This window comes from Taudactylus pleione, unplaced genomic scaffold, assembly GCF_031769625.1.
Source record: "Taudactylus pleione unplaced genomic scaffold, aTauple2 ptg000043l, whole genome shotgun sequence".
In the NCBI taxonomy this organism is placed as follows: Eukaryota; Metazoa; Chordata; class Amphibia; order Anura; family Myobatrachidae; genus Taudactylus; species Taudactylus pleione.
The window spans coordinates 4,034,051-4,178,229 of NW_028284445.1; positions in this window are offsets into that span (position 1 = coordinate 4,034,051).

The following is a 144,179-nucleotide window of genomic DNA, read 5'->3' on the forward strand; positions in this document are numbered from 1 at the left end:
CATGTGATGCCTAGTGATCTACAGTGTGAATCTTAGGATATACTACATTTATGTCAAATAATTGTAATAATGCAGTATTTCACACATGTTTATAAACTGGCACTGATTCAGCGTTGCATGCATTTCTGAATGTGGATGTCTCTCATGCATCGCAGTTTGCATATGCAACTTAGAGCTTTTACCAGCAAAGCTGAGTCAGCTGCATCTCAGTTGCTTCTTAGTTATGGGCATTACTGGGAGGCAACAAGGCATTCACAAGTTGAATAAGAATCTTGTGGGCATGTCGTGCATATAGACAGTTGTGGGCTAATCAGAGGTGAGCATATGCAGAGATCTTTCCGATTTCATCTAAATCTTCTGCACCAAGGATGGGTTTGTGCAATTGCAGGCTGATAGTAATGATGACTGCTCTCACAACCGGAGGGCTGGGTGCTGTACAGTCGGAAAGATGCAACCAACTACCAAACATACTGTAGGTGGATGATCACATGGGTTTGCGATCACTGGAAGCAACTAGAATTGCGACTACTTTATGTGCGACTCAGAATCAGGTCCACTCAGTTTAAAGTAGAGATGTGCGCTGATCCCCGTGTTTCGATTTTTGGTTCCTAAATCATTGTCATGTTTTGGTAATGGTTTGGCAAACCACCATCTTATGTTTTGGTTTTGGATTTCTTGAAAAACAGCTATAATTATGAAATTTGGTCCTGCTTATAGTTCAATTGTACAGACCCTATGGAATATTTTCATTAATCAAGAACTAATAGCCTAAAAGTAAAAGCCTAGCAGAAAATATAAATTGGAAATATGGAACAAACTATTAAAAATCATGTTTCCAAATGTGAGCTTTCAAATGCAAACTGAGTCCAAACAGCAAATCACTGCCTCAGACGAGTAGTGGTGTGCTGTCAGAGTAAAGTCTAATAGATACCTAAATTACAATCAAACTTACTTCAAACAGCAAATCACAGACAAAAGGTCAGTGCAGATAAATGGAGATGGAGTAACAAGCTAATAGTCTTTACAGTACAGCAAGGAGGGAAAAGCACATAATGAAAAGTCATGCACAATGGAATTGCCCTTGGGCTCCCACCCACCCTTATGTTGTATATTAAAAAGAACATACACAGTTTAACACACCAAGCACTTTAGCAACAGGAACTACCACTTTTGTGGCTGAAGTGCTTGGTTTGTTTGGTGGTTTGGTTCTGCTATCCACTAGTACAGTCTGTTTGTAATTGACGGCAAAGGTTTTACTCATAGAATTTGTAGTTCATTTTAGGAACATCAGTTTTTCAATATTGTTTGGAAGTAACCTTCTACACTGATTGCTCTCAGGGTTGCCAACTGTGCTACAAACTCTTTCAGAGTACACACCTGAGGGTTGGCAGCTTAAGCATAGCAAAGCTAGTTTTTAGAAGGGGTTCCACATTTCCTTTTTTCTCCCAGTATTCAAAGGGACTGTGTGACATTTTCATTTGTACATTGACATTAAAGTAATCCTACATAATTATATTGATGCTTATTGTATTAGATTGAGTCACAGTAGAGGTGTCAATATATGTGGGCAATTTTTTAAGATGACCAGATGTCATAATCTTTCACTCTGGTGCACTTAGTTGAATCAACCTTACTCACTAGTGGGTCTATTGGAAATGGTCAGTTTTTTCCTGGCAGCAGCATTTGCAGGACACATGTCATGTGCCACTTGAGCTGACAACTTGCTCACAAGGAGTTCTTTGCATCTCTGAAGATCTGTGTCAGTTGCAATGAATGACTATACATAAAACTTAAACCTATGATAAAGCATGGTTGCCAAAATTTAGTGATCCAATTGACATAAGTTAATATGACAAGATGGGTTGCTGCTGTTCATCTAGTCACTGGAACATACAGTATAAAGAGTGAAATTTTACCTGGTTACTACCTCTTGCATCAGTTGGTGGCATGGCAAACTGAACTTTTCTTGCAGATGCTGCAAAGTTCTGTATGTGTTTGCTGAATGCCAAAAATGGGCAAACTTTTATTTCAGGCCACCGTGAACCACCGAGTTTATTGTGTGCACAAAACATGGCATGTGTTGAAATTGTCCCAGTTGTAATGCTCATATAATGTTACTTGCAGGATAGACTATTTTGCTATAACATACCTGAGCCCTTCCAACAGATTGACACTGGTATGCTTCTTAGTGAAGCCAGTGATACAGAGAGTACCCTGCTTGTGAATGAGGTGGTGTTCTGTGTTATATACCTAGTGGGCTGTCACAGTCATGAAATATTTAGTTTGACCAGTACCGCTTGTCCACATATCTGTAGTTAAATTGTATAGTGGGTACAAATAATAACTTTTAATAATGGGACATTAAACATAGAATAACTTTTAAACAAAAAATAACTTTTTGTTTAATGTCTTGGTACAGATGGGGAATTCCTCTTCTGGTAAAATAAAATCTAGATGGAATTTGGTAACATGGACACATGACCTCAACTAATCGGCTAAACCAGATGAATTGGCGGATATTGGACACAAATCTAATGCTAACATAGCCGTCATGGCTTCATTGATCCACTGTGCAATAGGATGGCGGAGGTCATACTTTGTTCATCTTGCAAATGCTTGTTTCAGACAGTTGTTTGAAATTACTACATTCTGTGATGAAGATTCGCCACCACCACCAGCATCCCTAGATTCTTGTGAATCATGAATCACATTAAAGTGTCAGTTTGCCTTGGTGAATTGAATGTAGGAGAGCTACCTCTGATTGTTAATGAGGATGTTGATGAAGGTGTTGGTGGTGGAGATTACATGTGTTGGTATCTATCCAGGCTTCTGGTAGCTGATGCTAGACTGCTTGTATATGATTTTCCAGCTTTTGTTAAACCATTTGAATGAACTTGCTGCAAATGACGTAACAGGGAGGAGGTGCCTAGATTGTTAACGTCCCTGCCTCTACTTACTTTACCACTACAAATGCTACAGATGCCTTGAAAAAATTTTGTCAGAATTTGGGCAAAAATATTTCCACACAGAAGAGGTGGCTATTTTGGTCTTTTGCCCAGGCATGACAATGCGCTTCTTAAGACTGCCATTAAGTGCTGCCACTGGTGGCTGACTTACTTTGACACAAACAACATCATCCTCCTGAATTTTCTTAACCTGTTCTTGTCCAACACATTCATCTTCATCATCAATAGTGTTAGATACACAATGATCCCCCTCGTCCTGTTGCATAGTTGCAAATTCCAAAATAGCATCCTCAATTTCTATGTCTAAACCATTATCATTACTTTTACTACTTATCCTCACATTTGCAGAGGATTCACAAATGGCAGATGGCGGCTTCTCTAGGATTAGTGTCAGAATCGCAAATGTCAATCCAATTATATACATATTATACATAGAACTTTTGGACATCCTTAGACTCTCCTAATGAATATATGAAGATTCTGAACACACAACATTATCTTCAGCCTTCATTTTTGTGTACTGATTTGCCTATTTTATAGCTGACACATCTAGACTCAGAGCAAGAAGGAGGTGCATGCTAAGTTACAGAAGATGCCTGACTGTGTTTGGCCCTAGCTTTCGCAATAGGCATTTTAGTTCATGAAAGAGCAGTAGCAGGACCACCGTTTGTAAATAAAGGCCATGGTCTGAGCCTTTCCTTGCTACTGTGTGTGGTGTATGGCATTTTTGCAAGTTTACGTTTTCAGCAGTAACTTTTCCCTTCATACTGTAGTTAGTACATGTGCTTTTTTTCTTAAAGATTGTCAAAAATTATTTAGATTTGGAGTGCCCTTTCTGACACCTTCGTCTTACACCTTGAGCTTCTTTATAAGTAAATGTTGAAGAAGTACAGTACTATGACTGGCAGCAGTAGTACTGGGTTGCTCCTATTCCTCTATAGATCTTATTCATGGTTGATTTAATCCAAACCAGGAATAACTTTACTGTACTTGTACTTGTAACTGTCATCACCCCAAATGAACGTACAACGAGATAAGGGAATGAGGGACTGTTACCATAGCCATGCAATTTTATTCAAAGACTTGTGAATTTTTCTTAAACCAAGAAAAAAAAATATTTATTATTTTGGGATGCAGCTGACAGGGCCACAATTCCCAACAATTACAGTGATATATGCTGCCTCTCTAACACACAATCTTTCCTTGAAATATTAAAACTAAAGTAAAAGACGATTTATTTAAAACCGCGTTAAAAAGAAAATATATATATTTTTCAACTTTTATTATTTTGTGGTGCAGCTGATGGGGTCACAACACCCAGTGTGTGATATATGATGCCTCTAAAATACACACAATCTTCCCATGAAATATATATATTGAATTATAAAAGACTTGATATTTTTCTTTTAAACCAGAAAAAGATGCCTTCTTTGGGGTGCAGCTTACTCATACACATCACAATATTTTTTGATCAGCTAAGTTTGCAATCACAGTACTCACTCTTTCACGATATACAGTCAGGTGCATAAATATTGGGACATTGACAGAATTTTCATATTTTGGCCTCTATTCACCACCACAATGGTTTTGAAATGAAACAAACAAGATGTGCTTTAACTGCAGACTTTCAGATTTAATTTGAGGGTAATTACATCCAAATCAGGTGAACGGTGTAGGAATTACAACGGTTTCTATATGTGCCTCACACTTTTTAAGGGGCCAAAAGTAATGGGACTATCAACTCAAAAGCTATTTCATGGACAGGTGTGGGCTATTCCCTCGTTATTTCATTATCAATTAAGCAGGTAAAGGTCTGGAGTTGATTCTAGGTGTGACATTTGCATTTGGAATCAGTTGCTGTCGACTCTCAATATGAGATCCAAAGAGCTGTCACTATCAGTGAAGCAAGCCATCATTAGGCTGAAAAATCTAAACAAACCCATCAGAGAGATAGCAAAAACATTAGGTGTGGCCAAATCAACTGTTTGGAACATTCTTAAAATGAAAGAACGCACCAGAGAGCTCAGCAACACCAAAAGACCCGGAAGACCACGGAAAACAACTGTGGTGGACGACAGAAGAATTATTTCCCTGGTGAAGAAAAACCCCTTCACAACAGCTGGCCAAATCAAGAACACTCTCCAGGAGGTAGGTGTATATGTGTCAAAGTCAACAATCAAGAGAAGACTTCACAAGAGTGAATATAGAGGGTTCACCACAAGATGTAAACCATTGGTGAGCCACAAAAACAGGAAGACCAGATTAGAGTTTGCCAAACAACATCTAAAAAAGCCATTACAGCTCTGGAACAACATCCTATGGACAGATGAGACAAAGATCAACTTGTACCAGAGTGATGGGAAGAGAAGAGTATGGAGAAGGAAAGGAACTGCTCATGATACAAAACCTACCACCTCATCAGTGAAGCATGGTGGTGGTAGTATCATGGCGTGGGCATGTATGGCTGCCAATGGAACTGGTTCCCTTGTATTTATTGATGATGTGACTGCTGACAAAAGCAGCAGAATTAATTCTGAAGTGTTTCGGGCAATATTATATGCTCATATTCAGTCAAATGCTTCAGAACTCATTGGATGGTGCGTCACAGTGCAGATGGACTATGACCCGAAGCATACTGCAAAAGCAACCAAAGAGTTTTTTAAGACTAAAAAGTGGAATGTTATACAATGGCCAAGTCAATCCCCTGACCTGAATCCGATTGAGCATGCATTTCACTTGATGAAGACAAAACTGAAGGGAAAATGCCCCAAGAACAAGCAGGAACTGAAGACATTTGCAGTAGAGGCCTGGCAGAGCATCACCAGGGATGAAACCCAGTGTCTGGTGATGTCTATGCGTTCCTGACTTCAGGCTGTAATTGCCTGCAAAGGATTTGCAACAAAGTATTAAAAAGTGAAAGCTAGATTTAGGATTGTTTAGTTTGTCCCATTACTTTTGGCCCCTTAAAAAGTGGGAGGCACATATAGAAACCGTTGTAATTCCTGCACCGTTCACCTTATTTGGATGTAATTACCCTCAAATGAAATCTGAAAGTCTGCAGTTAAAGCACATCTTGTTTGTTTCATTTCAAAGCCATTGTGGTGGTGAATAGAGGCCAAAATATGAAAATTCTGTCAATGTCCCAATATTTATGCACCTGACTGTATATATATATATATATATATATATATATAATGTAAATTCGAGAGTGCAGGCACTCCTATAACTGATAAGTACTTGCCGTGGTGCACACACAGTGGAGATAAACAGCAGGTCAAATCGGTGTCACTCTTCGGGCTTGGAATAAACAGGAAATATACACAACTGCCAGACGTGAAAGTCAACGTTTCGAGTTTAATCACTCGTCATCAGGACATACAAATATGAAGTGAAATTTTACCTTATATACCCATCGTCTCACCAGGTGTGCCTGGAAGTCACCTGGGTCAGCATCCGGCTGCCGTTCCGTCTCTGGTGCACACCGATGACGTCATTGGCAGCCGACGCGTCACCAAGGCAACCAGACTCACTCAACACATGTGTGATAATCATAATACAAAAGACATATACAAACACTTAATAAAAGCGCAGTTAAATAAACATGGATTAAACAATGTGCTGTGTGACAGCAACTAATACCAAAAGATCACCAATTAGTTAAAGATGCCAAATATACTAAGCCAATAAATCCTATTCAATTAATGTATGCATACAAACACTGCACCTGAATAGTTGATCCCATTGGTACATATAAACCGTCTCCCAATAATATAATGATAAAGATACCATTGTTATTGGCTACAATATTTATAGTATAGCAGTATAATATAGAATTAATCAGAAAAAAGATGTAAATGTTAGATGATCGTTCAGCCCCTTAGGTTTAACAGTATCTAAATAGTAAATCCATTTCGTTTCCAATTGAAATAATGATCTATGACGATCTCCTCCCCGTGGATTCTCAGGTACATGATCGATAATCATGTGTCTAAGATTAGCCATGTTATGTTTTTTCTCAAAGTAGTGTCTTGCCACCGGTTGTTCAGAAGGTTTACCACTGAGAGCCAAGCAGATGGCAGACCTGTGGAGTGCCATTCGCTCCTTTAAGGGGCGAATGGTTTTGCCCACATAACAGAGTCCACATGGACATTTAATCAAATAAATTACATAAGAGCAAGAACATGTCAAAGGATATCTTATAGTGTATTTACGTCCCGTATAAGGATGTGAGAAAAATTTACCAGTTATCATATGTCCGCACGTAACACACCCAATACATTTATAACACCCCCCGCATTTCTTTTGAGTGCCCGCAGGGATAGTAATAAGATTAGTAATATCAGATTTTACCAATAAATCCCTCAAATATTTGTTTCTCTTTAGGCATGGGCGTATAGTAAGATGTTTAAGACTCCTGAGATCTTTATCTTGTTGTACAATAGGCCACAGAGATTGTGTAGTTTTATTGATAATCTGTTAGCCACATTGTATCTACGTGGCCAATTGATCTTGTTGTCATAACTGTTGTTCAAATTGTTGCTTTTTAGCAAAAGATCTTTTCTAGATAGATTATCAACTCTAGCTCTAGCCTGTTTTAAAGAAGCGGTAGAATATCCTCTTGCTCTAAATTTATTGTGCATATCTTGGAGATCTTTCTCAACCCTATCTGCATCACTAGTGATTCTTTTAACCCTGACTAACTGCGAGTAGGGCAAACTATTTATTGTGGTCACCGGGTGATGGCTAGAAGCCAAAAGGATCGTATTTAGATCCGTTGTTTTAGTGTATATAAAAGTATTGAGCTTGTTCTGTTCCTTGTATATAGTAACGTCCAAAAAAATTAACCTGTTCAAGACTGAGATTGAATGTAAATTTAATAGGACAGTTACTACTATTGATCTCTTCCATTAGTGTGATAAAATCACTGTGGTTACCTTTCCAAAATAGGAGCACATCGTCTATATAGCCACAGTAAAGGATGATGTTGTCCCTAACATCCCTATTGAAAAATAATTTTTTCTCTATAGTGAACATGTAACTGTTCGCATAAGCCGGGGCCACATGTGAGCCCATGGCACAGCCAGTGCGTTGGAGAAAAAACTGACCATTGAAATAGAAATAATTCCTGTATAACACCTGTTCTAATAGAGACATAAAAAAGGTTAAATCTGGGCCTTTGTATAAGCTGTTATTGTACAGTAGCTCGTAGGTGGCTTTCATACCATCTTGGTGTGGTATGTTCGTGTACAAGCTAGTAATATCTAACGTGCACATCCAAGTATTAGGTGGTAAGTCCCCCAGTTCCTCTAATTTGTTCAATAACGTGGTGGTATCTTTTAAATATGTGGGTTCTGCCTGTACACATGGCTGTAAGTAATGATCTAAATATTTAGAAATTGAACTGTATAGACTGTCCCTAGCCGAGATAATCGGATGGCCCGGAGGTTTTTCCAGGTTTTTATGAATTTTTGGGACACTATATAGTAATGGCACTTTGGGAAAATCCGTTTTTAAAAACTCCTTAGTATCTAAATCAATGATTTTATTGGTCAAAGCTTCATTCAGAGTAGAGTCCAAGTAATCTTTAAATCGGCCGGTAGGGTCAGCATCTAATTTCATATAAACTGACGAATCAGCTAGTTGTCCATCAATGTCCTCAATGTAGTATGAGAGGTCTAATATAACAATTCCACTGCCCTTGTCAGCCGGACGGTAAACTACATCCCGATAAGAGCTCATGTCCTTGATGGCTTGTTGTTCTTCATGTGTGAGGTTGTACCTTAAAGGAGGCTCCCTGCTGATCTGTTCTAGAACTTGCATATCAAGGATTTTCTTAAAATTTGTAGAGAGATATTATTAGATAGGGGGTCAAAGTTTGATTTCTTCTTAAAGTCTTTAATGGGCATTGTAGTCGATAACCTGTCTTCTTTTCCAAAGTATTCTTTCAACTTGAGTTGTCTGTATAACAGACTTTGTTCTATTCTCCACTCAAGGTGATTAAACTTAGTGGTGGGAATAAAGCTCAATCCTTTATTTAGAACTTGTAGTTGTATATCTGAGAAAGTTCTGGATGACAGATTAAAGACTGTACTTATTTTTTCCGTCCCCTGCCCTTGCCTCTTGTAATGGCCTCAGCGGCATTGGCCCCCTCTCCTTGTGGATCTATGTTTCTTCCTCGCCCAGCACGAGTGTTCACCCCTAAAGGGGGGCGCCGATGTGTGTGTGCACCTTTTGTTGGTTGTTGGCTGTCCTTTCCCGATGAGGTATATGCCTCACTGGACGTTTGTACATCTCTCCTGGAGTGATATTTACGGGGACCAAAATGTCGTGGTCTCCCTGGGTGCATGTTAGAGCCATTCAACCAACGATAGATCTGCTGTTCCACATAATCCTGATTCACTTTTTCAAATTTCTGTTTTTTGAAGTTAACAAGATCCTTTTTATACATTGCAAGTTGTTGAGCAAGCTTGTCCAACCACATGTTTGATTTATCATTCGTAAGGGCACTTAGGTGTGTTAGTTCAAAATCCTGGATCTTGGATTTGTAGAGAGTTAATTCTCGTGCTGCTTCTTCTATAACTAGTGTCATGAGATCGAATGAACACTTGTTTAAAACAGCAACCCAGCGACGGCAGAAGTCATTATTAAATCTGCCTATTGTGGGTATATTTTTCACCCTAAAGCCCCTAGGGATTTTTTTCTCTCTGTGATACTCAGATAGAGTGATATCATGTAACAAAAAATCAATCTTCTTTTTCTTCATTTTAAGGAGTGTATGGAAAATATCCTCAGGTAAAGCCTCCCCAATGGCATCCTCTAATCTCTCTTTAAACCACACCGCCTCAGTTTCACTCTCCGAGAAGGAAAGGGTTTCCCCAAAAGGTAAGTTTATTCTGTTGAAGCCCCCTATATCTTCATTCACAACTGGTATAGACATGAGGATTCAAATGCTGATCACCTTGATATATTCAAACAGTCAAAGACACCATGTAATAAATGCAGTGTATAAAAGCCACAATATACTGTGTAAATAATTACACAGACTAGATAACACTCAGTGGTAATGTGTTGTCACTGATGAGAAAAAATGGACGGTATTTAAACCAATGTAGGGTGCACATGCATAGAGGCACAAGTGGTCAGCCTGTGTCTCAAATACAATGTAAATTCGAGAGTGCAGGCACTCCTATAACTGATAAGTACTTGCCGTGGTGCACACACAGTGGAGATAAACAGCGGGTCAAATCGGTGTCACTCTTCGGGCTTGGAATAAACAGGAAATATACACAACTGCCAGACGTGAAAGTCAACATTTCGAGTTTAATCACTCGTCATCAGGACATACAAATATGAAGTGAAATTTTACCTTATATATCCATCGTCTCACCAGGTGTGCCTGGAAGTCACCTGGGTCAGCATCTGGCTGCCGTTCCATCTCCGGCGCACACCGATGACGTCATTGGCAGCCGACGCGTCACCAAGGCAACCAGACTCACTCAACACATGTGTGATAATCATAATACAAAAGACATATACAAACACTTAATAAAAGCGCAGTTAAATAAAATGGATTAAACAATGTGCTGTGCGACAGCAACTAATACCAAAAGATCACCAATTAGTTAAAGATGCCAAATATACTAAGCCAATAAATCCTATTCGATTAATGTATGCATACAAACACTGCACCTGAATAGTTGATCCCATTGGTACATATAAACCGTCTCCCAATAATATAATGATAAAGATACCATTGTTATTGGCTACAATATTTATAGTATAGCAGTATAATATAGAATTAATCAGAAAAAAGATGTAAATGTTAGATGATCGTTCAGCCCCTTAAGTTTAACAGTATCTAAATAGTAAATCCATTTCGTTTCCAATTGCAATAATGATCTATGACGATCTCCTCCCCGTGGATTCTCAGGTACATGATCGATAATCATGTGTCTAAGATTAGCCATGTTATGTTTTTTCTCAAAGTAGTGTCTTGCCACCGGTTGTTCAGAAGGTTTACCACTGAGAGCCAAGCGGATGGCAGACCTGTGGAGTGCCATTCGCTGCTTAAAGGGGCGAATGGTTTTGCCCACATAACAGAGTCCACATGGACATTTAATCAAATAAATGACATAAGAGCTAGAACATGTCAAAGGATATCTTATAGTATATTTATGTCCCGTATAAGGATGTGAGAAAAATTTACCAGTTATCATATGTCCGCACGTAACACACCCAATACATTTATAACACCTCCCGCATTTCTTTTGAGTGCCCGCAGGGATAGTAATAAGTTTAGTAATATCAGATTTTCCCAATAAATCCCTCAAATTTTTGTTTCTCTTTAGGCATGGGCGTATAGTAAGATGTTTAAGACTCCTGAGATCTTTATCTTGTTGTACAATACAATAAGGTAAAATTTCACTTCATATTTGTATGTCCTGATGACGAGTGATTAAACTCGAAACGTTGACTTTCACGTCTGGCAGTTGTGTATATTTCCTGTTTATTCCAAGCCCGAAGAGTGACACCGATTTGACCCGCTATATATATATATATATATATATATATATTAGGGATGAGCGGGTACGGATTTCTGAAATCCGAACCCCCCCAATCCCCCCCGATCTGAGTCGTATCCGAGTCAGGCTTGACTTTTCCCGCCTGACTCGGAACTGAAATCGAGGCAAAACTTCATCATCCCGCCTTCTTGCGGGTTTTGGATTCAATAAAAGGTCCCCGCGTCAGCGCCATTTCTCACTCCAGCTGTGGACAGTGAAGAGCGAGGGTGGGAGCTAGGGCTGGCTGGGCTGTGTTTGGCTTTTGTTGTCCATAGGGGCTGTGACCACTCAGTCAATAGGGGCTAACTGGGCTGTGTTGTGCTGCTGTTGTACATGGGGGCTGGCTGGGCTGTGTTGTGCTGCTGTCATAGGGGCTGGCTGGGCTGTCAGTTGTCCACTCCAAAGTCTGTAGGGACTGGCTGGACTGTGTTGTGCAGTGTCCCATAAAGGCTGTAGTCCTAGAGGGGTGCTGTAGTGTTGTCCAGGGGGTGATCTATGCATCAGGGGTGCTCCCCCAAAGTGCACTCCAAAAAAAAAAATTTTTTTTCTGTGTTTGTGAATTGTGTGCGCAGTAGCCGCACATGCATCAACAGAGTAACGCCAAGCGTGCGCCTGTGTTTTAAGTAAAGGGCCAGCTGCCTTGACCATTAAAGGGTGCTGTAACCCTCAAAGTGCACTCAAAACAAAATAAAATAATATTTCCTGTGTTTGTGAATTGTGTGCACTGTGGCTGCACGTGCATCAACAAAGGAGCAGCGCCAAGCATGCGCCTGTGTCATAAGTAAATGGCTGCCTGGCTTGTCCGTTAAAGGGTTCTGTAACCCCCAAAGTACACTCCAAACAAAATAAAAAATAATTTTCTGTGTTTGTGAATTGTGTGCACTGTGGGCACACGTGCATCAACAAAGTAGCGCCAAGCGTGCACCTGTGTCATAAGTAAAGGGCCGGCTGGCTCATCTGTTAAAGGGTGCTGTAACCCCCAAAGTACACTCCAAACAAAATAAAAAAATATTTTCTGTGTTAGTGAAATGTGTGCACTGTGGCTGCACGTGCATCAACAAAGGAGCAGCGCCAAGTGTGCGCCTGTGTCCCATAAGTAAAAGGCTGGCTGGCTTGTCTGTTAAAGGGTGCTGTAACCTCCAAAGTGCACTCCAAACAAAATAAAAAAATATTTTCTGTGTTTGTGAATTGTGTGCACTGTGGCTGCACGTGCATCAACAAAGGAGCAGACGCCAAGTGTGCGCCTGTGTTCCATAAGTAAATGGCCAGCTGGCTTGTCCGTTAAAGGGTGCTGTAACCCCCAAAGTGCACTCCAAACAAAATAAAAAATATTTTCTGTGTTTGTGAATTGTGTGCACTGTATCCACACGTGCATCAACAAAGTAGCGCCAAGCGTGCGCCTGTGTCATAACTAAAGGGCCAGCTGGCTCGTCTGTTAAAGGGTGGTGTAACCCCCAAAGTGCACTCCAAACAAAATAAAAAAATATTTTCTGTGTTTGTGAATTGTGTGCACTGTGGCTGTACGTGCATCAACAAAGGAGCAGTGCCAAGCGTGCGCCTGTGTCATAAGTAAAGGGCCAGCTGGCTCGTCTGTTAAAGGGTGGTGTAACCCCCAAAGTGCACTCCAAACAAAATAAAAAAATATTTTCTGTGTTTGTGAATTGTGTGCACTGTGGCTGCACGTGCATCAACAAAGGAGCAGCGCCAAGCATGCGCCTGTGTCCCATAAGTAAAAGACCAGCTGGCTTGTCCATTAAAGGGTGCTGTAACCCCCAATGTACACTCCAAACAAAATAAAAAATATTTTCTGTGTTTGTGAATTGTGTGCACTCTGGCTGCACGTGCATCAACAAAGGAGCAGCGCCAAGCGTGCGCCTGTGTCCCATAAGTAAAGGGCCGGCTGGCTCATTTCTTAAAGGGTGGTGTAACCCACAAAGTGCACTATTCTCCAACAGAAATAAATAAATATTTTCTGTGTTTGTGTGCGCCTTAGCCGCACGTATATATCAATATAACATAAATGGAGGACCAAACTTTCTCAGATAAAAATAAAATAGGGAAAGATCAAGAACCACTTCCTCCTAGTGCTGAAGCTGCTGCCACTAGTCAAGACTTAGACGATAACATGCCATCAACGTCATCTGCCAAGGCCGATGCCCAATGCATAGTAGAGGGCACATACAATCCCAAATGACAAAGTTCAGGAAAATAACCTTGAAAAAAACATTTAAATCATCTGAAGAGAAACGTAAACTTGCCAATATGCCATTTACGACACGGAGTGGCAAGGAACGGCTAAGGTCTTTCCCTATGTTCATGACTAGTGGTTCTGCTTCACATGATGGAAGCCCTCCTCCCGCTAAAAAAATCAAATGAGTTAAGCTGGCAAAAGCACAGCGAAGAACTGTGCGTTCTAAGAAGATATCACAAATCCCCAAGGAGAGTCCAAGTGTGGTGGCGGTTGCGATGCCTGACCTTCCCAGCACTGGACGGGAAGAGGTGGCTCTTTCCACCATTTGCACGCCCCCTGCAAGTGCTGAAAGGAGCACCCACAGTCCACTTGCTGATATGCAAATTGAAGATGTCACTGTTGAAGTACAACAGGATGAGGATACTGGTGTAGCTGGCACTGAGGAGGAAGTTGGCGAGGAGGATTCTGATTGTGATGTAGTTTGTTTAAATCAGGCTCCAGGGGAGACAGTTGTTGTCTGTGGGATGAAAAAGCCCATCACGGTCATGCCTGGGCAGAAGACCAACCATTCCACCTCTTTGGTCTGGCAATATTTCTATCCAAATCCGGACAACAACTGTCTTGCCATATGTACCATATGTAAAGGTGAAATAAGTAGGGGTAGGGATGTTAACCACCTAGGAACATCCTCCCTTATACGGCACCTGCAGCGCGTTCATAAAAAGTTACTGTCAAGTTTAGAAACTTTGGCTAAGACCGTAAGCAGTCCAGGGACACCTAAATCCCGTTGTCCTGTTGTATCCAAGCGCCTGCAAACCACACCGTCAACTCCCTCCTCATCAATTTCCTCCTTAGTCAGGATCGGAAGTAGTCCTGCAGGCCATGTCACTGGCATGACTGACTCTCCTATCCGGGATTCCTCCGGAGGATCCTGCATTGCTATGCCTCCTGCTGCCGCTGCTGCTGTTGCTCCTGCTGGGAGTCGTTCATCATCCCAGAGAGGAAGTAGGAACACCACTACTTTCACTAAACAATTGACCCTCCAACAGTCCTTAGCGAGGAGGATGAAGTACGACACCAGTCATCCTGAAGCAAAACGTATAACTGAGGCCTTGACTGCTATGTTGGTGTTAGACGTGCATCCGGTATCTGCCATTAGTGCAGTGGGATTTAGACAATTGATGGAGGTAGTGTGTCCCCGGTTCCAAATCCCATCTAGATTCCACTTCACTAGGCAGGCGATACCGAGACTGTACAGAAACGTCAGAAAAAGTGTCCTCTGTCCTGAAAAATGCGGTTGTACCCAATGTCCACTTAACCACGGACATGTGGACAAGTGGAACAGGGCAGATTAAGGACTATATGACTGTGACAGCCCACTGGGTAGATGTATCACCATACGCAGCAACAGCAGCAGCATCACCAGAAGGCAGGCTACGCTGTGTATCACCGGTTTCAGTAAGAGGCACACCGCCGACAACCTTAGAGAAACTGAGGGAAATCATCGCCCAGTGGCACTTAGACTCTCCTGGGGATTTGTGATATCTGACAACGCCACCAATATTGTGCAAGCATTACATCTGGGCAAATTCCAGCACGTCCCATGTTTTGCTCACACAATAAACTTGGTGTTGCAGAATTTTTTGAAAAGCGACAGGGGCGTGCAGGAGACGCTTTGGGTGGCCCGAAAAATTTCTGGCCACTTTCGCCATTCAGCAACTGCATGCCAAAGACTGGAGCGCCAGCAAACACTCTTGAACCTGCCCCGCCATCACCTGAAGCAAGAGGTTGTGACACAGTGGAACTCAACCCTCTATATGCTTCAGAGGATGGAGGAGCAGCAAAAGGCCATTCAAGCCTATACATCCACCTATGACATAGGCAAAGGAGGGGGTATGCACCTGACTCAAGCGCAGTGGAGAATGATTTCCATGTTGTGCAAGGTTCTCCAGCCCTTCGAACTTGCGACACAAGAAGTCAGTTCGGACACTGCCAGCTTGAGTCAGGTCATTCCCCTCATCAGGCTTTTGCAGAAGCAGCTGGAGAAAGTGAAGGAGGAGCTAAGACGGAGCGATTCCGCTCGGCATGTGGGACTTGTGGATGAAGCCCTTCATTCGCTTTGCCAGGATTCCAGGGTGGTCAATCTGTTGAAATCAGTCCACTACATTTTGGCCACCGTGCTCGATTCTAGGTTTAAAGCCTATGTGGTGTCTCTCTTTCCGGCCGACACAAGCCTGCAGAGGTGCAAAGACCTGCTGGTGAAAACACTGTCAGCTGAAGCAGAATGTGACACATCAACAGCTCCTTCTTCATTTTCTCCTGCAACTGGGGCTGACAGGAAAAAACTTAGGTATCCTAAGCAACCCGCTGGCAGTGATGCAGGGCAGGCAGGACCACGTTTGGACATTCGGTCTGGACTGAAGACCTGGCAACAATTTCTGACATGTCTACTGTCACTGCATATGATACTGTCACCATTGACAGAATGGTGGAGGATCACATCGGTGACAGCATCCAAGTAGGCATGTCAGACAGTCCGTACCTGTACTGGCAGGAAAAAGAGGCAATTTGGAGGCCCCTGTACAAACTGGCTCTATTTTACCTGAGTTGCCTCCCCTCCAGTGTGTACTCCGAAAGAGTGTTTAGTGCAGCCGGGAACCTTGTCAGCGAAAGGCGTAGGAGGTTGCTTCCACAAAATGTGGAGAAGGTGATGTTCATATAAATTAATTATCAACTCTTCCAGGGAGACCAGCCTCCAGAACGTACAGAGGGACCTGTGGTGGTGGATTCCAGCGGGGACGAGTTAATACTCTGTGAGGATGAGGATGTACACAGCACTGAAGAGGGTGAGGAATCGGTAGATGAGGAGGATGAGGACGACATCTTGCCTCCGTATAGCCAGTTTGTGCAGGGTCAGATTAATTGCCAGCTTGTTTTGTGGGGGCCCAAACGAACCAATCATATCAGCCACAGTTGTGTGGCAGACCCTGGCGCTGAAATGATTGGTTTGTTAAAGTGTGCATGTCCTGTTTATACAACATAAGGGTGAGTGGGAGGGCCCAAGGACAATTCCATCTTGCACCTCTTTTTTTTTTCTTTGAATTATGTACTGTTTGGGGCCTAGTTTTTCAAACTGCCATACTGTCTGCCACTGCAGTTATCTATCCTAGATGGGCCACGTGTTTGTGCCGCCCACTCGTGTCGCTTAGCATAGTCATCCATCTACCTCGGTGCAACCTTTTGGACATAAAAACACTATTGTGAGGTGTGACGTGTTCAGAATAGACTGGAAATGAGTGCAAATTAAGGTTTTTGAGGTTAATAATAGCATAGGAGCAGAAAAATCAACACATTCTGTGATTTTAGCTGTTTTTATGCTTTTTTTAAAAAAAATACAGATCCAAAACACAAAACCCAAAACCCTAAACCAAAAACACCGAAGGGTGGTTTTGGCAAAACCAATCCAGATCCAAAACACGAAGAAAGATCCAGATCCAAAACCAAAACACAAAACATATACTCTCAAATACAAGCATGAGCATGTGCAGATTGCTAGCTTTAGTGTATGCCCCTTTATCTCACCTTAATATGTACAGCTTAAAAGATTGTGCCTTTATGTCCACCAAAACACAACAGTGAGCAAACTAGATCTTTGGTCAGCTAAGCTTGAAATCTTATCACAGTGCTGCCTCTGTCCTCATACACAATATATACTGCAGTGTACTATAGATAGAGATACCTTTTTGAAAAACAATTGTAAGTTCAGCTTACTTCAACAAACATACACAGTGACATGAGCTTGTATTGCAGATTGCTTGCTAGTGTCTGACTCTCACAGACACACAGATTAATGATGCCTTCTTTTCCACCCTTTTTTCACCTACTCCTCGTTTTGAATACCAAATTTAGCATTAGGAACCGAGACATGACTTGGTTGGACTAGGTACCCGAAAATTTGGTTTTGTCAGATTTCACCGAATCCGAATTGCTCATCTCTAATTTAAATAGTAGCTGCAGTTTTTCTATATTCCTTTTTATTCATTATTCTAATTGCCACAGTCACAGATTATACCAATCATATACCCAAGGGTGGTTCTATGGTATATTTGTTGTGGCTCTGATCTTCCCCTATCTAGTAGCCTATCACAGTATGGATACTGTCATAAATGTAGCTGAATGGCAGTTTATTTTCTCTCATTTAAAACAGATGAAAATGTGTGTTTAAACAAATTGGCAAATATATAAACATTATATATATATATATATATATATATATAGATATATATATATATATATATATATATATTAGGGGTGTGCACCGGCCACTTTTCGTGTTTTGTGTCTTGGTTTTGGTTCTGGATCTTTCTTCGTGTTTTGGATCTGGATTGGTTTTGCCAAAACCACCCTTCCGTGTTTTGGGTTCTGGGTTTTGTGTTTTGGATCTGTATTTTTTTTTAAAAAAGCATAAAAACAGCTAAAATCACAGAATTTGTGGGTTTTTCTGCTCCTATGCTATTATTAACCTCAATAACCTTAATTTCCACTCATTTCCAGTCTATTCTGAACACCTCACACCTCACAATAGTATTTTTATATCCAAAAGGTTGCACCAAGGTAGCTGGATGACTATGCTAAGAGATACGAGTGGGCGGCACAAACACGTGGTCCATCTAGGAGTGACACTGCAGTGGCAGACAGGATGGCAGTTTGAAAAACTAGGCCCCAAACAGTGCATAATTCAAAGAAAAAAAAGAGGTGCAAGATGGAATTGTCCTTGGGCCATCCCACCCACCCTTATGTTGTATAAACAGGACATGCACACTTTAACAACCCAAACATTTCAGCGCCGGGGTCTGCCACACAACTGTGGCTGAAATGATTGGTTCGTTTGGGCCCCCACAAAACAAGCTGGCAATTAATCTGTCCCTGCACAAACTGGCTCTACGGAGGCAAGATGTCATCCTCATCCTCCTCATCCACCGATTCCTCACCCTCTTCAGTGTTGTGTACATCCTCATCCTCACAGAAGTATTAATTCGTCCCCGCTGGAATCCACAACCACAGGTCCCTCTGTACGTTCTGGAGGCTGGTCTCCCTGGAAGAGTTGATAATTCATTTTATGAACATCATCTTCTCCACATTTTGTGGAAGCAACCTCCTACGCCTTTCGCTGACAAGGTTCCCGGCTGCACTAAACACTCTATCGGAGTACACACTGGAGGGGGGGCAACTCATGTAAAATAGAGCCAGTTTGTACAGGGACCTCCAAATTGCTTCTTTTTCCTGCCAGTACAGGTACGGACTGTCTGACATGCCTACTTGGATGCTGTCACCGATGTAATCCTTTAACAGACAGACGCACGCTTGTCGCTGCTGCTTTAAGGATGCAGGTGCGGCTACAGCCCACACATTTCACAAAGACAGAAAAAAAAAGAAGAATATTTTTATTGTTTGTGGAGCACACTTTGAGGGTGTCACCACCCTTTAACAGACAGACGCACGCTTGTCGCTGCTGCTTTAAGGATGCAGGTGCGGCTACAGCCCACACATTTCACAAAGACAGAAAAAAAAGAAGAATATTTTTATTGTTTGTGGAGCGCACTTTGAGGGTTACACCACCCTTTAACAGACAGATGCACGCTTGTCGCTGCTGCTTTGAGGACAGTATCATATGCAGTGACAGGAGACTTGTCAGAAATTGTTGGCACGTCCTTCAGTCCGGACCAGATGTTCAAAACCGGCCCTTAACTTATGACACAGGCGCACGCTTGGCGCTGCTACTGTGTTGATGTACGTGTGGCTACATCGCACACAAGTCCCAAACACATAAAAAAATGTTTTTTTATTTTTTGGAGCACACTTTGAGGGTTACACCACCCTTTAACAGACAGACGCACACTTGTCGCTGCTGCTTTGAGGATGCAAGTGCGGCTACAGCCCACACAATTCACAAAGACAGAACAAAAAGAAGAATATTTTTATTGTTTGTGGAGCACACTTTGAGGGTGTCACCACCCTTTAACAGAACGACGCACGCTTGTCGCTGCTGCTTTAAGGATGCAGGTGCGGCTACAGCCCACACATTTCACAAAGACTGAAAAAAAAGAAGAATATTTTTATTGTTTGTGGAGCGCACTTTGAGGGTTACACCACCCTTTAACAGACAGACGCACGCTTGTCACTGCTGCTTTGAGGATGCAAGTGCGGATACAGCCCACACAATTCACAAAGACAGAAAAAACAAAGAAGAATATTTTTATTGTTTGTGGAGCACACTTTGAGGGTGTCACCACCCTTTAACAGGCAGACGCACGCTTGTCGCTGCTTCTTTGAGGATGCAGGTGGAATCTAGATGGGCTTTGGAACCGGGGACACACTACCTCCATCAATTGTCTAAATCCCACTGCACTAATGGCGAATACCGGACGCACGTCTAACACCAACATAGCAGTCAAGGCCTCAGTTATACGTTTTGCTTCAGGATGACTGCTGTCGTACTTCATCCTCATCGCTAGGGACTGTTGGAAGGTCAATTGTTTAGTAAAAGTAGTGGTGTTCCTACTTCCTCTCTGGGATGATGAACAACTCCCAGCAGCAGCAACAGCACTCGGAGGAAGTGGTTCTTGATCTTTCCCTATTTTATTTTTATCGCTGCTCCTTTGTTGATGCACGTGCAGCCACAGAGCACACAATTCACAAACACAGAAAATATTTTTTTATTTGGTTTGGAGTGTACTTTGGGGGTTACAGCACCCTTTAACGGTCAAGCCAGCCGGCCCTTTACTTATGACACAGGCGCACACTTGGCACTACTTTGTTGATGCACGTGCGGCTACTGCGCACACAATTCACAAACACAGAAAATATTTTTTTATTTGGTTTGGAGTGTACTTTGGGGGTTACAGCACCCTTTAACGGTCAAGCCAGCCGGCCCTTTACTTATGACACAGGCGCACGCTTGGCACTACTTTGTTGATGCACGTGTGGCTACTGCGCACACAATTCACAAACACAGAAAAAATATTTTTTTTTAGCACTTGGGGGGAGCACCCCTGACGGACAGAGCACCCCCTGGACAACACTACAGCACCCCTTTAGGACTGGGACACTGCACAGGACTTTGGAGTGGACACAGCCCCTATGGACAACTGACTGCACCACACAGTCCAGCCAGCCCCTATGGACTTTGAAGTAGTGGACACAGCCCCTATTAACAACAGCAGCACAGCACAATACAGCCAGCCCCTATGGACTTTGAAGTAGTGGACACAGCCCCTATGGACAACAGCAGCACAGCGCAGCACAGCACAGCACAACACTACTCTGCACTACACTACACTACACTACACAGCCCAGCCAGCCCTAACTCCCACCCTCCCTCTTCACTGTCCACAGCCGAGTGAGAAAATGGCGCTGACGCGGGTACCTTATATAGGATCCAAAACCCACGAGATCCGGAAGGCGGGATGATGACGTTTTGCCTTGATTTCAGATCCGAGTCAGGCGGGAAAAGTCGGGCCTGACTCGGATCGGCCTCGGATTGGGGGGGAGTCGGGGGGGTTCGGATTTCAGAAATCCGAACCCGCTCACCCCTAATATATATATGCTATAACATAATTTTAAAAAATTGATTAAAATGATAAAACTAACATGTTCAATGAAATACAACTAGTCATGCATTATAACCAGTTACATACTGTACCCCAATTCTTTGGAAGATATAGTTCTGGGGTTCTAGTCCATGTACAAAAACACTCAGAAATTGGCCTTGGTCTTTCATATGGTAAAAGAACTCCCCAGTGACTTGTTATTTTACAGTGGCTGGGTTTCATTGTTATACATGTTCTTGCTGAACGTACAGTAAACCTACAGAGAAATAAATATGGGAAAGTAATTGCTTTACTTCATTATCATTTACTTTACAATTACAGATGACCAACATTTTCAAAACTCTAACACATTTGGCTGAGAATTTCACACATTTTGGACTTGGAACTTGGCCTTAGGTGCTTCATGCAGAATTTCCAGTCCTACAAAATAACTTGACAGTCATTTTTCATAGTGTCCAGGTGAATTGTTATTTATGGGGGTTTTATGGATTCAGATTGAGAGTGGGGGTTCTTGTGTGATCCATGAAAGATTAAGAATGAAAAACACGTTTTAATTTTAAATTGGACTACGATGTGTGACTATAATGTGTGGTGAGCAATGGCTTTCCAGAGTCCTTTATTCAATTAAGTTTTATTTACTTGAATCACACTGATCACATTAAGTTATTTATTATGCAATATATTTTTATATCATGGTAAACTAATGGAGCATAAGCAGAACTCAAAGATTATAATGCTGGAACTTTGCATATCTGTGAAGATGTTTGTTCCTTCATAAAACTTTATTTATGCTAAATTAAGAAACATGTAATAAACAGGTCCAAGCTTCTTTATTATAGAATACAGTATAATCCTAGATTTTACAAATAATTAACATTTTCTGCCTCTCTTATACATTATTAGTAGTAGTAGTAGTAGTAGTAGTAGTAGTAGTATTCCTTTATTTATATGGCAACACAATGGATGCACAGCACCTTACAAAGTACATAAGCAGCAACTGCAACTAAAACAAGAAAAAAAGGCAAAAGACTTACAGTATAAAACATTGCAGAACATGGGATACAAGTTATCTAAACATTGCAGAATATGCCCCACAAAAGCAGCGCCAGCAGAACACAAAGGTTTGGTGCCATTAATGGCAGTGAGAACAAAATTATAAATGAGGGAGGAAAAAACAAAAGAGGTACATTGGGTAAATTTTTTGTGGCTCCTTTTTGGTTCAGGTAAAATAAAATTACTAAATATGTACCCACATACTCCAACAGAAACCAAAGTATTGTCTCTTTTAGTGTATCAATATCTCAATCATTCCAAAAAGTAAGACAAAAAAGGGCACCATTTAATAAAAAACAGACTTTCTGGAGATGATGTATGAAATAGATTTAAGCCTAACAAATTGTCACCAGTAAAGGAACGAAAAACATTGGTCAAAAAATAAGTTTCAACTTCCAAATCTACTTCTTAGATTAAACTATTGACGCAAAATTGGAAAAACATTGTGTAGGAATCTAAAACTATTGATTCAGAGTGGCAGATAAGTACTTGAGGCTCCATATAGTCTGTACATATCACTTACTAAGGGTTAGTTTACACATGGATCTCGCAGCTTTTCCCCACTAATGCTCGAGTTTGACCCCTTGTTCTGGAAATGTATTCTGGAAAATATCCTATAAAGTGATGGAATCCTTCATGTATTTCAATGTTTCAATCAGTATTGAATTGCATCCAAACTTTCAAACCATTTTTTAGACTCTGGGGAAAAAAAGATTTTAAAAGATAATTTCCATAAGAAATCTATATAAACACGGACAGGCAAATATGTATATCATTAACGTTTGTCATGCTTTTTATTTTGAGTAGGAGTATGATAAACAAAATCTTGACCGTATAGATAAAGCTCATACATTTCAGACAAAATCAGTTTTTATTCTGTCCAGTGTAATTTTACTAGACTGATTTCCTGCATTTATATTGATTAATTCAGTCATTTAAAGCCAATGTCATTTTTTATTCAGTTCAAATAATGCCAATGGTGTAATGGTGTATCATATAACATATGTGTTTAATTTCTTTTTTTGGGGTTAAAGAAGGGATTGACTCATTGTTCTAGGCGTCCAAGTGTTATTGTCCCATTGTTCTAGGTGTCCAAGTGCCATAGTTTACAGGACACAAAAGCTTCTGAAACCCACTTTTTTGGTTTGCTAAACTGCCAATAACAAGGATATCTGAGAACTTGAGAGGGTTCAGAAATTAAACCTGAATAATAAAATTAATAAGATGTTAAATTAAATAAAAATTAGAAAAGCCCCAGGTGACATATGGTTATCCTTTGTCACCGGAGGACAGTTACCTTCAGCAAAGCCTTACTTTCAAGAAAAGCAACAATTGTATGTCATGATATATATAGTCACAGGCTGTGTTTAGGAACCCAATGGTTGGGATGCCATTGGTCAGAATACTGACAGTGGTATCCCGACAGTCAGAACCCCGATCCAACTAGCTAACTACCCTAACTCTACCCCTTCCCCTAACCCTCCCTGCAGCCTGACCCTAAACCTCCTCCCCACAACCTAACCTTCCCACTAGTGCCCAAACCTAACCCTGAACCCTCCCCCTAACCCTAATACATACCGTCGGGATGCTGGTGACGGATGCTGACTGCTGTTGGGATTCCGGCACCGGTATATTGATTGTCGGCATTCTTGATCAATGGGAAGCCAACTACTTCCCATAGTCACACCCATTTTGCATGAATTTGCTTAAAATGGAATCCACAGATAAATCCATACTTGTGCTTTTAAAAACAATAAATTACGAGGAGTCTAGTTGACTTTGCGCTGAAAATTGAAGGGAACTTTTGTAATTACCATTTTTATTAATTTCTTTTTATATATTAGGGTCTCACTAATCCCTTCTCTCATTTCCATTTGAAAACCCCAGGCACTATATGGTACATTTCAGCAGAATAATTGGCAATAAATGGCTAATGAAAAATACTTTCATAATATATAATTATATAAAAAAACAAGAATTATATATATGTATACACTATTGAATTAGAACATTTAAGTCAGTGCAAATCATGAGCTGAGCAAACTGAATTAAGATGATCTTGAAACCAGATTGTTAATTTTGAATGTATTTAGATGGAAATTCCTATAAAAGTAAAATAATGAAATATTTTTATTCATTTCCTTTTATATATTAGGGTTTCACTAATCCTTTCTTTCATTTCCATTTTAAAACCCCAGGCACTATATGTTACATTTCAGCAGAATATTTGGAAATAAATCTCTAATAAAAAATACTTTCATAATATATAATTATATAAAAAAACAAGAGTTATATATATTTATACACTATTGAATTAGAACATTTTAAATCAGTGCAAATCATGAACTGAGCAAACTGAATTAAGATGATCTCGAAGCCAGATTGTTAATTTTGAATGTAGTTAGATGGAAATAACTAAAAAATTTAAATAATTAAAATCAGAAGTCTTCAAATGAAACATTAATCTGATCATAGCAAGAAACTATTTTTGCTCCATCACACATTTGCGTTTAATTGTCAAAAGTAGGAGACACAGGCCGAAAGGGATGTAGGAATCACATTTTATTGTAGCCACAATGATGGTAAAATAGGATAAAATATATTTTGGGATTTAGGCCCTCATTCAGAGCCGTACGCTCTGAGCAGAGCACACGCTCTGAATGAGGGCCGCCCTCCATAAAAATGGAGCATCCACCTGGACGCTCGTATAGCTGTGGGTCACCACCCACAGCCTATACGAGCGTGCAGTTTGATGGCCGTGATGGTCGTGACCATCACGACCATCGAAACTGCGAGCCGGAGCCTGCGGTTGAGGTTTTCAATCGCAAGCCCCGGAGTGATTTTGGCTCTATCAGAGCCAAAATCACTCCCACTGACATCACTAGTGATGTCAGTGGGCCGGCTTCTGATGGGAGGCGTTCCCGTGGGAACGCCCCCGTCAGGGAGGCACGCCCCCGGCACGCCCACCAAAGGGGGCGTGCTGTCAATCAACATTGACAGCACGCCCCCTTTGATCAGACACAACGAGCGAAGGACTTTCCTTCGCTCGTCGCGTCTGCCGCATGCGCACGACGGAGCTCACTCCGTCATGCGCATGCTCAGTGCAGACCATCGACCCACTTGCGAGCGGACAGCCGCTTGCGAGTGGGTCTGAATCAGGGCCTTAGTTTGGTAACTAATACAGTTTGGTAAAATATAATTTTCTCTATTTGAAAGTCATCAGTGTAATATTACTTAAAGTTAATATTACACAATATTTTCTGACATGAATTATAAAAGTATATCAAAGAGTTTTGAGTTAGTTTAAGCCTCTGACTATATTATTAGACCACAATAAGGGGGGTATCCAATTAGCCATGGTAAATTACCGCAGTTAATTACCTCACCCGGGGCTATCCAATTAGCCCTGAATGTGGCCCACGCCGGCACTTATTAGGTTTTTTTTTCGTGACCTGATGTTTCCCAAAAAATAATCCACAATAAGTGCAGTTTTGTCACACAAAAAAAGCAAAAACACATAGGTCCACGAGCTTATCACGGCTCCTATGTGTTTTCGGGAGAACTATCCTAATATTTCGACCAAAATAATAGGACATGATGAAAAAAAATATTGTTGAAAATTGGGGATAATTGGCAAAAAAATCCCCATTTTTCGCCAACCACAGGAATCTATTAGCGCCCGAACAATGTTCGAGGCAAATTGGATGCTGCTCTAAGTAGTGCACTAAAGTGTGCTATTTGGCTAGCTTCCTGCTGTTGGTGTCTTTATTATATGATATAAACCATTTCATATGTAATAAGAAACATAATGATTGCCTTCAAAATAGTTACTGTATATATGCACAGTAAAATAAAAATTGTAGACAAATGTAAATATTGATTATAGATTATTTTTGTGGTACACAATAAGATATTTTAAAATACAGGAAAGGTCAGTCTAGCAAGTGGTAACCCACTCTATCTGTTTTCTATTCTAAAACAACGAGCTTAATACAGGATATATTGGTACTATTTAGCTGAAATAGCCCAAAAATCTGAGAGATCTTTATAAAAAGAGCCACATTTATTTTAAATTAAAAATGTTTTGCAGAACAATGTAACTGGTCATTAGAAACAGCTTTAAATTATCAAATATTTGTTATCTGCATTAAGAGTCAGAATACAGATACAAAATATAGAATCCAAAATTGTACAATGCAAGGGATGCTAATGTATTATTATTTATAATAATAATAATTATTATTATTATTATTATTATTTTATTTTCTATTTTGAAATACAAAAATAGGCAATGGTAATACTGTATATAGCCTTAGAAAGCAAGAATTACTATGTTTATAAGAGCTATTAAAATTACAGTATTGTACAAAAAAATATATTCTTAAACTGTTTTACATCTTTGACTCAATTTGTATAATGAGGGTGTCATGATCATTCACAGTATCTGATCCCAAAACATGGGATTGTGCAAACTGTATTTTGTATCCATATATATTCTGTATGGAAAATATGTTATTTTCAAACTGTATGTCCATTGTTATTATGTATGAACTCTTGTATATACAGTGCATCTGGAAAGTATTCACAACACTTCACTTTTTCCAAATTTTGTTATGTTACAGCTTTATTCCAAAATGGAATAAATTCATTTTTGTCCTCAAAATTCTACACACAATACCCCATAGTGAGAATGTGTAGAACGTTTATTTGCGATTTTTGCAAATTTAATTAAAAAGAAAACTAAGAAATCACACGTACATAAGTATTCACAACCTTTGCTCAATACTTTGTTGATGCACCTTTGGCAGCAATTACAGCCTCAAGTCTTTTTGAATATGTTGCCACAGGCTTGGCACACCTATCTTTGGGCAGTTTCACCCATTCCTCTTTGCAGCACCTCTCAAGCTCCATCAGGTTGGATGGGAAGTGTCCGTGCACAGCCATTTTCATATCTCTCCAGAGATGTTCAATTGGATTCAAGTCTGGGCTCTAGCTGGGCCACTCAAGGACATTCACAGAGTTCTCCTGAAGCCACTCCTTTGATATCTTGGCTGTGTGCTTAGGGTCGTTGTCCTGCTGAAAGATGAACCGTCGCCCCAGTCTGAGGTCAAGAGCGCTCTGGAGCAGGTTTTCATCCAGGATGTCTCTGTACATTGCTGCATTCATCTTTCCCTCTATCCTGACTAGTCTCCCAGTTCCTACTACTGAAAAACATTCCCACAGCATGATGCTACCACCACCATGCTTCACTGTAGGGATGGTATTGGCCTGGTGATGAGCGGTGCCTGGTTTGCTCCAAACATAACGCCTGGCATTCACACAAAAGAGTTCAATCTTTGTCTCATCAGACCAGAGAGCCCTTCAGGTGCATGTTGGCAAACTCTAGGTGGGCTGCCAAGTGCTTTTTACTAAGGAGTGGCTTTTGTCTGGTCACTCTAATATACAGGCCAGATTGGTTGATTGCTGCAGAGATGGTTGTCCTTCTGGAAGGTTCTCCTCTCTCCACAGAGGAATGCTGTAGCTCTGACAGAGTACCCATCGGGTTCTTGGTCACCTCCCTGAGTAGGGCCCTTCTACCCCGATCACTCAGTTTAGACAGCCAGCCAACTCTAGGATGAGTCCTGGTGGTTCCAAACTTCTTCCATTTATGGATGATGGAGGCTACTGTGCTCATTGGGACCTTCAAAGCAGCAGATATTTTTTCTGTACCCTTCCCAGATTGTGCCTTGAGACAATCCTGTCTCGGAGGTCTACAGACAATTCCTTGGACTTCATGCTTGGTTTGTGCTCTGACATGCACTGTCAAGTGTGGGACCTTATATAGACAGATGTATACCTTTCAAAATCATGTCCAATCAACTGAATTTACCACAGGTGGACTCTAATTAAGCTGTAGGAACATCTCAAGGATGATCAGTGGAAACAGGATGCAGCTTAGCTCAATTTTTAGCTTTATGGCAAAGGCCATGAATACTTATGTACATGTGATATTTTAGTATTTTTTTAATTAAATTAGCAAAAATCTCGAAAAAACATTTTACAATTTGTCATTATGGGGTATTGTGCGTAGAAATTTGAGGACATAAATTAATTTATTCATTTTGGAATAAGGCTGTAACAAAACAAAGTGTGAAAAAAGTGAAGCATTGTGAATACTTTCCGGATGCACTGTAAGTCAGTGTTGACATCAAAGGGCAGGACAGCAGTGTTTGCTTTACCCAGCATGACCCCAGAAAGGGAGATCTGACCTCCTTATCTATCCCTTTGAGAGCACAAAGGAATTGTGTCACGGCTTCTATAATGGTGACAAAACCTTTTGATGCTAGATGAAAATGAAATGAACCAGGCAGTGGCATCTCAAGGGGGGTGCGGGGTGCGCGGGCCGCACCTGGGTGTCGCCTGCCAATTGGTGACACCAAGGTGCAGACTCAATGACAGGAGCTGGGTGCTGCACTGTAGAATTACGTGCAGCACTCGGCTCCTGTCACAGTGAGGGAGCTGGCACTACAAGTTCACTGGTCCCCGAGGGCAGCCTGCACCTCCGGGACCCCCCCGGAGAGACTAAAACCGAGATTTGGGTGCATGGCCCCACCCCCATACGCAAGGCCATGACCCATTGTCACGAGACCACGCCCCCTTTTTCCAGCACGCAGCAATTCCGCATGCACTGCTATGCTGCCCTCCCCTACCCGCATTGGGTGCATCAACAGGTAGGGACACCACTGTAACCAGGTAATATGACGTTGTATATCACTGAATTACAGATAGATAATACAAGTCACATATTATTATGACCAGGTATATTGTAAATTCTATGGGCCTTTCTACATACCTGTGTGTAATTGAAGGTGAAGGTTAGGAGGATGTGAAATTGAAGAAAGAGAAAATGTGATATGTGTAAACTATAAGAAAGGAGTTAGATAGGGAAGCTATAAGCGTTATATGGGCGATTCTGCAATCTGATAAGCTTGTCTGAAGAAGTGAGTTTGCAGAGAACGCTTGAAAGTTTGGTGACTAGCAAAAAGTTAATTAGATGGTCCAAGTCAAACCTCTAGAAAAAAATAAAAAAATGTCTAACCATGGTACAAGTACAAAACAGTGATAGAATGGTGACATTAAGGACATTTAGAGCTATTGTAAACTCTTAGTAAAATTATCCTGGGTTGTGACAGATAGGCCAGATGAAAAATGTTTAGAAATACAGTACAGTATGTCCGTGTACATAGCAGAAGGGAAGCTATACACAGACGTATTAAGAAAATCATCTATTGTTTGTTCTGGGAAATATTCCAACTATACCCAAGTTAAGTTTCAAGTTATTTAAAGGTATCTGTAAAAACCCATAATATAATTAAATGACCTTGTGTGGTAGAGGGAATTGTAACAACATTCTGAGGATTGTGCCACTTTGCAACCAGAATTTGATGTAATTCTGAGCTAACCTAGCTCAAAAAAGGTAAATTCATCCTTCACATCAGAATAATGCAGAAGTCATTTTGCGCAAGGCCCAGTAAGTTGACCTATTGAATTCAACCCTTATTTACTGAAAAGGATGAAAAGATCTCCCCCTGAAACTCAGGGTTCCCCAAGAAAGATAAATGAGTGGAGTCAAGTATGAGTCAAGTTTAGGTTTGTATCTTAAAATTAACCAAATTTTGCCTATAGTCCTCCTAAGTAGTGAGTTATCAGCTATACAAGGTGATTGGCTGGAGCACCATTATCATATACAACAAGTTTTGTCACTCATTGTGAATCATACAACTCGTTGTAAATGAAGCCCAAAGCATTTAGATGAGGTGTCTCTCCCTGCTGTGCCTTGGTTCAGCCCAGTGATGGTTATAGGAAAATAGGGTGAACCCCACATTGATTTTTCCTCTTATTTTCCTGTCCCACACTGGGCTCAGAGGTTCAGGGTTGATTATGCTTTTGGAATGGGGGGACCCCACACCATTTTTTATTTTTTTTTCATTTTAACACTTTAATAACCCTATAGCACACAGAAGTATTGCACAGATCACACTGATCAGTGCAGTGCTTATGCAAGCATGCAGTTCACGGGCAGGTTGATACATATCAGTCCAAATACGACTGAACTCACACACTTGCAAACTCGATTCCATTCACCATCGGAAAACACGATTCAGTCAAACACAATTCTCAGTAAATTTGTGTGTTTGAATGACCCTGCGATGGCCAGCATGTTTGCAACTTGGATATAGACAATTCTTAGTAAATTTACCCCTAGAAGTCAGAGAAGTGTATACTGAGACCTGATTGGAGGAGGCCAATACATGCTCCTCTAATGCCTGTTGCTTAGCCTGATGTGATTGATTAAGGTTGAGAGCAGGACCCAGCAGACAGGACTCTGAGCCATTTTTTTGAGGACTGGACTGAGGATCGAAAAAATCCTAGAGGGACCACCATACAGATGCTACTGCATCAAGACTTATGTAGGTGGAGTTCCATATTTTATTTTATATTGTGATTTTGTATGTATATGTATACATGATTGTCTTCACTTGTATTCACTTTTATTTCACAGTTTATTTAAATTGAAATATTTTTTTTAATATATATATTTATATATGTGTCACAGTGTTAAATAAAAGGAGTAAAGAGAAGAAATAATTTAGAAGGTATGTATAGGGTAACTAAATTGTAATGTGGATGTAATGGAGGAAGAGGGCCACAGACCAGTATCTTGCCTAGGTCCCCATGGGGTCTTAGTCTGGCTCTGGGTGGCACAGCCTTTTGCATGAAGAGGGATAGATAATTGGCATATATAGGCAATTACTTGCATTAACATAAGGTAGTAAATAGGATGCCACGGCTGGAGTAGAGGGCGGCCACAGATTCGTCAGGAGCCAAGTAAGCAGGACATTTAAATGTTTACTAATAGTATCATCAGTGATATAGTGTTATGTTCATATACTATCATTTTTATTTTATTTTTCATTAAAACACTGCAGCTGTATTTTATAGTAAATATCTCAAATGAAATGTATCTGCTTGCTCATCACATTTATTCCACTCCCACAGCACAAAAAGATCTTGACTCAAATTCTAGCAAAGTCAAAGTGTAAATAATCCAAAACTAACATCTTGTACAGTACACTGAGTAAATGGAAATAAAATATGTTCAGGTAGAGGGGAGATCTTTCGATTTTACTCATGGACCGGAAAGTTGGCAGCGGTAATGTTATGTCTTTTTAACTCACGACCCTGGAGTTTCCTGGCAAACAATAAAAGAGGAAAAATGTAAGACAATATTTTCCAACAGAGCAGGGAAGTCCCAAAAGCCTGCAGCAAGATCTGCAAATAAACTTATCTGTCTCCAGAAGTACTGCACACTTACACTTAGACGGTCAAACTAATCTCTCTATGCGATAATACCTCTATGACTCACTATTGATTTCTGTTTCGAATCGATATAGTGTATACTGTAGTTTTGATTGTTTATCCCTGTGATGTACAATGCAGTGATCTCAAGACACTTAGCTCTGGTCAATGCATTTAGAGTATTAAGCACATTTACAGTAATATAATTTACAGAAGCTGACTGCCAAGTTCTTTAGACATACAAGTCTACAGAGTGCCGTTTAGAATGACACTGCGTTGTAAATTTCAGCTTAAATAAATGGAACATACAGTATCTCATATTCCATTAACACATTCTAGCACAATGGAGACAGTCATCATTTTCAGGTTTTTGTGGCTGAACCAAGGAACATGTTTAAGGAAATATTCATCAATTTAATTTCTAACATATGGGGGCTGATGAAGGTGGTAAGACCTGCAACTGCCGCTGCAAAGTCCTTCCCTTGCGTGCAAGGACTGAGATGCCCACTTTTAGAATCCATATACACTGTAAAACCGCCTGGTGCGTTTTTAGATGCCATCATCAATCGCATAATCGAAACTTGCACTAGCCCTATGGCGTGCAAAGATTCCATCTCATTATGGCCTCCAAAGTGAACGATTGAGCGTTGAAGTATACAAACTAGAGATGTGCGTTGACCCCCGTGTTTTGGTTTTGGACCTGGATTATCTATGTGTTTTGGTTTTGCAAAACCACCCTCAAGTGTTATGGTTTTGGTTTTAGATCTGGATTTTTTTTTAAAAAGTTAAAAGTTTTTAAAAAAAAAGTTTTAAAAGACGTGTGATTTTTGCAATCCAAAAACCGAAATAGCTGTTGCCATCGGAACAGACCATATCAGAAGTGTGGCGGCAAAGTGATAGCCATTCCTGGGCGTGGACATGTAGATGACTGGAGGTGAACACAAAAAAAGTCTCTCTCATGGGTGTGTTATGGGAGTGTCTATAAAAGCAGCTGTGTTCCCAAATGCATAGCCGCAGCCACAGAGGCCATAGTCAGCTGAATAAACTGCACTTAACCTAGGGCTGGTGCAAGAGTCGATAGTGTGACCGATGGTGGCCATATAACAGCGTGTACAGACGCTTAAAGTGCTCGTCTCAGTGCTTGCACATTCAGCTGCAGGCTACTACTCCAGGAGAAGGCTGATACTAGCATTTGCATATTACCGCAGCTGCCACACTGGCAACAGACGAAACAGAGGACACAGAAGCGACCACCTCCAAATCAGGCCCTCAGCATCAAAACACAATAATTGTATCACCTGACTGGTACTAAGGGGGAGATTTAATAAAGCTTGGAGAGAGATACAATTGGAGATAAATAGCACCAACCAATCAGCTCCTAACTGTCACTTTACAGGCTGTGTTTGAAAAATGACAGTTAGGAGCTGATTGGTAGGTGCTATTTATCTCCAAATTTTATCTCTCTCCAAGCTTTATTAAATCTCTCCCTAAATATGTAAAGACTGTAGTTACACAGATCCATGGACATCGGAACAGGGGGACAAGGGGGCTGTGCTATGGAGAAGGAGGTGTAATGTGCGGTCTTTAAATTTAAACATTGCACATTATACCTCCTCCTCCCTTTCTCCCCCTGGTGCGATGGGCTTCTAGTTCACATGATTTGTTTTCTAGATACTGTAAGTAGAAATAGTTATTTTATCTAGAACCAGAATTACATACCGATATCCCTTTGGTCTCTGTATATTACTTGTCGCACATTTTGGCCAAGACTTCTACTTGGGTGTCCTGCAGTGTCCTGAGATGTTTATTGGTTTTAAGAAAGTCTACTGTTGATTCCAATTTCCTTAACTTTGTTGTAACAGTCTCTATTTTAATTATCCCCTCTTTTCTTGATAATACATACAGGTCACTATGGCATCCGAACAGAAAGGGGACAGTAACCATGTTAACATTCATAATATCGACACCACAATGGCTCAAACTGTCGACAGGTATCATGTCAACATCCTTACAGTGTTGTTATCTGAACTGTCACAATGTGAAATGTAGACAGTCTGAAAATGCAGATGGTTAGGGTTAGGCACGCCCGGAGGGTTAGGCTGTGGAGGGAAGCTAGGGTTAGGCTGCGGGTGGGAGGGAGGTTAGGCACTAGGGAGAGGGTTAGGGGTAAGGATTAGGGAAAGTAAGGAAATTAGGGCCTGATTCAGACCCACTCGCGAGCGGCTGTCCGCTCGCAAGTGGGTCGATGTTATGCACTGAGCATGCGCACGACGGAGGGAGCTCCGTCGTGCGCATGCGCCAGACGCGACGAGCGAAGGAAAGCCCTTCGCTCGTTGTGTCCGATCAAAGGGGGCGTGCTGTCAATGTTGATTGACAGCACGCCCCCTTTGGTGGGCGTGCCGGGGGCGTGCCTCCCTGACGGGGGCGTTCCCACGGGAACGCCTCCCGTCAGAAGCCGGCCCACTGACATCACTAGTGATGTCAGTGGGAGTGATTTTGGCTCTGATAGAGCCAAAATCACTCCGGAGCTTGCGGTTGAAAACCTCAACCGCAGGCTCCGGCTCGCAAATTCGATGGTCGCGATGGTCTCGACCATCGCGGAAATCACAAAGCACGCTCGTATAGCCTGTGGGTGGTGACCCACAGCTATACGAGCGTCCAGGAGGACGCTCCATGAAAATGGAGCCCGGCCCTCATTCAGAGCGTGCGCTCTGCTCAGAGCGTACGGCTCTGAATGAGGGCCTTAGTCACTGGAATGCTGCTGCGGAGACTTCGCTGCCAGAATTTATCCTCAAGTGACTGCTGGGAACCAGAGGAAGATGCTGTAATGGCTGCAGCCACCGGGACAAGGTAAGACACCGCTAGACCACCAGGGACCGTTTGTTAACAGTTTATCATGTCGACATATCATCCATGTAGACATGATGAATGATGACATGGACACTATCGACATACTGAGCATGTTGACAGTTTGACCATGTCGACAATCTCATGTTGATATGAATGTCGACATGATAACTGTCGACCAACCATTCCCAACCCGGATATAATCCGTCATTTACACGTTAATGGAAGAAAGTTAAAAAACTCTTTTACCTCACTGCTTACTGGACCCCTTGAAGGTAATTGAAATATGGTCATTGTTTATAGCGATATCTCTCCTGCTATTCCCATATCTCTACACTTGGATATAAACATATATTTGCAGACAAGGACCTAGGAGTCTATAGAAATCTTAGTTAACACACTCCACAGCATCTTCTAAAACAAATTTATGTTCACATCTTTTGTTAATTTAAAATCTGGGAAGACAGAAGACATCGGGATTATCCAGTATCTGGAAAAATTGGTGCAGATATGCAAATAATAAATAATTCTGCACATACAGTGCAAGCTGCAATATGAGCAACTGACCTGATATCCTAAGTTCCAAAAGAAACCTTTACCTGACAATAAAGTGATCAATATGGATAAGATTATTTCTGTATTGGTAACTGCACTCAGAAGACTGCTGTCAGCTTGTTTGGGTGATCATCTTCTAACTGCTCTAATAGGCCGCAGAAGAGAAATTATCTGGCTGCTTGGTCTCTTTGATTAATGGTGGATATTATCTTATTTGGCCACCTACTTGTGCTTGTCAAGTTTGACAGTGAGCCTGTCCCTTGGTGCTAGGTCCAAGCGGTAGGACTGGCTATTGTTCAACCACCATAAGACCTACTGTATGTTATTGTTTTATTACTTGATACACATATGCAAATGTTTTAATGCACTTCCCATGTTGCAAGTCTGCACTTTAGACACAGTACAACACTTCACCTATTGGCATATCTATAATGGGTGCAGGGTGTGCAGGGCAGGGGGGCCCAGGTCACATACCCTGCATGCATATTATATTATACTTTCCTCTGATAGTCCCCACGTTGGCTGACACTGCAGACAGAAATCACCAAGGAAAATGTTGTGGCGGCCGTTTGCCCGGAGATTTGCGTATGTGCAATTGAGATGTCTCCAGGAACATAACGTAGGCACCATGTTCTCGCAGACCTGCACATGTGCAGTAGACTCTGGCACAGAGTCTTCTGCACAACCGGAGAGGAAGGGGACTGCACAGAGGCTGCATACTGGCCCCATCCTCTTTTAAACCACACCTGCTTTCAGCATTTCATATGGTTATACGTTACCTTGTTCATTGGATTTCTACATTATAAATTAAATGGAATAACATTCAGAATTATAGGAAGTCAAGCAGAGCATCAACCTCGGCTTCAAGCAGAGCAGTATGCCACCAGAGAATGTGAGTATATTTATATTTGTGCTAAATATACACTTAAGCTCACCATTACAGACTGAAAACTGGAATATACAGGAATTTCTTTAGGGATATATCATTGACGGAGCACCTGTTATCAGTTTGTACAAATAATAGATATTGTGAACAAGCACTGGTGCACTAGGATTCAAGCAGCCACAGCGTCAAACTATGGGTTTCCACCACGTCTCAAATAAGCATCAATAATCAAAAACATAGGCCCTGATTCAGACCCACTCGCGAGCGGCTGTCCGCTCGCAAGTGGGTCGATGTTCTGCACTGAGCATTCCCACGGGAACGCCTCCCATCAGAAGCCGGCCCACTGACATCACTAGTGATGTCAGTGGGAGAGATTTTGGCTCTGATAGAGCCAAGATCACTCCGGGGCTTGCGGTTGAAAACCTCAACCGCAGGCTCTGGCTCGCAGTTTCGATGGTCGCGATGGTCACGACCATCGCGGCCATCAAACTGCACGCTCGTATAGGCTGTGGGTGGTGACCCACAGCTATACGAGCGTCCTGGAGGACGCTCCATTTTTCTGGAGGGCGGCCCTCATTCAGAGCGTGCGCTCTGCTCAGAGCGTACGGCTCTGAATGAGGGCCATAGTTTGTATGACACTTGCAGCGCTACTAGTCTGTCATTTGTCCTTCTTTCATGTAATGCATCCGATGCCTCGATGCACACACGTTCCCACATGAGATATGAGGTGTCATATATTAAATGATATTCTGGGTTTTCCACCAAGAAATATTCCAATGTGAATCCAAATTCTCATAAAATTATAAATAACAAGAGAATGACCATAGCGCAATAGGTCAAGAAAACTAATACATATTTATCCATGAACAAAAATTCAAAGTGTCACTTTTAGGTACACAAAAGACCAAAGAACAACAGAGGCCGAGCTAATTAAATATAGGTTTAATTTGATAAAGATTACTCACAATGATGAATAGTCATAAAAATGGTTACATAAATAAACATAGAAAATCTATTTGCAAAATAATATATTTGTATCAAATAAAATAGATAAATTGAGAAACAGATCACTTACAACTTATGAATTAAGACCCTGCTATGTAGACAGTACACAGAAGTTCCAGGAACAATCTCCATGCGGGATGGTTTGCCAAGATTGCACAATGCATTGAGACTGTCACTGTATTTTATGATCAATGTATTGATGATGATGATGATGATGATGATAATGTCCTGTTCTCCCGAGTCAATGCAAATGAACTCCCTCTGTTTTATGTTACCCATAACTACCTGCATAGGAAATTGGGCTGGTAATCAAAATGTCAGGGAATATGTGACAGATTGATCTTAAAAAGGGGTTATTAAAGTACAGACAGGCCAAGATACAGCTCCTAAAATGAGACCTCTGACTTCATGGGCCATAATTGTTATCTTAGGTTGAGGTGATTCAGGCAGATGCTTCAAACACACAATCTTTGTTATAACCTTTTATGCAAGGTTTATTTTTTTCTGTCTAGATGCTTCACATGGAAATGTGGGCCTGATTCAGAGCCACTCGTAAGCGGCCGCTCATTCGCTCCAAGCGATGTTCACACATCTGCGCATGCGTATGGGTCGTAATGCACATGCTCCAACCAGTCAGTGCGGTCGGCAATCGTGTACTCGCAAAATAGTGAGTGCCTGCTAATTTGAGTGACAGAATGAGGCGTTTGTGGGTGGTAACAGGGGAAGGTGTTTGAAAATGGGGAGTGGAGATCCAAACGCAGGCATGCCAAACGGTCAAAACGGGCATTTTAAGGGTGTGCATAATTAACAAAGCAGCGTCATCGACCACGTCACTTGGTTGTCTTTTAGCCTGAACTGCTCGCATGATTGCGGTAGGAAAATGCTACCACAAGAATAGCGAGCAGTTCATACACCTTTTTGATGTACTCAATTAATCAAATAAATAGCGGAGATGACGTATGATGCGAACGGCCAAGGGGCGTCTTTACAAAATAGCGAGCGCATGTTTTGGACGCTCGCTCAGACATAGAGGTGTCAACAGACCGCAAAGAGCGAGCGCTCAATTTAAATAGCCAGCCCATTTTTCTGAATGAGCGAGCGCAAATAGCGTCCGGCTCTGAATCAGGCCCTGTGGTCCCTAAACTGAGACATGTATTTTGGAATTTTTAGAATTTGCAATCAGAGACAGAGATCTCTGGCTCCATTGGCCGTAAATGATCATCTGCTTTTTCCTGGCTTGTGCTTCACTACAGATCACTGGCCATAACTTTCCTTAAGTAAATAATAAAATGGCCTCTGGTGAAACACAGAAATAGGTTGCTGATAGGACACAGGCTTCATAAATTTACAGGGCCCATTTTGAAATGATAGGAAATGTAATAATTTATGATCGATACAATATATGATCACGATACTCTCACTTATTTTCAAGAAATAATTGCCAAGAAATGCATTTACACAGAACATTATACCCTATAACAGTGTTTTCCAACTCCAGTCCTCAGGACCTCTAAAAGAACATGTTTTCCAGATCTTCTAGTTGGTGCACATGTGTATTCATTACTAGATGACACATTTTAAAAGATCCACAGCCGCTGCTAATTATTTTACTTGTGAGACTACATGTTGCATACGCTGTTATGCACTGTGGACTGGAAATGGGACATGGGTCTATGAAGTGAAATGTAGGTGACCCTCTTTAAATTTATTGTGGCCTGTATGAGTGTTTTCCAGCCAGTTTGACCTCCATGGTGCCTTTATAAGAACTCCAAGCTGTCAAAGTAAGTAACCATAAGGCACATTTGGGTTTGGGGTTGCCGTAAATGGGGGTGTTTGGGTCCAAGGGGGCAGAGAGAAAGTATGAAGGGGTAGCTGAGGGGGGAAGAGGGGATGAATATATGAAGTGGGAGGGGAGAAGGGCGCAGGGCTGGTCCCAGCGGGGTCAGCCAACAGTTACTAGCCACTGTAGGGTCGGAGCTGGGTGGAGGGGGGAGGAGGTGTTCAGAGGAGGGCTGTAGGGAGGGAGGAGGTGGAGCAGCTGGAAAGGGAATACTTCTGTAGCCAGCCCTGTGGTAACCCTCCACCTGACAACCCAGTACATATACTGGCTCCTCTCAAATATTTGGGTGGCAAGTCACAACCTTGCCCCCCCCCCCAGTTCAGGTGCCTATGCCGGAAAACTTCCAGTCTCCAGCCCTCACAGAAGTTGGGCTGAATTCTGCTTTAGTAACTACCTCAACTGAATAGGTGAAAAAAATTAAGTCTTCCACTCACACAGGATGGATAACTGCCTACAATAAAACTTATGGATTTGTGAAGTTTTGCATTTTTTATCCTTATATTTTTATTGTGTTAATGGCATTTGTTATGTTACGAGGATGGTTCAATAAGTAAGGTTACAAGACCTCTAACGTGTGTAATTTTCTGTATTTCACTCTAATTTCAACCACACCAGAGCAGGTATCTACTGCTTCCCTCATCACCATTAGACTGCGCCTCATATCAGTCATACTGTCCCAACATCAGTTATAAGTTGGGGGGGCTGGAAGAAACATGGTTAAACATTGAGCTGCGCAGTGTGATATGATTTCTGCATCTAAAGGGTAATCAGCAGCTGAAATTCATTGCCAACTTGTCGAGGTGTATGGTGATCACGTCATGTTACGGAAACAGGATTGGGTTTGGTGCACTACCTTTGATAACAGCAGGACAGACGTTCCAAATGAGCAGCAATCTGGCCGGCCAAGCACATCCACCACATGGCAATTTGTGCCGCATTGAAGGTCTGATTCAGGAGGACAGATGCATGCGGGTTAGTGATATTGCTAATTAACTGAACATCTCTGGGTTTTGTGCACAGCATCGTTCATGAGCAACTTGGGTAACAGGAAAAAGTGTTCATGCTGGGTACTGAAGCAACTCACAGAAGCTCACAAAACTAATAGGATGGAATTGTCTCTTGATGCAGTACCATGATTAGGGAGTGCAGCGTATTGTTACAGGCAGTGAAACGTGGGTGCATCATGTGACACAGAGACAAAGCCAGCATCCATGACATGGAATTGGCATTGTTCCCACCTTCAAACAAATTCAGAACAACTCCATCAGCAAAGAAGGTCATGGCGACCGTGTTTTGGGACCACAAGGGCATGCTTCTTGGGAGAACTGCGGTATCAATGGGTTTTTCCCCGGCGTGCGAGACCGATTTGGTTGTTTTACAAGGATTTTACCTCGCACCTCCATGAGCTGTGAGGTAAAGTCCGACTGTGGGGACTCACGCGCGGGGTCTCGGGGACTTGCGCGTGAGGAATCCCCGGTAATTGAATTGGTCCGGCGCAGCAATTAGCCACTGGCAAAACCCCGCAGCTAATTGAATCTGCCCCTATATCTGTGGAACCTAACATCACGTTACACCCTCCATATTTGGAATACTGTGGAAGACTTGTTACCAGCAGACCCAAAGGGACAAATAGGAACCTACTACTGGATGGGTATAGTATGTTAGAGGTGCCTTTTTTTGCCTGGACTTTCATTGCAATTATATCCGCATATTTATAAGGCTCAGTCTGATTTTGATACTATTGATACATTTTAATATGTTATATTATAATAAATGTTTATATTGTATAATATGAGCTGAAAATTTTAGTTTGTTTTGACCAGGGAGATTTAACAGCATTTAGCAGATGATCTAGATGTATTCCCCAAATTTTATCGAGTAGAGGTTATGGCGCCACTTATCTTCTTTGTCTATATTAGATTTTTTCTAAAGGGGGGGGAACTGGTTTAACCCCTAGTTGGCAGCCTTCTTTTCTCTGTTTTATAACTGTGTGTGCGCGCTAATCTTTCCTGTTTCTAATTTTTGTTTGTTTCATTGCTACTGTTTACTATTAAAATTATTAAGAAATGCCTTTGAAATTTTAAACATCTATACCTATCTGTAATTTTTATCATTTCATTGATTTATACGTGATGAAGCACTGTAAGCTTTTTTGTGCAAACAAGGTGATACCATTAAGCCTGAATGTCATCAGGAATGCTGCTTGTACCCATATCCCTATGCAGGTCCGCCATCAGTGGGGACAGCCGGGCCTCAAATCCCGGGCCCAGAGAGAGCGGAGAGAGAGGGGGGCCCCGCAGCCAGCTGAAGAAATTCTAGACCAGGTACAAACCACATAGTCCCTGATCTAGCCCTCAACCTCAGTCTCATAGGTGCGTCCAGCTGCACAATACAGCATCCATCTCCAAACGGGTCAAATATCCCGGCTCTAAGAGCTGGGATATTGGACCCGTTTAGATACTCTTGGTTACCTGCATTTATCCTGCATTCATCTGTGAAGATTTGGAGAGGGACCCTGTATTGTGCAGCTGGACGCATCTTTGAGACTGAGGTTGAGGCTGGGATATAGACGCGATCTACGGGACTTTGTGCATCTGAAAGGTAGTCGCGGCCCCTATCTCTCCTGCTGGAGAAGTGCCTCCCTTCACTTATCTTGTTTCCGTTCCGTGCAACTACTACAATTGACACATGTAGCTGCTGCTTGTTATCTTCTGCTGGAGAAGTGATTTTACTGCATCTCCTTTATGTCTCCACCGAATGTATAAATACAAGAGATTTACTTCTTGGAAAAATTACCCATTTTGCGGACTTATACATGTTATACAGAGGTATAATATTGATTACCATTGAATGAGAACGGGACTTTATTTACACTGCAGTTGTGGACTATAACCATTGAATATCTTCCTTACTGGTATATACCAGATTATTTTGGATCCACCTCCTCTAGTTACATCAAGAGTACAAATTTGTTATTTTATATAATATTAGGGGTGTGCACCGGCCACTTTTCGTGTTTTGTGTTTTGGTTTTGGATCTGGATCTTTCTTCGTGTTTTGGATCTGGATTGGTTTTGCCAAAACCACCCTTCCGTATTTTGGGTTCTGGGTTTTGTGTTTTGGATCTGTATTTTTTTTAAAAAAAGCATAAAAACAGCTAAAATCACAGAACTTGTGTGTTTTTCTGCTCCTATGCTATTATTAACCTCAATAACCTTAATTTCCACTCATTTCCAGTCTATTCTGAACACCTCACAACCAAAAGGTTGCACCGAGGTAGCTGGATTACTATGCTCAGAGATACGAGTGGGCGGCACAAACACGTGGCCCATCTAGGAGTGACACTGCAGTGGCAGACAGGATGGCAGTTTGAAATACTAGGCCCCAAACAGTACATAATTCAAAGAAAAAAAAGAGGTGCAAGATGGAATTGTCCTCCCACCCACCCTTATGTTGTATAAACAGGACATGCACACTTTAACAAACTAAACATTTCAGTGCCAGGGTCTGCCACACGACTGTGGCTGAAATGATTGGTTCGTTTGGGCCCCCACAAAACAATCTGGCAATTAATCTGTCCCTGCACAAACTGGCTCTACGGAGGCAAGATGTCGTCCTCATCCTCCGATTCCTCACCCTCTTCAGTGTTGTGTACATCCTCATCCTCACAGAGTATTAATTCGTCCCCGCTGGAATCCACAACCACAGGTCCCTCTGTACGTTCTGGAGGCTGGTCTCCCTGGAAGAGTTGATAATTCATTTTATGAACACCATCTTCTCCACATTTTGTGGAAGCAACCTCCTACGCCTTTTGCTGACAAGGTTCCCGGCTGCATTAAACACTCTTTCGGAGTACACACTGGAGGGGGGGCAACTCAGGTAAAATAGAGCCAGTTTGTACAGGGACCTCCAAATTGCTTCTTTTTCCTGCCAGTACAGGTACGGACTGTCTGACATGCCTACTTGGATGCTGTCACCGATGTAATCCTTTAACAGACAGACGCACGCTTGTCGCTGCTGCTTTAAGGATGCAGGTGCGGCTACAGCCCACACATTTCACAAAGACAGAAAAAAAAAGAAGAATATTTTTATTGTTTGTGTAGCGCACTTTGAGGGTGTCACCACCCTTTAACAGACAGACGCACGCTTGTCACTGCTGCTTTAAGGATGCAGGTGCGGCTACAGCCCACACATTTCACAAAGACAGAAAAAAAAATAAGAATTTTTTTATTGTTTGTGGAGCGCACTTTGAGGGTTACACCACCCTTTAACAGACAGACGCACGCTTGTCGCTGCTGCTTTGAGGACAGTATCATATGCAGTGACAGTAGACTTGTCAGAAATTGTTGGCACGTCCTTCAGTCAGGACCAGATGTCCAAACCGGCCCTTGACTTATGACACAGGCGCACGCTTGGCACCTCTACTGTGTTGCTGCACGTGCGGCTACATCGCACACAAGTCACTAACACATAAAAAAAATATTTTTTATTTTTTGGAGCACTTTGAGGGTTACACCACCCTTTAACAGACAGACGCACGCTTGTCGCTGCTGCTTTGAGGATGCAAGTGCGGCTACAGCCCACACAATTCACAAAGACAGAAAAAAAAGAAGAATTTTTTTATTGCTTGTGGAGCGCACTTTGAGGGTTACACCACCCTTTAACAGACAGACACATGCTTGTCGCTGCTGCTTTAAGGATGCCGGTGCGGCTACAGCCCACACATTTCACAAAGACAGAAAAAAAGTAAGAATATTTTTATTGTTTGTGGAGCACACTTTGAGGGTTACACCACCCTTTAACAGACAGACGCACGCTTGTCGCTACTGCTTTGAGGATGCAAGTGTGGCTACAGCCCACACAATTCACAAAGAGAAAAAATAAGAATTTTTTTATTGTTTGTGGAGCGCACTTTGAGGGTTACACCACCCTTTAACAGACAGATGCACGCTTGTCGCTGCTGCTTTAAGGATGCAGGTGCGGCTACAGCCCACACATTTCACAAAGACAGAAAAAAAAATAAGAATTTTTTAATTGTTTGTGGAGCGCACTTTGAGGGTTACCCCACCCTTTAACAGACAGACGCACGCTTGTCGCTGCTGCTTTGAGGATGCAGGTGGAATCTAGACGGGATTTGGAACCGGGGACACACTACCTCCATCAATTGTCTAAATCCCACTGCACTAACGGTGGATACCGGACCCACGTCTAACACCAACATAGCAGTCAAGGCCTCAGTTATACGTTTTGCTTCAGGATGACTGCTGTCGTACTTCATCCTCATCGCTAAGGACTGTTGGAGGGTCAATTGTTTAGTAAAAGTGGTGGTGTTCCTACTTCCTCTCTGGGATGATGAACAGCTTTTTATCAGAGAAAGTTTGATCCTCCATTTATGTTATATTGATATATACGTGCGGCTAAAGCGCACACAAACACAGAAAATATTTTTTTATTTTTGCTGGAGAGTAGTGCACTTTGTGGGTTACACCACCCTTTAAGAAATGAGCCAGCCGGCTCTTTACTTATGGGACACAGGCGCACGCTTGGCGCTGCTCCTTTGTTGATGCACTTGCGGCTAATGCGCACACAATTCACAAACACAGAAAAAATATTTTGTTATTTGGTTTGGACTGGAGTGTACTTTCGGAGGTTACAGCACCCTTTAACGGTCAAGCCAGCCGGCCCTTTACTTATGACATAGGCGCACGGTTGGCACTACTTTGTTGATGCACGTGCGGCTACTGCGCACACAATTCACAAACACAGAAAATATTATTTTTTTTGGTTTGGACTGGAGTGTACTTTGGGGGTTACAGCACCCTTTAACGGTCAAGCCAGCCGGCCCTTTACTTATGACACAGGCGCACGCTTGGCACTACTTTGTTGATGCACGTGCGACTACTGCGCACACAATTCACAAACACAGAAAATATTTTTTTTTTGGTTTGGACTGGAGTGTACTTTGGGGGTTACAGCACCCTTTAACGGTCAAGCCAGCCGGCCCTTTACTTATGACACAGGCGCACGCTTGGCACTACTTTGTTGATGCACGTGCGGCTACTGCGCACACAATTCACAAACACAGAAAAAATATTTTGTTATTTGGTTTGGAGTGTACTTTGGGGGTTACAGCACCCTTTAACAGTCAAGCCAGCCGGCCCTTTACTTATGACACAGGCGCACGCTTGGCACTACTTTGTTGATGCACGTGCGGCTACTGCGCACACAATTCACAAACACAGAAAATATATTTTTTGGGGTTTGGACTGGAGTGTACTTTGGGGGTTACAGCACCCTTTAACGGTCAAGCCAGCTGGCCCTTTACTTTTGACACAGGCGCACGCTTGGCACTACTTTGTTGATGCACGTGCGGTTACTGCGCACTCAATTCACAAACACAGAAAATATTTTTTTTTTGGTTTGGACTGGAGTGTACTTTGGGGGTTACAGCACCCTTTAACGGTCAAGCCAGCCGGCCCTTTACTTATGACACAGGCGCACGCTTGGCACTACTTTGTTGATGCACGTGCGGCTACTGCGCACACAATTCACAAACACAGAAAATATTTTTTTTTTGGTTTGGACTGGAGTTTACTTTGGGGGTTACAGCACCCTTTAACGGTCAAGCCAGCCGGCCCTTTACTTATGACACAGGCGCACGCTTGGCACTACTTTGTTGATACACGTGCGTGTACTGCGCACACAATTCACAAACACAGAAAAAAATTTTTTTTTTGGTTTGGACTGGAGTGTACTTTGGGGGTTACAGCACCCTTTAACGGTCAAGCCAGCCGGCCCTTTACTTATGACACAGGCGCACGCTTGGCACTACTTTGTTGATGCACGTGCGGCTACTGCGCACACAATTCACAAACACAGAAAAAATATTTTGTTATTTGGTTTGGAGTGTACTTTGGGGGTTACAGCACCCTTTAACGGTCAAGCCAGCTGGCCCTTTACTTATGACACAGGCGCACGCTTGGCACTACTTTGTTGATGCACGTGCGGCTACTGCGCACACAATTCACAAACACAGAAAATATTTTTTTTTGGGGTTTGGGCTGGAGTGTACTTTGGGGGTTACAGCACTCTTTAACGGTCAAGCCAGCCGGCCCTTTACTTATGACACAGGCGCACGCTTGTCACTACTTTGTTGATGCACGTGCGGCTACTGCGCACACAATTCACAAACACAGAAAATATATTATTTTTTAGCACTTGGGGGGAGCACCCCTGATGGACAGAGCACCCCCTGGACAACACTACAGCACCCCTTTAGGACTGGGACACTGCACAGGACTTTGGAGTGGACACAGCCCCTATGGAGAACTGACTGCACAACACAGTCCAGCCAGTCCCTATGGACTTTGAAGTAGTGGACACAGCCCCTATTAACAACAGCAGCACAGCACAACACAGCCAGCCCCTATGGACTTTGAAGTAGTGGACAACAGCAGCACAGCGCAGCACAGCACAGCACAACACTACTCTGCACTACACTACACTACACAGCCCAGCCAGCCCTAACTCCCACCCTCCCTCTTCACTGTCCACAGCCGAGTGAGAAAATGGCGCCGACGCGGGTACCTTATATAGGATCCAAAACCCGCGAGACCCGGAAGGCGGGATGATGACGTTTTGCCTCGATTTCAGATCCGAGTCAGGCGGGAAAAGTCGAGCCTGACTCGGATCGGCTTCGGATCGGGGGGGCTCGGGGGGGTTCGGATTTCAGAAATCCGAACCCGCTCACCCCTATATAATATACGATCAATTTTTGTACAATATCACTTTTCATATAATATAATGATGTGTTTTATTATTTTTTATTCTTTGACCGGTCAAATTGATGTTTTAGGATATTAAATTTATGTTTGATTAAGTATAAGATGATTTTGTAATTCTTTTCAGCCATGTCTTCTCTCATTGTTTAATTAGCGCAGAGGTTTATATTAGAGTTCTGTGGTTCACCTGTTGTACAGGTGCTTTTTTGGTGTGCTATCACAGGCACATTTTCTCTTCTGCTGCTTAAATATATATATATGTACACTTATCTTAGTGTTTCTATTATACTTAGATTTGTATATTTACTAGGGCTTGGGATATTCTCTTTTTCTTATATTACTATGTTATAATAACAACCACGGCCCAAACTTTGAGAATTTTTAAACTGGTTTACGCACAAATTGGTGTCCCCATGCACAGAGAATGTTGAGCAGATGTGCTTTTGGGTAAATATTTCCATTTACCTACCATTGTTCTATTTTACAAATGGAATTTACTTCACAGAAAAGGCCTCTCAGCAAAGACAGATAAACACCAGGCTGCTGGTTATTTCAGATCTGCTCTGTCCTCAAGCTCTGCTGGAAAATAGAAACAGGGATAAGCGTCTGGTCCCCAGTATATCATACCCAAACTCATTGTGCTTGAATTAACAAGAGCGAATAGCTCACTTTATGTTTTACTTACATGCACATGTACTGTATTTTGTAGCAGTATTGGGATTTTACAAAAAAATTCCACAAAGTGCTAAATATAGTTGGTAACCAAAGTAATTACTGGTTTCCATGTAACTTTCACTATGTAGTATCTGAAATAATAAATTCCATAGTAATTATCTCTATTTCCTATGTAATTTGATTAGAACCTTCTATATAATTTGTGTTAGAAATCTATGTGCTAAGGAAGGCAAAAATAATAACATGAGAAACATAATAGGATGAACACCAACCATATGCACAAAATGCACCAAAAAAATGGAAGCTAGAATTTCTGACTGTTCTAGATAAGCCTATGTACATTTTTTCTGAACACAAACACATGTACTGCAGCCAACCAAGAGGCAGCTTACGCCCATACAGCTTAGAAGACGGTGAGGTTAGATAAATTGTGAACTCTTGCTCTTTTTTTCTGCTCTCAGGTTATGCTTTACGTATCTGTGTAGCCATGGGTGTATGTATAATGAGCGCAGGGTGTGCGGTGCACATGGTTTCCTGGTTCCAGGGGGTCCACACCACACACCCTGCGCCCATTCAAAATACTTACAGATTATATTTTGTATTTTGCCGCTAATGCAGAAAATCGCGCCACATAATGGTAAGAGTCACGTGCCTGTGACCAAGTACACGCGCTGCATTTGCACCTGTGACCCATAGGATTGCACTGCCTGGTGTACCATGGTGCACGCGTGCACGGCATGATTCCTGCACACGTTTGCCATCAAAGCAGCAAAGATGGGAGAGGACACATCTGTACATCTGTGTGTGCCGCAGATGTAACCAGAAATATGGTGCCCACAGAAATCACTGCGAAAATGGTGCCCGTAAGTGTATAGTGTATTGTATTCCTGTAGCTGGCATTTATCCCACTCTCTACTCTCTGGGAATATATGAAATGTTATAGATGATAACATTAAAGAAGGAAGCAAAATACTCAAGAGACAGTAACAATTAGGGGTGTGCACTGGCCACTTTTCATTAGAGATGTGCGCCAACCCTCGTGCAAAGATGATGGTTGGGATACCCTTGAGGTTTGAAGAATTGATAGTTGATAGTTGTTAATTAAAAAACAATCTATTGGGTACAGCCCCTAGCTGAATTATTAATAAAAAGAAATTAATTGGTGCAGCCCCTGGCTGTTAAATTGATAATACATTAAAATTAAAAAACAATTCATTGGGTGCAGACCCTGGCTGAATAATTAATAAAAAGCAAATCATTGGTACAGCCTGTAGCTGTTAAATTGATTATAAATTAATTAAAAAACAATTCATTGGGTGCAGCCCTTGGCTGTAAAATTGATAATAAATTAATTAAAAAACTATTCATTGAGTGCAGCCCCTGGCTGAATAATTAATAAAAATAAATTCATTTGTACAGCCCCTGGCTGTAAAATTGCTAATAAATTAATTTAAAAATAAATAATTGGTTCCTAAACCAACCATAACATTAATTTAAAATGTCAGGAAGCAATGCCCCAACCAGCACATAATGTAATGGAAAAAGGTGCAAGATGGAATAGTCCTTGGCCCCTCCCACCCACTCTTATGTTGTATACGAAACTGGACAGTTTAACAAACCAATCATTTCAGCGACAAGGACTGCCAATTGTGGCTGAAATGATTGGTTTGTTTGGACCCCCATAAAACAAGCTGCCAATGTGCATTGGACGTGGAAATGAAAATGATCTCATACGCAAACTGGCTTTACATTACAAGTTGTCGTCGTCCTCATCCTCGTCATCCCATCAGTGTGTACATCCTCTCCTTCACACAATATTAATTCATCCCCACTGAAATCCACCATAGGCGCCTCTGTAATTTTTTTATGTAATTGTTGGTAGAGGTCTTCCTCGTGGAATTTGTAATTCATTTTAATGAACATCACCTTTTCCACATTTTGAGGAAGTAACCTCCTACGCCGATCACTGACAAGGTTGCCAGCTTCACTGAAACTCTTTCGGAGTACACACTGGAGGGTGGGCAACTTAAGTAATGCAAAGCCAGTTTGTGTATGGGACTCCAAATTGCCTCTTTTTCCTGTCAGTACTGAAAGGGACTTTCTGACATGCCTATTAGGATGTTATCTCTGAAATAGTCCTCCACCATTCTGTGAATGGAGACCGCATCACAAATAGTCACGGTAGAAGACATGTCACTAGTAGGCAGTTCTCTCAGGCCTGACCAGATGTCATTTTTTCGTGAACGATCTGCATGACCAGCAGGCATTCCATAAGGAAAATCTTGTTTTTTCCTGGCAGCTGCAGAAACTGAAGGAGGAGATTATGGCTTTTCACATGCGGCTGCAGCTGAAAATTGTTTTACCAACAGCTCTTTGCATAGTTTTAGATTTCGGTCTGTTGGAAAAAAACTCACAAGGTAGGACTTAAACCTAGGATCCAGAATGGTCGCCAAAATATATTTTTCAGATTTCAATAGATTGACGACTCTTGGATCCTGGTGAAGTGAATCAAGGGCTTGATCCACCAGTCCAACATACTTTGCAAAATCGCTCCGTTTCACCTCCTCCTTCAGTTTCTCCAGCTGTTTTTGCAAAAGTCTGATGAGGGGAATGATCTGACTCAAGCTGGCAGTATCTGAACTAACTTCACTTGTGGCAAGTTCAAAGGGTTTGAGAACCTTACACAACACAGAAATTATTCTCCAATGCACTTGAGTAAGGTGCATTTCCCCTCCACGGCCTATGTCATAGGCCACTGTACAGCCCTGGATGGCCTTTTGCTGTTCCTCCATCTGCTAAAGCATATAGAGGGTAGAATTCCACCGAGTTACTACCTCTTGCTTCAGCTGATGGCAGGGCAAATTTAACAGTACCTGCTGGTCATGCAATCTTCGACAAGTGGTCACCAAATGTCTAAAATGTCAGAATATTTTGCGGGCCACCGAGAGAATCTCCTGCACGACCATGTCAGTTTTTAAAAAACATTGCACCACCAAATTAATTGTGTGAGCAACACATGCAACGTGTTGGAATTCGCCCACATGTAATGCTCTCACAATATTGGTGGCATTGTCCGAAATCACAAATCCCGAGGAGAGTCCAAGTGGGGTAAGCCATTTAGCAATGATTTCCCTGAGTTTTTCTAAGAGGTTCTCAGTGGTATGCCTCTTATACCCCTTTTACATCGGAGCTAAAACCCGGGTTTTTGAAGGGTTAACCCGGGCAGCTCCCTGGTGTAAAAGGGGAGAGGGTTGGATCGCCGGGTCGAGTGACCCGGCAATCCAACCCAGGTAACTAGCAGGGTTTAACACGGGCGTAGCCCGTGAAACCCTGCTATGGGAACAGCGCACTCCGGGTCACGAATACCTGGAGTGCGCTGCTAGCCGACCGATTGGCCCGGCTTCAGTGGCGCTTGGAGATGACGTCATCTCCAAGCGTCCACTTTCACTCCGCACCGACTGCGGTGTGAGCGGCGCTGACTCGGGAATATCCCGAGTCAGCGCCGGCAAAATTCCGGGTCTGATCCGGATAGGAACTTTGTTCCAACTCCGGGTCAGACCCGGAATTTAGGTGTAAAAGGGGTATTAGTGAAACCAATTATACAAAGAGTAGCCTGCCTCTGTATCAGCTGTCTTTTGGGAGATGTTGCTGCTACTGTTGCTGTTGTAGGCAATACACCTACCCAGTGAGCTGTCACAGTCATGTAATCCTTAGTTTGCTCTGTCCAACTTGTCCACATATCAGTGGTCAAGTGGACAGTGGGTACAACGACATTTCTGAGGACATTAATAAGGTTTTTTTAATGTCCTTATACAGACTTGGAATTGCTGCTCTAGCGAAGTGGAATCTAGAAGGGATCTGGTAGCGAGGACACAGGACCTTAATTAACTGTTGAAAACCCACTGCCGTAATGGCGGATAGAGGACGCACATCTAATACCAGCATAGCTGTTATGGCGTCAGTAATCTGCTGTGCAAATGGGTGATTTATGTCATACTTGTTTGCCCTTGCAAATGATTGTTTAACAGTTAATTGTTTTTTGGAGGATACGCTACAAGTAGTCTTCCTCCTGGTCCCCTTATGGGATGAAGATCCATTCACAGCAACAGCAGCAGCAACAAGCATAGTCATCAAAGATCCTTCTGAGAAATCACGGATAGAATAGGAGTCAATCACTGATAGAAGAGGAGTCAATGTTCGAATACCAACATTGGATGCAGCAGGACTACTCCCGATGACAAATGAGGAAGTTGATGATGCAGGTGTTGGTGTTGGAGATTGAAGGCGCTTGGATCTCACAGAGAGGGAACAGGTAGGTGACACTGGACTTGTTATGTTCTGAGTTTTGGAACTTGGCGACATACACTTTGATATTTAATTAATGCGCTCCAAGTGACGTAACAAGGAGGAGGTTCCTAGGTGGTTTAGGTCCCTCCCTCTACTCACTCTTGCTTGGCAACGGTCACATATGGCTTGACCACTGTTGTCCGGATCGGGGTGGAAATAATTCCACAGGTGAGAAGTAGATTTTTTTGTCTTTTGTCCCAGCATGACAACAATGGGCTTTGGCATTTTCAAACCATGGGCAACAGCTGTTGCCTTACTTACACAAAGGACATCCTCGGCATCAACATCCTCATCATCAACATCAACATCCCCATCATCCTTAGCACCTTCAACTACCAAAATATCCTCCTCCTCCATGGGCAATTCCACAGAATCATTCTCGATGACTACATCTGCAAGATGTTGACTGCCCTTCCCCACATTTATAGAGGGAACACAAATGTTGGAACTTGGAGGATCCTCCAGTACACTAGTATTTAGGTCTGGCAACCACGGACACACTTGCACTCTCCTCAGGGATTTGTGATTTTGATTTCTCAGGGCACACAGTTGGTTTTTCCAAAGGGCTATCATAATCAGAACCAGCAGTCTTCCAAAAGAAAGGCCAAGGCCTAATCCTTTCCTTGCCACTTTGTGTAGTGAATGGCATGTTGCCAATTTTTTGTTTATCTAAAGGCAAATTTCCTTTAAATTTTTTTTCTTAACTTCAGTAAAAGTAGCTTTACCATATTGATGGTGTGACTTGGGGGCATGGGCCTTCATAGAAGATGAGGAAGTTGACGGCCTTGCACTGTTGGCGTCAGCTACAACATGTGGTTCTTGGCCTTGCTCTCCTGTCATGTAACAGTCCTCCATATTTTCTGCGGTCTTGAAGCAGTTGCGTTGCGTTGACAACTTGCTAGAACTTGTGCGGGTAACACGCGCAGACAAGTTTTTTTTTTTTTTTTTCAGCTCCAGAACTTGGCCCCAGAGCACAGATTGATGATGACTGAAGTCGGGCAGCACTAGGTTGCATTGCTGACTTGCTAGATCTTGAGCGGCTACGCCTAACACGCACAGATGCACAGACAATTATTAGACAAAAAAAGATAATATTTTTTTTTTTCCAGCTCCTGAACTTTGGGCCCAGAGCACAGATTGATGACGACTGGAGTTGGGCAGCACTAGGTTGCAACTTGCTGTATATTGTGCGGCTAAGCCTAACACGCACACACACACAGAAAATAAATTGACAATATATTTTTTTGGGGGGGGGGTCCAGAACTTGGGTCCAGATGGACACAGCAGACACCACAGCACCAGCTCAGATGGATCAGCACCAGCCCAGATGGATGCAGCAGACAGCACAGCACCAGCCCAAATGGATCAGCAACAGCACCAGCCCGGAATGGATCAGCACCAGCCCAGTACACAGCAGACAGCACAGCACCAGACAGCACAGCACCAGCCCAGATGGATCAGCACCAGCCCAGATGGATGCAACAGACAGCACAGCACCAGCCCAGATGGATCAGCACCAGCCCAGATGGACGCAGCAGACAGCACAGCACCAGCCCAGATGGATCAGCAACAGCCCAGATGGGCACAGCAGAATTGTTCCTACGCTATTATTAACCTCAATAACATTAATTTCCACTCATTTCCAGTCTATTCTGAACACATCACAACCAGAGACGCCGAGAGGGGGGGGGGGGGAACGGGTACAGATTACCCAGGCCTGGGTTTCCTGAGGGGCACGGCGGGGGCCCAGGTTCGACGCCGCCCCCTCCCTCACAGCAGCCCTGCACACAGCGTGTGCTGAGCTGCAATGGGAGACTGCTCGAGGCTGCTGAGCAGCAGCCACAGCAGTCTCCAATGCCTGTGGGGGGGAGCGATCACACTGATCATGCCCCCCCCCCGGCTTTGCGCAGGGCTGAGGGGGCTCAGAGTGCCCGCTGTAAATGTGTTTTTTTTTTTCAAAGGGGGCCTGTTCACAACTCACAATATTGTTTTTAGGCCAAAAGGTTCCACGAGGTAGCTGGATGACTATGCTAAGTGACACAAGTGGGCGGCACACTACACGACACAGGGAAGCCCCTGTAAAAATTATTTGGATGAATTAAATCACCCCTTTTTATTTGGAGTAAATATACACAGGGCAGCGTACCCCTACAGCACACAGGGCAGCCCCTGTAAAAATTATTTGGATGAAGGGCAGTTTACACCACACAAGACAGCCCCTGTAAAAATTATTTGGATGAAGTGCAGTTTACACCACACAAGACAGCCCCTGTAAAAATTAGTTTGATGAAGGACAGCATACAACCCACAGGAAAGACCCTGTAAAAATTATTTTGATGAAGGGCAGCATACACCACAGGACAGCCCCTGTAAAAATGATTTTGATGAAGGGCAGTGTACACCACACAGGACAAACCCTGTAAAAATTAGTTTGATGAAGGGCAGCGTACACCACACAGGACAGCCCCTGTAGTTTGATGAAGGGCAACGTACCCCTACCTACACCACACAGGGCAGCCCCTGTAAAAAATATTTTTATTTTTGGGCAGCAGCCTCTTGATAGGAGCACAGCACCCCTGTGCACCTACGCCGATGACAGGTGTAGCTAACACGGCACACACACACAGAAAAAAAAATATATATTTCTTTTGACACTGGTGGTAGGTGAAGAGAGCACCCCTGAAGGACGAGCACCCCCTGAACACAGCACTACAGCCAACCAGCCAGCCCCTATGGACAGAACAACAACCAGCCCCTATATGGACAACAGTAGCCAGCCAGCCCTTATGTATATGGACAACAGTAGCCAACCAGCATCAGCAACAGCTCCCAGCTCCCTCCCTCTTCACAGTAGCCAGCTAGCCCAGTATATAATGTATATATATAAGTACTACTAAGTTTACTTTATTATTTATTATCACACAACTGCCAGCCCCACAGGACAACAGCCAGCCCCTATATGGATGTGTTTTAGTTGGCACTCAGTCCACTAGAAAAAGTCAGCAATATTTGAGCTGCTGCTTCTATTTGATGGATGCTTGCTAATATTGCATCCAAAAAGGAAAACAGACAAAGATAATAGTAAGAAGCGCTGCTCAAATATAAATAATTTAATAAGATTTTACAACATTAATAATATGTATTAAAACATGTTTTATATTTTATTTTTATATTATTATTATCCCTTTATGATTACTTTATTCCAAAAGGCCATAAAAAAATAATAATAAACATACACATAAATACATTTATCATACAATATATAAATCAATTAATATCTTAAAAACAATACATTTAATAAATAGCCACTTGGTTTATATTGACCACAATCTCTTATTGTCAATAATAAATATTCCAATTAATAATAATGAGTCTCAATTGATCCAATAGAGATTAATATCTTTCAAGACAATATATTTAATAAAAAGCCACTTGATTAGTAAATGACCACAATCCCTTATTGTCAATAATTAGTAGTCATTAGTAGTCTCAGTCCAATCCAATAAGGTTAGTAAAGTCCAGTATTAGTAACTAAGCATGATTATTACTATTCAACTTTTATAGTTACCACATGTGGCTTATCCCACGCTGTTTCTATGACCTTCCTTATTTTATCCAAGAGACGACACTCCTTTTATTGATTTAGTCACTGTCCAAGTTATGGAGTATAATACATATTATTAATACATTAATACATATTATTAATGTTGTAAAGTCTTATTAAATTATTTATATTTGAGCAGCGCCCCTATATGGATGGACAACAGTAGCCAGCCAACCCCTATGTATATGGACAACAGTAGCCTGCCAGCAAGCATCAGCAACAGCTCCCAGCTCCCTCTTCACAGTAGCCAGCCAGCCCAGTATGTAATGTATATATAAGTATTATTTATTATCACACAGCACAGTAGTAGCCAACAGCTCCCAGCTCCCTCCCTCTGCACGCACGCTCCACAGCCGGAATTAAAAATGGCAGCGATCGCGGAACCTTTATAGAATGAAAAACCTGCAAGAAACCAACAGCGGGATGATGTTTTGCCTTGTCCCAGGAACCGAGTCTGGCGGGAAAACCCAAGTTGGAATCGGTTCTCGCCTCGGATCGGGAGGCTCGAGGAGGTTCAGATTTCGGAAATCCGAACACGCTCATCCCTAGTAACAATATTATAAAGTTTTCAAATTAATTAAAGTTTTCGAACCTGCGAAAAGTCTTTGAAATTGAATATGGGGATAATTGAAATAGGCAAAAATGACGTAATCGGTGATAAATTATCACCGATCCCAACTTTTCGCAGCCTAATATACCCCCCTATGTGGCAAAACCTCATGTATCAATCTCCTGTTTTACTATACCATGTAAGCTTACAAGCAGGGACGCAAATATGGGGGGTGCAGAGTCCTACAAATTTTGATTGCATCTATACTTAGTGATTTTTCTAAACACTTGTCCCTGACAAAAAATAAAAAACGTTCTAACTATGTAACAATAACATTTTAAGAATATAAAAAAAATAGATTTTTAAGTTATTCAATAAGAACATTACTGTACACAAAAAGTGGTTATGTGTTAAACTGACACAGATAAAGAAAATCTAATTAATTCTAACAACAAAAGTGTCCTGCTAAATAAAAGTATAGGCATATCAGTCTTCAGTGTTTTCTTAAGCTCAGAAGTGTGAAAACACACATAGATCTGAGAAGAAAGGATTTCAATATTTCAGGAATTATCTCTTACCAGAAGCTGCTTTCCACAAAAAAATGGTAAATATTTGCATAGCCTCACTGTTAAACTATGTGCTGGTGACCAAGTGAAAAGCAACTTCCTAAGCTTAAACAGTACACATCTGTCAAAGTGCAGTAAACCAAGTTCCACACACCTGCTACTCGTGCAAATTCCTGTGTGCATTACTCACCTGTGAGAACATACAGTACACATGCATGTAACCCTTTGGCACCATAAAACTAGGCCTGGTACTAAAGGATCCCTGCCTTTCTGCGGGTGCTACTCTGTGGAATACAGATTTATTCTCATACACTTCAGCACCCCTCAGTGCACCATGTCCTGGGCTGACCAGGCCACAATGAGCGTCTCTCTCGCTCAAAATGTGCATCTTATTCACATAAATAAAACAACTGGAAGTGACAAAACTACTTTGCTAGATTGCACTGATCAATTCGATGTGCGACATTTGTACATCTGTATGTGACGTGCTATGATGCAACGTTCACAGTATTTTCTGATGCCAAGTTCCATTGTGCTTCATTTGCTACCTAGTACGTGTGTGGTAACAGTAGCAGCCCAACGGCTCTAGCACAGGGCGAGTGGTGCTTTGCTGCGTATGTGATGCGAATAAGAAGCAAAATTCAAAGAAAACTATGGTACACTACTCGTCTCGTAGTGTCTCAGGACCTCATTCAGAGTCGGTCGTTGCGGCCGCACGGTCGTACGCCACCGATGTTCGCTAAACTGTGCATGCGTAAAGTTCGCAATGCGAGTGCACAAACTAGCCGCTATGATCAGAAATTTCTCTCTCCTTGAACACAGCCAGGTCGGTAGTTTGAGTGACAGATTGAGGCGTTTGTGGGTGGTAACAGGGGAAGGTGCTTGAAAACGGGGGAGTGGAGATCCGAACGCAGGCGTGCCTAATTATGCGAACGGCGTTTTAATTAACAAAGTAGTGTCATGGCACACGTGACATGGGAGGTTTGTACACTGACCTGATCGTAGAGCTCAAGAGAGGGTATGGTCAACCTTAAGCTCTACGACCAGTTCCGATGGTTCCCGATGGTCTCGATTAATCCTTATATGCCCGGAGATGACGTGTAATGTGTACGAGAAGGGGGCATATTTTTTTGTCTTCCGGCCGCTTCCTCCCCTTGGTCGGCCAGCTACCGATCCGATCTTAGGGACGCAACATGCGAGTGCATCATTTGCATATCCGGCCCCTTTTCCCGTACGACCGTGCGGCTGCAACAACCGACTCTGAATGAGGTCCTCAGTCTCAGCATATGGCGTATTCAGGCTAAATGTATGAGGATACATACTGTATATGCTTAGCTTTTGATGACTTTTTTACAGTACATGCATGCGGCATGTAGAAACAATATATTTATCACACCTTACAACTGTTCTGATTTGGTTAGGGCAGTTCCTATTCACAGACCACGAAACGGGCAGAGTTTTACCTATTAGTGTGTGTATAGGGTAAATTGAGTTTTGTCATGTTGGGGCAGAGGTTGACAAGATTGTTAAAGGAGCTTATTTAATCTAGATGTCTGGTAGGAGGTATGTATATTTAGTAACCCAATGTCTCAGTGGTCCTAGTTTGACATACGGTTATACTGGCAGTTGAACTTGTGTTTTTAAATGAAAATAAAATGCCAGTAGTGCCATGACAAACAGGTTAGTAGACATGAGCGGGTCCGGTTCTCAGACAACCGGACCCACCTGAACTTCACGATCTGGGGCAGGATCATCGTCCTGCTCGGGTTTTCGCACCTGACTCGGATCCCAAAACGAGGCAAAACGTCATCATCTCGCTATCGGATTCTTGCAGGTTTTGGATTGTATATAAGTCTCTCCCAGCGGTGATTGGCGCCATTTGCTTGCTGAGTCCCAGGCTGTCAGGCTGTGCTCCGTTGTGCTCCGTCCAAGGGGGGCTGTGTTGTACAGCAATAAAGGGGTGTGCAGGGGTGTGTTGTCCAATCCAGGCAGTGTGTGCTGTGCTGTGATCTGTCCAGGGGGCTGTGTAGCCCATCAAGTGGTTTGCTGTGCTGGGCTGTGTTGTCCAATCAAGGAAGGATGTGCTGTGCTCTGTCCAGGGGGCTGTGTTATTAAATCATTGCTAATCCAGGGGTGTGCTGTGTTGTCCATCAAGGGGTGTGCTGTCCATCTATGGGCTGTCCGTCCATGGGCTGTAAAAAAAGCAAAGAGTAACTAAAGTTTAAAAAAATGTATCAAAAATATTAAGTTACAAAAAAAGTTTCAAATATTCATTTTGTGCTGTATCCCACACTGTGATGCTGTATGCCGTACCCCCCCCCCCCCTCCAGTGTATCCAAAGCACTGTGGCGCTGCTGGCCATGTTGTGAGTGATGCTGTAGGTTCATCATACAGCAGTGTATAATTCCTAATGTATTGTTTGACGCTGTCAGTCAGTAATATTATCAGTCAGTAATACCGTACAATTATTGTGACACTGTAAGTGGCAGCGCAGTGTAATATTCCTAAAAAATGTGGTGATACTGTAAGTGTAGTACAGTGTAATATTCAACACGTATTGTGACACTGTAAGCAGGGCCGCTGACAGCCACGCCGGGTCCAGGTGACAGGGGGCATGGCCTGATTACGGGAGGCATGGCCAAGCCCCCTTAGAAAAAGGGAAAAAAAAGCATTTTTGTAGTGCTGCGAAGCGGTGCTGTGCACTGGGGGGGGGGGTGGAGGTGCGGACGCAGGTGTGCCTGAGCATCTCAACGCCGTTTCAGAGGCATGCATAATTCAGAAACAGCGTCATAGTACGTCACCTTGCTGGTTTTTACACTGAAGTGCTCGCAGTGCTTGCGGTAGGGTATGATTAGTCACAAGCGCTGCAATCGCATCCGATGGTACTTGATGGTATCATACACTTCCTGGAGATGATGTGCGCAAGTGGGCATCTTAAGACAGGCTGGTGGGCGTCTGCATACACAAAGCGATCGCTTTATAATACCTTGCCGTGCGAACGCCTGCCTTCCCAAATTTGCATACGCATCGAACAAGCAAATGCATCTAGCGAGCGGCTCTGAATGAGGTCCATAGATCTGAAGAGATGCAAAGAGCTGTTGGTAACAAAATTGTCCGCTCAAGAGGCACATGATGCAGCGATGGCTCATCCTTCAGTTCTCCAGTAAGTGCAGCTGCCAGAAAAAAACTAAACTAAACTAAAAAAGACCCACTGGTGATGCAGATTAGTCAACACAACCAAGTTTTGACATCTGGTCGGGTCTAAAAGAATTGCATACACATAATGAGACCTCTACCGTCACTCCATCTGATACGGAGGACTATTTTAATGATAGTGTCCAAATAGGCATGTCAGACAGTCCGTTTCACTACTGGTCGGAAAAAAGGGCAATTTGGAGGCCCTTGCACAAACTAACTTTGCTTTACTTGAGCTGCCCACCCTCCAGTGTGTACTAAGAAAGAGTTTTCAGCACAACCGGGAACCTTGTCAGCGATCGGCGTAGAAGGCTACTTTCTCAAAATGTGGAAAAGATGATGTTCGTCAAAACGAACTAAAAATTTCACGAGGAAGACCTTTACCATCATTTACATCCAAAAATTACAGAGGCGCCTGAGGCTGTAATGATGGATTCCAGCGGTGACAAATTTATATTGTGTGAAGATGATGTACACACTGATGATGGTGTGGAATCGGATGATGTTGGTGACAACATCTTGCCTCTGTAAAGCCAGTTTGTGCACGGAGAGATCATAGCCAGCAATGTTAGCTTCCCGTTGGTAGCTTGTTTTGTGGGGGCCCAAACAAACCAATCGCTTCAGCCACAATTGGCAGTCCCTGTCGCTGAAGTGATTGGTTTGTTAAACTGTGCATGTCTTGTTTACTATATACAACATAAGGGCCAAGGACAATTCTATCTTGCACCTCTTTTTATTGCATTATGTTCTGTTTGGGGCATTGCTGACTGACATTTTACATTTTATAGTTTATTAGACTGCCATCCTGTCTCCACTGCAGTGCCACTCTGTGCCATGTTGGAAGCTGAACTGCCACATGTTTGTGTCGCCCACTGCTGTCACTTAGCTTAGTCAGCCAGCTATCTCGATGCAACCTTTTGGCCTAAACTGGATGAAATCAATATTGTGAACTGTGGAGTGGTTAAAATTGAATGGAAATGACTGGAAATAAATGTTATTGAGGTTAATAATACTGTAAAAACAAAAACAGGCCCAAATAATGTGAATTCAGCTTTTGCTATGATTTTTTAGAAAAAATATAGATCCAAACCAAAACACGCAAGGGTGGTTTTGTAAAACCAAATCCAGATCCAAAACCTGCAGGAGATACAGATCCAAAATCAAAACCAAAACCAAAACACGGGGCTCGGCGCACATACCTACAGATTAGTAGATGCAATTTCTGTACCTTCCATTAGAAAAATCATTTTATTTCTCATGTTGAAAAAAGATAAATCAATTTAATTAAAATGGGAAAAAAGTAAACAGTTTTTGTTGTTTGTTTCTTTCAGGCGCTTTGTACTGTGATTCTTCTTAACAATCTGTGATGTAAATAAGCCTCTATCTCTTGAAATACTTAACATCAACATGTACAGTATGTTTAAATGTTTTACTTTCCTCAGTAAACCATGTCTTTGACAGTGCTTGGTACAGGATAAACTGTTTTAAAACCGTGTTGCTAAGTGTTGCCTCATAAGAACTTTGTGTGACCTCTTAATCATGCACACAGCTCTGGGCCATATAGGAAAACCTTGTGGTTTGTCATTTAACTGCATGAGTTGTATAATTGTCTGAAATGTCGTCTTTTATTCAGTTCTTTCAGACATAAATGCCTGAATTTATGCTGCAGTTCAAGAGGTCCCTAATCCCCTGCAACTCACACATAGATTTATTACCTAAACTACATTTCTATGCAAAATTGTCAGCACCAGTGATTAAATTGCATGTTTAACTGAATCACTGAGATACGTTTTTCTGCACACTTTAACGTACCATATAATAATCCAATAGAATAGAGATTGTGGCATGTACAATCATCTCAGCACATTTTTGTTGACTTTTGTTGAAGGCTATAAAACTCAATTGACTCATTCGACCTTAAATTAATCTATGTGAATGCAATTCCTGAGTTTCATGCATGACCCTTCTGACCTCTCAGAATGTTGTGCCTCCTCTAAGCATATGACGGAGGACTTGGAAATAAACATAATTGGCTGTCAGAAAGCAGTGGGAGGCTATAACTAAGATATAAATTCATGGCAACTTATATTATCAAGGGGAGATGGGAAGAGGCTTAAAAATCCCACATAGAACTACTCAGAAACGTTATTCTCCTGAAAATGTCAGATCTTGCGTGTTTTATATTGCATAATAGTCCCTACCTTGTGGATTGGTGCCATTTCACACAGGAGACCAGGGGCGTATCTATAATGGGTGCAGGATGTGTGGGGAACACGGGCCCCTGGGTCCAGAGGGGCCCCGCACCATACACCCTGCACCCATAGAATTACTTACCTCTCCGGAGTCCCACATCGGCAAGGGGGTCCGGCGCTGTAAAAACTACTAGAAAATGGCCGCCGCGGCCATGTTTGGGGTAGTTTGCGCATGCGCAGTACAGGGAAAATGGCCGCCACAGACATTTTCCCGGTGACCAGTGCACCCTATATAGACTCTGGGTGCACTCTAGTGCCCAGAGTCTATAACTGCGGCGCTGGCCGCGCACATCTCAGTGCGCTGCCGGCCGCCGGACAGAGAGAGGTGGCGCGTGTTGGAGACTGCACGCGGGCCCCCTCCTCTCTAGAAACACCCCTGCAGGAGACTGTAGTTAGAGGGCGTGGGCTTAGAAAGATGGTCTAAAAAATTTAATTAGGACGCCATTAGGAGGCCAGTGTTGAAGAGTGACTGGCTGCAGACATCTTTGTCACTGTGAGTGTGTATGTGTGTTTGTCAGATATACTGTACTAGCTGGCAACAACAACTGCAATCCAGTGCACTGCAGTACATACAATTATGCCCAGCTACATCTTTGCCGCTTGCGTGGAAAATCGTGCCACGCATGGTGCAAGTTGCACGCTTGCGAATGGTCACGCAAGCTGCCTTCACACCCGCGACCCCATAGGATTGCATGGTGCGATCGTAGTGCACGCCATAACATAACGTAGCGTATGCAGCCACGGGTAATCACATGGCGAGATGCGTGCGCACATTTGTAGCACGATCAACAATGATGTAACTGGACGCATCTGTACAAACAGGTTACTGTGTGTTTGTCAGACGTAGTAGCTCCTGCTTTTTAGTGCTGCAAAGCAAACAGACTGTTGTTTTTTATGCTTTGTGTATGTTTGCTAAAGAATACTTACACTTTTTTCACAGGAGTATATCAATATCTCTGATCTCTACACTTCAGTTCCTGAATCTGTCATTAACTATAAAGTAATGCATACTTAGTTACCAACTTTACAAAACCCCTCTCAGAGATGCTGCTGACAGCTTTGGGGGGCAGAGTCAGACTGTAGGTGTCCTTAGGCCCTGACCCTTCACGGGAAAAGGCCAAAATTCGTAGGTCCTTTTGAGTGCCTTCTTTTCTAAATACTATATATGTATACAGCGCCGTATCAGGACGGCAGTGCACCCTGTGCTGCACTGCTGCCCCTCCCCCTCCCACTGAGCGCATACCATTACCGTTATGGGGTGGGTGGAGGGCGGGGATTTTCATCGGAGTTGCCCTGTGAGCAGCAGTGTAGGTCTCTTTATGCAGACCCCCGGAGCCGGGCAGCTTGTGGCCAGTGAACTTGGAGGATTCCGCGCAGCCCTGTATGCATATATAATATAGATAATACATATAATTGTTTTTCTATAGCTCCGCCCCAGTAGCTTCACCCTCAGTTCCTGAAAATATTTTTCCAGAAAAATAGCTTTATATATATACATATATATATATATATATACATATATATATATATATATATATATATTGTGACAAGGTCCCTGGTATACTGCTGGAAGGTCGCTATATTTCTCCTAGATTCCTAACCTATGTGTTCTAAAAACCCCAGGATAGTGTCTGCGTTGTTAATGCTTTGTAGGCTTTTTGACAAAGCTGGAAAAGGGTTCCTGGGGCTTATGAATGGAGAGAGAGGGCGGGCTCAATTCACTAGGCCCAGTTCAGGTTTTGGGGCTTTTTTGACTCACAGGAGGCTAATTAGGGCTTTCAGCTGTGTATATGTGTTTTAATGCTGTCAGGCTGATCATTGTAGAGACACTACCTGGGGAAATGGGTGTCTATGGTGTCTCTATGAGAGAGAACATTCTGCTGAAACCAAGTGAACTATGTCTGTTAAAAAAACCTTGTATTCTTTAATTAGTGAGCTAAGACCATTCTGTGTTTAGTTAGTGCTGGATAGCAAGGTATTTATTTGTGTTACTTTGTTTTTGCTTGATAATAAAATTGGCCGAGGTCAGTTGCATCAGATCAACTGTACCATATTAGTGGCAGTATCACCATAAGAGGGCGCTGGTTAGCAGCTGTGTCAGTGTGGGGCTAGAGGGATCCACTCCCACACTGAACAAAAATGGTGTGTGTTCAAGACTAATGGCTGCCATATGCGCAGAGCCCAGGTGAGGTTGCTGGTGGGCACAGTCAGACAGTCCAGGTGGGGTTGCAGTCAGAGTGAAGCAGGCCAGGTGGTCAGTATTCATACCTGCAAGGAGGCAGGGAGATCCCTATACCTCTGACACTGTCCTTGGGAAACTGTGGTAGCCAACAAGCTGAGAAAGCTATAACAGGCCAGGAGGCCAGTGTCTAGTCCTGCATGTGGCAGGAAGGACCACCAATTTCCAAGACTGAGACTTTCATGCAGATTAGCTGCTTTTATAGAGAGGGCTCAAGAAGTGAGCTAGTGCCCTGCCCTGCCCCTGAGTGAGGACTAGGTTTTTTTATTATTCTCTCTTCACTTGTTTCCTGATTTTCAAGGTGGAAGTAAAGCCATACTTGCCGACAATCAGCTCCAGCCTTCCGGGAGGGAGCTGATTGTTGGCTAACAGTGGGGGGCGGGGCCGGCCATTGGGGGCGGAGCCGGGGGCATGGCTGGTCAGGTTTTTCCCATTGGGGGTGGAGCCGGGGGCGGGGCCGCATGATCGCGTCATCGTGGCTCCGCCCCTCTTCACAATGCCGTTATTTTCAGTGTTGTGAAGCAGGGGGCGGGGCCACGATGACGCGATTCAGCGTGAATCGCGTCACCGCCCCCCCCCCCCCGCTGCGGGGGTTTTTAGTTGTTTCAGGAGGGAGTTAGGGAGGGTCGGGGACTTCCGGGAGGCTTACCTGCCTTTCCGGGGGGCCGGGAGCGGCACCCGAAAATCGGGAGGCTCCCGGCCAAATCGGGAGGGTAGGCAAGCCTGAGTAAAGCACCATTATTAGTTATTATTTATAAGAATACAATGTTCTGCACCTAATCGCTGAACCCATTTACCGAGCTAAGTACCCCACAACATCACTGTGTGTATGTATATGTATATATATATACATATATATATATATATATATATAATATATATATATATATATATATATATTCTCTCTCTACCAGGTTTCCATAAGTATGACAGATGGTGTAGGACCTGCAGAGAAGTGGGGTCCCATGATGTGGGCTGCAGGCTTAGATGCATTGATCAATCCATGAACCAAAACCATATTGTTTATTTATTTATATATTATTGTGAGTGATTTAACAATGGTGAGTGAATTTTCTGTTTTTATTTATTTAAGTAATGTAGTCACAAGCCACTTGCACCCCATGCCTGGGTATGGCGAGTGCAGTGGATTTCTGACTTTGTTTATTTGGTTAATCTTTAATTAACCTTTTGTGATCATAGCTTTCTCATGCACCCCTGTGCAAGCTCAGTTATAATAATCTGTGTCAGCTGCCTTTTTGGTAGTATGATAGAGGCTATGTTTGGTGACTGTCTTGCCTTTAAAACCCATTAGTTAGTAAGTGAGCTTTAAACCAGTTAACATTTTTTTCAATTTAATTTCTGTGATGGCAGCTACCAGGTTTCCATAAGTGTGACAGATAGTGTAGGACCTGCAGAGAAGTAGGGTCCCGTGATGTGGGCTGCAGACTTAAATGCATTGATCAATCCATGAACCAAAACCCCATTATTTATTTATATATTATTGTGAGTGATTTCAAACCTTCTGTCTTGCCCATGTGGCTTAAACTACGTGGTAAGACAGACAGGCAATTTAAAGAGAGGATGGCTCAACATAGGGCTGCCATCCGTGCTGCATTAGTGTCTGGCACCAGTGAACAAGCAGTAGCCAGACACTTTGCGGAAGCTAGACACAACATGGCTTTAAGATATCGGATTATTGACCATGTACCACCGTCTTTACAGAGGGATGACAGGTCAAGGAAACTCCTACAATTGGAATGTAAGTGGATATTTCGGTTGGACACAGTAAGCCCGAGAGGTCTCAATGAGACTTTGAGTCTTAGTAGTTTCCTATAGATGGTAGTTCACCATTAATATGTATCAAATTTAATGGCAAATAGATATGTGTATAGACCATGAGACATTCATAGCAGTTGGCACCATAATTGGATCGCAATTTTTTGGTATTCAAGCTTTAAAAATTATGTTGGTCTAGATGGTACTGAACTAGATGAGACCGTAGTGTTTTCATAGTCCAGTATTATGACAGATATTAACACAGAGCCAATTAATGAGGGCATTTAAAGCATTTATTTAGAGAACATCAATGCTATGCAGCATGATGCAGGAGATCTATATGGGTTTTATGTTTTAGCACAGTACTGTTTATTCTATATGATATATTGATTAGTGGATAGTAATAGTTATTGATACCATATAAGTGGTTTGCACAAGTTTTTTAACATTACATGCACATATGTTTAATAATTTTACACAAGATTTTAGTTTCATTATCGGGTTTATGTTCCGATGCATAACATCTGTCTTAATAGTAGCAGGATATATTTCAACAATATTTTACTATGTGATGCATTTTGATTGGTGCGTTTACATTTTATGCACAGTTTTTACTACACTGCAAAGTTTTTTCACAAATGATATTGAGTTGTCTTAGTAGTGACAATAATTTTTAACGTTTATGTTTTTTTGTCATTTGTGTTTGTATCCGTCGGTATGGATACAGTGGCACCATGGAACCCCCTGCTCCCCGGGTCAGGCCTGGATGACGTCACTTCTGGGTGGACGTCAGTTCCGGGACCAGAGGCGCGGCAGCCGCAGGACGCCGGAGATCAGCGGGAGGACGGGTGAGTCTTGATTTGTTAATGTATGGTATTTAATGTGCACTGTTGTTGTCACAATTGTGTGTCCTGACGAAGGGATGACTGACCCCGAAACGTTGATTCCATTACACGTTTTTCTCACAAGTCTCGGAGTGCCTCCTCATTTGTCTGGATGTAGTGGGGGTATTTCATATCCTAGAGGAAGGCACCCAAGCAAGTTTATATAAGGTGTCAGCTGCCTTTGGAGTGCCAGGTGTTGTTGAATATATATAATATATGAATGAGATGTGAACTGACCCCTGTGTTTTGGTCCTAATACGTTGTTTGGTTTTGCCAAAACCAAAACTGGTTTTGGATCTGTATTTGTTTTTCAAAAACTGGTAAAGACAACTAAAATCACATAACTTGGGCCTGTTTTGTTCCTACAGTATTACCTTCAATAATATTAATTTCCAGTCAATTGGGACCACCTCACAGCTCACAATTTTGTTTTCATCCAGTTTAGGCCAAAAGGTTGCATTGAGCTAGCTGGCTGACTAAGCTAAGCAACAGTGGTGAGCTGTACAAACATGTGGCAGTTCAACATCAAACATAGCAAATCTAGGAAACAGAGTGGCACTACAGAGGCAGACAGGATGGCAGTTTAATATAAATTATATGATGCTATAGAATGTTTTCATTCATCAAGAACTAGATCAGAGGCTTGAGAGTAGTACATGAAAATGGGGTGGAATATGTAGTGGAAGAGAGATTGAGTAATTTATTATTATTTTATTACTGCTGTAAAAAAAACAAATCTGAGAAGTAGAATATGCTTTTAAAAAACAAGCACCCAAAATGGATGAAAGTAGTGCATAAATTTAAGGCCATAAAAGATAACATTGTAAAAAGCCAAGGACTCCTTACAGGGTTGAAAGAGAAACAAAAACTTAATAGTTAACTCCAAATCAGCCCATGTTATATCAACAAATACTAGGAGGCTGACCTGCTGGCCATACTAAAGCCGCCCCTCCCCCAATTGGGTAACACACCATTGTAGTAAGGGCCGGTTCTAGACATTGCAGAACTCAGGGCGAAAGTTCCCAGTCCCCCCCCCCCCCCCCAAAAAAAAAAAACACCTTTTTATATAGGGGCGTTCCTCTCCACACACCTCCGGTGCACACGCTTCCGGAAAGGGGGCGTGACCCTACACACCAATTCATCACACTTTGGGATATATCCCAGCACTTACAGAGGTGTTGGGCTTTCCCCTAGCTCTCCCCTCAGGATGAATAATTTCTGTGCGCAGTGATGCACCTTACAGTTTGTCTTACACAGTAATGCCCTTTATAACACATTATGCCACACTGCAATGCCCCATATGCACACATACAATCATATTATCCATAGGTACATATATATATTGATATATAGTTACAAATTTGCATAACTGTGCTGTACATACACCACACTCGCATTGTAAACTGTCAGCCTGGCATCTGGCTCCTAGAGGGGGGGGAGAAGAGAGCAGGGGAGGAATGCTGGGAACGGGCGCTGTATTGGTATCACAGCAGAGCTCTCACTGTCACACACTGCTCGGTACAGGCTACCTGTCACTAAGTCTCAGTGACAGGCAGCCTATACCGAGCAGCGTGTCACACAAACCTGTCACACAAACCCCTCTTCCCCAGCCCTTGTGTCTGATACACCTCCCCCTCTCCCTCATCCCTTGTGTCTGATACACCTCCTCCCTCATCCCTTGTGTCTGATACACCTCCTCCCTCTTACCCATCCCCTGTGTCTGATACACCTCCTCCCTCTTACCCATCCCCTGTGTCTGATGCACCTCCCCCCTTCTTACCCATCCCCTGTGTCTGATACACCTCCCCCCATCCATTGTGTCTGATGCACCTCCTCCCTCTTCCCCAGTCCCTTGTGTCTGATGCACCTCCCCCCCCCCCTCTTCCCCAGTTCCTTGTGTCTGATGCACCACACCTCCCCCCCCCCTCTTCCCCAGTCCCTTGTGTCTGATGCACCTCCCCCCCCCTCTTCCCCAGTCCCTTGTGTCTGATGCATCTCCCCCAGCCAACCCTTACCTGCTGCGCTGGGCTGCCTGTGTTCCATCCTCAGCCTTCTCTGGCAGTGGCAGGTGGCTCTCAGACCCGGCACGCAGCTCCTCTATATAATACTAGCAGTGGCGCGGCGTCATGAAGTCACGCACGCTGACTTGTCCCCCTTGTCACTGCAATGACTCTGGAGGATCTCCTGTCACTGCAGCGACTTGTTGTGCCGCTGGTTGCCCAGCTTGCAAAGCAGGTGACAGAGGCAAAGGGGACACGGGAACTGGGGTCCCGAAATTCCTGAGGTTTTGGGGCCCCTTGGAATCTCAGGGCCCTGTACAAGTGTCCCCTATGCACCCCTCTGTCACTGGGCCTGGTCACAGTGCATTGCAGACCTGATGTCAGTGACATCATCTCACCTGACGGAGATGGTTGGAGGTCCTGGAGGCAGGGGTGAGTGGTCTGGAGGTGGAGCCATCAGTGGTGACTGATGAGCTCCACAGCTCCCGCTCCCCCGTCGGCCATTTTTTTTTTTTTCTATAGCCTCAGTGAGCTGTGCTGCTGGCTGCTCATGTACAGAGGCTGTAAGCGCTGCCTGATCAGAGCTGAGCTCCGATCGTGGCAGCCAGTGGAACGGGTGAGGGTGTAAATAGCAGCTGTTTGGCATTAAAAAAAAGAATAAAGGGACTCGGCGGCGCTCTCTAGGGAGCGGCGCTCCAGGCGACGGCCCTGTTAGCCCGCCCCTAGAACCGTCCCTGACTGTAGTACATTTATAAGGTGCACTAGATGGTATATAAGAGGGATAATACACAAGAAATGTTATTGATACAAGTAAAACAAATAGAAACTGGCCACCAGCTGTAACAGACTTTGCAGATATTAAGGTGGTGGCCCTTGACCTACTGACCATTATTTGTTCTTAAACACTTTAGTATCACAGCCTGATTTTTTTTTTTTTTTTTTTTTTTTTTTAGAACACACCAAAAAAATGTGTTTTTGATAAAAGTAAGACAATTAAAAATAACTAGCCACCAGCTACAACACACTGTGCAGATATTCAGGTGGTGGAGGGGCGGAACTACTGGCAGTGCAGTCGGTGCACTGCACTGGGGCCCGCCGCAATATAGGGGTCCACACTGCCCGCCGCAGTTTATAATTGTATGGCAGGCTGCAGTACAGCTGCTTGCTGGGCAGTCATCAAGGCTGTGACTGACCCGGCCGGCAGCTACACACACAGAGGACCAGGGCACAGTGCATTCAGGCTCAGCACTGCAGTGCACTACTGGGTAATAAATCCCAGTAGTCTCTGCAGTGGGGTCAGAGGAGCATGTGCTGAGCTCTGATTGGAGGAGCCCATCACATGCTCCTCTGACATGGAGTTTAGCAGCAGCGCAGCCTCATGGGTGTGACTCATTGTGAGACTGTGACTGCTGCTCTGCCGGCTGCCTGAGGATGCTGCTGGTGAGTACACTGTGAGGTAGCATAATGTGGGGGCACTACAATGTGGTATAATGTGTCGGGCACCCACTGCATCTCCCTGTCACCTCTCCCTATCACCCTCTCCCTGTCACCCACTGCCCCTCCCTTGCCCTGTCACCCACTGCCTGTCACCTCTCCCTGTTACCCTCTCTCCCTCACCCATTGCTTTTCACTGTCACTACTGCCTGTCACCTCTACCTATCACTCCCACCCTGTCACCTTCTTGCCTCTTTGTCTACTTCTTGCCTCTCCCCGTCATCCTCTACCTCTCCCTGTCACAAAACTGCACTTTGAACTTGGAGTAGGGCAGAGGAGGGGGGCCCAAAGCAAATTTTTGCACCTGGTCCCACGACTCACAAGTTCCGCCACTGAGGTGGGGGCCCTTGACCTAATGACCATTACTGTTAGACACTTCTGTATCACAGCCTGAAATTTTTATAAAACACACAAAATTTGGATTTTGATAAAAGACAAATAGAAAATAAACTGGCTACCAACTACAACACACTATGTAGATATTAAGGTGGTGGCCCTTGACCTATTGACCATTAGTTTTTCTTAAACATTTCCGTATCACGGCCTAAATTTTTTTTGACCATACAAAAAAAATTCTAATTTTGATAAAAGTAAAACAAAAAACTGGCTACCAACTGCAACACTCAGGGTCTCATTCAGACCCGCTCGCGAGCGCTGAGCGCTCGCAAGCGGGTCGATGTTTCCCAAATGCGCATGCGCAAGACCCAAATAACGACGGGGTAGCCGTCATTATGGGTCTCGCAAGAAAGGGGGCGTGCTGTCGATGGTGGTTGACAGCACGCCCCCTTTGGTGGGTGTGTCTGCCCAGACGGAGGCGTTCTCACGGGAACGCCTACCATCTGGGTCCAGCCCCACTGACATCACTAGTGATGTCAGTGGGAGTCTGAGAGCCAAAATCACTCCAGGGCTTGCGGCAGATGAGACCGTACTGCAAGGGTCTCGTCGCAAGCCCGATGGTCTTGACCATCATCATGGACGCTCGCATAAGCTGTGTATGTAACCCACAGCTATCCGAGCGTCCAAGAGGCTGCTACTAAAAAAAAAAAAAAAAAAACTCCCAGATTCAGAGCGGGCGCTCGTTCAGAGCGTCCGGCTCTGAATCAGGCCCTCAGCTCACACGGAGTGGAGACACGGGACCTCATTCAGAGTCGGTCGAAGTGGTTGTACGGGAAAAGGGGCCGGATATGCAAATGATTCCCTCGCAAGTTGCGTCCCTAAGTTCGGATCGGCTGCTGGCCGACCAAGGGGAGGAAGCGGCCGGAAGACAAAAAAATACGCTCCCTTCTCGTATGCATTACACGTCATCTCCAGGCATATAAGGATTAATCGGGAACCATCGGAACTGGTTGTAGAGCTTAAGGTTGACCATACCCTCTCTTAAGCTCTACGATCATGTTAGTGTAAAAACCTCCCATGTCACATGTGCCATGACGCTACTTTGTTAATTATGCACTCCCATAAACTGTATGCACTCCCATAAAACGCCATTCGCATAATTAGGCACGCCTGCGTCCGGATCTCCACTCCGTTTTCGAGGACCTTCCCCTGTTACCACCCACAAACTCCTCAATCTGTCACTCAAACTACCGACCTGGCTGTGTTCAAGGAGAGAGAAATTTCTGATCGTAGCGGCTAGTTTGCACACGCGCATTGCGAATTTTACGCATGCGCAGTATAGCGAACATCGGTGGCGTCCGACTGTGCGGCCGCTTCGACCGACTCTGAATGAGGTATGAGAACAAATTCTTTTGGGACCGTGCACAGACGTAGTACAAACAATAGAAGAATTTTATTGCTCTACTTTTTTTTAATTTGCAGCTCTGCTCACACTGTGGGGATTCAAAAAATAATGCTTAAGATTCATACAGTTTTCAAATGCAACAGGTTTTTATGATCAGTAAAAACAGTCACTAGGTACCAAACCTATTCTAGGAGATGTCACCATTCTTCTAAAGCCAATTTTACAGTAACCAGTCCTTGGTCATCGATGACATAGTTTCATTCAGCAGGAAGGAATTTGTGAGAAAAAAATCCACAAGGATGAAACAGGTTATCGGAGGATATTTATGAAAGAACTGCTCCCATACCAACAGAAGATGCATCTACCTCCAAATTCAAGGCTGTTTTAGGAAAGGGGCTGACGTTTGAACTGTTTTAAAGCCAATTAATCTTCAGGCCATTTAGCAGTTTTGGCCCCTTTTCTGGTTAATGCTGTGATGGGTGCAATTACCATGGAGTAACCTTGGTTGAACTTGCGGTAGTAGTTGGCAAACCCCAAGAAACATTGTATTGCCCGTAAGGTGGATGGTTGTGGTACTCTATATTCAGAATGGCTTGCACCTTTCAAGGTCCATAGCCAGACCGGGGCCTGGAAATAATATATCCTAGTAATGGAATGGATTTGGTTTCAAAGGTGCATTTCTCCATTTTACAATACAATTGATTTTGACAAAGGCCCTGATTCAGAGCCGTTCGTTAACAGCAGTACGCTCGTTGCGTTCCAATGTTGAATAACCGCGCATGCGTCGGTGTTACACTGCGCATGTGCGTACGGCAGATTGCGAGTTTTTTTTTTGTCTCGTTCAAATAGCGTACAGGAAGTGACATGTCAAATGTGATTGACAGAACAGGGCGTTTTTGGGTGTTGACGGGGGTGGAGATGGAAAAACGCAGGCGTGGCGAGCCGTTTTTTGGGCGTACATACATTATCAAATGTGTTCGTACCAACTCATACGTCACTGGATGATCCTCTTTCCCTTAAATGCTCGCACAGCTTAGGGTCTGGATTACTCGACCACATTGGCGATGGCCTTCTCCTCCGTCCCGGCACTCCACGATGTAGCATCGATTAATCACGGCTTGTCAGAAAATCAATTAGTGTTGGATTGAAAACCGGCTTGGTATGTGTTTGGAAATCAGTTTTTTGGGTTAGCACAAAACCGTACGCAGGTGGAAATCATAGCTGCTAATGTCAGGATTACACAATCAATTTGCGTACATTTGTGGGGGTTTATTTTGGCCTCAATTTTTTGTTTTTGGACTATTGTAACAATAATGTCATCATGTTTGTGTTTTTTAGGCCATTTTGTTTTTGCCAGGTGAATTTGCATCCTTATGTAAATTTTTAAACGTTCCTTAAAGAGCCCTTTTTTTTTTTTTTTTTTTTTCCATGTAAAATGTTGTTGTTGAACGTTGTTGCCTTGTGGGCCCGGATTAAATGTAACCCATTTTGACAATAATGTCAGAATACAAAGTCGTACATTTTAGGTAAATTTATTGCTATCAAAAAACAATTTCATGCACATATTTTACACAAACATTTTTTGCAGTGTTCATTCCAAAATATTTAATAATTGTGCAAACATAAAAGTTTTGAGAAACGTAAAGCAAAAAATTAAGAACAATTCACAAGAAAGGAGAGGAAAGTTTTGGCCAGAAAGGAATATGAGGCAAGCACAGGAGTGTGGGAAAAGTAGCCAATGCTGTCAACGTTTTTTCCCCCGTTTGGCTGGGGGAGGGAGGGCGCCAGACCGGGTCCGGGATGTCCATCGGGCTGGCCTGTCCAGAGGCAGATGTTGTGGCCTCTGGGCTAGGCACATTTGGAGTATTGGCTGATGTTGTGCCAGAGGTGGAGGATCCTGATGTTCCGGCAGGAAGGGAGGTCGGCTCCACCATGTGCTGGCGAACGAGCTGCTCCAGGGCATTGGCGATGCGGATGTTGGCCCTGGTATTTTCCCGCCAGGGCATGACCAATGGTCACGTTGGCCACAGCATTTTGCTCCAGGGCCTCAGCCACCCGTATCAGACTGGCGTCCATCCTCTGCAGAATCTGCGTATGGAAATCCGATTTAAAATTGAGTTCTGTGAGGAGGGACACTGCCTGCGAGGGGGATTGCCCTGGACTGGCTTCTGCAGGGTCCTCAGCCGGATGTACTGGTTCCTCCCCTGCAGAGCCAGCAGAAATTCTGCGGCCAAGGCTCCCCTCTGGAGCAGACTCATCCGCCTGTGTCTCTGTTGGAAAAATGAGAAAAGACTCACATTAGAATCTACATATTGGCACAATAACATTTCCGATTTGGTGACATTACAATATTTACCTTGGACAACATGAGGAGCCGCAAAGTCTGGCATGTCCGTATCCATGTTGGACACGCCAAACACCTCCACAGCCTGCACACACCCCTGTGCCAGCTCTTCTAAATCATTCAACTCCAATGACACAGGGGTGGGACCCTCACCTGTCCCCCTTGCATGCCTAGCCCTGTCCGCCAGTTTTTGCTTCAGGCGATATTTGAAGTCGGCCCATCTGTGGGTGAAATTGGAACCATTATCCTTTTGTTTTAAATGGCTTTTGGTTTTAGGGGGGGGGGTCAAGTGTTTACTTACCGCCGTTTGACATCCCGGGCTAGACGGACATAATCACCCACCCTATTGACAGCAACGGCTACCTCCTCCCACATTCTCCACTTCTGGCTTGCACTCATATTCCTGTCTGCCTGTGGCAGGATGTCCACACACTTCTGAACCAAAACCTCCATCTCCTTTCTTGTGAATTGTGGCTGCCTTTTCTTTTTGCCAGCTTTGGCCGGAATACTTGGCCCAGCAGTCTCTTCCATGTCATCCTCCTCACCTATTTGTTTAAATGTTGAGAATTGTAAACTTCACAACTTGCACTATATTATGTTGCAAATTAATCATTGTTTCCAAATGCCTGAAATACTTACCGCAAGACTGTTGCCCATTGTTTCCCTGGTCTGTAGCCATGTCTGAGCTCAAAACAAGAAATACACCAGAATGTTTGGTTTGGCTCGTGACGTATTTATACATGCGTCCTTATTTTTCGGCCGCATCATTGATTGTGCGTTCCTATGATCCCTCCTTAATTTGTGCGGGAAACTAAACACTATTTATGGCTTGGGGCGTCTCGAGTCGAGGTGGCGTTTTTGGATTGTTGGAGGTTACGTTGGTCGGAGTTGATTGTTGGCGGGTTTTGGAGTTTGCGTTGGTGGGAGTAGTTTTTCTTTGCTATATTTGCTTTTTGTTTTTCCGTTCGCATTTTTTCTGTTGGATTTCTTTTTGGCGTTTCTTGATTTGGTAAGTTTTTGGCAGTCTAACTTTGGTTCAATTTGTGTCTCCTTCTTTTTCGGAATTTTCTAACGTTTTTTTTGCGTTATTTCATCTGTTAGGTTTTTTTTTGGCTCTGCCCCAAAGACCTTTTGATCCGGAATCTTATATATTATCTCTTGGTAAGTTAATTTTTTCACTTGTTTTGTAAATGTTCATGTTTGTCTTTACACAACTTTGTGTGACCTTACACTTGTAACCTTTGTTTTTTTTAGTCAGAAATGTTTTTAAAATGTTGTTTTTTTCTAGCTGCATATTTTTTAACTTGTATTTGCAAACTAATTAGCGCATTTTTAAATGCTTATTCATCCCGTTAAATTGTTTGTTTTCCCTTTAGCATTTGTTGCTTACATTTGGCCCCAATTTGATGTAGTGTGCGCAATATCGTTTTGCTCTTTGGGCAAATGTGTTTCTCCCCTTTTATGTTTTGTCTTGCACAAAATTTTGAAACAGAAATGCCCAGCATAAAATGATGTATTTTTATATTGTGATTATTTACAGTTTGCACGTATCATGACAATACCCCGGCATGTAAGCATCAATGGATGGTATCATCAAGCTAACTTAGTGTTTTTTTTTTTTTTTTTTTCTGGGGGGGGGGTTAAAAAGCCTTATGTTCAAATCTTGCCATTTCAGGTTGATCTGGGTCGGATTGTTCTGGCCATGCTTCCGGAAGCCGACCAACCTCAATCTCGTCCCAGGCATAGGCATCGTAGGCGTGCAAGGCTCCAGATATTTCGAACACGTGTCACCCTTTTTGGAATGCCCGATGATGAGGTTTTAAGACGCTACCGTCTTCCTCCCAAAATCATCATAGACACTCTCTCATTAATAGAGAGTGATCTTGAGCGGCAAATTGACAGTCCTAAAGCAATACCACCACTTACGCAATTTATGGCGGTGTTACATTTCTGTGCCTCAGGATCGTTTCAAACAACGGTGGGAATAGTGGCGGGCATCTCACAATCCTCCTTTTCCCGGATCCTGAGGGCAGTGATGGAGGCACTTTTTAAGCACCTCCATCATTTTATTCAAATGCCTTTGGATATGGGTGCCCTTAGTGTGGCCAAGGCCAATTTTTACCAAATAGCTGGCTTCCCACACATCATAGGGGTTGTGGATGGTACTCACATACCACTTTATTATTATTATTATTATCCTTTATTTATATGGCGCCACAAAGGTTCCGCAGCGCCTTACACAGTACATAAATGAGCACACAAGAAAAACAGTTAATAGTAATACAAAACAATGCAGGACAAGGACAAGGTTATAAACTCAGCTGCAAAACACAAGCAGCAGGACATGAGCAACCAGGTGGTAGGTGCCATTGTAGGGAGTTAGGAGTAAATTATACTATAAGTAGGGGGAGGAGAAGCACGTGAGGATGAGGGCCCTGCTCGTGAGAGCTTACATTCTAAAGGGGAAGGGCAGACAGACAGGGGCGACACAGAGGGGTAGATAGTGAAGAAGGAGCATGGAGCAGTGGGTTAGGATATGTGCTGCGGAATGTGTGTGTATAAGTCGACCTGATGTTATGTAAAAATTAAGTCCTTCATACATCTATCTCTATGATAGAAAATAGATTGTTTGTGTTATTTACATGAGAGATGTACAAAGTAAAGTAGAAGCACTTTAATTTGTGTGTTACATTTTAGCATCTATATACAGCCTGACAAGAAATGCAGCTATTATGGGACTGTCCCGCCATCCTAATACAGTAGTGACTACTTTAGTTCCAGCTGCTGGGTGCTATGCCATGCTCCTGTGAGTGGGTGCATCTCACATGCTAGACCCACTCACAAAAGGGTGCAGCCATACATGATGTGGTCCCACAGGATGTTGCAGTACCCGGGCCCAGAATTTCTCTTGGCAGCCCTGGAGGTGACAGACAGAACGAGGAGGGAATGGGGCTTAGTAGTGGGGTAACAAGACCATGGAGGGAGGTGGTTGAGAGTGGAGGTATAGGAGAAGTGGGGGAAAGAAGCAGAGGGTTGGAAGCAGACTGATGAGAGAAAAAAAGGAAGAACAGCAAGTGGAGGAAACAGGAGGGGGAAGAGAGGGACGGATAAAGTAGAGGATTATGTGGACATAGAATATGGGGGTTGTGTGAAGTAAGGGTGTTCATGCTGTGGACAAGGTAATAATTGAGATGTAAACTGGAGTGGAGGCTGTGAGATATAGAGTCAGTGTGATATAGAGACAGTGTAATGTGGAGGCTGTGTGATGTAGAGACAGTGAGATATAGAGTCAGTGTGGATTAAAGTTGTTAAATGTTCAAAAATACATGTAAAGAACAGTGCTGCTAATGTATGAGCGCAGCTCCAAAAGTGATATATAAAGGAGAGGTATGTGAGTAGTGGGTGCAGGAATTAGTTTATAAACAAATGATTAATGTGGATAGATGTGACACAATTGGAAAAGGCAATACAAAATGAATGAGGACAAAATTACAATGTACCCGAGCTGATCCAGTCCAAAGTGTTCTGATCAACAAAGATCAATCAACAAGAGCAGCACACAGACAGGGGAGCACTTGCAGTGTCCAAGCAGTGAGTGCAGTAAGTAGTTGCCTGGATACAGCAGTAGATGTTGATTTTGTTCATTCACATAAGTATGTTGCTTCTTGTTGTTCAGAAAGTGTTCTGGTTTTGAGTTTCGTTTTCCTCCAGTTTAACTCCAGCGTAACTCCGACTTAGTTATCAAATTGTATTTACACTTATAATCAGAACACTTTGAATCTTAACACAGACTATGGCAGCCTCCGGCTATGCAGCCTGTGGGAGCAGTAATATCTAAAGTTACAAACATGTGTCTCTGTGCTCACTGATTGGGACCCCACCCCAAAAGCTCTAACACACACTAAATTGGGATGCAATAAAGTCTAAGATAAACAATTTGTGAGAAGGGGGAGGCCAACACAGATTCACAATACATTCCTAACTTCCTTTAGATAAATTGCTCTTAGTATAGCAGTAGTTGTAATTTACCCAGTATAAATTTTCAAAACTGTGCTGAGGCAATCACTAAAACAGCATCTGATGGGAGCAGTAGTTGTAATTTACCCAGTATAAATTTTCAAAACTGTGCTGAGGCAATCACTAAAACAGCATCTGATGGGAGCAGTAGTTGTAATTTACCCAGTATAAGGAGAGGTATGTGAGTAGTGGGTGCAGGAATTAGTTTATAAACAAATGGCCTCCAGTGCACGGCTGGAGGCCATATTTCGCAACCGGAAACACTATCACTCCCTGAATGTAATGGTGGTATGTGATGCCTCCCTCCAGATCCTGTCCCTGAATGCAAAATTACCAGGAAGTGCACATGACTCCTTCGTCATCCGGCAATCAGGGATATGGCACAAATTAACCAACCTACAAGCTGGTGATGCGTGGCTTCTGGGTAAGTGGAGACCTTTAGTACATAACAATGTTAAGCTTCATACACAGTGATCCTGATGTCTATTCTTTTTCACAGGAGACAGTGGCTACCCTTGCACGCCCTGGCTGCTCACTCCTTATTTGGCTTCCACACCAGGTCCACAAAGTGAGTTTAATACCGCACTTACAGCCACCAGGCAAGTGGTGGAGCACTGTATCGGCCTTTTAAAAGGCCGATTCAGATGCCTCCACCGCTCTGGTGGCGAGCTCATGTATTTGCCGGATATGGTTTAAAAAATTGTGGTCCTGTGTGGGATATTTCACAACATCGCCATAAGGAGTGGTGTCCAAATGCAGCCAGAGGATGCCTTACCTGAGGATGGCCCCCCCCGAGGTTGGTCAGAGGTCAGTATGTGGGGGGGCCATACGCGATGATGTGGTGGCCAGATATTTCAGGTAATTGTCAAAACAACAGTGTTTATACCCAATGTGGTACAGTTTGTTTGAGAACATCTAATTAATTGTTTTTATTTTCTCCATCTTCTGTTTTTTTGCATAATCTTTGGCACTCCAACGATGACTACTTCCTGCTACCCTTAAAAAACCTTTATGTGGAAACTTTGGGAATATATTATGGAACCCATATTGCACCGCCATATTTGTAGAATCATGTTGGCATGGTCCTTCGTCAACCAGTTCTTGATTTGTTGTGTGTTTTTTTTATAGTTTGTGGTATGTGTTGTATTTCTGATTATCACTGTGTTTTGTTTGTGAGTGACCACTTTGTTTTTTGAGTTATGTTGTGAATAAATGTCTTGAGAGTGTAATTTTGTTCCTTTTTTTTGCACGTTACAAGCAAGTGTAACCAGGTTCACACACGTTACATTTGCCTAAGGGGTAATCCAGTAATGACGCAAGTTGAGCTAAAATGTAATATGTTTTCTGGGTCCAAACCAACACCCAAAGGAATCCTGTACAATCAGTTGGCTTCGTAATATCGGCCTAAGCAGCTTGCCCCCCAAATAGAAACATGTCAAAATTATATATTACTAAATTTTACAACACCAAAAAAGGGAAATGAGATTGTTACTGTTAGGTGTTTCTTGTGCCTGTTTTCCTTAAAAATACAACACACAATCTTAGTGACAAAAATTGCAAATCCTTGCTGGAAGAGTCTACTTATGTCAGTGTAAACAATCTCTGATTTTGAAACAACGAATGAGACAGAACGTTAAGTTGAAAATATTAATTTATTTACATTTTGAAAAAAAACAAAAAAAAAAACTAGTTCCTAAGGAGGACCGACATATGGTCAAGGACCACCAGCAGGCTGATGATGTGTTCCCGCATACGGCCCACACAGCCGGCTAATTCAGCCCTACGCCTCTGTTCCTCTGTGGGTTAGAAAAGTGTGGGGATTAATACATCAATAATGAAACCACATTAAAAAGCAAACCAAAAATGAAAATGTCAACAAAGCATAATTACACCGTTAAAACCCAGCCCCCCAAAATGGTCTAGCCCAAAAATACAAGTCCAAAAAACAGATTCCGACAGGTGTGATATGTGTATGGTGAAATCAGCAGTAACAGGTAAAGGCAACCCGAAAATTCCACAAAAGTCTACCAAAAAAGGGAACGACACATGATTACATACAAACAGTTTGTGGCGCAAAAAAACCTATATCAAAAACATACAGTTCGAAAAATCAGCAGCTCCAGAAGGCACTCCCTCGTCCTCCTCGGAGGTGCCTCCATTCCCCAAAGATCTGGGCGGGGTGATTTCTGATTCCGGGGAGGGGGTAGTTCAAAGAGGGGGAATTGGGATGGAGGGGAAGGAGCCCCGAATTATCCGCCACAGGGTCTTGGCAGGCTGGGGAGGAGGGGGAAATAGGGGAATTGGGGTTGTGGAGGGTTGGTTGGGGAGAGTGGCCGTGAGCGCCGTCTTGGATGACGATGACGCCGTAGTCTTCGCTGTGCCCCTAAAAGATGTGAAACAAATTGTGGTTAGTTTCAACCAAAATCCGAGAAAAACACTATTTTATGACCAGAAAACATGGCCATGCAGATATGAGTACAATGAATAAATAGGACAGACATGAAAACATGCACACGCAGTTAGGGCCACAAAGATAAACATGAAAACCACAGTCCCTAAAACTTACTTTCAGCGATCTGCATGCGAAAGCATGCCAGCAAGCGGGGCGTCCGCCGTTGATGGTCCGACCAGCTGGCCGATCTGGCGGCGTGAGCCGAAGGAGCGCAGGCGGCCACGTACCTCCGCATATGCGGAACGCTTTTCGTGATGGGTGGAGGCTGGCTGGTGATCCGCCTATCTATTACCTCCGTTAGCACCAGCAGCTCGCTCCTGGTGAATGCCGAGGCTCTCATGATGGCAATGGTGTATTTGTTAAAAATCATTTTTAATAAAAACCCGAAAATAATTTTGATTGGCTAATGTATTTGGGTAATTAACAGGACCAATTCTATTGGTTAGTGTATGAGTCATGTGTTCGACAGGGCCACAAATCTCTTGAGAGTTATGATAGGCTTGATGCAGTGACATGCGTAAGCAAATTTAAATAAAGAAATGAACCCCGGGAAATATGCGGGGATAAAAACAAATAGAACAATTGTTTAATTGGGGTTAACATGTATTTTGACAAATAAAAGCGAATGTTTAAGCCGTACGTATTCTGCGGGTAAACACAAACACGGACAAGATTAAAGTTTATTGCATTGTGTTAAAAAAAAAAACAATTTAAGGTAATTGATATATTGATTGGCATGATACGATTGAGGGAGGTAGGCAGAATAAACGAGCAGTTAATCGAAATCTGACAGTCCCACTTCCGGTTTGTACTTGTGCGTGCATTCCCTTCAAGCCATTTTGGGGATGTACGCTCGATATTTGGCACGCTCGTTAGAGGAGGGGTCGGTTGAGTTTGGGGAGGATGTTTGTCTGCGTTCGAAAATACGAGCGAGTGCTTGAATTTACATATTTTTTTACGTACACCGAACGTACGAACGGCCACTTGCGTCCGGGTCTGAATGAGGGCCAAAGTCTCTTAAGCACTACTTTCACATGGCAAAGGTGACTTTGAAGGTCAGAAGATAAAAATAGTATATCGTCCTGATATACTACAAGAATGTTGTACAAGAGATCACGAATAGTTTTGTTCACAAAGTTCTGGAATACTGCTGGTGCATTACGTAGACTGAATGGCATCACAAGGTACTTATAATGACTTTCTCTAGTATTAAATGCAGTCTTCCATTCATCACCTTGCCGGATACATATCAAATAGTATGTTCCACAGCGTACAATTTAGTAAAAATTGTGGCTTCTTTGACTCGGTCAAATAACTCTGTTATGAGAGGTGATGGATACCTGTTTTTTAATGTTATTGCGTTGAGCCCACAATAGTCAATGCATGGCCGCATTCCTCCATCTTTTTTTATTTATTCTTCTTTTTTACAAAAAAGAAACCTGCTCCAGCTGGTGATGAAGGACTGATGAATCCATGTTCCAAATTCTCTTTGATGTAATCGGACATTGCTTGGGTCTCAGGAACATATAGTGGATAGAACCGACCACGAGGAGGAATCTTCCCAGGAATGAGATTGATTGGACAGTCCCACGGCTTGTAAGCGGGCAAAGTCTCTGCCGCTTGTTTACTGTAGACATCGATTAATTGCCTGTAAGGAACAGTTAGTCCAGAGGCTTCATCTTTAGAAGTAGAGCAATGTGGTAAAACAGTCTGAAGACAGGACTTGGCACAGATTGGACCCCAAGATAGAATATGTGGAGATGACCAGTCAATGTGTGGGTTATGATATTGTAACCAGGGGTATCCAACAACAATTGGACTGGTAGATTCAGGAATTACTAAAAAAGATATTGGCCCTCATTCAGAGTCGATCGCTAGATACAAGCGGTCGCTCTGAATGAGGGCGGCCGCTTGTCGTGTGAAGTGCGGCCTCCTGGTCGCTAGCTAAGCTTTGGGTTACCACCCACAGCTCTAGCGAGCAACCAGGTTGATGGTCTCGATGGTCAGGACCATCATGACCATCGGGGCTTGCGATGAGACCCTAAGGTTGGGTCTCGGCAAGCGCAAACCCCAGGGAGCTTCCTGCTCTGATCGAGCAGGAAGCTCCCCACTGACATCATTGCTGATGTCAGTGGGGCCGTCCCCAAACAGCAAGCGTTCCAATGGGAACGCCTCCATTTGGCCGACCACTGCCATTGACAGCTCGCCCCCTTTGGTGCGAGACCCGTAGTGTCGGAGTGCCCGTCGCTAGCCGGGTCTCGCGCATGTGCACGTCAGAGCCGGCTTCGACGTGCGAATGCCCAGTGGGCAAACATCGACCCGGTTGCAAGCGCCCAGGCTGAATAACTCCCATAGTCCCTGAATGTAATGCTCCAAGGAGAACTGTCACAGGAACAGTGCCACGCCTGCGGTTAGATCTGACTGGGAGCAGGCGTGGGTAACTGAAGAGGAATACACAAACCTGGGTGGCTGGACCCAGGTCTTTCTCATAGAGGAACTGGAGGTAGATGTGATTACTGTGATGTCAGGAGGAACCGATGTAGGAACCACTAGAAGGAACCCATAGTCCACAAGAGTAGATGACTTGATATTAATAGTAAAAGTCCATAGAAGAATATACTGGATCAGCATAGACAAGCAAAAAGGACCAATGTTGGCACTGGATAGTGACCGATGGTAGAACTTTATATTGATGGTTGATGAGAAGTGAGGTGAATGCTTGATAGGAAATTGATAACTTTATTAACGATGATCGGTAAGAACCGATGTTGGAACTTGAAATGAATTGATGATGACTTTATTAGTGATCGGTAGGAACTGAGGTTGATATGAAGCGATGTTGATTGGTTACCATTATTGGGAATTCTCACTCAAACTCCAATGGTCGAACTCAGAGAGAGAATTCCCAATGGCAACTCCAGACTGCAGCTGAAGAAATGAGAATAGTTCCCAATGGCAAATCTGGACTGCAACAACAATCGATGGTGGAGTTGATTGAAGATTATCGATTAGGATGGACTGCGCCATCCAGAATAGCAATGGAGGGAGCACAGCACAGGAGCTGTTAGTTCAGTGGAAGCGACATTGTACTGGCAGAGGAGTTCAGTCTGAGGAAAGAATTTATAGGGCTGGGCTGGATGATAGGTTGATGCAGTCAACAGACCCGCAGACCATGCTCTGACTGGATGAGTCAAAGTTGGTCGCGCCTATGACCTGGCGCTAGAGGGAAGGCCGGCATGCGGCCTGCATACTGACAGGAGACAGAAGCCTGCCTGAAGTACAGGGATGCAGAGTACTATGCCCAGCAGCCATCAGGAAGCCGCGCGTGAGCCGGGATTTCCACTGCACCAATCAGGACAGACACCACATGGGTAAATAGTGTGTTTCCACATTCTGGATCGTGACACACAGTATGGTATTTTATATGACCTCCAGGAATCCAGCTGCCGTCCACAGCCATAAGAGAAAAATGAACAGGTAATTCCTGTAAAGGTATGGAAAGTTATTTGACAAGTTCGACAGACATAACATTTTCTGCAGCTCCAGAATCCTCCAAGGCTGTGATAATATGTGAGTATTTCACTTGTGCAGATAAATTACATTCTTTTTTGGAGAGCGAAGGGACATTCCTAGATTAATCTCTCCATCATTATCTAGAAGAAAGTGTTTCCCAACTTTAAAGAATTTTATAAGAGGCTGCACAATAGATGCATATTTGATATCGACCGTATTTGACATTGAACCTTAGGATGCTTTGTTTTACTCTTCTCCAACTGTCTCTCTATCCTCATGATTGCACATGGTAAAGAGGGGTGGGCCCGGCTGATGACTGCCGTTTGTGGGCGGGGCTCACGTGATCGCATCATTTTGGCCTGATAATACAGGCATTGTGGAGCAGGGGGCAGGGCCAAAATGTGATTCAGTGTGCATTGTGTAACCAACCCCCCCCCCCGCTGCGGGGGTTTAACAGTTAATCGCAGGGGGGTCGGGGAGATTGGCGGCCACCGGGAGGCTTGCCTGCCTTTCCAGGGGGACCAGGAGCTGCACCCGATTATTTGGAGGCTCGCGGCCGAATTGGGAGGGTAGGCAACCCTGATGTTGCTGACTCGTGTCCCAACTCCCGACAAGCATGCAGGAGGAGAAGTAAGCAAGAGGCTTGCTGGACTATACCATGACCATCATTAACCACAGAGTGTCCTTACAGTCTCCTGCTTCATGACGGAACCTCCGCCTCTGTCAAAGCACTCTGGCTGATGGCTGATCACCATAAGGAGATAAATGGCCCTCACACCACTGGCAGTGAACAGTGCAAGTGGCAATTTTACCTTTGTCTTCATTACTCCATTTTAAATCAGTGGTATTCTTTTCCTGTGTTCATTATTTCGACTGTTCGTGAGTACATTTTTTGCACTGTTTGTAAGTACATACAAAGTAATGTCAGCCGCTAAATGTCATGGGTGTGTTAACAATCCTGATAACTTTTGTTATGTATGCAGTAAGTTTATATCAAAAAGTCAAAGAAAGCCTTTTAGCGCCATAATAATGAAGACTTGTAAATGTACTTTGACTGCTCTTGGTGACCACGATAAAATTTGGGCACCCATACAGTATTTATTGCATAACCTGTGCAACTAATCTGACAGAATGATTGAAAGGAAATTGCCATATGCAGGGCTTGATTAAACGGGGGAGGTGACAGGGGTCACAACTCAGGGGCCCCTACACACAAAGGTGCCACCACACAGGGTCGGTGTCACCCTGCTGAGAACAGGTGTCCAGTGGCACTTTGTCCAGGTTGGAGGTTCAACTACACAGTCAGTGCTTCTGCATATAGCGCAAAGCAGCTCCTGACTGAGTCCCCTCATTGGCGTCATGTGACACATAACATCAGTGATGCTGATTAGGGGACTAGGGAGCAGCTCTGTGGGAATTGGGAGGATTACAGGTGAGTTATTAGAGGTGGGGATGGAGGCAGTAGGGTTCCGTGTGGCTTGGGGGGAGTGGGGACGGGGGGTTGTGTGGCTGTGGGGGGTAGACTCCATGTGGCTTGAATGGTACCACCACAACTTAGTTGCCCTGGGGCCCCCAGAAGCTTGAATCCAGCCCTGGCTGTATGAGGCCGTTCACTGGCCCAATGGTATGGTGTGAACCTAAGAACCACTGTATTGACTGTTATTTTTATCTATCTAGTATTGCCGGGCATTCCAGTATGGAATCTGGTCAATATACTGGGACATGGGATGCCGGCACTTAGAATACCAGCGCCAGAATCCCAACACCTGTCAGAATCCCAGTGCCGGTATTCCGACCAACGGCATCCCAAAAGTAAGTAGCAGGGTTAGGGGTTACAGTTAGGCACTATGGGGAGGGTTAGGATTAGGCACTAGGGGGGAAGGGTTAGGTTTAGTGTGTGGGAGGGGGAGGTAATATTTAGGAACAAGGGAAGGTTAGGGTTAGGAGATGGGTTAGGATACCTACCGACAGGTGTTGGTATCCTAACCCTGTTGGGAGTTTGACTGCCGTGATCCCGAGTGCCAGCATCCCCTACCAACCCTTCCAGTAGTACTAATATCAAATATCCCGAAGTGTCTTCAGCGCTAAAACCTGTGCCTTATGGAGAAGGGCTGTCTGTTTCTGTATCGTGTGTGTGCGTGTGTGTGTACCAGTGAATCCGGGACATCAGAGGAAAGCATGTCAAAGATATGGAAATTACAGCAGATTATCACCCCAAAACTCAAGACAAATCACCTCACGTCATAGAATAGGAATAATTAAATGATTTGGTTTGTGATTTGAAACTGTCAAAACAACAAGCCGAACCTTTGGGTTCTAGACAGTGGAACATTCTGGCTCAAGTTATGACAATTTCAAGTTTTAGACCAAGAAACTTAACAATAATGCACACACACATTTAATTTAACGGTTTAATCATTGAGTTTGGTGTTCAGCACATTACTAGTGAGTGGTGACTGTTTATTGATTCCTTGAAGAGTATTCTGAAAGCAGTGGTACTCCATAATGGGAACATACTCCCTCTAGTGCCTCTGGCCTACCTGGGTAGTGTTATACTGCTTTTATACCTAAATTCTGGGTCTGACCTGGAGGTTGGAACAGGGTTCCAAACCGGATCAGACCCGGAATTTAGCCGTCGCCGACCCAGGCTATTCCCGAGTTGGCAACGTTCACACCGTAGCCGGGTCTGCAGTGACCTGGCTCTTCTGGCGTGGAAGTGGACGCTTGGAGATTATGTCATCTCCAAACACCACTGAAGTGGGCCCATCGTCTGGCATGCGGTACGCTCCAGGTCTTCGTGACCCGGATTACGCCGTTTACACTGCAGGGTTTCACGGGTCATTCCCGTGTTAAACCCTGCAAGTTACCTGGGTTGGATTGCTGGGTCACTCAACCTGGGTATCCAACCCTATCCCCTTTTACACCAAGGAGCTACCTGGGTTAACCCTGCAATAACCCGGGTTTTAGCTCTGGTGTAAAAGTATTGGTGATGAACAGGGGGAATACTTTCACCAAAACATTCTGACAATGGAGCATCGCTACCAAGGATGCTGGGGACCTGCAATGATGGAGGACTACTACTGGTTCCTTTTTAGAGAGACCAATGAGACACTGTAAAAACGGAAAGCATCAACATCCTATTTCCCTAAAGCAAAGTGACTTAACAATCTAAATTAGTCGTAATGTAATTATTAAAAAAGATAATGTAGAGTGTTTCTAAAGTTTAGTCTCTGTAGTTTTTAAGCGATTCTATAGTTTTATTTGTATTGTATAAATTAATATGATGAGAATATTTCAATTCTATAGAGATAAATTGAAATTTCACTTATCTAATTTTTTTTTGAGACATAGCTATTACCATTTGTTACAGAATTTGTGTGTACCTAATAATAAATGTGATGTGATAGAGAAAATCTAATTTTTTTCACTGAATTCAGCATCTGAAATTAGGCAAAAACACATATTCACATGCTAAATGCAGAGAAGTTTTTAAAAATTGAGTAGTGTGATCAGTCAAGACTAATAAAGCTAATATCCTTTTCATCTTCAATTGAGAGTCTTAAAAAAAAAAAAAGAAATTGTGGAATCCTAATAGTTTTCCTCTTTTTATATTATTATTTTTTTTTTTTACATTTTAAGGTTCTCTTGAGAAATTCTCTTCATACTGTGTATGTTGACTGTGAAGCATTTTTGTCATTTTTCACAAATTAGCAATGTAGTAGCATAATGTTCTTTTAAACAAAGAAATACAAATTGAAAAGAACTAATAATGAATTAATAATAAATGTGGCTGTGCTTTTGTTTTGTGTGCAGTGACATATTCAATGCTATAATTTTAAAGATTTAAAATATATGTTTGGACATAAATTACTATATGACAAGGAGACTGAATTTACCACCAATTTTTAAATTACATTACAAGATTTACTTAAAAGTGTACTTTAGCTTGTTTAGGGTGCTGTCAGTTAAATTTATTGATTGGTTTAATATCCTGGCAAGCTTTGGTTGTTTGGTATTGATATACATTATGTCTTATTTAATGTGTCTTGTTTTGGTATAGGTGAAAAAATGTCAACAGCTGTTTTAGTCTAAGTAACATTGTACAGCTGTTGCTTAACAAGCTACAGTATGAGACACACATGATAAACAAGGGCTGCCTGGCTGCAAGGGGCTTGATGGAATACAAGTCAAACCTTTTAAGCTATATAATCAATTTGCAGAGAGATTATTTTCCTATTACAAATTGAGCAATGTACTAGTGGTTAAAATAGTAGACATATCAGCTAAAACTTGGATATCTTGTACACTGAAAACAATGTCTTACCAGCCCCATAACTTCGTGCCACTGCACCCTGTGCTGCACCCACACCCTGAGCGGCTCTGAAGCCATCATAACTAAACGTCCCAGGGGGCAGGGCCAGATTAAGGTCTGTGGGGGTCCCTGGGCAACAAACATGTGGGGGCCTCTATTAAATATAGACGAAATGGGGGTATGCGAAATGGGGACCATATCGCTCGTAAGCGGTACATTGACAAACAGCGCTTGTTAAATACTGAAAGGAGGACATAAACCCCTTTAGCGAGTGCTAAAGGGGTTATGTCTCATTGTGAAATGGGGCCCATGGGCTCCACATGAAAAAAAAACAACACAGACATACAAGAAAAAAACACACAATATACACCCACAGGGAAAAAAAAGCACATACATTATAGGCACCCACATGAAATATTACTCACCAGTTGCACAATCTTATCCACATTACACCGCACATAGGAGCTCATTCAGAGCCACTCGCTAGATGCGATCGCTCACACCCAGCGTATGCAAATTCACCTAAGTCACGGGCATGGCAGGCGCTCGCTTGGAAAGGCATAAGCACGCCCACTGTATTGGCGAGTGATCACTTCGTGTCTATAGACGCCCATTAGCATGTGTAGAGACATCCACTAGTGCACGTCACCTCCTCGAAGTGTATTAAAACATTGGTACATCGAGGACCATCGGAAAGGACTCGCAGCGCTTGTGGTTGCCTTACCTTACCGCAAGCACTGCGAGGACTTCAGTGTAAATAACAGACAGGTGACGTGTACTATGACGTGGGCTCATAATTATGCACGCCTCTGAAATGGTGTTGCTACACTCAGGCATGCCTGCGTTTGCACATCCACTCTCCCGTTATTAGTATACTACCCTTGTTACCACCCACAAATGGCCTCTCCTGTCACTCATTACAATGGGCTGGCTTTGCTGGGCGAGTGAGCGGATTCCAATCGCTCCGAGTAGTTTGCGCACACGCCGAATGAAGTGTACGCATGTGCGGTTGCTTACCATCGGCTGTGAACGAGTGAGCAGCCGCTTGCGAGTGGCTCTGAATGAGCTCCCTAGTGCACCTGATTCATATTACACCACATAGTAGTGTCCCCTATTCATGTTATTACACACAGCAGTGCTCCTAATACACATAATGCCCACTGTAGTAGTGCCCCTAAAACACATAATGGTGGGAGTGCCTACAGTGGTAGTGTCCCTTATGTAGAACCCACAGTAGTGGTGCCCTTTATGCAGTGCCCCCAGTAGTAGTGTCCCCAGGAGTGGTGCCCCCTATGCAGTGCCCCCTATGCAATGCCCCCAGTAGTAATTCCCCCTGTCAGGGCTGCCATCAGAAATTGTGGGGCCCGGGACTGACAAAATTGGCAGGGCCCTCCTTCCCCCACTACCTTATTCCTTAAAAAAAATTTCCCCAAAAAATATCAAGCCTGCCCTTGTGTGTCCAGCCAGGCCCCCTTCAGGGCCATCTCTTCCATTGGGCTTGTTGGGCAGTTGCCCAAGGTCCCGAAGCTTGTAAGGGCCCTCCAATCCGCCCCCCTGCAGCCGGTGCCAGTTGGTAAATTTGTGATATTTTTATAAGCCGGCCACCGGTGCACTGTATTCTGAACTAACCTTACCCACAACCCCCCCCCCTCCCCCGGTGACAAGTACTCACCTTAGTCCCAGTTTCACTTCATCCGCTGGCTTCAGACCAGTCAGAGTATCTCTGCATCTGTGGGAGGTCTGATTGGCATGCAGGAGGGTTTAATTTTATTGACCATTTACATTTTTTTTCCCATGAATGGGTGGGTAGGGGCCCAAGTGCATTGCTTTGCCCAGGGCCCACACTGCTGTTAAGACAACCCTGACCCCCTTGTGTCCAGCCAGGCCCCCTTATGTGTCCATCCAGGCCCCTCTTCTCTGTGTGTGTATGTGTGTAGTAGTGCCCCCTGTAGTGAAGCCACTTACACGAAAAAAAAGAAAACAAAACACAATACATACCTTAAGCCCTGCTCTGGCGTCCACCTCTGTCCGGTTGGCCACTCCTCGGAATTAAGGGAGAGACGTCATGACATCTATCCCATCATACACTGCACACTGCAGGAGTCGGGAGCTGGAGCTCAGTTGTGAGCTCCAGCCTCTGGCTACCACTGGCGCTGCAGGGAGGGAGTCGGCCCCATGCTGGTAACAAAATCTCAGTGAGTGCCCGGCAAATGGAGCCTCCCTGAAACACCGGGGTTAAGTGGGCCAAAGGAGGCGGAACTGGTTCCACCTCCCATTACGGCCCACTAACCCCTGTTCCTTCCCCCCCCCCACACACACACGTTAATTCGGCCCTGCCACGGTGTGTGTGAGTTATTGGGAACGCTTTCTCTGTCACTCAAAGCAGCGCTCAGTCTGTGTACAATGAGTGCATGATTCCCGATCACAATGACTGGCTTGCGCAGTGCACTGCGACGCATACGCAGATGGGCGACAATCAGTAGTGAGCATTCGCGACTTAGCGTCCAGGTCTGAATCGGCCCCTAAGGGTCACGTCTCTGGGGCAGTGAGAGACTGCCTTCAATGAACCCAGCATGAACCATGAACATTTTCTGATGCAGAGACACAGCACACAACAGGCAGGGGAGGCATAGCTATTAGGATTTAAAGAACAAGCCACCATCGGAACACCATAAATGATTACTATTCGATGGTGGAAAACATCATAATGCCACCATCGAATGGTAAGAACACTATCATCGCAAGAAAAACATCGATGCTCGACGAACTTCGATGTCCATCCCTACAGTGCGAGAGCTGTGAGCTGGGGCAGGGCGCTGCTTGCAGCATAGGATAAGTACAGCCAGTACTGCTCCCAAGTCTATCCCTCCCTGTGCAACGGCACCAGCTGCACCACCCTGCTTGTGGCCCTGCGTCTTACACACAGGTAAGGCTCATGTGTTAATTATGCAATTCCAAAAAAATCCCAAAATATCAGATCTATCTGTAATGATGCTAGACCCACAGCTGACAATAATTATGGCGTGTGTACTGTACTGAATGACTTTGAAAAAGGAGTTGATTGTTTGGCAAATTGGCAGAACTTTCAGTGACCGACAGCTTCATTTAATGTTTCATGAGCAATGGTGTCTAAGGTTATGTCAGCATCAAATAAAATCAGCCTTAGGCAAAAGTGGGCTAAAATGCATACTGATGTGTAAAGCCGGCTACACACTAGATGTTACAGTATGTCCGATCCGGCGGATCGGACGACATATCGTTCACATCAGGCAGTGTGTACCCACTATGCCGTTGACTATGCACACTCCCGAATGCATCATGGACCCCGCTGTCACTCCGTCGCTCCCTGCATCGGCAAGTGTGTACACGACACATTTGCTGTCCCATAAACACATCGGCTGGGTACACATCATTAAGTATGTACCCAGCATAAGAGTTCATACAAATTGCAAAGCCAGGAACTGAAGATCAGTAGTCTGCAAATTTGCGCCTGTGGTGCAAGCAACCAGTCTTATTAATAATATTGTGGTGAAAACTCTATGGACCACAATATCATAGTTTGGTAGCAGTACATAAAATGCTCATCTGGCAACTCATATTGATTTCCAAGCAGTGACAGAAGGTGATCTGGTCATTAGAAATTGTCACATGCAGGGCCTTCTTTCCTCATGGGCTTTTCCTTCCCTCATTCATACCATTTTCTCCTCCCCATTGCCAGTAGCAACACTGAACCTCCTGGGATCAGCCGATACTACGTCTGTAAGTGTTGACTGCAGGTGCAGCACTGGTTATATGGGAAACATTTAGCATCCTGGCGTTCGGGATGCTGACACTTAATTTACCGGTGCCAGAATCCCGACACAGATCACAATCCCGGCGCCGGCAGCCCGGGATACCGAAGGTAAGTAGCAGGGTTGGGGGGAGGGTTAGAAGTTTGGGTTAGGCACTAGGAGGAGGGTTAGGGTTAGGCACTAAGGGGGGAGAGTTAGGTTTAGGGTGCGGGGAGGGGGAGGTTAGGTTTAGGCACTAGGGGGGAGGTTAGTGTCAGGTACCAGGGAGGGTTAGCGTAGGGAAAGGGTTAGCATACCGACCAACAAGTGTTGGTATGCTAACCCTGTCGGGATGCCGGCGTCGGAATTCTGACCGCCGGGATCCCGAGCTCCGGCATCCCATACCCAACCCTGTTTTATATAGCTTGTTTCCCATATCCTGCAATGTTTTGTACTGTAAGTCTTTTGCACATTTTTCTTGTTATGTTTGCATTGTTTCTGATTATGTACTATGTAAGATGTTGCGTCCCCTTGTGGCACCATGTAAGTAAGGGATAACAATAGTAATAATAATATTTTTATTATTTTTTCCTTCATCTTATTATTATTATTATTATTATTATTATTATTATTTTTCCTTCATGATGTTTTCAGCAAAATGATGCATACATGTGTGGTACCAACCTCAAGAACTCTGTAGCCCTGATTGCTGTTTTCCAAAAGTATACAGCTGTTATGTCTCTAGTGATTTTGTAAGGTGTTTCCATTTTTAGTCTATCTGTACCTGTATGATCACTATTGAATCTTTCCATGTGTGATTGGGGTTGGTGAAGTAGCTTGGCCCATAGCTCTTAGGAACTTTGGATTTCTGCAGACATTAAGTTGTAATGACCGACTCCAGCAAAAGAGCCACCAAGAGGTCCTTAACTGAGGTCTCAAAAACTTTGATCTGAACCAGGTGGAAAACTATACATGTTGTTGATAATATCCAAGATCTACTGTGGAAACAAAACCTGATTCCATGTAAGTTTCCATCATTACTTTTATCAAAGCCCTTAGCCCATTAGCGCTACACAGAATGGTGCATTGGAACCTACAACTAATACCCAGAGTGCCAATTTACTTACTCCTTGTGATATGTATGTACTATTAATAACTGGTTATAAATAATACCATTGTCAAATATGGGATGTAGTGGGTATGCCGGCGGAAGGGATGCCGGCCGTCGATATACCGATGCCGGAATCCTGCCACTCGGCAAACTGCCGACGCCGCTATCCCGAAGGGGATCAGGATGGAAATGGTATGATATCCCGGCTGCCGCATGGCCGGGAGTTCGAATCCCGGCAGCGGCAGCCTGACAAAACAGCAGAGCCCGGCAGCGGAAGACCAACAGTGCTGGAAATCCCGAACGTGGTAAGGTAAGTATCAACTAATCTAACCTAACCACCCTAACACTCCTTAGGGGTGCCTAACCCTAACCTTCCCCCTGTGCCTAACCCTAATCCCCCCTTCCCCGCTGCCTAAACCTAAGTAACCCTCCCTCCCCCTAGCCTAATCCTAACGCTCCCGGGGGGTGCCTAACCCTAAATCCCCCCCGGGTGCCCTAAACCTAACCCTCCTCCCATCCCCCCCCCCCCCCGGGCCTGTCCAGTCGCGGCGCCCGCATCGGGGAAATGAGCGGTGTCTAGATATAGACGCCGGTCATTTATCCCACGGCGGGATAAAGCAGTCGGGAAGCCGGCTGCCGGGATTCCGGCAGCCGGCTTCCCGATTGTATACCATCAGGATACCGACATCGGCCCCTCGACCACTGGAATGCCGAACAATGGATCCGGGTAAGTAGGGACCCCCGGGGGAAATTTAGGGTTAGGCTGCGGGGAGGGGGAGTTAGTTAGGCACTACCAGGGGGAGGTTAGGGTTAGGCACCCCTCAGGAGGGTTAGGTTTAGTGTGCTAGAAGAGGGGGTTAGAGTTAAGCACCACTGGGGGGAGGTTAGGGTTAGGCACCCCCCCCAGGGAGGTTAGGGTTAGGCACCACTAAGGGAGAGTTAGAGGAGGGAGAGGGTTAGGTTACTTACCGCCGCTGTCGGAATTTTCCACCTTCGGGCTTGTACTGTCAGGATTAGAGTCAGTCGTCAGTATTTCATACCCAACCCGTCAAATATATAATCCTTATCATTCAAAATGCCTTTTCCTAGAAAAGGAGGAGCTTCCGTAATCCTATAGAACTAATATCTATGCTACGAATTCTTCTGTCTACTATGTTTATATACAGGATATTATGTCTCATTGCATGATGTCTTTGAAGTGTTAAAATTCACGAAGCAGCTGTGCTTTCTTAATATCCCATAGAGATATCCATAACAATATTAACATACTATATTCTGCAGAACTGTACGGTATTACAGACAGACAATGATAGAAAAGTGTAGCAATAGGCTGTCACACAATAACGCAGCAGTAGGAACAGATGTTTCTGTCCCATTGGTGACCACATGGTTTCATTTAAATGAAGGTAATAAAACAAATTTGTCTTCAAGTTATGGCTACTTACTGACCTTCCCAGGAATTAAATTGGGACTGAACCACAGTACTGGCCGCATACAAAGTATTTTGTAAAATCACTGTGAAAGTTATGCAATTACATTATGCTATGCATACCTATCCCAATAAATTCAATTCTGAGAAAACCGGTTTGGAAAGAAATAGCTTACATTATTGTGGATGCTTTATGATCCCAACTGAGTATTTTAGTTGCTTATTGTAGCATTACAGGTTTCCTTGAGCCATTGTTGAGCTAATATTACACTGTACTATATAGCGCAGTACAACTCTTTCTTGTCAGACGACAATATACCTGTTAGAACTGTGTTACCATGGTATGTAAACATTCAGCCGGGGTTGCCTGTTAATCAGTGTTACAAAATGTCACATGATTGTCAAGAGCAAATCATGTCTCATGTGACGATGTCTTTTTCTGTTGTCACTCTGGTTATCCTGCGTCAGGCTATGCAGCCTACAGTGTTCATTTTTCAGACTCATAATAAAGGTACAAAGCAAATAATAGACCTTATAAGAGCTCACTTGCTACCAAGGGATTGGAGGCCCACTAGCAATCAGGCTCAAATTTGTGGAAGGGCCACATAAGCCCTAGGGCAGAGGTTCCCAAACTTTGTCCAGGTTTTAAGGATATTCATGGCTGAGCACAGATGGTAAAATCTGAGGTACTAATTAAGTCAACTGTGTCCAAGCATGGATATTCTAAGAGCCTGGACCGTTAGCGTACCTTGAGGACCGAGTTTGAGAACCTCTGCTCTAGGGTGACAAAGGTGTAGAGGTTTTTTGGTTTTGTTTTCATGACCTATTATGTAATTATTACATATGGTATGCCTGGCCAAGGAGTGCTACTACTAGTGGTAGGGGACTGGATATAGAAATATGGATAAGGGGGCAATAATTTAAACTCAGGTATGATAGAAAGTCCTTAGGCATAGGAGAAAAACAAGTTTTGTTGTTCAGAGTGCAAGCTAGTACTATAGTACTACAGCTGTTCTATAACCAGCTTTATGAAGACCATGGCATGACCTGGGACACAAGGGAAACACTTGGGTCCTTACTGTGTGGAGTTTGTATATTCTCCCCATGCTTGTGGGGTTTCCTCCGAGCACTTAGGTTTCCTCCCACTCTCCAAAACTAAACTGATTGGCTTCTGACAAAAAAAAATAACCCTACTGTGTATGTGTGTACATGTGGTAGGGAATATAGATTGTAAGCTCCTCTGGGACAGGGACTGAATGGCCAAATATTCATTGTAAAGCGCTGCAGAATATGTGTCTATTTAATAACTGATAATAAATAATAATAATAAATAGGTCCTTTTATTACAAGGTGACACAATCAGTCATAGTTTATGAGCAAACTTTCACCTCAGTGTCCTCTCTTCTTGCTCACAATTAGCTGAAAAGTGGAGTGGATTCCTTTGCCTTGGTCAGGGAGTAGATGTCAGGTCTGAGGAGGAAGTTCAGAGCATAGAGGCCAGATTAATGGTCGTGTCAGTAGCAGTGCCAGAAGAAATGCTTCCTGTGGTACCTCTAGTTGATAAAGTGTGATTGTCATGTGGCCATGTTATATCTACAAATATAAAGGAGGAAAATCAGTAAAAAGAACTGAATATAGCGTCTACAAGTAATGTGGCAGGAAAGGCACATGGACGTACGTTATGAACAGTATTACCATATTGTTGACCTTTCAGGAGTGGTGAGTGGCTGAGTGATGTGAAGACATTGAGGAGGAAGTGTGCCGTATCTCAGGAATTCTGAACGATATTCAGGTAAAGCTGAGCTGAGAACAGAAAGGCCTAAAACTTAGGGAGACAGCCAGTGGCCAACTGCTCTATACTGCGCTGTCAGAGATCTAAAACATTGGCCATGATGGTGATGTAATAATAAGTTTTCTTATACACTTCCACAGTTTACAGTTAGCCAAAGCATGTGTTAACAACATAGCGTCTGGATAGTATTTATCGTGTATAATATTTTGCTGGTTGGGATGATTTGAATTAATCATGAAAGTGTTGCTAAGCAAAGAGTGATGGAAAAGTCTTATGGATATTTTGTCTGTCTGATTTTTCTCCATACTGTATATTGCTTCTAAATAAAAAATATAGAATAGGAAAGACCTGAGTGTTCTAAACAATTATGTAAAGTTCCCTTGGGTAGAGAAATAAATGAAAAATGTCAATTCCTCAGGAAAAGACACGTTGCTACATAATAAAAATTTTCCAAGACGCCTGTGTCACCACATCAGAACAAACATCTGGAGCTGAAATGGTTAATCATATTATACATTCATTATTTTATCACAAAAGATAACTATGATAAGAAAGAATCTCAGGGTCAGCTTACTCAGCAAATTTCTAGCTGTACACATCCTGATGTGAGCTCCAAGCAAAAGTGTACACCAATAGCACATTTGGTTCAAGGATAACTGAATCCATAAAATTACATTTTGGTGATTGTGTTTATTTAAGGTATAAAATGTGTTATACATAAATATATATTATTTTATACCCCAAAGTGGCTTGTAACTGTTTTTACCAATGGACTCGGGAGGCCCCAGTCCAGCACTGGTGCTGCCTATATACAGCTATTTGGCTCAGTTATACAGTATATATTTTCTATTTTTTAATTAGTGATTTGCTTATTTAAGAGTATAGTTAAAATGTAGTAGCAGATTTAGTTCTTCTTGTCCATAAAGCAAAGTGATTACCTGTATGACATGTGGTGAAGAGAATTACCTTAGCGCTGTAGTCAAAGACATGCAATAGAACGGAGTGTCTATATTCACATACTAAACATGTGTAACTGCTGTCTACATTCTGGAACTCTGCTATTTATTACGTCAAATGAAGACTTCTGCATTCCCAGCAGGATGTCCACAAGAAGCATATAATTATATGCATCAGCAGTCACTGGTTAGAACATCAAATGCTGAAAAACATTTAAATGAATGTCTATTGCACAGGTTCTCAAACTCGGTCCTCAGGACCCCACACAGTGCATGTTTTCCAGGTCTCCTCACAGAATCACAAGTGAAATAATTAGCTCCACCTGTGGATCTTTTAAAATGTGTCAGTGAGTAATGAATACACCTGTGCACCTGCTGGGTGACCTGGAAAACGTGACATGTGTGGGGTCCTGAGGACCGAGTTTGAGAACCACTGGTCTATTGGAATGGTATTATATAATATACAGTATATTATTGGGAGAAGGTTTTTATCATGCTAAGTGAAAATAGTTTGTTTGGGAGGAAGGAATTTAAATTCAAAATAAATATTTAGCTTTCTTCTGTAACTATTTGGTAGTAAAATGTCAGTGTTTATGCAAAAAACAATCAATTAAATGAGGTTTCCCTTATTTCCAAGCTGCCATCAGGCCTGAGTTCCTGGGCTAATATTGCACTGTGTACTAAGAAATGCGGTCAGGTTTCATTCCTCTATTACAGGTGTCTAACCAGCCACCCCTTCTGCCCCTGATAGACGGCACCTCCTTATAGCAGCGCGATGCAGGCACAATGTATTCCATATAAGCAGGGGATGTGGGGGCTCTGGGGGGTAACATGTCTTCCCACTTTCTATCATAGGGAAATAATGATTGCTTGTTTAGGAGAAAAACTAATGCGGACATATCAGAAATTCCCACTATTTATGTTGCTTGATTTTAGAGTGAGTGGCCAGCCTGTGAAAAGGGCATAATTAGCACATAACAAGGTATAGTCTGCCTCACACAAAGGACCTCATTCAGAGTCGGTCGAAGTGGCCGCATGGTCGTACGCCACCGATGTTCGCTATACTGCGCATGCATAAAGTTCGCAATGCGCGTGCGCCAACTAGCCGCTACGATCAGAAATTTCTCTCTCCTTGAACACAGCCAGGCCGGTAGTTTGAGTGACAGATTGAGGCGTTTGTGGGTGGTAACAGGGGAAGGTGCTTGAAAACGGGGGTGTGGAGATCCGAACGCAGGCGTGCCTAATAATGCGAACGGCGTTTTATGGGAGTGCATAATTAACAAAGTAGCGTCATGGCACATGTGACATGGGAGGTTTTTACACTGACCTGATCGTAGAGCTTAAGAGAGGGTATGGTCAACCTTAAGCTCTACGACCAGTTCCGATGGTTCCCAATGGTCTCGATTAATCCTTATATGCCTGGAGATGACGTGTAATGCGTACGAGAAGGGGGTGTATTTTTTTTTTGTCTTCCGGCCGCTTCCTCCCCTTGGTCGGCCAGCTACCGATCCGAACTTAGGGACGCAACTTGCGAGGGAATCATTTGCATATCCGGCCCCTTTTCCCGTACGACCGTGCGGTCGCTTCGACCGACTCTGAATGAGGTCCAAAGTGCAGTGTATAAAGTTCAGACATATACAAGGCCAGCGATCACTGTAATGGAGCGTACACAGGGTCAGATTTGTCAGATGAACGATTGAACGATTTGAACGATTTTTGACTGCATTAAAATGAATGGAATCGTCCAAGTCTGACTGCAAACCCATCAGATGTCAGATATCGTTATCTGACAAACGGGAACGCGCATCGTTGATCGCTTGATCGTTCAGGCATGTCAGATATGAACGATTTTCCTTCAGATATGAACGACTGAACGATTTTTAAATCGTTATCGTTCATATCTGAAGGAAAAATCTGATCGTGTGTATGCACCATTAGTCCTTAGATGAGGCAGTAAGGCCAGCCCACCAGAGCTGGATGTTTTGTTTTTCTATAGATGTCAGCACTATTCCATAGTCCAAGTCCCCAGCTCCAAGGGTTGTCGAAATCTTGTTTTCCCTATTTATTCTCCTCCCGTTTGTTTCAAGTTTCTGTTATACAGCCATCTCCCTGGATACTTCTATGACGTTTTACATAGTGTTGTTGATCAGCAGGGGAGCTTTAGGCTCTTTTGTCTTGTTTTGGTATTTCTAATGGCTACATGCAATATCGTTTTTTCTCCTAGGATGGTCACTCTTTGCTTAGCAATTACTAAGATCCTTAAGTAATCATCGCATTACCTGAGCCCTGCAGCTCCTCCTACTTAAGAGTCAGGCACTGGATCTTCGTTGTATTTACAGTATTTCCTTCTAATGTTCACATACATTTGTATTATTCTTAATTTACTTGAGGATATTTAACTTTTGTTTCCTGACTCTGTTATCACTGCCATGAATTCCCCATACCACATATATTACCTCACATGGAAGTTATTTACCTTACAAGTTATGTAGTAGAGGTTTAAGATTTAGCTCCTTTAAACCAGGGGTGGGGAACCTTTTTTCTGCCGAGGGCCATTTTGATATATATATGTGTGCATCCGGAAAGTATTCACAAAGCTTCACTTTTTCCACACTTTGTTATGTTACAATCAGTGCTCAAAGTGGGTATTAAGAGGTGGGGGTATGAAGATTTAGGGCAGTGCAATCTGTGAAGATGGCAGTGTGATATACAGTGTGAGAGGGAAGGTGTGATCTGTAAAGTGTGTGATCTATAAGGTGTGGAGCCTGTTTGCACTCTCACAGATCATACTACTCCCAATCTGTGAGGGAGGAGGCTGTGTGATCTATAAGGGGGCCTGTTTGATCTGTGACATGGCAGCAGTGTGATCTCAGGGAGGGCCTTGTGTGATCTCTGAGGGGGGTTGCGTGTAGAGCCAATGTGATCTCTGAGGGGGTTCTTGTGTGTGGGGGCAGTGTGATCTCAGGGGGTAGGCTGTGTGATCTCTGAGGAGGGGGGGCTGTGTGTGTGGGCAGTAGGATCTCTCAGAGGGTTTCTGTGTGTGGGGGCAGTGTGATCTGTGAGGGGGCCTGTGTGATCTCTGAGGGGGGCTGTGGGGACAGTGTGATCTGAGGGGCTGTGTGCAAGGGCAGTGCAGTGTGATCTCTGATGGGGGGCCTGTGTGTGGGGGCAGTGTGATCTGTAAGTGGGTGGATCTGTGTGTAGAGGCAGTGTGATTTCTGAGGTGGGACAGTGTGATCTGGGTCTGTGTGTGGGGCCAGTAGGATCTCTGAGGCTGTTCCTGTGTTTGGGGGCAGTGTGATCTGTGAGGTGGGGGGGCTGTGTGTGTGGGCAGTAGGATCTCTCAGAGGGTTTCTGTGTGTGGGGGCAGTGTGATCTGTGAGGGGGCCTGTGTGATCTCTGAGGGGGGCTGTGGGGACAGTGTGATCTGAGGGGCTGTGTGCAAGGGCAGTGCAGTGTGATCTCTGATGGGGGGCCTGTGTGTGGGGGCAGTGTGATCTGTAAGTGGGTGGATCTGTGTGTAGAGGCAGTGTGATTTCTGAGGTGGGACAGTGTGATCTGGGTCTGTGTGTGGGGCCAGTAGGATCTCTGAGGCTGTTCCTGTGTTTGGGGGCAGTGTGATCTGTGAGGTGGGGGCATCGTGATCTGTGAGGGTAGCAGTGTGTGTGTGTGGCTAGGGCAGCGTGTGTGTGTGAGGCTATGGGGACAGCGTGTGTGTGAGGCTAGGGCAACGTGTGTGTGTAAGGCTATGGGGGCATCATGTGTGTGTGAGACTAATGGGGCAGTGAGTGTGTGGAATCTGTGGAGGGAGTGGGCCACCAAAGGAACCGGCCCTGCAATTCAACAACTAGTGTGTAAGAATTTCTAAACTTTATAAGCAGTGGTGAATTCAGGATATCTTGCTGTCATGTGGGACGCAACAGGACAGCTGGGGCATTTGATCTTCTGTAGAGAGAATGAGGAGTCCGGAATGAAGGGCAGGAGCCAACCAGCACCACCATGGCAGTCCTTTAGGGCTTCAACACAGATGGAATAGGAGGAAGCCTCTGGAGTGTGCTCTGCTCTTCCACCTGCAGCCCTCCCTCCCCTCTGCTTCACAAGGATCAATCCAGCTGCCAGTTCTACAGTGACCATTATAGCAGCACAGCAAATGGACTGTAAGTGCTAAGTGGCAGGGGCGTATCTATAATGGGTGCAGGGTGTGCAAGGCACACGGGCCTCTAGGTCCAGAGGGGCCCCGCACCGCACACCCTGCACCCACTAGTATTACTTACCTCTTCGGGGTCCCATGTCGGTGAGGGGGTCCAGCGCTGTAAAAACGACTGGAAAATGGCCGCCGCGGCCATTTTCTTGTCGTATGCGCAGTACAGGGAAAATGGCCACCATGGCCATTTTCCCGGTGACCAGCGCATACTCTATAGACTCTGGGCTCACTCTAGTGCCCAGAGTCTGTAACTCCGGCACTGGCCGTGCACAGCTCAGTGTGCTGCCGGCCGCCGTACAGAGAGGAGGAGCCCCGTGTCGGAGACTGCACACAGGCCCCCTCCTCTCTAGAAACGCCCCTGCTAAGTGGCCATATTTTTAATTCATATCCTGTCTGTGTTCCATACCCATGTGCCTGCCAGTTCTGTCTGTGTTCTATAGCCTACGTCTGCCTGTCCGGTCTGTGGTCCATATCATGCACGTGCCTGTCCTTTCTGTGTTCTATGGGCCTGTTTCAGACCCGCTCGCTAGATGCGGCCGCTCGCTCCCAGCGTATGGAAATTTAGCTAAGTGACGTCAAGGCAGGCGATCGCACTGCAAGGCATGAGCACGCCCACTATGTCTTGGCGGGCGATCGATTTGTGTTTATAGACGTCCACAAGCCTGTCTTTAGCTGCCCACTAGCGTACGTCATCTCCAGGAAGTATATACATCCATCGGTATATCGGGTTTCATCGAATCAGACCGCAGCGCTTGCAGTTGACTGTACCCTACCGCAAGCTCTGCGAGCATATCAGTGTACTATTCAACCAGGCAACATGCACTATGACACTGCCTGTTAGTTATGCATGCCCCAGAAACTGCGTCCGCAACTCCATTCCCCTGTTACTACTGGCCTGCCCCTGTTACCACCCACAAACTGCCTCTCCTGTCACTCATTCCACTGGGCTGTCTTTGCAGGGCGAGCGAGCACATTCCGATTGCTCGTACTAGTTTGCGCATGTGCATTGCGAACTACACACATACATCATCTGCAACGAGCGGCCACTTTCTAGCAAGCGGCTTTGAATCAGGCCCTATATCCTTAGTGTCTGCGTGTCCTGTCTGTGTTCCATAACCCTGTATCTGCCTGTCCTGTCTGTGACCCTGATTCAGAGCCGGACGCTCTGAGAGAGCGCTCGCTCTGAATCAGGGCGTCTTTTTCTTTTTTTATGGAGCGGCCTCCCGGCCGCTCGCATTGTGTGGGTTGTCAAGACCATCGCGACCATCGGGCTTGCGGTAGGGTCTCGTGGCCGCAAGCCCCAGAGAGCTTTTGGCTCAAACAGAGCCGAAAGCTCTCCCACTGACATCACTGGCCCGCAAATGACCCGGTTGCGAGCGTACAGTGCTTGCGACCAGGTCTGAATCAGGCCCTGTGTTCCTTATATTGTGTCTGCCTGTCCAGTCTGTGGACCTGATTCAGAGCCGTTCGCTAGATGCATACTTTCGCATGATGTGTCTTGCCCACTTGTACACGTCATGTCCAGGAAGTGTATGCAACCATCGGTACATCGGATGCTATCGCAGCATTTGAGGTTGACCATACCCTGCCGCAAGCACAGCGAGCACTTCAGTGTAAAAACAAGCCAGGTGACGTGTACTATGATGCTGTCCTATAGTTATGTGCACCTCTAAAATGCCGTTGAGATGCTCAGGCACGCCTGCGTTTGCACCTCCACTCCCCCGTTTTTAATGGCCAGCCCCTGTTACCACCTACAAACGGCTTCCCCTGTCACTCACTGTGCTAGACTGTCTATGTGCAGCGAGCGAGTGCATTGTGAACTTTCGCTAAGGTATGCGCACTGTGATGCATGCGCACAATGCTTACACACTGCATACCATCGACAGCAGCGAGAGTATGCATCTTAGCAAGCAGGTCTGAATCAGGCCCTGTGTTTCATACCGTGTCTAAACTAACTACATTCTCAGAGTCCCTGGTTCATGCAGCTGGTACTTAGAGGTCCCTTTGAGGGGGACTATACAATGTGCTCTGTGGTGGGTTGGCAGTTTTGCAGTGGGCCCCTAACATTACATTCCTCTGGATGGCCCATCATGTACCAGTCCGACACTGTGTGCCCTATATGTTCTGTATTGTGCCCACCATTATCTGTATTTTCATTACTGTGATTCTCACTAGATACCCAGATACCCCCATTTTCCTTATTATGAGATGAACATCTTACCCGTTTGTTTTTTTTTGTTGTTATTGTGCCACTGCTTATATATTATATTCATTTTATTAGGCTGCTCTGTGCCCTTAACCCCCCCATCTGTAATTATTATAATATCCCCCACATATATTTATTATTTTGCTCCCCTTCCCCCACCATATATATCCCACACTGTGCTCCCCTTCCCACCTTGTATACTCCACAATGTGCTCCCCTTCCCACCTTATATATCCCACACTGTGCTCCCCTTCCCACCTTATATATCCCACACTGTGCTCCCCTTCCCACCTTATATATTCCACACTGTGCTCCCCTTCCCACCTTATATATTCCACACTGTGCTCCCCTTCCCACCTTATATATTCCACACTGTGCTCCCCTTCCCACCTTATATATTCCACACTGTGCTCCCCTTCCCACCTTATACATCCCACACTGTGCTCCCCTTCCCACCCTATACATCCACACTGTGCTCCCCTTCCCATCTTATATATTCCACAATGTGCTCCCCTTCCCACCTTATATATCCCACACTGTTCTCCCCTTCCCACCTTATATATCCCACACTGTTCTCCCCTTCCCACCTTATACATCCCACACTGTGCTCTCCTTCTCACCTTATACATCCCACACTGTGCTCCCCTTCCCACCTTATACATCCCACACTGTGCTCCCCTTCCCACATTATATATCCCACACTGTTCTCTCCTTCTCACCTTATATATCCCACACTGTGCTCCCCTTCACCATCCTATTCATCCCACACTGTGCTCCCCTTCCCCATCCTATACATCCCACACTGTGCTCCCCTTCCCCATCCTATACATCCCAAACTGTGCTAATCATCTCCATCCTATATATCCCACACTGTCCTCATCTCCATCCTATACATCCCACACTGTGCTCTTCTTCCCCATTCTATACATCCCATACCGTGCTCCCCTTCCCACCATATACATCTCACACTGTGCTCCCCTTCCCACCCTAATACATCCCACAGTGTGCTCCCCTTACCACACTGTGAGTCTCTTCCCCTTGTTACTGTGCTCCTCCACACTGTCCTCATCTCCGTCCTATACATCCCACACTGTGCTCTTCTTCCCCGTCCTATACATCCCACACTGTGCTCTTCTTCCCCATCCTATACATCCCACACTGTGCTCCCCTTCCCACCCTAATACATCCCACAGTGTGCTCCCCTTACCACACTGTGAGTCTCTTCCCCTTGTTACTGTGCTCCTCTGACCCTCAAATCCTCCCCCCACCACCACCACCACCCAGTAGTTTTTTTACATTACAACACCTGCTTCTCCTGAGTCTGACAGGCAACTCTGCCGTGAGCCAGGCTCTGCATCTCTTCTCTGCTGGCTGCTGCTAATGATGCTTCTGGGCCAGGGAGCGGGACTGGAGAGGCTGAGCACTGGGGTGGGGGCGGAGCTCCCTTATGACTCCTTGGATCTGTCAGCCAGTGTTCTGAGGAGTATGCACTAACAGTTCAACTTTCTTCAAACTCCTCGAATCACTGGCTCTGCCCCCACCTCAGTGCTCGCATAAAGGTCCATTCAGCATGCGTATTATGAGAGTGTCTTGGGCATGTCAATACTAGCAGCTGTATCCACAGATGCACAGCTATACTGTAGGAGACCATGGTCATACAGAGACACTTCACCTGCCATAGAGCTGGTGCAAGTTTCAATGGTGCAACTGATGGTGGCGTATAAGGACGCACCTGTCACAATCCGCACTATTAAAGCTACATTCTTACTTCTCCAGTGCCTATCCAGGATGGCACAGAGGTTCGTCCAGGCTGCGTGCCGAGCCAAGATGATGTTTCAGTATGCCGATGGTTCTTTGCAGCCTTTTACTTCTGACAAGCTTCCCCAGTGACGTACAGGCCGCACGCCGGAGTTCCCTCCTGAATGGGGATATGAGCTCAGCCATCTTGTCATCTGACGCTATGCCTCAAATCAGAACACTACCTGCTGACCGCAGTATCCAATCATCAGGGATCCTGTCCTATAAATTCCATTCCCTCACTGGCCTCTGTTGCCAGTACAATGTCGCTTCTTGCTGAAGTTGCAGCTCAAGTGCTGAGCTCCCGGATACGCCTTGTCTGAACAGTGTAGTCCATCCTATTCTATGTTCTTCATCTGGAACCAGACTCCTATACCATCTGCTGCAGTCTGGAGTTACCATTTGGGAATTATCTCTCATATATCATCTGCTGGAGTCTGGAATTGCCATTGGGTATTATGGCCCTCATTCAGACCCGGACGCAAGTGGCCGTTCGTACGTTCGGCGTACGTAAAAAAATATGTAAATTCAAGCACTCGCTCGTATTTTCGAACGCAGACAAACATCCTCCCCAAACTCAACCGACCCCTCCTCTAACTAACGAGCGTGCCAAATAGCGAGCGTACATCCCCGAAATGGCTTGAAGGGAACGCACGCACAAGTACAAACCGGAAGTGGGACTGTCAGATTTCGATTAACTGCTCGTTTATTCTGCCTACCTCCCTCAATCGTATCATGCCAATCAATATATCAATTACCTTAATTGGTTTTTTTTTTTAACACAATGCAATAAACTTTAATCTTGTCCGTGTTTGTGTTTACCCGCAGAATACGTACGGCTTAAACATTCGCTTTTATTTGTCAAAATACATGTTAGAACAATTGTTTAATTGGGGCTATTTGTTTTTATCCCCGCATATTTCCCGGGGTTCATTTCTTTATTTAAATTTGCTTACGCATGTCACTGCATCAAGCCTATCATAACTCTCAAGAGATTTGTGGCCCTGTCGAACACATGACTCATACACTAACCAATAGAATTGGTCCTGTTAATTACCCAAATACATTAGCCAATCAAAATTATTTTCGGGTCTTTATTAAAAATGATTTTTAACAAATACACCATTGCCATCATGAGAGCCTCGGCATTCACCAGGCGCGAGCTGCTGGTGCTAACGGAGGTGATGGATAGGCGGATCACCAGCCAGCCTCCACCCATCACCAATCGCGAAAAGCGTTCCGCATATGCGGAAGTACGTGGCCACCTGCGCTCCTTCGGCTCACGCCGCCAGATCGGCCAGCTGGAGCGCAGGTGGTCGGACCTGCAACGGCGGACGCCCCGCTTGCTGGCATGCTTTCGCATGCAGATCGCTGAACCTAAGTTTTAGGGACTGTGGTTTTCATGTTAATCTTTGTGGCCCTAACTGCGTGTGCATGTTTTCATGTATGTCCTATTTATTCATTGTACTCATATCTGCATGGCCATGTTTTCAGATTTTTTTTGTCATAAAATAGTGTTTTTCTCGGATTTTGGTTGAAACTAACCACAATTTGTTTCACATCTTTTAGGGGCACAGCGAAGACTACGGCATCATCGTCATCCAAGACGGCGCTCACGCCCACTCTCCCCAACCCCCAGCCAACCCTCCACAACCCCAAATTCCCCTATTTCCCCCTCCTCCCCAGCCTGCCAAGACCCTGTGGCGGATATTTCGGGGCTCCTTCCCCTCATCCCAATTCCCCCTCTCCTCCAACCACCCCTCTTCGAACTACCCCCTCCCCGGAATCAGAAATCACCCCGCCAAGATCTTTGGGGAATGGAGGCACCTCCGAGGAGGACGAGGGAGTGCCTTCTGGAGCTGCCGTTTTTTCGAACGGTATATTTTTGGGTTTTTTGCGCCACAAACTGTTTGTATGTAGACTTTTGTGGAATTTTCGGGTTGCCTTTACCTGTTACTGCTGATTTCACCATACACATATCACACCTGTCGGAATCTGTTTTTTGGACTTGTATTTTTGGGCTAGACCATTTTGGGGGTGTGAGGATACGGGGTTCTCTCAATCACCCAGACACCGAGCAGATGAAACCAATGTGATAGTTTATTTTTCCACAGCACACAGAAATAGATAATATGTCAGGACAAGCAGTAAATCCAGTGAACGGGCAATAAACAGGTAGCAGTCCAGGCAGAGGCAGTCCCAATAGAGTATAATGTCCCAGAACAATTCCACAAAATAGCTAGAGACCCTCAGTCCCCACAGTAGAAACTATCACTGATCACACAGCAGTGAATAGCGTATGTCCACTCAATCGCTTCCCGGACCCCACATAGAAACTATCAGAGATCACACAGCAGTGATAGTCCCTGGGTCGAAACAATTGATTCCAGGATCCCATACAGTAGAAGCTAATCACAGAACACACAGCAATGAATAGCGTATAGGTCCTTGCAGAATTTCCAAAGTATAAATCCACAGAGAACTGGTGATGCGTTCCACTAGCACCTTAGCAGAGCGAGGCCTCTTAGCCAAAGTCAGCGACTAACATCTGGAGTTGCCTTCGGTGACATGTTTTAAAATCTTCCAATTTCCCACGATATTGTGACCACCCAGGGGGGGTTGCACCGTCTCCTGATTGGTGCGGGTCCCTTATGCTGTCACTTTCTCCTACCTCCTCCTGATATTACTTCCCTGACGAACACCTGCTGGGATGGTTCCGTTCGGGCTACCAGATTCATGTGAGACACAAAACAGGCAAATGGAAGGAGGAGTAAATCCTGAGCGTCCCCTGGGGAGGTGAGAATTAACTTAGAGGGTCTTTTGTTCTTGGAGGTGTCACCTTGCTCTAGTGGTTACAAATAACACAGACATATGGACCAGGCTAACATCAAGGCTTATCCAGTATTAAACATTACAATTACTTACATTTTTACAGTACATAATATTCATGGTAATGGAAATGTGTGTCCTGAGAATGATCACACATACACTAGGAGACGGGAAGGGGGACACAAAAGGACTAAAAAGTAAATTGATCTCTGCAATGACTGAGATGCTGCCAGTAAATTTGTAACACACATCCCATGTCCTCAAAGGGGGGCTGGGTTTTAACGGTGTAATTATGCTTTGTTGACAAATATTTTCATTTTTGGTTTGCTTGTTTTGGCTTGTTTTTTAATGTGGTTTCATTATTGATGTATTAATCCCCACACTTTTCTAACCCACAGAGGAGTAGGGCTGAATTATACGGCTGTGGGCCGTATGCGGGAACACATCATCGGTCTGCTGGTGGTCGGTCCTCCTTAGGAACTAGTTTTTTTTTTTTTTAAATGTAAATAAATTAATATTTTCAACTTAATGTTCTGTCTCATTCGTTGTTTCAAAATCAGAGATTGTTTACACTGACATAAGTAGACTCTTCCAGCAAGGATTTGCAATTTTTGTCACTAAGATTGTGTGATGTATTTTTAAGAAAAAAAGGCACAAGAAACACCTAACAGTAACAATCTCATTTCCCTTTTTTGGTGTTGTCAAAATTATATATTACTACATTTTACATGTTTCTATTTGGGGGGCAAGCTGCTTAGGCCGATATTACGAAGCCAACTGATTGTACAGGATTCCTTTGGGTGTTGGTTTGGACCCAGAAAACATATTACATTTTAGCTCAACTTGCGTCATTACTGGATTACCCCTTAGGCAAATGTAACGTGTGTGTGAACCTGGTTACACTTGCTTGTAACGTGCAAAAAAAGGAACAAAATTACACTCTCAAGACATTTATTCACAACATAACTCAAAAAACAAAGTGGTCACTCACAAACAAAACACACAGTGATAATCATAAATACAACACATACCAAAAACTATAAAAAAACACACAACAAATCAAGAACTGGTTGACGAAGGACCATGCCAACATGATTCCACAAATATGGCATTGCAATATGGGTTCCATAATATATTCCCAAAGTTTCCACATAAAGGTTTTTTAAGGGTAGCAGGAAGTAGTCATCGTTGGAGTGCCAAAGATTATGCAAAAAAACAGAAGATGGAGAAAATAAAAACAATTAATTAGATGTTCTCAAACAAACCGTACCACATTGGGTATAAACACTGTTGTTTTGACAATTACCTAAAATATCTGGCCACCACATCATCGCGTATGGCCCCCCCACATACTGACCTCCGACCAACCTCGAGGGGGCCATCCTCAGGTAAGGCATCCTCTGGCTGCATTGGGACACCACTCCTTATGGCGATGTTGTGAAATATCCCACACAGGACCACAATTTTCGAAACCATATCCGGCAAATACATGAGCTCGCCACCAGAGCGGTGGAGGCATCTGAATCAGCCTTTTAAAAGGCCGATACAGCGCTCCACCACTTGCCTGGTGGCTGTAAGTGCGGCATTAAACTCACTTTGTGGCCCTGGTGTGGGAGCCAAATAAGGAGTGAGCAGCCAGGGCGTGCAAGGGTAGCCACTGTCTACTGTGAAAAAGAATAGACAACATCAGGATCACTGTGTATGAAGCTTAACATTGTTATGTACTAAAGGTCTCCACTTACCCAGAAGCCACGCATCACCAGCTTGTAGGTTGGTTAATTTGTGCCATATTCCTGATTGCCGGATGACGAAGGAGTCATGTGCACTTCCTGGTAATTTTGCATTCAGGGACAGGATCTGGAGGGAGGCATCACATACCACCATTACATTCAGGGAGTGATAGTGTTTCCGGTTGCGAAATATGGCCTCCAGCCGTGCTGGAGGCTGAAGTGGTATGTGAGTACCATCCACAACCCCTATGATGTGTGGGAAGCCAGCTATTTGGTAAAAATTGGCCTTGGCCACACTAAGGGCACCCATATCCAAAGGCATTTGAATAAAATGATGGAGGTGCTTAAAAAGTGCCTCCATCACTGCCCTCAGGATCCGGGAAATGGAGGATTGTGAGATGCCCGCCACTATTCCCACCGTTGCTTGAAACGATCCTGAGGCACAGAAATGTAACACCGCCATAAATTGCGTAAGTGGTGGTATTGCTGTAGGACTGTCAATTTGCCGCTCAAGATCACTCTCTATTAATGAGTGTCTATGATGATTTTGGGAGGAAGACAGTAGCGTCTTAAAACCTCATCATCGGGCATTCCAAAAAGGGTGACACGTGTTCGAAATATCTGGGGCCTTGCACGCCTACGATGCCTACGCCTGGGACGAGATTGAGGTTGGCCGGCTTCCGGGAGCATGGCCAGAACAATCCGACCCAGATCAACCTGAAATGGCAAGATTTGAACATAAGGCTTTTTAACCCCCCCCAAAAAAAACAAAAAATAACTTAGCTTGATGATACCATCCATTGATGCTTACATGCCAAGGTTTTGTCATGATACGTGCAAACAGTAAATAATCACAATATAAAAATACATCATTTTATGCTGGGCATTTCTGTTTCAAAATTTTGTGCAAGACAAAACATAAAAGGGGAGAAACACACATTTGCCCAAAGAGCAAAACGACATTGCGCACACTACGTCAAATTGGGGCCAAATGTAAGCAACAAATGCTAAAGGGAAAACACAAACAATTTAACGGGATGAATAAGCATTTAAAAATGCGCTAATTAGTTCGCAAATACAAGTCACAATAGAAACTGATAAAAATGCGCTAATTAGTTTGCAAATACAAGTCACAATAGAAACTGATAAAAATGCGCTAATTAGTTCGCAAATACAAGTCACAATAGAAAAATGCGCTAATTAGTTTGCAAATACAAGTTAAAAAATATGCAGCTAGAAAAAAACAACATTTTAAAAACATTTCTGACTAAAAAAAACAAAGGTTACAAGTGTAAGGTCACACAAAGTTGCGTAAAGACAAACATGAACATTTACAAAACAAGTGAAAAAATTAACTTACCAAGAGATAATATATAAGATTCCGGATCAAAAGGTCTTTGGGGCAGAGCCAAAAAAAAACCTAACAGAGATGAAATAACGCAAAAAAAACGTTAGAAAATTCCGAAAAAGAAGGAGACACAAATTGAACCAAAGTTAGACTGCCAAAAACTTACCAAATCAAGAAACGCCAAAAAGAAATCCAACAGAAAAAATGTGAACGGAAAAACAAAAAGCAAATATAGCAAAGAAAAACTACTCCCACCAACGCAAACTCCAAAACCCGCCAACAATCAACTCCGACCAACGTAACCTCCAACAATCCAAAAACGCCACCTCGACTCGAGACGCCCCAAGCCATAAATAGTGTTTAGTTTCCCGCACAAATTAAGGAGGGATCATAGGAACGCACAATCAATGATGCGGCCGAAAAATAAGGACGCATGTATAAATACGTCACGAGCCAAACTAAACATTCTGGTGTATTTCTTGTTTTGAGCTCAGACATGGCTACAGACCAGGGAAACAATGGGCAACAGTCTTGCGGTAAGTATTTCAGGCATTTGGAAACAATGATTAATTTGCAACATAATATAGTGCAAGTTGTAAAGTTTACAATTCTCAACATTTAAACAAATAGGTGAGGAGGATGACATGGAAGAGGCTGCTGGACCCAGTATTCCGGCCAAAGCTGGCAAAAAGAAAAGGCAGCCACAATTCACAAGAAAGGAGATGGAGGTTTTGGTTCAGAAGTGTGTGGACATCCTGCCACAGGCAGACACGAATATGAGTGCAAGCCAGAAGTGGAGAATGTGGGAGGAGGTAGCCGTTGCTGTCAATAGGGTGGGTGATTATATCCGTCTAGCCCGGGATGTCAAACGGCGGTAAGTAAACACTTGACCCCCCCTAAAACCAAAAGCCATTTAAAACAAAAGGATAATGGTTCCAATTTCACCCACAGATGGGCCGACTTCAAATATCGCCTGAAGCAAAAACTGGCGGACAGGGCTAGGAATGCAAGGGGGACAGGTGGGGGTCCCACCCCTGTGTCATTGGAGTTGAATGATTTAGAAGAGCTGGCACAGGGGTGTGTGCAGGCTGTTGAGGTGTTTGGCGTGTCCAACATGGATACGGACAAGCCAGACTTTGCGGCTCCTCATGTTGTCCAAGGTAAATATTGTGATGTCACCAACTCTGAAATGTTATTGTGCCAATATGTAGATTCTAATGTGAGTCTTTTCTCATTTTTCCAACAGAGACACAGGCGGATGAGTCTGCTCCAGAGGGGAGCCTTGGCCGCAGAATTTCTGCTGGCTCTGCAGGGGAGGAACCAGTACATCCGGCTGAGGACCCTGCAGAAGCCAGTCCAGGGCAATCCCCCTCGCAGGCAGTGTCCCTCCTCACAGAACTCAATTTTAAATCGGATTTCCATACGGAGATTCTGCAGAGGATGGACGCCAGTCTCGTACGGGTGGCTGAGGCCCTGGAGCAAAATGCTGCGGCCAACGTGACCATTGGTCAGGCCCTGGCGGAAAATATCAGGGCCAACATCCGCATTGCCAATGCCCTGGAGCAGCTCGTTCGCCAGCACATGGTGGAGCCGACCTCCCTTCCTGCCGGAACATCAGGATCCTCCACCTCTGGCACAACATCAGCCAATACTCCAAATGTGCCTAGCCCAGAGGCCACAACATCTGCCTCTGGACAGGCCAGCCCGATGGACATCCCGGACCCGGTCTGGCGCCCTCCCTCCCCCAGCCAAACGGGGGAAAAAACGTTGACAGCATTGGCTACTTTTCCCACACTCCTGTGCTTGCCTCATATTCCTTTCTGGCCAAAACTTTCCTCTCCTTTCTTGTGAATTGTTCTTAATTTTTTGCTTTACGTTTCCCAAAACTTTTATGTTTGCCCAATTATTAAATATTTTGGAATGAACACTGCAAAAAATGTTTGTGTAAAATATGTGCATGAAATTGTTTTTTGATAGCAATAAATTTACCTAAAATGTACGACTTTGTATTCTGACATTATTGTCAAAATGGGTTACATTTAATCCGGGCCCACAAGGCAACAACGTTCAACAACAACATTTTACATGGAAAAAAAAAAAAAGGGCTCTTTAAGGAACGTTTAAAAATTTACATAAGGATGCAAATTCACCTGGCAAAAACAAAATGGCCTAAAAAACACAAACATGATGACATTATTGTTACAATAGTCCAAAAACAAAAAATTGAGGCCAAAATAAACCCCCACAAATGTACGCAAATTGATTGTGTAATCCTGACATTAGCAGCTATGATTTCCACCTGCGTACGGTTTTGTGCTAACCCAAAAAACTGATTTCCAAACACATACCAAGCCGGTTTTCAATCCAACACTAATTGATTTTCTGACAAGCCGTGATTAATCGATGCTACATCGTGGAGTGCCGGGACGGAGGAGAAGGCCATCGCCAATGTGGTCGAGTAATCCAGACCCTAAGCTGTGCGAGCATTTTGAAGGGAAAGAGGATCATCCAGTGACGTATGAGTTGGTACGAACACATTTGACGTTCGCATTTGATAATGTATGTACGCCCCAAAAACGCCTCGCCACGCCTGCGTTTTTCCATCTCCACCCCCGTCAACACCCAAAAACGCCCTGTTCTGTCAATCACATTTGACATGTCACTTCCTGTACGCTATTTGATGAACGAGACAAAAAAAACTCGCAATCTGCCGTACGCACATGCGCAGTGTAACATCGACGCATGCGCGGTTAGTCAACATCGGAACACAACGAGCGTACTGCTGTTAACGAATGGCTCTGAATCAGGGCCTATCACTCATAACACCATCGGTCCTTACTGATCATCTACATTAAAGTATCGCATTGGTTCCTACCAATCTATCACTTTAAAGTATCACCATTTGTCCGTACAGATCAAACTACATTAAATTATCACTATCGGCCCCTACCAATCAACTACATTTAAGTATCTACATCGGATCCTCCTCAAAGCAAATATTATTCCTCAAACATCGGATCCTCAGCAAATCAAATCTTTTTCTTCAAATATCGGATCCTCTTAAAATCAAGTATTATTCTTCAAACATCGGATCCTTATTGTTCTTCAACATTGGACTCTTATCAAAGTATATCAAATCAAGTTGTTGTTCCTCAACATCGGACTTTTATCAAAAGCAAGTTACAATTTTCAACTTATTAATAAAAAAATACTTTCTTTTTTCTGTCATTGCCTTCGGGCACCTCAGTCACTGCCTTATCCTCATATCCAGTGGCGTAACTATAAATTTTGCTCCCCCCTGCCAAAAATGTTTCTGACACCCCCCCCACCCCCCCACCCCCCATGGCATTTTGGTAAAATCATTACAGGGCCATTTATATGCAATTTGACTCCCAGTGCAAAATTAAAAAATGTGTCCCCACCCCCCATAGACTGTTTACAGTATTTTTCCTCCTTGTAGTAATGCCCATTACACATTATGCCGCACACCGTAATGCCCCTTACACATTATTCCACACACCATAATGCCCATTAAACATTATGCCACACCCTGTAATGCCTATTACCAAAGTGCCACTTGCATATTTGCCCCCTGACACCATTTTATGCCCCACAGTAAGGCTTCTAATTACTTTTAAATTATCTGCTCATTGTCAGGAGTCTTATATAGTGCCCCAGGTAGTGGTTCCCCTATGCAGTGCCCCAGGTAGTGGCCCCCCTATGCAGTGCCCCTTACATAATGCCCCCAGTAGTAGTCCCCTTATATAGTGCCCCCAGTAGTAGTCCCCCCCAGCAGAGCCCCCATCAGAGCCTCCAGTAGTAGTCCCCCACCTATGCACTGCCCCCAGCAGTAATCCCCACCTATGCACTGCCCCCAGCAGTAATCCCCACCTATGCAGTGACCTCAGCAGTAATCCCCACCTATGCAGTGCCCTCAGTTGTGGTCCCACCAGTGCAGCTCCTCCAGTAGTGCAGTGCCCCCAGTAGTAGAAGCCCCCCAGCAATGCCTCCAGTAGTAGCCCCCCCAGCAGTGCCCCCAGTAGTAGTCCCCACCCAGCAGTGCCCTCAGTAGTAGTGCCCCTAGTAGTAATCCCCCTCTGTGCAGTGTCCCCCAGTAGTGGTCCCACCAGTGTGCAGTGCTCCTAGTAGTACCCCCAGCAGTGCCCTTAGTAGTAGTCCTCCCCCCCAGCAGTTCCCTTAGTAGTAGTCCCCCCAGCAGTGCCTCCAGTAGTAGTCCCCACCCAGCAGTGCCCTCAGTAGTAGTGCCCCTAGTAGTAATCCCCCTCTGTGCAGTGTCCCCCAGTAGTGGTCCCACCAGTGTGCAGTGCTCCTAGTAGTACCCCCAGCAGTGCCCTTAGTAGTAGTCCTCCCCCCCAGCAGTTCCCTTAGTAGTAGTCCCCCCAGCAGTGCCCCCAGTAGTAGTCCCCACCCAGCAGTGCCCTCAGTAGTAGTGCCCCTAGTAGTAATCCCCCTCTATGCAGTGTCCCCCAGTAGTGGTCCCACCAGTGTGCAGTGCTCCTAGTAGTACCCCCAGCAGTACCCTTAGTAGTAGTCGTCCTCCCCAGCAGTACCCTTAGTAGTAGTCCTCCTCCCCAGCAGTGCCCTTAGTAGTACTCCCCCCAGCAGTGCCCTCAGTAGTAGTCCTCCTCCCCCCAGCACTGCCCTTAGTAGTAGTGCCCCCCCAGTGCCCTTAGTAGTAGTCTGTTCTCTCCCCCAGCAGTGCCCTTAGTGGTAGTAGCCCCCCCCAGCAGTGCCCTTAGTGGTAGTCCCCCCCCGGCCAGACACACACAAGCAATGAAAAGAAAGCTCCACTTACCTTGATCCCCGCTCCTGCATTGCTCCTCTGTGCAGCGTGCTCCTGGGCCAGTCCACTCTGCATGATGGGAGAGACGTCTCTCCCATCACTCACTGCAGGAGCCGGAAGCCCAGCTCCCGCAGTGGGCGCAGCAGCTGATGAGTCTGACAGACTCTCATCGGCTGCTAAAACAAACATACAGCTGCCGGCGCCGGCGGCTGTGTGTTTGTTGCTAGTAGTGTAGTGCGAACGGCACTTATGTGCCATCCACACTACCACCCTGCTTGGGGGACTAACAGATGCTAGAGGTCCAGTAGGACCTCTAGCATATGTCTCCTCCTAGGCGGCGGCCATTTTGGGAGGGCTGTTTTCTGCAGATTTCATGCAGACTGCTAGTCCGCATGGATCTGCAGCCACCCTGCCCCACAAGCCTCCGCGCCCCCAAGCCACCGCGGGGGCAGTAGGTACGCCACTGCTCATATTCTTATATGAGGAGGTCCTGGTTAAAATGACCCACGTTTCTCTACATTCCTCCTTTAGCCTTCCATGCCTGTTCCTATCCAAACCAATCCTCAAGCGTGACAGCACCAATCTGTATTACAGCGTCCACGATTGCTAAAAGTAGGCGCATCCGTTCTTGCACATTCGATCGCACAGACGTACACAAGAGAAGGTGTTTGTAAGAGTCTCAGACAACCAACCACCAATAAATGCTGTTGTGTGAGCTTTTGCGTTCAACTTAGAACCAGAATAAGTGAAGACCACTGTAACTAGTGAGGTATCATATAATGGGATACCATCTGAAAATTATATTTTTTTTTTGTACTTTTTTTCTGTATTTTTTACTTAGATGGTGTTAGATCAATTTACAGTAAGAGCTTTGCAGAGAAACAGATAATTTATACCCAATGCTATTTGTCAGCGACAATAGGTAATAAACTCAGACATCTTGAATCCAAATTACTACCAAGTCACTCTTTACACATTTTACAGCAAAGGGACTTTATAGAGAATGCAATCCCAATATTGTAAATTTCTCACTAAAAGTTCATGAAACTCAATTTGATTTGTTTGTCATTTGCAGAATGATTTATGCTATAGTAGATATTTCTATACTAAAAGTAAATATTAGCAATCGTCTGTAAATAAGTTAGTTGATGATGTTTTTCAAAAATTTTTTAGAAAATGTATTTTAAAATAAAATGCTTTGTGTAAGGTATGTGCTTACAGAAGAAGGCACGGTGTGAGAGGTCACTCGTTCATTCAATCACAAGTTATAGCTTGTTAATGCAAAGCAAGTGTTCTGCAAGTTTCCATCATAATTTTACCAGCTGATGACAATTTTACTACTGTCTGCATATATTATGCAGCTGGCCTAACTTACTCTATGTAGACTGTATTTGTTATTTGGATGTTGACAAGGAAACTGAAATATAGGAAGAAATGAGATCATTGCACAGTCCTGTACATATGTGGTAAGAATACCATCACATACTGTCCATGTTATATGCTCTGACAATCAACCTCTAACCTGTAATGACCAGAAAATTGCACTCAGAGTGTTGTTCCACCATTACATAAAAGTATTCATGGGAGAGTCTCTCGTCTAGAACACATTCCATTATGTTGCAATCATTTCTGGAGCAACAGGAGTTGCCTCTATATTGTTTGAATCTGGGTAGTAATAAAAAGTAGTGATCAGGGAGAATGCTTTGGAATTGGCATCTCAGTGGAATAATTGATGCTTTAAGAATTAGAGATGTGTGCCGACCCTCGTGTTTTGGTTTTGGATCTGGATCCCCCATGGTTTTGGATCTGGATTGGTTTTGCCAAAACCTCACCTCTGTGTGTTGTTTTCGTATTTTGGTTTTGGATCTGGATTTGTTCTTTAAAAAATCATAAAAACAGCTAAAATCACATAAAATGGGCCTGTTTTTGTTCCTACATTATAATTAACCTCAATAACATTTATTTCCAGTACTTTCCAATCAATTTTGACCACCTCACAATATTATTTGCTTCATCTAGTTATGGCCAAAAGGTTGCATCCAGCTAGTTGGCAGACTAAGCTAAGTGACACAGTGGGCGGCACTAACATGTGGCAGTTCAGCTTCTAATTTCCAATACAGATACAGTGTGGGTTAGATACACCAATAGTGCACTTACTGTGACAGCAGTGTCGGCAGAGCGGGGTTGCTGATGGTGTCCTTAGTACATGGAATGGCAGTGCTGTGGTGCAGGCAGTGTCCTCAGTGAAGGGTACCAGTGATGTCGGCAGTGCAGGGGTGCCAGCGGTGTCTTTATTACAGGTTTGATGGCTGTGTCGGTAGTGCGGGAGTTGCTGGGGGTGTCCTCAGTACATGGAATGGCAGTGCTGCGGCGCTGGCAGTGTACTCAGTGAAGGGTACCGGTACGCATTCTTAACTATTTATCACACCATTCTATTTGGATGTAAAATTACTACACTATATGTGCTTATTTTGGCTCGATGCGAGCCAATCTTATTTAAGGTTCCTGGTCACCCTGAAGCTGTGAATACACCCCACCATATGAGGTCCCAGCAAAAGATCCACAGATAAGCGTTAAAGTTTTATTTTCTGGTACGCACATTTATATTCGAGCACGTGCTAAAAACATTTTTAATTACTACACTATCAGGTGCATGTTCTTTCCATAAATCTAGGTGCATTTGAAATTGAGCCACATGTAATTAATTACCAAATTATTTTTGAAGCTAGCACAGTGCATTATACCTTAAATCTACAGTAGATTGGAAATTGAGTAGATTTTACAAATGTTTCACTTGTGACAGACCTGTATTATTTACTTGCTGCCTTTAATAGAAAGCATTGCACTGAAGAATCTGGACTGTCCTGTGGGATCTTTAGCTGTTTGCTATCTTCTAGTATAAACCCTTCTTTATTACTAAAGCTTGTGGTTATGGAAAAGGGAATACATAATTATTCATGAGATCATGTTTAAAAGATGAGCTGCATCTTCATAATAATATTTGCATGTTAAAGCAATTACTTATCTGGGCAAAGAATTGCTTCATTTTGCAATAGTACTCTGTTTTTCTGTTTAACATTATGCCATTCTGAGTTTGCCTGATATGTTCTGATACTTTAAATACATGTAATTATGTGGAAAATTAGATATAATTGAAATATTGTATTTAAGCATTTTAGCTGATTAGGTTTTCAATTTAACTTGTAGATATTTGATCCAGATTTTGAATGCTAAGAAGTAAAGGTGCCTATCGACTAGAAGATAGGCAAAAGACTGCACGATTACGACATTGTAATCGTGCAGTAGTTCGTCAGTCTGTGATGTGCCTACATCTAGTCATACAATTGAAATTAGTTGTTTATTTATTCATTATGAAACAGCCAAGTTGTTATGTAGTTAGTGGCTAATTAAACATCAAAATTTTTACAGAGATACTGAACTGATGACTTCAGCCCTCAAATCTGTCATAACTCGGTGTGCAAGATTTGTGATAAGATCCCCCATAAATTGGAACGCAGGAGTAGTTTTAGAAGGGAACTTAATAAAAAAAATAATTGAATTCTGGAAGGAATGCAAGGGTTTGGAATACATCTAATAAATTAAAAGATATTTAAACAACATACCCATTGTTGTCTGAATTCCACATGCCTTCCACAGTATGAGATGATAAAATAATTTAGGCTCCCTGTCAAGGCAATACAAAAAGCAAATGTTGAATCTTACTTAGTATAGATAACAAGCTTCTCGACTTATGTATAGTAAGCTTGAAATATTTCATTTATAATATACAGGATGTTTGCATTTGCTCTTCAAATTTTAAGTGTAAAAAATATTATTATTGTAGATTTGTCGCAGTTGAAATATGGGGTGCGTGTGGTTTAAAGTGGATGATGGGATAGTCGTGAGCAGTGGTGGCTCCAGAGGTGGGGCTGCAGCACAGTCCAAAATTCAAATAGGGGAGCCACACCAGCTGCCACCCTAAACACTGTCAAACATCACTGGCCAGGACTCACTGGCAGTTGGTGTGGCTCCCCTATTTGAATCTTGGACTGTGCTGCAGCCTCACCTCTGGAGCCGCCACTGGTCGGGAGGGTATATTACTGTAGGTTGTCTAGACAGACGCACGATAAACTCTAATAAAGCATTTAAATATTTAAAAGCTGTTGGAGTTTTTGATTGGGCAAGGTAGGGATTTCCATAAGTGGGTAGCCGTCTTATAGGCTGGCATGAGAAGGTACAGTACATGTGAGTAAATTGAATTGGATTCTGCAGGACCCAGTGTAAGGACTTGCAAAGTGTTGCTGCAGACATGAATTGCCGAGAGAGGACTGAAATAGAGATGATGAGTGAGGGAATGTCTGGTAGGAAGAGGGTTCTGTACTCAAGACAATATATGATGAGAGTGTGGATAAACGTATTGGTAGCATCTTGGTAGTATTTTGGGGTCAGGATGTAAAAATGTGGTGAAACCGCACTATATATCGATCCCCCATATGTATGAAAAGGGTCTGCAGCAGATATGAGAGATATAGGATTCCATGGGACTGCAATGCTTCTGCATAACTTTCTGTAACTTTCTGAAGCTTGTGCCTGATAGACAGCACCATCAGTGGACGGCATGTCCTCTAGAGGCATATGACTTCTTATCACGAAAAAAGGTCCTAAATGTGGAAGTGTCTGCATCACCCGGGCAGCTCTACATCAGAAAAGCTGTCCCAGCAGGTAAGTATTCCTGCATACTGACAATCAGTAGGTGACTAGGAGGGAGATGTATGGCAATTTATTTGTGACACTTGATGTATCTCTCCCTGAGTGAATCAATGGTATATTCTGCCAAAATTTTTAAGGTGGGAGTGACAGGACTGGGAGAGAGACCCGAAGTAAAGAATAAAGTAGAAAGCCGAGTCAACTGTGACACCAAGGCAGCCTGAGAGACTGACATAATTGTAACGTGAGAGAGATTTGAGAGGAGTTGGGGAGTCATGGAGGAGGGAAGATGATAAGTTTTGTTTTGGACATGGACCAATAAGAGATCCGTGTGGGACCACAATTGATAATGGGAGTGAATAGGCAAATGTGTCTAAGCTAAAGAGACGAAAGGAAGTATATGATAGGTAGTGAACCAGGAAATAAACATAAGCAGCCAATTAACCTACCACTATGTTTTTGAAGTGTGGGTGGAAACTCACACAAACATGGGGAGAACATACAAACTTCACATATCATGCCTTGGTCAGGAATTGAACTCTTGACCACAAGGCTGAGAGGCGGTCATGCTAACCACTATGGAAACTGTGCTGCTGTTGTTAGTTGTTATTTGTTGTTGTATGTAAGTTTGATAAACTGAGAATGCTTTCTTTTTTTTATTTTACATATCTGTAGGTGTTTTCATGTATACCTATAATGTGGTGACTTATCTGTAAAGAATTTGAGTGAGAGGGATATAGGTTTAACATAGGGGTAAAATGAAATTACAAAATTCAATTAACTTTGCATTGGTTCACAACATAGATTACCTTTGTACAGTAATTTAACAGGTAGTTTTCTGTTTACGTCAGCCTATTTCCTTTAATTCATTTTGGTTGTATAAACAAAAGAGTTTTTGTGATTCTCCCAAGAATTATTTGAATGCAAATAGTGTACCATGAGAAAGATAGTGATTTTCAGTGACTCTACACCAATTAGTAAGGCAATAATTGTTATTCTGCAATTAAAATGTTACAAAACTGTATTTGCTCTACAAGTAAAACACGGTGATTTTGTTCGTAGTTTGGTCAACACTATGTAAAATTTTGAAAATATGCCCATATTGTACATGTTACCAGCTGAGTAGCAATTTAATGCAATATATGTACACAAAACAGACAGTTGTGGGTGCTATCACTAACACTACAAATCTGTGTGTAGCTAGCTAAAGTCCTGTTAGCAGACCATTAAATGGCAGTTAGTTGCACTCATCTCTCATGTAGAGAGGGTAACATCCAGTTGGGTGAGCTTACAAGCCAGCTCTTGTCTGGATGTTATCCACGATAAGTCCCAGATAAATAAATAATAACTGAGAGGATGGTAACCTGATGAGAAGTTAGTAGGTACTCTGCCGGCAGGCAAAAAAACACAGGAGTTCACAGCAACATAGATATGCAAAGACAATTGATGATCCAGCAATGAGTGTTGGATCAGACAGACTCATATAGCCAGGTGTCAGGCGTAATCCAAGCTGGTAATGAGTAGGCAATTACCTGAGACCTGACCAGAGAACTGACTCAGAAGAACAGCACCTCTGGAAGCTTCCAGTACTGCAGCTCAGATTACAGAAGAGCTGGCCTCTTGATGGAGAATGGATACTGCCGAGAATCGTGACACATAGGAGGCCAGATAGAGAAACTGCAGCTGCCATAGAGCTGGGGCAGGGTTCGATGGTGTGACCAATGGTAGCATCTACAGATGCACCAATCTGTATTCATCTATAGATGCTTAAATTGGATGTCTCAGTCCTTGCACGTACAGCCACACAGATGTACACATGGGAAGGAGCTTGTAGCGGCATTTACATAAAGTTGCAGAAGGGCGACCACCAATAGATGCTGCTGCGTGTGCTTACCTGTATGTAACCAACTCAGAATCGGGCCCATATACTGATGAATTGAAGACTATAGGCCTGATTCAGAGGTGGACACTATGCTTATGTTTGAGCAGTTGGCCAATGTATTTTGTACTGAGCAACTTCTGAGTTGCACTGCACATGTGCTGCAATGGTTTGCCAAAGGTGGCTGTAGTGAGAATTTGATGTGAGTGAGTCAGTGTGCATAATGGGAGGTAACGGGGGGCTAGTCAAACGAAAGCGTGTCACAAAGATTTTGTGGGTGTATTGAAGCCAATGACTGCGTCTTTGTACGCAGTTTCACTGGCTCCAGTGGCTTTGTTCCGACAGGCAGCCACAGGTTTGCTCCAAAGTTCAGTGGTGCAACCGATGGTGCGTCTTTTTACGCAAGCGGTGAATTAGAAATGCAGATGATGGGTCTCTGTACAAATTACAGTGGCTGCAACATTAGCATAAATTCTCAGTACCGGTGCTGACATAAACGCAGCCACGACGGGATTAGCGCCCAGCTCTGATTCAGGCCCTAACTTTACAATTAGAGCAACAGTAAAAGTATAGGCTTTTACTGTAAGGCAGTGAATTATGTATGCTGAGTTCAATGGAAAGGCTTCGTCCTATGAAAGCTCCATAAAAGTATCAAAACTCTAGTGATATATAATGTGCTATTTTATGACAGACTCGCTGGACTCATGATGAGAGAAGGCTTAGTAAGCAATCCCCTCCAAGCAGTTTCCATATACAAATATTTAAACCTTGTTGGAATCTTCTTTTATTGAGTGCTGATCTTGGTGCATTGGAGAAAAAATATTTCTACAAGTTCTCTTCTCCATCATTGTTTTCCTTCCTTACTAAAACAAATGTTCTCTAAAACCTAGTGAAACAAACCCTATTCATGGAAAAAAATGACTACCAAACATGATAACACCATTGATGATGATGATGATACACTTTCTGAAATGTGTGACAGTTCAATTTAGAGACCAACGTCTGTATTAACAACCTCTGTGGCTCATGTGTAGTTGAATGCATTTTATGCAAGATCCAAAATACATTCCAAAATTACAATAGTATGTTGCATTACTATGTAAATAATGTTTAAATGTAATGGTTTCCCTCCCTGTCGAAGCTGTATAATTGGCTGAGGCAGAATCAGTATAAAATTAGATTGGATCGATGCCATCTTGCGAATGGCTGCTCAGCGCCATTTTAGAGAAACTCACACTTGAGTACATACGGCGATGCTATTATTTGCATCATGCGATCGCATATTTCACCATACCCCATACACACATTAAAATAACACATTAGCGAATGCATAATATCTTGCGTGCGAACGCTGTTTATTAGCTTCATGCGTACACATCTACCCCAAGTTAAAAGTCCTCACTACATAAATCTAATTAGCATATTTTCCCAAACCCCTAATACTGCACACTAACATAAAAGGTTCCATAGCTTCAAAGTGTAATATTCAAGGTTTATTCATTTATTACTAATGTTGTGAAATAAAGACTATTTGATATCTAAGGTTCAGTACATGATAAGCAAACCGTGTTTGGTGTTGTACTGATCTACTCTGTCTCAACAGCTTTCCGGTGTCATCGGTGAGAAGATCGCAACATGCGTTCGCAACTTATGGACTGTAGAGAGTTAAAACACTAAAATGTACTATGTAATGTTAGCAGCTTAGATTTGCATGCGGCGGGAAAAAGGAGACAAAAGGCTGTTGGAGGCTGACCTGTGTCCATTTGAATCGACCTGTTAAATGTCCTGTAACAGAAGCACCGTGACAGAGAACCAATGGAATCATGCCAAACTTGCCTATTGTATTGCTTATCCCTGTAAGGGTATATATGTGCATTCAGACCCCAATCTGGAGTCTTCTTGCTGATGCTGTTGACAGAGGTTTTTCTTGTTGATGCCGGTAACTGGTCACAGAGTGTGTGCGTATTTAATAACTGTACCTTGGGTCTGTATGATTTCTTTATTCTAATAATTTTTATATTAAATCTCATGAGAATGACAGGAGAGGCTTCCTCTACCCTGACTGCAAGTCCCTGGCTAATCTAGACAAGACAAAACTACAAAATTCCCCAGTACACTGTAAAGGACCAGCAAATAAGATTCTCATCCTATATAATAATAATAGCAATGCAGAGATCTCAGGGCCTGATTCAGCTTTGGAAATAAAGTGAGATTTAGCACTTAACTGATCTTCTTGGTGAAACCAGGCTGCACTGCAGGTGGGGCAGATTTAAATTGTGCAGAGAGATTTAGATTTGGTAGGGAGGTGTCCAAACTGACATCTAAAGTGCAGTTTAATAATAAAGATTTATGTATTTATACCCCTTGCATTGCAATATGGTTTGTCCAGGTTCAGAGTTAAGTGCTAATTCTCACTCTGTTCCCAAAGCTGAATTAGGCCCTCAGTTACATATATTTGCAAACATATCATAAGCCACCAAGACAGCCTTTACCCATATGCAAAATTGCACCTGAACATGTTTCTGCAGCTGCATTTTGAGTTGAGCAACTCTAAAATTTACCAGATAGATAAGTTTGGTCTAACGCTAAACATGCTACCTTCACCATCAGCATCAGTAACTTGGAAATCTTGTACCAGGCATACAGTATAAGCTGCACCGCTATGCCTCCTGAAAATGTATATTTAACATACAGTACATGTAATTCAGAATGTGACACATCTCTAAAAGGCATGATTGACATAATTTGGTGACACTCAATCTCTGCACATGCTCAGTAAGACAAATTTGACTCAACTGACATTTTTATGTGATGCAGTGAATTTACGCCGTACCTGTAAATTGGGTTATGTAAAACCTTTCACTATAAATACTGTACATAGTCCGCAAATTCCTCTATAGGTAAAACACAAATGCTGTATATTTCAAAAAGCAGACCAGCATTTGAAATCCTCGAACCTTGTTATAGCAAGACAGGTGTTGCTAGCTGGTTTGCTATTACCGCTTAACCGGCACTGCACATTTTGTACGAGCACATCTTTCTCTGGGCTGGTTACAAAGGAGCCCCCACACATGGGGTCTCCCACACATAGGCCAGTGTTGATGATGTAAGCAAGGAGAGTGCCTATTACTTTAATGCTTTCTGATCCAATTTCCATTTCATTACATGTTTTGGAGGACTTTTTGAGAACAGATTCATGTAAACAGAGCAGAAATAGAGGCTGGAAACATATTTGATACAAGAAAACAAGTAACACATTTTTATCAAGCTAGATGTGACACAAAATACTTTATTGTAAATTGACGTGTTTTATAATTCATGTGAAAATTATCGGCTTTAAACAATTGGTTATATCGCCAATATTTTGTTTATTATGTTAATTACTTGTCATTTTTTTTGTCTTTTGTTTTTTTATCTTTATTACCGGGTAAAGTAAGGTTCACATATCACAATGAGAATGATGGTCATCCATTTCTTTCTGCACCTTGGTTATTTACATGTAAGATTGATTTGGCATTTTAGAAACTTGCATAATCAAGGCAGTAAATGACGTACATATAGCCATTTAGGACTCATTTGTAAAGGCATACCTATATACAGCACAATTTTATTTTTTTTTGTTAATCAATTTTTAAAATGACAGTAACAATTGATGAGAAAGTGATGAAGTAACTTCGAGTTGCAGATTTGCCACTGAGACTAGTAGGATGTGTCTACACAATAACAATGTTCCAGAAAGTATTTCTTGACCTTGCAGGTACTGCTTCCAAGTGTTAGATTTAAGTTCCAGCAGAGTGTGTACCAAAATTCTGGAACAAATAGCCAGCCCATGAAGTTACCAGATGCTGCTAAATGAAAGCCAAAAGTCTGTACACGGTTTGAGTTCGGAAAACCTTTTAGATACTGTGGGGCAGATGTATTAAGCTCTGGAAAGTGATAAAGTGGAAAGTGATAAACTACCAGCCACTCAGCTCCTAACTGTCATGTTACATGCTGTGTTTCAAAAATGAGTTAGGAGCTTATAGGTTGGTCGTCAGGGCCGGATTAAGTTCTGTGGTTGCCCCCGGGCAACAAACATGTGGGGGCCCCTATTAAATATGGATGATATAGTAGTGCCCCCTGTAGTAGTGCCCCAATAGTAATGCCCCAGTAGCAATGCCCCCAGATGTAGTGACCCCTGTAGCAATGCCCCCAGATGTAGTGACCCCTGTAGCAATGCCCCCAGATGTAATGACCCCAGATGTAGTGCTCCCAGTAGCAATGCCCTCAGATGTAGTGGCCCCAGTGGCAATGCCCCCAGATGTAGTGCTGGCAGTAGTAGTGGCCCCAGGAGCAATGCCCCCAGATGTAGTGCCCACAGTAGTAGTGGCCCCAGTAGCAATGCCCCCAGATGTAGTGCCCCTAGTAGTGAAGCCGCTTATACCGAAAAAAAAAAAATCACTATACTTACCTTAAGCACCGCTCCCAAGTCCGTGTCCGTCCGGCTGGCCGCTCCACGGAACTATGGGAGAGACGTCATGACGTCTCTCCCTTAGTGCACCAAGGGAGCCGGAAGCCGGAGCTCAGGTGTCAGCTCCAGCCTCCGGCTGGCGCTGCGGGGAAGGAGCCGGGCGCCCACTGTTAATAAAATCTCAGCAGGCGCCTGGCTAATGGAGCCTCCCTGCAGCGCCGGGGTTAGGTGGGTCGGAGGAGGCGGAACTGGTTCAATCTCCCGTTCCGGCCCACTTTAACCCATGGTGGGTGTGGGGGCCCTTGATGTGGCCCCTGTCGCCCCCCTTTAATCCGGCCCTGTTGGTCATTTATCACCATCCAATATTATCATCACTTTCTAGGGCTAAATACATCTGCCCCATACTGCCATAAAAGTCTGACTCATTCTCCCTAATAAGTGAATGAGGTGTAAAATGTACCTCAGGCTTATGAATGTTTTTAAAATCACACAGAAAAGGTTTTTTTTCTTGTTTATTTTTTCTTTGTTGTTACTGTTATTTATAGAGAATTCATACATCACACAAATGTTTTTTTCTCCATACTGTGTATGGAGAATTTTGTTGCTAATTGTTACTTGTGTTCTGTTTATATTTTGGTTACTGTATTGTAATGTAATGTTCTGTGTACCCTTTACTGTATGTATGGCGCTGCGGACCACTTGTGATGCCCTATAAATAAAATGTAATAATAATAATAATTATGTGTTTTTTATATGGAGTGGGGAAAAGAGTGATCTTGGGGATGTTTGTGATGGGCTTAATAATAATGATAATATTAAATTAACATTTTACTATTAGTAAAATGGTAATTGCCTTTTTAGGTCTTACTATATATGCACAAAAAGTTAAATTACAAACTAAAGATTATAAAAAAAAGAGACAGACTCCAATTCATATATAGAAAGGAGTAGTAACCACCATGCAAATTTGTTAAATTCGATATTTCTTAAGCAATTCAAGAGACTTAAAAAAAATAGTTCAAATAATGTGGTCCTTAAAAAAGCAAATATAGGAGATAAATGATATTAAAAAGCCAAAAAAGTATCTAATATTGAAAGAGATATATTCTAAAAGTTAAATAAAAAGAAAGGAGCTGTGAACTTTAAATTCTTACTTCTAAGCCTTTTGTTCACAACATAAACAGATTGAAATAATATACAAAATGAATGGAATATACTTTTACAAGATTCCATTTTGAAACACATTTTAACCACAATTCCTTATACGGCACAATCGGTAGCACCATCAAAAATTGCACTAGCCCTACAACAGGTGCAGTTTCTCCATTACCGTGGCCTCCTATGCCTGTGGCTGTACGTCTGTGATCACCACGGCTTGCATTGATATGCCTGCGGCAGTCCCATAGCATGCCCACTGAACTCAACACTTTGCAGCATTTCTAGCCATCACCCAGTTACTGCCCAGCGGTGCCCATCACTTTTCCACAACATTTCTGCTACTGTCTATCTCGATCAGAACTGCACCTTTGTACGTACACACTGTATAACGCATGCGCCGTTGGAGTCTTTAACAATTTCTGCACATGCGCAGTTGCAAATAATCACTCAACTACGTGAACATCGGCAATGCGTGTGGATTGCGTGCAGTTCTGAATCAGGCCCTAAGCGGTCTATTTACTAAGCTTTGTTAGGAGACAAAGAGAACGGACATATGGTACAGGTTGAGTCTCCCATATCCAAAATGCTTGGGACCAGGGGTTTTTTGGATAACGGAATATTCCGTATTTTGGAATAATTGCATACCATAATGAAATATCTTGTGAATGGGACCCAAATATACACACATAATGCATTTATGTGTTATATACGCCTTATACACACAGCCTGCAGGTAATTTTATATAATATTTTCAATAATTTTGTGGCTCAAGCAAAGTTTGTGTACAGAAATGAAATTCATTTATGTTTCACATACACCTTATACACACAGCCTGAAGGTAATTTTATACAATATTTTTAATAATTTGTGCCTTAGACAAAGTTTGTGTACATTGAACCATCAAAAATCAAAGGTTTCATTATGTGAGTCATGCCAAAATTATTCCGTATTTCGGAAAATTCCGTATTTTGGAATATTTGGATATGGGATACTCAACCTGTACCAGCCAATCAACTCCTAACTGTCATTTTTCAAACACAGCCTGTGACATGACAGTTAAAAAAGCAGCATGGTGTCAGCAACCAAGGGTTAGGTGCTGGTGAAAATTAAAGCAGGAGTAATGAGGGAGAAGCATATGAGGGAAGAGGGCCCTGCTCGTGGGAGCTTACATTGTAAAGGGGAGGGGGTAAACAAACAGGGGTGACACAGATGGGCTGGATTGTGAGGAAGGAACATGGAGTAGTGGGTTAACAAAGCATAGTAAATAGACCCCTAAGTCTCTTGAGTTGTGCGGTACATTTAAGCAAAGCATCACCATAGAGACATAGCAATGTATCAAGAAATTGAGCAACATAAGGGCACTGGTAAGATTTCTAGCCTACTTCGAATGAAAAATAATTGTTTTCATATATACTTTAAATAAATATTCCCCAAGAGCCTAGTTGACACCTTAGATAGGTACTATACATCTGATGTAGTTTAAAAAGAGGTATGCCAGCCTCACATAAAAAGTTTAAAACCATAAATAACTGCACATATATACCTATTAGAGAATTCCCATCAGACTAACATAGTCATGTAAATATGTGTATATATTCAAACAGAAGTCCTATATTTAAATTCAGGATAAAAGCTTCCTCTGACCACACTTAATTGGAATTACTGATATATTGACAGTCCAATTAACTTCTAGTGCAAACATCAAAATTTGAACAATTTATCATTAACACTTGTGACATTTGGCGATATCAGTGTATCTCTAAAAAACAAACTTCCTAGAGACCTGTAGAATTCATACCATTACTTCTGATAACCAGTTGGAGTCTGTAAATAATGTAGCAGCAATTGACGTGGATCCTTGATAGTGTATCTATACTAATATTATAAGAACGTTGTGTCTGTCTGTACCAAGTTGGCGAAAAAACTACACTCAATGGGTTAACACTAGATGGTCGACATGCAATAGGTCGACATTTGCAAAAGATCGACAGGTACAAATGACAATTGCCAGAAGGTCGACAGTGCAGAAGGTTGACAGGGTTAAAAGGTCAACAGGTTCAAAGGGTCGTCACACAAGCTCAACACAAAATGGTCATGTTTTTATGGTTTTTCAACATTTTTAAGGTTAGGGTTAGGGCTAGGGGTTAGAGTGAGGTTTAGGATTAGACCATTGAGGAAGAGTTAGAATTAGACTGCCGGAAGGACGGTTAAGGTTAGGCACTAGAGGAAGGGTTAGGTTAAGCATATGGTTAGATTTAGGGACTTGGGGGAGGGTTGTGGATAGGCACCAGGGTGAAGGTTAGGGTTAGGCACTAGGGGGAGGAGTAGGATTATGGTTAAAATACAAAAAAACTTGTTGACAATTTTTGTGTAGACCATGTGCATGTTGACCATTTGAACCTGTCAACCTTTTGTCAGTCGACCTTTTGTACTTGTCGACCTACTACATGTCGGTCATCTGGTGTCAACCAATTGGCTGTCAACCTTTACATTATCAATCTTTATACCACACCCCACTTGTATATAGGCTACATAGCAGTCTGTGCACAGGGCACACAGTGACATTGGTGTGAGTGGTTGGTGAAGTGGCTGCTGCTAACAGACTGTATAGAGCTTCTGGTTATGTGGGCCACTCCTGCAACAAGGCCCCTATGTAAAGCAATACAACTATAACACACCTCAAATAATAAAAACCTGTCACAACTCTCGGATGGATAATGGATGCTTGGCCCATAATTCGGGATTGACGAGACCCAGTACTGAGACATGGAGTCTAATGTGCCAGTGGTATTCACCAGGGACCCCCGCAAGGAGGTTTGGACTTAACTGCATCCCCATGCAGGTCACAACCCTCACACTTACACAATACAATACACATACAATACAGGCGTATCACATAGACGACAAGCCAGTACCATGGAGCAGACATAGACAGGTCACAGATGATAGTCAAGGTCAAATCCGGAATACAAGTGCAGTATCAGGGAGAAGACGAAAACTGGTCATGAACAAGCCGAGGTCAGGAACGAGCAGGCAGTAAACACTGGGAATGCTGGAGAACATTATGGGAGCCTATGCTCTGGCACCAGAGTGTCCTCAGGAACCTCTTTATATAGGAGGAGACTTGGATTTTGCGCCCATGTGATATCACCCCCGGCGCGCTGTGCCTTGACCCAACAGCATTCTTCAGGACCATATCCTTTCCAGTCTACCAGGAATTGGACTGAACCTCTGGATTCCAAAATCTGCTTCACCTCATATTCCTCCTGATGATCTACAGGAATAGCTGAAGGAGGGTCACAGTGCCTCGAAAATTGATTCAGGACCAGTGGTTTCAAAGGGAGATGTGGAAGACATTTGGGATCTTAAGCATGCCAGGGAGCTTTAGGTGATATACCACCGGGTTAATCACTTGGAGAATCTGGAATGGCCCAATGAATCTGGGGGCAAACTGCATTGTAGGCACTTTCAGTCACAGATGTTTGGTTGACAGCCAGGCTCTGTAACCCGCACTCAGTAATGGAACCCTCTTCCTTTTCCTGTCCACAAACACCTTATACCTCGAAGAGGCTATGCACAAATTCTTCTTTACCTCTCTCCAGATATTGAGGAACCAATATCGTGGATGACTGGAGGTGATACCGACCCATGGGTTGACAATTCCAGTAACACAGGGTGGATAAAGAATGGAAAGTGGCCCGCTATCTTATGGAACAGAATGTTGTGAGCAAATTCAGCCCATGACAGCAAGGAGACCCAATTGGCTTGATTGGCCGACATGTACATTCGATGAATTTCCCCAAATCCTGATTCACCCACTCCATCTGACCGTTACTTTGGGAGTGGTAGGCTTATGAAAAGCTCAAGTTAACCAAAAAATATTTACACAATGCCTTCTAGAATTTGGAGGTAAATTGCACCCCACAGTCCAAAACAATTTTTAGGGAACCCGTGCAACCTGAAGATCTCGCTTATGAAAGCCTCTGCTAGCTTTGGAGCCAAAGGTAGGCTTTTTAATGGAACTAAGTGAGCGGCCTTGGAAAACCTGTCCATTACTATCCAGATGGTATTGAAACCTTGGCAGAATAGCAGATAGGTGACAAAGTCCATGGAAATATGGGTCCAAGGATGGTCAGGCACTGGCAATGGATGCAGGGGACATGAAGGCAAGTGAAATGAAACTTTGTGCTGAGCGCACATAGAACAGGCTGTCACAATGTCCTTAATTTGCTCTGAAAGTCCTTGCATGAATGCAGCAACCAGGGCTTTGTTGTTTCATCTCAGAGTCAAGGGTTCAGAACTGCACCGCGTACTGACCAGAGGTCAGACTGCCTTGCTTTAGTTGTGGAAAGCTGCTATGAAATCATCGCTATTGTTGACCAGAAGATAATTTCTTTCCGACCACGGGGATGCCCATGCTAAGGCAACACAGCAGGATAATTTATTTCCGACCACAGGGATGCCCATGCTAAGGCAACACATCACAGCCCCATAGAAACACATCCTCCTGCACTGACATTCTACACTCTACATTTGGCTCCCACTACTGTAGGGTCAGTAATGGTGCCATCAAAAAGATACATTCCTAAACCTTAGAGAATAATTGTGCCCCATTTTCATTAGATCTAGAAAGTAGTTTTTTTTTTCTTCAGACATGAAAATCAATGCGGGCTTGTGTGCTTTAAATTCCCAGCCTGGATCTGACTATAGGAATAAAGACAAATTATACAAAATTTTCTAAAACGCAACAGAAACCAGACAATTGATATCAGGCAATTAAATAACTCTCTGTTACTTTTGTTTTAAATTAAAACTAGAGATGTGCGCTGGGCCATTTTTGCAGGTTTTGATTTTGGTTCTAATTTGTCATCCGGTTTTGGTTTTGGCGTTGCCAAAATGCAGTGACTGATTTTGGATTTGGTTTTGGATTTTTTCCAAAAATGTAAAAAAAATGCTTAAATCACATACTTTGGTCATTTTCTTTTGTATTATTAACCTCAATAACATTAATTTCCAGTCATTTCCACTCAATTTTGACCACCTCACATCTCACAATACTGTTCACCAATATAGGCAAAAGGTTGGCTGGCTAAACTAAGAAACAGAGCAGCGGCACAAATACACAGCAAATATTTCTGTTTAAAAATGTTTTTCAAATTAGTAATGTGATTGATCAGCCTTTTTGTTGAGCAGTCCCCCAAAAATCTTGCCAACCATAAAAATAGCATTCCGTACCTGCTGGTTGGATACAGTGCAGGTTAAAGTGTGAGTTGGATACAGTGTGAGTCGCATACAGTGCGGCATACTGTAGTGTGATTTGGATGCAGTATTGGTCGCATACAGTGCAGAATACAGTGTGGGTTGGATACAGCGTCAGGTCGGATACAGCGCGTGTCGCATACAGTCCTGGTCGCATACAGTGCGGGATACAATGTGGGTTGGATACAGTGCTGGGAGCATACAGCCTGGTCGCATACAGTCGGAGTCAGATACAGTGTGGGTCGTATACAGCATGGGTTACAGTGCAATTCAATACAGTGCAGGTTGGATACACCAATGGTGCACTTACTTTGACAGAGGGTGCCGGCGTCGTCCTCAGTGCAGGGGTGCCGTCGGTGTCAGCCTTGCGGGGGTGCCGGTGGTGTCAGCAGGGCCGCCATCAGGGGGGGTCTGCCGGGCCTGGAGTCCCGGGCCCGGACAGAGCGGGGGCCCGGTGACTGCAGGGCAGATAATATGAATCAGGCTTCGGCAGCCTGGGAGAGACAGCGCAGCGCTGCCGGCGGGATTTAAAACATGTCACAATCCGCGAGCATTACAGCTCGCGGACCGGCGGCCAATCAGGAGTGGCCTCAATGGCTTCTCCTGATTGGCTGCTGGTACGCGAGCTGTGATTGGCTCGCGGCCAACGCCATATTTGAAATACCGCCGGCAGCGCTGCGCTGTCTCTCCCAGGCTGCCGTATATCTGCACCGCTGTCTCCCGTGGCCGGGCCTGCTGACAGGTTGCGATGTCCTCGGTGCGTTGGCAGCCGCCATTTGCCCCATTGAAGTCTATGGGGAAGTGCTGACAGATGGCTCACTCAGCCAATCAGCGGTCAGCCCATTGATTTCAATGGGACTTTTAAAATTGTCGCCCGAGCCAAAACCACGAAAACTGACAGCGGGATTTCGAGGTTTTGGATCGGGTAGGGATCCAAGGCAGACAGGGAGATCTGAGCTGCATCTCTTTCCACAGAATCCAAACCGCTCATCTCTAATTAAAACCATTTCTAATTTAATTGTCTGAACTTTTTGGCTTATTCCATTATGCAATGTATAATAACTTCCATTAGAATATATGCTAACCTGGGCTAGTAGCTGTAGTTCAGTCTGTCTGCCGGAGTAGGACTAGAGCAGTGAGAAGGAAAACACATAGTGGAAATCTAATGATTACACTCTATGGGCAAAATGTACTAAGCGGCGGGTTCTATACCCCTGCAGTTTGGCGGCGGTTTTGAATGCGCACTCTAAGTTACGGATCCCAACTTGGATATGTATAGGCAAATGCTTCAGGTCTGAAGCAATATGGAGGGAAGTGTAGTAATGCACCCTGCATTAAAACAAAGACGGGTGCCTGGCAGCTAATTTGATTGGCAGCCAGGCTGTCTGTTACGGGCATGTCTCTGCTGAGTCCCGTCCTGATGAGTAATTCCCACCACTCTTCCCACTGTCAGGTGCAGAAAAAAATTGTAAAGAAAATTCTTTATGATTACGAGAAGTATACACCGCCAGGGTGGTGGAACTGTCTGGGGCTCCCACCAGAGGTCTGCATAAATGGGGTGATTCTGAGCCAAACACATCTGTGACGCATCTCCCAATTGTGAATTGCAGAACATGGTGTGCGCATGGGCCACGCAATGTGTACGAAATTGCAAGTAACGTTAAGTAGGTGTTTCTGGGTGGCAACTGGGCAGTGAGTATCAAAAAGCACAGAGCGGCTGTTTAAGATGGGAGTGTCATCATGGGAATGTATCTAAACCTACATACGATTCTGAGTGGTGCATACATGTAAGGGACATTTCTTTCTGATTGGTCTCTTGCACCTAGATGGGGCTGGTGAAAACGCTAATGATGGTAGCTTTTGGGGATGCTAAAACAGTGGGCGGGAGAGGCTTACACTTGCAGAAGAACAGATTTGCAACTTAATGTGGTGGATTGTTGCATTAGCATATGAAAATAAGTGCTATACCATGGCCATAAGGAAAATCAGCCGCAGAAGCATAATGAGGATGAGGGCAGAAGGTTGTGCATTTCTCTATTACAGCCATTCTGATTGAGATCTTCATTTAGATCTGCTACTACCCAACTCCTAAACTCTCCTCTCCTGAGTCCTGAAAGATTTTGTTATAGTAAAACTGTTTTCCAAATGGTTTTAGATGTTAAATAACAGTCACTGTATACATGAATATACCCAGGGCTATTTTTCTACTACTGTAGGAGGAGCTATAGAAAAACAATTATATACATACAGTATTATACTGTATATACATATATATAGTATTTAGAAAAGAAGGCTCTCAAAAAGGACTTTGAAATTAAAGATATCTTAAGGAAAATACATTTTGGCCCAGGACATTATGTCAAAGTTAATGAGAGGTTGTTCCTGCTGAAAAATAGCACTGAATACACCAGTGCTTCTGTAACTAATACTTTATTAGCAATACCTGGATGCTGTTCACATAAATTAGTATAAACGGCTCCTTCGGCTAAGCAAGGACACTGACTCAGTGATGTCATGGCTAGCTTGCTGTTCTTTGGCGGGTCGTCATAGTAATGCTGTGAACTGCTCTGTTGGTTTATGGAGTAAACTACTGCACTACCTCCATGATGCTCCATACCTGAAGAATATATTCTTTACCAAGTTTGCCGCTATTAGGTAGTCTGTGCCATTTTGGGTCACTGTGTTTGAGTGCCACAGTACTACACAGATATGTAAACAGGGCTGCCATCAAGGGGGGACAGCTGGGTCTGCCTGCGAGTAAGAAGCAGTTTGCTGCTGGAATTGGCAGCACTGTGGGCTCCTTGTCACTCAGACACTTGGGGCAGAAAAGGCTGGCTTACATAACTTAGATGGGAGCACAAGAGTTGCGTGCCACGCCCCCCCGTGTCACCCTAAGTAACCACCTATAGGTTAACTTATTACCGCGGGTGATGTTTGGACAAGCTCCTCCTATCCCCTGCCCTTTACTCTCCTCCTCCCCCTGCTCTAGGGGAAGGGCAGCTCGGGTCTCTTTGTGGTGTCAGTGACTGTGTTACCACTTAGCTCCTCACACCACTTTCTCACCCATCAATGAACAGACGTTCAGAAGAAGCAGGGTATCCATGTCTGCAGCTCCTCCCAGCCAGTAGCATGGAGGGGAGAGGGACACATTGAGACAGACCTGCAAGACACCAGTTGCTCCGGGTCACCTCTTGGTCTGTATCACTGACTGATCCTGTACACGCAGCTCCTTACTATGACATGGCAGGTTGGGGATTCTATATATTACTATATGCCACAGCACTGTACATGGAGGCTCTGTGTAATAGCAGTATCAGTCACTGGGCAGCTACTCACAGACATTGTAATAAATGGGCAACAGGATATAACAGACTTACTCAGAAAGCATACCCTAATTACCCTTACTAGTGATACATAGGGGGGCTCCTAAATGCTATGTTCCTATATAGCCCCTGTACTCAATGGCAATTGGAGACTGTCTATTGTAATGAGGTAATTCTACATATTTCCTCTATACAGCTAGCCACTACCTAGAGGACATGGTCATTCTACACAGCTCCTCACTACCTCACATGGTGCTTCTACATAGATCTCCACTGCCTGACATGGGGGTTCTATACAGTGTGCCTCTGCTTCCTTCCCCAAGTGTGCCTCTGCCCCATACCTCCCCAAGTGTGCCCATGCCCACCCTCCCCAAGTGTGCCTCCTTTCCCCATGTGTTTCACCACCTCCCTTTCTCTGACCTTGCCACCACACCCATTCCCAAAAAGTTATTTTCCCCCTCCCATGGTTGGTGGCTGTGATCAGAAGTAGCTCGGACAAACGGAAGCAAGACCTTGTTCATCGCCACATAAACCTAAAAATGACAGTCAAATGACATTTGTTCATTTTGGACTTATTCTCCCTAAAGGGTTGTCTATAACCCTGCTAAGAAGTGCATGTCAGTACTATGGAGGGCGTCAGAGCGTGTGCTTGCTCTGGGTGCCCGCACTCCATGATACATCTCTGAGTCCACCGGGTGGGAGGCCAGGGGCCCTGTCTGTTCCACCTGTACTGGGCCCCACAATTTCTGATGGCAGCCCTGTGTGTAGAACGTAGCTCTGTGGGGGACCTGCTATACCCCACAATAACACATTCATATGTACATGACCGGGCGGTGCGCTGTATACTCCTCTCCATCTCCACTACTTGTACAGTATGTGTAACTGTGAGTATGGCTGTATAATACTGTTTCACTGCAATAAACCCAAGCTCCTAAGTAAGTCTATCAGGCTGGTGTGTCTACAAAAATACTTTTCGCTGGTGTCTACTATTTACTAACTGTGTATACCCAGAGCTGTCATCAGAAATTGTGCGGCCCAGGACTGACAAAATAGGCAGCCCCCCTTCCCCCTTCCCCTTTCACTATAAATCTAGCCATAATTACTGTATACTGTATGTTTTTCATTGCCAAGTGTAATCTGATATACAGTAACTGTCAAAATACACAATCAATCAAAATGGCCTGGCCAGGGTCTGGGAGAAAGGACATATACACTCACACTCTTATCTATCTCGCTCCTTCTTCTGTCTCAGCCTGTATGCTCTGGACGCTGGCTCCTCACACTACCCGCCTGCCCGCCCGCCGCGGCTACTCTCTCTCATTCAGCTGCGCGGCATGATGAGGGGTTGTCACCATAGTAATCCTGCCGCGACCGCTTCAGTGTCAATAGAAAAATTTTATTGATCGCAGGGCAGTGGGCACGCCGGCCAATGCAGGAGGATGCTGGGGCTGGGAGAGAAGTGACTCACAACCAGCCACTTACTCACTCACTGTATTGTGCAGCGGGGGCGGGGATAACAGTGGGCACTTGGCGCGAGCTGCTATAGGCCCACAGCATACTGGCAGCATAGGCAAACGCAGGGGGGGTTTCCGTCTGCCTGGAAACCCCCCTCCCCAGCCCACACCATGACCACAATAGAAATATTAATATAATGGAATTTTACTAGCGCTCCATGTTCTTATCAGTATCAGAAATGAAATAAATAGCACCACCTGTGGATCTTTTAACATGTATCAGCCAGTAAAAAATACACATGTGCACCAATTAGGGGATTTGGAAAACATGTACTGTTAAGGCCCCCATACATCAGAGATTGATTGCAGCAATCGTGCAATTTGCAATCGATTGTGTATAAATATCTTTCCCTTTTTCAATCGATTGCAGATTGCTGAATTGCCACAATCGATTGAAAAAGGGAAAGATTTTTATACACAAATGATTGCAAATTGCACGATTGCTGCAATCAATCTCTGATGTATGAGGGCCTTTAGGGATGCACTGCTATAGAGCCCAATATTTACATATATGTCCAGGGCAGTGCTAGGTTATTCTGCTGCTCCCCCAGACTCCCGGACTTGCTCCCATGCCCTGGAATGGTGCTCACATCTAAAATAAAAACATTGATCTCAGGCAGGATGGCTTACTGCCACATCTAATGACTTACTGTAATCACTGGTCCTGTATATGCTGGAATTATGACACACAATACACTATGTATGAGGCATATAATGGGTTACTGTGATCACTGGTCCTGTATATGCTGGAATTGTGACACACAATACACTATGTATGAGGCATATAATGGGTTACTGTGATCACTGGTCCTGTATATGCTGGAATTATGACACACAATACACTGTATGAGGCATATAATGGGTTACTGTGATTGCTGGTCCTGTATATGCTGGAATTATGACACACAATACACTTTTGTATGACGCATAATAAAGCTGGATAAGTGGTTATTATGCCCTCTTCATGGACTGGCCACACTCACTCTAAAATCAGGCATTTGGAAACCCCCCTCTAAAAATCCTGCGTTTGCCACTGGGCAGGAGCGGTCGGGACCCCCCCACCGGGCCTGTCACTGCAGGGGGGCAGCAGAGGGCAGGCGGGTAGTAGCAGGTGCTGTGCGGACCCCCTGAGTTTTCAGGCCCGAGACTCCAGTCCCGGCAGTCCCCCCTGATGGCGGCCTTGTGTATACCACAAAATAGTACACATATATCAATATGCCCTTACACTGTCCCAGGCTGCCTGCTCTCCCCAGCTGCCAATCATTTACATTAGAGAAGGCTAGAGATTATTCTTTACAGCCCATTGGTCAGAGCACTTTTAAATAGCTTCATTGCTTCTCCTCCGATGCCAGTAATAGTTTCCAGTGTTACAGTGAGCTGCATCTGCATTGTCCAATCCTGCCTGCCTGCTACCAGTCCTGCTTTCTGCTAGCATCTGTCTGCTACTATCTTACCTCTGTGTCCAGTCTCTGGCACGCTAAAATTGGACATCCAATATAGTGTTCTGTCCATATTAATCCTAAGCAATACCTTGCAGTGATAAGCATCTGTTACTTGGAATAGAAGTCTTGGGTGCATTCAAGTCCCCCAGTAAGTGTGTCTAGCTTTAATGGAAAGATGGCTCGCTATAGGCAAAGACCTCATGAAGCGGTAATCGATGTCATATCACAACTCTACTGTATTGTCCTATCAACATGTCTGGTTTTATACATCTATGTAATCTGTAGGTATTTCCCTTTTATTTTAGTAACAGTAGTGGATTTAAAATCCATTAGATTTCCCGTGACAAAGAATATTATTCAAAATATCTTGTTTACAGTTAGGTAACTGATTATCTGTTTTTTTTTCTTATAATCATGATGTAATTTCAGCAGCTACTGTCAGCCCAAGTCCCAACAACATTCACTGGAGTCTGTATGACGTGTGTGTGTGCCGTAGCACGCCCACAAGATCTAACAATGATTAAAATCCCCTGTTTATCTCACACTGCTGGTAATTCCAAAATTCTATGAACACCAGGTTTGTTTCCAGAGCTAAACTCACACAGAAAGCCTTGGAACTTCCTGCCTTATCTCACTACAATTACACTTACGTCAACCAGAGTTATCGTTAGCTAAATAATAACCTGTGTTAGGTAGACCTTATACTAGCCAAAGGGCCTTAACCTATTTATAAACAATATAATTATATAGTGATGTATCATATAAACAACAGAGAAAAGTGTCTGGACAGTGTTATTAATAATAACAAAGTTGCAGTCACCATGTAAAAAATAATGGAATACAAACAAAAATACAAATTAAATTCAATTAAATAAAGTGAAATTAAATTAAATTAGAGATGTGTGGGTTCCTCCGTTACCAGAGATCCAACCATACCATCACATTGTTGTCATCCATTGTTGTCATTCAAAGTACCGTTTGAATCAGAACCAGCCCTATAATGCAAACAGACTGCCACCACTTATTGTTTAATAACATATGATTTATATAATATATCAGCCACTTTAACAAATGAATTGCAATCAGCTGGAAAGGTGAATACACAAATATCCAATCAGAAGCTGCTAATTACATGACACCAGCCCTCCAGGACCTGTAACAGTTATTCCTCCTGGCAGTTGTATATTCATATACCATCATCAGTAATCACAAGTGTACAATGTCACCAAGTATACTGTATGCATGCTCAACTTTAACTCCCCTCAATAATAAACTTTTGTTATTGTGCAGACACCTTTTCTCCACTGTATTCTCACTTGCTTTTCTGCAAATCTCCTGCACTGTCACTCAGATTCATACTTTATTTCTTCTTCCAATTTTCCTCCCCCTTTTCACCTCTGCCACACAATTACCATGTTTTCTTCCACTTCCCCCCTCACTCAGTGTCTACCTCATCCTCTGCTCTGCCCCCTCTTTCCACCTTTATCCTTTCCCCCTTGCTTCCTTCACCTTCTCCTTCCCTTATCTCCCCTCCTCTCTCTGCCTTCCTCCCTCTCCTCTCCCACTACTACACTTGCATTCTCTTCTACCCCTCCTATGTCCTAATACCCCACTGGTAATCCATCCTCCAACCCTCCTCTCCATGCCACCTCATCCCACCTCCATCCACATCTCGTTAAACTCCCTCCCTACTCACCGCCTAAAGATTCTCCTCCAAGCACTGGTGCCCGCACAATCTCTCCACTCTATTCATCTCGGTCCCCAAAATTAATCTCACATACTCGTTACAGTAATCCAGAAAATCTCAATCACATCTCTCCCACAAACTCTGTCCCTTTATCCTGTGCCCTCTGAAATGTCAGATCGGTCTGTAATAAACTTGCTCCCACGCATGACCTTTTAATCTCCAACAAATTGCATCTCCTAGCCATTACTGAAACCTGGATTTCACCTTCTGACACCACTTCTGCTGCAGCTCTCTCCTCTGGGGGCTTCACCTTCTCTCACACCTCTCGGCCCGGCAGGTCACTATGGTTGTGGTGTTTAGGGGTCCTTCTATCCCCTGGTTACACCTACCAACTTATACCCCCTGAACCATCCCTTAAATTCTCTATTTGAGGTTCATGCTATACGTCTCTTCCAACCAGTACACCTGCAAGTAGCTATCATTTACCCCTGACCCTCCCTCCAAATTCCTTGACAACTTTGCTTCCTGGCTCCCTCACTTTCTCTCCTCAGACCTTCCCTCCATTATCCTCGGTGACTTCAATATTCCAATTGATATCCCAACTGAATCCTCTGCTTCCAAACTCCTTACCCTCACATCCTCTTTTGGTCTCTCCCAATGGATCTCCTCACCCTCCCATGTGAGTGGGCATTCGCATGATCTGGTCTTCACTCACCGTTGTGATATTTCTGATTATTCCAATTCCCCATTCCCCCTCTCTGACTATCACCTTCTCTCTTTTAACCTATCCCTCTCTCCTTCCCCTCCTCTACCTCTTAAGGCCACTATCGCTAGGTGTAACATTGAGGTTATTGACAGTTTATTTTTCTTCCCGACTTGACTCACTTCTCTCCCCTTTGCTCTCTCTCCTGCCCTGAACAAGCTGCTTCCCTATACAATTCCCCCCTTACTTCTGCTCTTGACTCTGTTGCTCCGGCAACCACTACTCACCCTCGCAGATCCACACTTCAACCCTGACATTCCAAATGCACCAGATATCTGCAAAAGTGTTCATGAACCGCCGAGCGACAGTGGACAAGGTCATGCTCTAAGGCAGATTTTCTCCATTTCAAATTTATCTCATCCTACAGTTCTGCCTTTTCCCTCTCTAAACAGTAATATTTCAAGCACCTCATCTCCTCCCAGTCCTCAAATCCCCAGCGTCTCTTCACCACCCTGAACTCCCTCCTCTGCCCACCCCCTCCTCGCCTTCCCTCCTTGCTCTCTGCCCTTGACTTTGCTACTTACTTTACATTTTAAATTAACTCCATACGTCAGGATATTATATCCCACCAGTTCCCCAGCACTACACCTCCTCTTTTCCCGGATCATCCCTCCCCTTCCATATTACCTACACTGACATCCCGTTCCCCTGTATCTGGAGAGGAAGTCATGGCCCTTATCCAGTCCTCTCCCACTTCCACCTCCCCCCTTGACCCTATCCCTCCATGTCTCCTTTGCCACCTCTCTCCTTGTGCCTGTTGCCATCTTGCCCACTTCCTCAATCTCTCCCTCTCATCTGGCACTGTCCCTTCTGCATTCAAACATGCCCTTTGTCTCCACCATTCTTAAAAAAACCTACCCTTGATCCTAAGACTCTCGACAACTACCGACCCATCTCTGTCCTCCCTTTTGCATCCAAACTCCTTGAGAGTATTGTCTACAACCACCTTACCACCTTTCTTTCCTCCCACTCCCTCCTTGACCCTTTTCAGTCTGGCTTCCGTTCTATCCACTCCACTGAAACTGCCCTCAATAAAGTAACAACCTCCTTGCTGCCAAATCCAAAGGCCACTACTCTCTGCTCATTCTCCTTGACCTTTCTGCTGCTTTTGACACTGTGGACCACCCTCTCCTGCTGCAAATCCTTAACTCCCTTGGTCTACGTGACACTGCCCGCTCTGACCGATACTTCTTTGTCTTCTCTCATGGGTTATCTTCCCCACACATCCTCTCACAGTTGGTGTTCTCCAAGGCTCTGTTCTTGGACCACTCCTTTTCTCCCTCTATACGTCCTCTCTTGGTGAACTCATCAGCTCTTTTGACCTCCATTATCATCTCTATGCCAATGACACTCAGATCTACCTTTCCTCCCCTGACCTCTCTCCCTCTCTCCTCACTCGTATCTCCAACTGTCTCTCTGCTATATCT